The 142,374-nt window shown below is 54.6% G+C and overlaps 2 protein-coding genes across 13 annotated transcripts in view; one reads left to right on the forward strand and one right to left on the reverse strand.

Moving 5' to 3' along the window:
* Positions 1 to 55,096: 55,096 nt before the first annotated feature.
* Positions 55,097 to 106,679, reverse strand: TPCN2 (two pore segment channel 2). 9 transcript variants are annotated; one of them, XM_073009752.1, is made up of 25 exons: positions 106,462 to 106,676; positions 101,542 to 101,606; positions 100,847 to 100,923; positions 100,292 to 100,469; positions 97,922 to 98,038; positions 92,134 to 92,240; positions 91,167 to 91,239; positions 87,334 to 87,436; positions 85,946 to 86,011; positions 85,187 to 85,251; positions 84,544 to 84,644; positions 83,874 to 83,955; positions 83,582 to 83,668; positions 77,871 to 77,990; positions 77,679 to 77,738; positions 77,453 to 77,581; positions 76,481 to 76,530; positions 74,968 to 75,067; positions 73,088 to 73,159; positions 71,828 to 71,904; positions 71,363 to 71,444; positions 71,220 to 71,267; positions 70,525 to 70,606; positions 69,994 to 70,088; positions 55,097 to 69,338 (listed from the first exon to the last, which is right to left on the reverse strand). In XM_073009752.1, the coding sequence occupies exons 1-25, from the start codon at positions 106,568 to 106,570 to the stop codon at positions 69,309 to 69,311; spliced, it is 2,175 nt and encodes a 724-aa protein (XP_072865853.1). In that variant the 5' UTR covers positions 106,571 to 106,676; the 3' UTR covers positions 55,097 to 69,308. The 9 variants fall into 9 exon arrangements, 7 of the variants coding, with proteins under 7 accessions (XP_072865853.1, XP_037854828.2, XP_008017569.3 ...); XM_037998900.2 differs by having other exon boundaries at positions 71,185 to 71,267; positions 87,334 to 87,433; positions 106,462 to 106,675; XM_008019378.3 differs by having other exon boundaries at positions 71,185 to 71,267; positions 106,462 to 106,674.
* Positions 106,680 to 136,874: 30,195 nt separating this feature from the next.
* The window catches only part of MRGPRF (MAS related GPR family member F), a 10,081-nt gene continuing 4,581 nt past the window's right edge, over positions 136,875 to 142,374 (forward strand). The window contains exons 1-2 of one of the 4 annotated variants that reach the window (XM_073009978.1): positions 136,875 to 136,997; positions 141,258 to 141,361. In XM_073009978.1, coding sequence (XP_072866079.1) covers positions 141,314 to 141,361 — 48 coding nt within the window. In that variant the 5' untranslated portion in view covers positions 136,875 to 136,997; positions 141,258 to 141,313. Of the gene's footprint in view, positions 136,998 to 137,762; positions 138,153 to 138,945; positions 140,687 to 141,257; positions 141,375 to 142,374 lie in introns of those variants that run through there. The other 3 variants (XM_008019871.3, XM_073009899.1, XM_008020005.3) reach the window with 3 other exon arrangements.

Raw genomic sequence — 142,374 nt, forward strand, 5'->3', positions numbered from 1 at the left:
GCCTCTGGGAATCAGCAAGGACAAGGACAGCGTGCCCTTCGAGAGAGGAAGGGAGTGGCCTCCTCCCGGTGGTGTCCAGGCTCAGCTTCTCCCGAGAGGGGGTTGCTTGTTGGATAAAGTGGCCGGGGCCACAGGGAAAAAGCGAGTGACCACGAGCAAGCCACAGACACAGCACACCGACAGCATTGCAGCGTGGGTACTGTGAGACCTCCCATTCTCAGGGGAAACTCCCCACGTCCCCTCACCGCCAGCAGTCTCACCATCAGCAGTGCTGTGGTTGGGGCTGCGACCTGTGCTTGGAGCCTCCGCCAGCTCCGGTGGCTCACCGCCTGCTGCCCTGCACTTTCGCTTCCAGCAGGACCCTTCTCCACGGCGTCCTGGGCCACGGGAGCCACCCCAATGCACAGAGACCCGAAGGCCCAGGAAGCTCCCTCCCCCAGGCAGCCCTTAACCTAAGGCTGACCTGGGCAGGACGTAGCCCGGGTTCCCTGCTTCAGGGCAGGACAAACTAGAGGCCACTCTGAGCCCTCAGAGCTCCCCCTGAAAATCCCAGGGACGTGTGGCTATGCCTGGAGTCACCCCCTTCCCAGCCTGCCCCACTTCATCTTGCCCTCCCTGCTCCTCCTTCCTGTGTCTCCCCATCACACCACCCCCTGAGTTAACCGCCTGTGAATATAATCCAGGACAAGCGAGAGGAGCTCCCCATGAGCGCAGACCCAGACCCCGCCAATGGGAATGCATGGAGCTGGGCGGTGGCAGCTCCCAGCCCCGGGCCTCTGAGGATGGATCCGGTGATGCTCCCAGCCCCGGGCCTCTGAGGATGGATCAGGGATGCTCCCAGCCCCGGGCCTCTGAGGATGGATCCGGTGATGCTCCCAGCCCCGGGCCTCTGAGGATGGATCAGGGATGCTCCCAGCCCCGGGCCTCTGAGGATGGATCAGGGATGCTCCCAGCCCCGGGCCTCTGAGGATGGATCTGGGGATGCAAGTTGCCATCGGGACCTCCAACAGCCAAGCCATCTTCCTGCACCCAAATATTCAACATTGATACAGCAGTGAGTGACGCACCCTCACTCACTGTTTCCTGACAAAATGCTTGGCAGAGGAAACCTCTCCACAGGTGAGCTCCGTGGGGAAGGCCTGGGGTGGAAGCAACGAGGAGGTGCAAGTTCTTGCCCCCAAAGCCTGGTCCCCGCCCAGGACCAGCCCTCAGTCCAGGTGACAGCCTTGGACAGAGCCCCCAAGAACCTCATGAGCAGCTTCCTGAGAGCCCCAGGCAAGCTGGTCTCCACTGAAGCATCACTGGGTCTCAGTTTCCTCCCCTCAGTAAAAGGGGAAAAAAATCCCTGCACTATGGGAGGCTGACATGAGAAGGTTCAGGAGTTCAAGGCCAACCTGGGCAACATGACAAAACCCCATCTCTACAGAAAAAAAAAAAAAAAAATTAGCCAGACGTGGTGCACACCTGCAGTCCCAGCTAGCTAGGAGGCTGAGGCGGGAGGATCGCTTGAACTTGAGAGGCAGAGGTTGCAGTGAGCCATGATCGAGCCACTGTACTCCAGCCTGGGCAACAGGACAAGACCCTACCTCAAAAAAAAAAAAAAAAAAAAAAAAAAAAAAAGGTGAGAGGATAATAATCCCTCCCCATCTTCTGCAAGCAAGGATGGGGATAAGAGGGCTTTGCAGGGGAAATCCCTGCCCATATGTCATAGGGATGAGCTGGACTTGGCTGACTCGAATGCAGGCCCCAGGAAGAACCTTGAACGCCCTCCCCCAGGGACCACCAGGCACATCGCCCAGGGACCACCAGGCACATCGCCCAGGGACCACCAGGCACATCGCCCAGGGACCACCAGGCACATCGCCCAGGGGCTGCCAGGCACATCCCCCAGAGCTTCAGTGGGTTGGTTGGTTTTGTTTGTTATTTTCATAGCACCAACATCCTCTGAACTCTTCCATGTGTTTCTAGAACTCGAGCTCTCACCAAATCTCCCAGGACTTAGCACAGTTCCAGGCACCCAGAAGGCTCTTAGCAAGGACGGCCGCGTGCATCAGAGCCGGGAGGCCAAATTAAAGGAAGCACGTGTTTTCCTTAGACCAGATTCCACCAAAATTATAAAACCACCACCTACAGCCTTGTTGATAGTGAGACATTCTCAGACATGTCAGGGTCCTGTTGAAAATCCCTATTTTTTTTTCTTTGTTTCTTTTTGCAACAGCAAAATATGCTTGCTTTAACCGCCCTCCCCCCCCCCCCAAAAAAAAGGCAACCATGGCAGAGATGGGTGAGTTGGGAGAGCATTAACATCATCAACTCTTACTTCTGCCAAGACGGAGCAAAGGACATGGGGACCCCGTCCAGGGACCACGGGGAGCCTGAGTTCCCACCCCATGAAGGTCTGCAGGCCATCAACTCTTCCTCTGAGAATGCTGCATCTCAAAACCCAGCCGGCGCAGGCTGCCGAAATCAACAGAACATGCATTTCAAACCGGGTTTCCACTGAAATGCTCCCTACACACAGACGGGCGAAAATTAATTTTCTTTCTTCCTGCGCCACAAAAGAAGATTAAAATCACGAACAGTGGGACGAGTGGGGGAAGTGGAGGGCTTCCTCATTGAGGGAGACCCCTGCCCGGGCGGTTTCTCTCCCTAACAAGGGATGGCCCCACCCGTTTGAAACGCCCTGCTGCAGGCATAAAACCCGACCCAGGAGAAGGTACTTGAGAAAAAGGACGCCGCTGCCCTCCCAACGGTTGAAAGCTGGTATGTAACTTTGCTCGGGGTGATCAAACAGCTAGTCAAGGACGCTGTCAGGAACAGAATGAAATTCCAAATAAATTAGCCATGTCCAAGAAGCCAATACAACACCGGATTAAGGCTCACAAAGAAAACACAATTTATTCAGCCTACCTTGTCAGAATTCTTAATAACCCCCCTTCCTTTTCCTCACCTCGGGCTGAGAGTCTCTGGGTGTGAAGAGACAAAGTGAACCCCACTCGGGACGCTGGGCTACACATACTTAGATGCGCGGGATGTCTAGTGGAGCATAAGAGTTTACAAAATTGTGTTTTTAGGAACATTTCAGCGGGGACCATACACAATCGTGTAGGGAAGGCAAGCTGTCCCAAGGCCCACTCACATCTGAATGAGCGGGTTCATACATTAGAATACAGAAGGAGGGGGGCAGAGACAGGGATATTAACCATTTCAGCTTAACTCTTTGGGGTTTTAGGGTAACATCCCTGCCGGCGGCTCAAATGTAGTGTGTGCTGGCAGAGGTGCCTGAAGCCTCTGTCTTCATTTGGACATGATTTTAAATTTTAAGGCAACAAGTAGGTGAACAGTAACTGTCGCCCTTTGCAAATCCTAACTGTCCGCCGTGACAACTCATTAATATATTCAGCAGCCCGAAAGACAATATCTTTTTTTTTTATCAATGAACCCAGACGGCTTTCACAGCCCACAAATGCTCTTTGAAAGAGTTAATAGGCAGAGGTTTGTGCTGACTCTGGAGCAGGCACCTTTGAAGGCTCCCGGGCCTCCTCCTCGTCTTAGGCTGTGATGATGTATCTGGTCTGCCCAGGCCTCAGTGAGAGTATGGGGCCCTTTCTTTGTCCCCAGAGAGGGGGGTGGAGGGCCCGGGCAGGGGGAGTTTGCTTTGCAGCACGGAGACATTTGCAAGAGATAAAGCCGACAGGGAATTTGAAGGGGAGCTGGAAGGAAGTGATTGGGCCATTACTCTGAGACGGAATGTCAAGATGCTTGAGAAATACACAAAATAAAGATTTTCCCAGAAATTTTTTTTTAAAGGAGATGACCTAATGGTATTAAATTAAAAAAAAAAAAAAAAGATAAAAGAATTGGGCTAAGCTTGGAGAAATCTCTGCCATTTCCCAAGCCTAGATTCTCTCTTGATTTCTAAATAAAACAAGAAACCAAGCGGTGGGGACAAGGACAGGGAGACGCGTTTGAGGCCTGCCATGTGCACACAAAATGATTTTTGCAAGAGCAAGCAGGAGTGGGCCTCGGAACAGGACCCCAGCCCAAGGACGATGGGCATGAGAATCCCATGATGCTCCAGGGCTCTCAAAGTCAGACTGAGTTACCGGGAGGTGCCCTGTTGTCACCAAGTGTGTGCCACAAGGAAAATCTCCTGTCACCTTAGAAAGGCTGTAGTCTCATTTAATTTCTGTATAGATTCTGGGTATTAGACCTTGGTTGGATACATAGTTTGCAAAAATTTTCTCCCATTCTCTAGGGTGTCTGTTTACTCTGTTGATAGTTTCTTTTGCTGTGCAGAAGCTCTTCAGTTTAAGCAGATCCCATTTGTCAATTTCTGCTTTTGTTGCAATTGCTTTTGGCATCTTTATCATGAAATCTTTGCCCATGCCTGTGTCCTGAAAGGCTTGCCTAGGTTGTCTTTCAGGGTTTTTATAGTTTGGGGTTTTCCATTTAAGTATTTAATCCCTCTTGAGTTAATTTTTGTATATGGTGTAAGGAAGTGGTCCAGTTTTAATCTTCTGCATATGGCTAGCCAGTTATCCCAGCACCATTTATTGAATAGGGAATCCTTTCCCCGTTGCTTGTTTTTGTCAGGTTTGTCGAAGATTATTTAATTGTAGGTGTGTGGTCTTATTTCTGGGTTCTCTATTCTGTTCCATTGGTCTATGTGTCTGTTTTTGTACCTGTACCATGCTGTTTTGGTCACTGTAGCCTGGTAGTATAGTTCAAAGTCAGGTAGAGTGATGCCGCCAGCTTTTTTATTTTTGCTTAGGAACAACCCTATTAAAAAGTGGCCAAAGGACATGAACAGACACTTTTCAAAAGAAGACATACATACAGCCAACAATCATATGAGTAAAAGCTCAACATCACTGATCATTAGAAAAATGCAAGTCAAAACCACAATGAGATACCATTTCACACCAATCAGAATAGCTATTACTAAAAAGTCAAAAAAAAAACCAGCAGATGCTAGTGAGGCTCTGGAGAGAAAAGAACACTTATAAACTATTGGTGTGAGTGTAAATTAGCTCAACCATCATGAAAGACAATGTGGCAATTCCTCAAAGACCAAAGAGAGAAATACCATTTGACTCAGCAATCCCATTACAAGGTATATACTCAAAGGAATATAAATCCATTCGATTATAAAGACACAAGCACATGTGCATTCATTGCAACACTATTCACAATAGCAAAGACATGGAATCAACCTAAATATCCATCAATGAAGAAAGAAATTGTGGCACATATATATCATAGAATACTACACAGCCATAAAAAAGAATGACAACACATCCCTTGCAGGGACATGGATGGAGCAACAGGCCATTATCCTTAGCAAACTAATGCAGGAAGAGAAAACCAAATACTGCATGTTCTCACTTAAAAGTGGGAGCTAAATGATGAAAACACATGAACACAAAGAGGGGAACAGACACTGGGGCCATTTAAAAGATGGAGGATGGGAGGGGAGGAGGGAGAGGATCAGGAAAAATAACCAATGGTTACTAGTCTTAATACCTGGGTGATGAAATAATCTGTACAATAAACCCCCATGATACAAGTTTACCTATGTAACAGACCTGCACATGTACCCCTGAATTTAAAATAAAAATTTAAAAAAAGAGAGAGAGAGAGAGAAAGAAATGCTGTGGTCTCACAGCCACCCTGAGGGACGTGTGTTCAGAGCCTCCCAGAGACTCCATTGTCAGTGGGTGACAGTGTTCACTTAGCAGGAAGAGGAGGCTGCTCAGGCTAGCCCAACTGTGACCCCCGCTGGAGGCTAGCTCTGGCACATCCCCTGGCTGGAAGCTAGCCCAGACATGACCCCTGGCTAGAGGCTAACTGGGGCTCATCCTATGGCTGGGGGCTAGCCTAGGCATTGAGAGGTGAAGCCAGCTGGACTTCCTGGGTCGAGTGGGGACTTAGAGAACTTTTCTGTCTAGCTAAAGGTTTGTAAATGCACCAATCAGCACTCTGTAAAAATGCACCAATCAGTGCTCTGTGTCTAGCTAAAGGTTTGTAAACGCCCCAATCAGCACAAACGCACCAATCAGTGCTCTGTGTCTAGCTAAAGGTTTGTAAATGCACCAATCAGCACTCTGTAAAAACGGACCAATCAGCAGGATGTGGGTGGGGCCAAATAAGGGAATAGAAGCTGGCCACCCCAGCCAGCAGTGGCAACCCACTCCGGTCCCATTCCACGCTGTGGAATTTTTGTTCTTTCGCTCTTCACAATAAATCTCGCTGCTGCTGCTCACTCTTTGGGTCTGCACTACCTTTATGAACTGTAACACCGCGAGGGTCTCCGGCTTCATTCCTTAAGTCAGCGAGACCACAAACCCACCGGGAGGAACAACCAACTCTGGATGCGCCACCTTCAAGAACTGTAACACTCACTGCAAAAGTCTGCAGCTTCATTCCTGAAGTCCGCCAGACCACGAACCCACCAGAAGGAAGAAACTCTGGACACATCTGAAGGAACGAGCTCCAGACACACCATCTTTAGAACTGTAACACTCACCACGAGGGTCCGCAGCTTCATTCTTGAAGTCAGCAAGACCAACAATCCACCAGAAGGAACCAATTCCGGACACAGCATGACCCCCAGTGGAGGCTAGCTCGGGCCGGTCCTGTGGCTGGAAGCTAGCCCAGGCACATCCCTCGGCTGGGGGCTAGGTCGGGCAAATCCCCTGGAACCTCACCAGGAAGCACAGTGGCCACCTCTCCTTCTAAGGCACTGGGTCTCTCTACCTGACTTCTTCCAGCTTCACTTTCTCTCTGCTCATTGGCTCCCTCTGTTCTGCCTGAGCCTAAAGGCACTATCAGCCTCACCCATAAATAAATCCAGCACCCACACATTGTGGTCCCGGCCTCCCAGCCCCAGGCTCCCGAGAGAGAATCAGAAGGGCCCAGCAGCCCCTGCATTGGTTCCACAGGCAGAGTCCAAGCTTGACCAACCCACTGAGGGCTGAGGTACACGCATGGCTGTGGGGGCTCCAAGAAGGCACACGAGAAGCAGAGCACATGTGGCTGGCCCCCACCTCTAACCTATGTGCACACACACGTGCAACCCATTTCCAGGTGCCACTGAACGTCCTTAGCAGTGAGCACTGTGGGGCTATTAACAAAGACGAAAACACCAACCACCCTGTATAGTCACAGAGGGCATGACAACCCACACGTTGCCTCCATATCCAGTGTCCATTTCTGGCACACATAGAGCATGGGAGGCTCAGAGAGGTGGGACGTATCTGTTGCCTCTGGGAGCCCTGACTTAAAAGTTCACACCCAGGCTCCTGTCACTGAGCCCCAGGTGAAGATGCTGAGCCAGGGGAGGCGGCTCTATCACTCCTCCCCCATGCCCTGGCCTCCTTGCCCTGCAGGACAACTCTCTGTCCTTGCCCTGCTGAACTCAGGAGTGGCCACGAGATTCGCTTTGGCCAGTGAGATGAGGGAGGAAATACTCCTGTCACTTCCTGGTCTGGTGGCTCACACATGTAATCCCAGCACTTTGGGAGGCCAAGGCAGGCAGATCACGAGGTCAGGAGTTCGAGACCAGCCTGGCCAATATGGTGAAACCCCATCTCAACTAATACTACAAAAAAAATTAGCCAGGCATGGTGGCGCGCTCCTGTAGTCCCAGCTACTTGGGAGGCTGAGGCAGAAGAATTGTTTGAACCCGGGTGGAGGAGGTAGCAGTGAGCCAAATTCACGCCACTCACTCCAACCTGGGTGACAGAGCGAGACTCTACCTCAAATACATAAATAAATAAATAAGCTAGGACATGGTTTACCACGTTCTCTTTTCCCTCTTCCAGGACGAGAGCACTATTCCAGAAGGAGGCTGCCCTGCTAGCCTGGGTCCTGGAGTGAAGAGTGCATGGAGCAGTCTCAGCCGACCCAGGTGGGATGTGTAATGTGGCAGAGAAGTCCACCCGTCCTGCTGAGAGCCACTGCACCATGGGGTCATGTGTCACCTAACTGACTTAGCCCAGCCTGACCGATCCCCCGTGTGTGACTGGACATCAGCACAACCAGAGGACCTCATACTGAGAATTGGTGGACCTTTCAGAATGGACATGACCACTCAAAGTAGGGATGTTATTCACTATCTGATGGCTTGTGTGGGACCAAAGGCCACTGGGGTTCCCTCCAAGGCATTGCACATTTAGAATCCCGTAAGTCCTCAGTTCTAAGGCATGTATTTTTCATACTTTGATAATTCTGAAATCAAGTATAGCTTCTAGTAGATATTAAAACTCATTTTCAGATACTGCAGAAAGGAGGAGACAGAAATAAAGATGCCATTCCCTGCTTTTGTATGAACTCTAGCTGAGCATAAACCATAATCTATTTAACCTCCACCGGGTGTTTGCCTTGCATCCCCACACCTGGTTGACTCGTAACCTAAGTTTGGATTTCTAATTTTCACTTTAAATAATTTCAGCTACTCAGGATGCTGAGGCAAGGGAATCGCTTGAGCTTCCCAGGAGGTGGAGGTTGCAATGAGCTGAGATTGCGCCACTGCATTCCAGCCTGGGTGACAGAGCAAGACTCTGTCTTGGAAAATAAAATAAAATAACTTCAAAAATATTGCAGTACAATGCAGCACTGAAACAAGAAGCTGTTGTGTATGTGAGATTGCCTGTCCCACATTGGGCAATGCAACTGAAGGCAACAGAAACCAGGACATTGCTCAGAATATGCCATAAAGCTCCACCATGCTAAGAGCTTTAAAAAAAAAAAGAAAGAAAAGAAAGAAAGAAAACCAAAAATAAAAGAAGAAGAAGAAGAAAAGCTCCACTGGGCAGCTGGAGATGTTAGCATGAATAACCTCTCGATGAAAATAGTCTATCAAAAAGTGTTTGCTGCCAGCAGAAACAACAGAAAGTAGAATCAGACCCAGAAAGACCTGTCAAAATTATCAGAATATAACACAAAATAAGCATGATTAAAGATTAAGAGAAAATATTTAAAACATAAGGAGCAAAAGATTATAAAATGATCAAGCAGATTTGGAAAGACCTAAATGTAATTCCAGAAATGAAAATATATTAAGTGATATTAACAGATGGTCAGACATGGCTGAAAATTATGTTGGTGAACCGAAAGACAGATCTGAGCTATGGCCCAGAATACAGCACAGAGAGACAATGGGAGACAAGAAGGAGCTACCAAGAGGCATGAGGGGTGCAGTAAAAGGTACACTGTATGGTCCCAGGAGCTCCAGTAGGAGAGACTAGAATAGGGCAAAGGCTAGATCTGAAGGGGAAATGATTGAGAAGTTTTCAGAACAGATGAAAGACATCAATCCTCAGATTTGGGCATCCCAGATAATCCAACATAGGATGAGTGACAAGCAATCCATACCAAGGACATCATAGTGATACCATATGATACCAAGAGGTGTTTTTAAATGTACCTGGGATTTTGTTTTAATCAGGTACATTACCATGGCAGACATGGAGACAGCTGCCTTAAAAGAAGTTTATTACTTACAGTTCAGGAGCAAGGGGCATGCCATGATACGCAGGCTACATGGGAAAGCACCAGGGTTGGCCAGGAGGCAGAGGGAGCAGAGGAACGCAAGGGGAGAGTTTACTATTACTACTATTACTATTACCATAGTTATTATTATTACCATAGTAATAATAGTAATAATACCATAGTAATAATACTAGTAAAGTACCATAATAGTCAAGACTCTCCCCTTGGTGGTAGAAGGTTAAATGAGGGTGTCCCCTATCGGGCAGAAGGCAAAACACAGATGTTGGGGGTTGTGGCCAGAGGGTTTATGATATGATTTTTGTGCACCCATGAAAACGCAAGGATAGTAAGGATAGAAATAAGCCTGGCTATAGTTTGGCTCATGATTTCAAGACACCAAATTACAGGACATCAGGAATGATTATTACAGTGGAGTGTAGCTAAGAAGCAGCCAAAGAGGCAAGGTTGGCCCACAGCTGACTTCTCAACAGCAATGGATGAGCAGAAGACGGTGGAATGACATCTTTAAGGTGCTAGAGTGAAGTGACTACCTAGCACTGTATACTCAACCAAAAATGTTTAAATAATGACACATGCTAGAGGTGTCTCTTGGGAACATACCTATGAGTGTATGTGCTTAGTTGAAGGGAATACGGATCTGGCTTCATGGACGCTTCCAACAATAGCTTAGTCTGGGTTCCTTCCAGTTGCTTCTATGAAATTAAAGGATTCAGACTTAAAGCTGTTGGAACTGTATTCGGAGCCTTGAGAGGAACGTGACTATGCAACTTGAGTCATGTGGAATGCAACTGCAACTTCTGCCTTTTTTTCCCCATAAATAATTTAGAAGACCAAACGACTTTAGAGATAAGAATCCCTTGAATTTCTACCCCTCCTCATGGAGTAATAAAGTATTTTCCTTGGAATGTAGCAATCTGTAACCGATCAAATCACTGTACGAACTGATCTTGTATGAAAAATGTTGTAATCCTGCTGAAATTTCTCTGTCTCTGCCTACGTAAGAGAAACCTTAACTTCTCCACTTTGGAACACTGACCCCATTCATTTGGAGTCAGTGTTTCCCAAGCAGCTATCCTCATGCTTTGGGCTCAAAGAATCTCTACACTTAATCATATTTTCTGAATGTCACTGTTTAAGGTTGACACTTCTCATCCTCACCAACACGGGCTTTTGAATGCTTGCCAATCTGGTGGATGAGACATGGTGTCCCAGTGTAGTTGGGGGCTGCATTTTCATGTTGACTTTTCTTATGCTGATTGCCTTTGGGGTTTCTTCTCTTGTGAAGTACCAGTTAAGTCTTTGGTTGTTTGTTTTCCTTAGGAATTTGTAGGCATTCTTCATTGTATTAACCATTACCCTTTTTTCCTGTATTCTGAGGCTTTGACATCTGGGAACTTGCTGACCCTGGAGAGATGGCCCCTCCCAGGATTCGCCAATTTCTAGAAATGAAGTCACCTGTGAGTGTACCTTTCAAATGCAAACCAACTAATCCAGAGCTCACACTTGCAACTACCTCTTCTATCAGGTTCTCATACTCAGGGCTACCATCCTCCTGCCATAATCACCCCAGGGCCAGGTATCAGACAGGCAGGGACACCCCTGTGCCCCAGAGCCTGTAACATTATTCAAACTAGTCCATCCTATGCCTGCTTGCCCTGCCTCACTCGTTTCTTCCTACAGAAACCACAATCAAGGCTCTTGCCCACACTTTCCCCTTAGTCCCTATCCCTCCGGACCAACTCCCGTGCTTCCCTGTACCCCCTATGCACCCTGGGTTGCGGTATGTCCCCTCCTCTTCAGATCTGTGAGTAACAAACTATCTTTTCAATGATGGTTATCTCCTGATCTGTTGGCCTTGCCATATCTGAATAATAACAAAACCTATAGCAGCCGGGCGTGGTGGCTGAAGCCTGTAATCCCAGCACTTTGGGAGGCTGAGGCAGGCAGATCATGGGGTCAAGAGATCGAGACCATCATGGCCAACATGCTGAAACCCCGTCTCTACTAAAAATACAAAAATTAGCTGGGCATGGTGGTGCAGGCCTGTAATCCCAGCTACTCGGGAGGCTGAGGCAGGAGAATCGCTTGAACCCGGGAGGCAGAGTTTGCAGTGAGCCGAGATTGTGCAACTGCACTCCAGCCTGGTGACAGAGCGAGACTCTGTCTCAAAAAAACAACAGCAACAACACAAATTTTTCTTCATACAAATCATTTGTCAGTTCTAAGCATTGCAGTATCTTCTCCCAGTTTGCAGTTTGTCTTTTCATGCTTCCTATGGTGTTTTTTGTTGGTTGGTTGGTTGGTTTTTGAAACAGAGTCTCGCTCTGTTGCCCAGGCTGGAGTGCAGTGGCACATCTTGGCTCACTGCAACCTCCACCTCCCAGGTTCAAGCAATTCACCTGCCTCAGCCTCCCAAGTAGCTGAGATTACAGGCAAGCGCCACCATTCCCAGCTACTTTTTGTATTTTTAGTAGAGATGAGGTTTCGCTGTGTTGGCCAGGCTGGTCTCAAACTCTTCACTTCAAGTGAGCCCCTTGCCTAACCTTCCCAAAGTGCTGGGATTACAGGCATGAGCCACCGTGCCTGGCCCTTATGGTGTTTTTTGATTAGCATAAACTCTAAATTGTAATGTGGTCGAATTCATCAATTGCACTGAAGGCCCCAACTGGGACAATAAGGCAAAAAAAAATAAACATGTAAAGACTGGAAAAGAAGACAAAATCCTGTTGTTATTCACAGATAATGCAATTATCTATGTTGAAATTCCAAAATAATCTACAAACGAGTTATTCAAAATAAGAACAGACTCTACCAAGGTTTCAAGTTAGAAAGTCAGTGTGGGAAACTCAGGAAGAAGGTACTGCCCATTACTGTCTCTTGTGGACCTGAGGCTTCATCTCTACAATCACTTCCCCAATTACAGAAGCCAAAGGAGGGACATGTAGCAGGTCCCAGACAGCTCTTAAAGCTTCTCTCAGGAAGTGACATGTCCCACTCTGCTTGCACACCACTGGCCAAAACAAGTCACATGTTCAAGCCTAACAAATGAGATTGGATAGCCACTCCCATGATTAGGTTACATCATATAAGACTCCATCATAGCCAAGTGGAGTGAGATTCTTCCGCTGGTTTTGAAAAAGTGAGCTACCATACTGTGAGAGGAGAGGCCACAGGTTAGAATCTGAGGACAACCTCTAGAAGTTGAGAGTGGCTCTGGCTGACAGCCAGCAATAAAACAAGGACTTCAGTTCTACACCAAAAGCAACTGAATTCTGTCAACAACCCCATGAGCTTAGAAGCAGATTCCTCCTCTGAGCCTCCAGTTGGGGACCACAGTCCCAGCCACCATCTTGATTTCAGCCTTATGAGAACCCAGGCAGAGAACCTAGCCAATATGGACTCCTTGCCCTAGAGAATTGTGAGCTAATAAGGGGGTATTGCTCTAAGCCACTAAGTTTGTGTAATTTGTTATACAGCATAGATAACTAATAGAGAATTTGGTGGAGGTTGGAAATCCTACCATGTGTCTGAACTATTTAAAGCTGCAAATACTGTGGTAAGAACACTAATGACCACCATAGACCCCTACCTCACACTTTACCCAAAAATCAGTTTCAGGTGGCTTAACAATTAAACATGAAAGGCAGAACTATGAAACATTTAAAGGACAATAGAGAGTAACATTTTAGAGCCTTGAGGGCAGGGACATCTTAACAACACATAAAAAGTACCAATCATAACAGAAAAGAATGGACTAATTTGGTCAATGTATTTTTAGGCAAATGAAAATTAAGATGTTTGCACTAATCAACTGCCAGTAAAGACAATTCCAAAGGATATATTTCAGGTCAAAAAGAAATCGCCACAAAAGGAATGTTTAAGATGCAAGAAAAGATTATACACAAAGAGCATGGGGAATATTTGGGGAAATCTAAGCAAACCCTGACCAAATAAAACAAGAAAAGTCAGGTCTGCTTAGGGAAGTCAAAATTAGAAGTAAACTGTATTAGGTCCGTTCTCATGCTGCTAATAAAAACATACCCGAGACTGGGTAGTTTATGAAGAAAAGAGGTTTCATTGACTCACAGTTCCACACGGCTGAGAGGCGTCAGGAAACTTACCATTATGGGGAAGGGGAAGCAAACACATCCTTCTTCACGTGGCAGCAGCAAGGAGAAGTGTTGAGCAAAAGAGGGAAGCCCCTTATAAAATCATCACATCTTGTGAGAACTAACTCACTATCACAAGAACAGGATGGGGGAATCACCCCCATAATTCCATATCTCCACCTGGTCCTTCCCATAACATGTGGGGATTTTGGGAACTACAACATGAGATTTGGGTAGGGACACAGCCAGACCATAACATAAACTGTATAACACAATTGCATATAAGTCAGAAGAGGAGAGACAGGAGATGATTCTATGATTTTGTACCTTTTGGAAGAAGCATGAAATATTGTTTAACTTTGACCTTTACAAGTTTAGTATACCTGGTCAAAATTTCAGATCAGTTTAACAACTTGTCCTTGCAGGTCCTGCAGATCAAATTCTTCAACTATGATCAACTTCTGCAGGTCAAACTCAGATTTTATTTTTTAGCGGTTTTATTTTTGAGGGCATTTTCATTTTACCTCTTCTAATGGGTAGATGTTTGTTTCATGATACACTTCAGCCAATTATTGTTAAGGCTTCAAACCTCCCAGCCACTGACCTCTTAAAGCAAGGTAAGTTGTTATCTGTGGCCCCTGAATGTTCCTCACATCACCAGTACTTACAGTGGGTGGTACAACATCATTGCAAAGATGGCTATTCAGAGAAATTGCCAATTGTCGTGAGCCTCTGAAAGGGAGCTTTTTTCACAAAATCCAACATTTCCCTGAAAACATGGCTTCACCTCTATTCTTATGATCTACAGAAGTCACAAAAAAGCACCTACTGCTGTTACTGGAATTTCAGCTCATAGTGGGGTCAAAATCTATAATTTCTGTTGTGACGTATGCAAGCATTATTTTGAATGGCATCTGACAGAGTTTGGTGGTCCAGGTCATTACTGGCAAATCAAGAGTCCTGTTTCAACCACAAAATCAAGTATCATCGCAGCCATGCTACAGAGAGGGAAATATGGGTTTTGGGTAAGGTAGATACTACAATATATTGTAACCGTGAGATCAACTCAAACCGATCAACCATTGTGTGAGTTGTTACTGGTGACACAGAGCCAGAATTGTCCAGGCGTGCACAAGATAAAACACTTTAACCTCCGGTTAACGCTGCCAGCCTGGCAGACCAGCTATGTGGGCATCAACTGGGGCTAGTTATAAATGCCGTAAAAGCTCCACCCACCCCAGATCAGAGAGACAGATTTGAACACTGCCTCCCATCTCCTTGCCGTTGACTCGCAATAAAGCTCTTTCTTTTCTCCAAAAGCCTGTGCCTAGTATTGGATGGTGAGCCCACCACTCAGTAACAATTTGTTGGCCTCATATTTGGCCAAATGTATATGGCACAACTGATTTTAAAATAATGCTTTCTGCTGGGTGCAGTGGCTCGTGCTTAGAATCCTAGCATTTTGGGAGGCCAAGGTGGGTGGATTGCTTGAGCCCAGGAGTTCAACACCAGCCTGGGCAACATGGCAAAATCCCATCTCTACAAAAAATACAAAATTTAGCCAGGCATGGTGGTGTGAGCCTGTAGTCCCAGCTACTGGGGGAGCTAAGGCAGGAGGATTGCTTGAGCCTAGGACACAGAGGTTGCAGTGAACCAAGATCATGCCACTGCACTCCAGCCCAGGGAACAGAGCAAGACCTTCTCTCAAATAATAATAATAATGCTTTCAATTCCCTTTTATTGCCTACATCACAACAATTTTCTGTTAACTAAGATGATGTTTTGACTTTTGGTCTTAGTATGTTTTAGTACAAATATTCACAGACAAATATTTCATCTAAGAGACAAATTATTTAGTTGATCCAAAATTTCTAGGGTCACCACCATGAGAACAGAAATTGAATATGAGTTCCAAAGTAATAGAGGAGGAGAAAATAAAATGAGAAGAAAAATGAACAATCTGGGCCAGGCACAGTGGCTCATACCTGTAATCTCAGCACTTTGGGATGCCAAGGAGGGCAGATCACAAGGTCAGGAGTTCGAGACCACCCTGGTCAACATGGTGAAATCCCGTCTCTACTAAAAATGCAAAAAATTAGCCGGGCGTGGTGGCAAGCACCTGTAATCCCAGCTACTCAGGAGGCTGAGGCAGGAGAATCGCTTGAACCTGGGAGGCGGAGGTTGCAGTGAGCTGAGACCACGCCACTGCACTCCAGCCTGGGCAACAGAGCAAGACTCTGTCTCAAAAAATAAAAATAAAAATTCAAAAATAAATCTAAATGAAGCTACAAAAAGAGAGAAAAAACTGCCTGTGGGGCAAACTCAAAGAGTGGAAACAAATTCCCCGAAGTTACATTGAATGTAATGGCAACCACCGAGACCTGGTCAGTGCTCTGAACTTGACCTAGAGAAAAGAACTTCTGCCTGCTGCCTGCTCCTGGTCCTTCAGGTTGCAGAGTTCATGCCGCCTTCTCAGAGAGGCCCCTGCTAACCTCCCTGGCTGAGCTCACTTCCCATCTCTTTGCTTTCATGGTGTGGTCCTGTTTGGTTAGTGAAGACCATCCCTGTCATATGCAGATTCCACACTTGTGACTGCGCCAACTTGCTAAAATTCATGGGTAGTCTCAAATCAACACTTGCAGTGCCTCTACAGCCACATACAGACATGCGCAGGTGGCAAAGCATCTGCACTACTTGACGCCCACGTTCCTAGCTGAGGCTGAACCAGCCAACACATGGCCTTCTTGTCTTGGCTCTCAACCCGTTGTACTGAAACAGGTGTTATTTCTGCGATCTACTTAATGCCACATTATCCACGTGTTTGTGCATTTTGCGTGTGATTCTGTCACTTAAAGTGCTGTCTAATGTTCCTAAATCGGAAAGGCTGTGACATGCCTTATGGAGACAGACTTGCACTAGGTGAGCCTCTTTCAGGTGAAGTATATGGTGCTGCTGGCCGTGAGTTCAGTGTTAATGAGTCAGTCATAGATAGAAAATGAGGTGTCTTCAAACAGAAACACATGTAAGACAAAGTTGCGTATTGATCAGTTGGTAAAAACACAGCCACGGTGTGTAGGAACCTAACTGATAAGGTTTGGCTCTGTGTCCCCACCCAAATCTCAACTCGAATTGTAATCTCTACCTGTCGAGATGGAGACCAGGTGGGAGGTAATTGGATCATAGGGGCAGTTTCCCTCATGTTGTTTTCATGATAGTGAGTTCTCATGAGATCTGGTTTTCTAAGTGTTTGACAGTTCCTCCTTTACTTGCTCTCCTTCCTGCCACCTTGTGAAGAAGGTCCTTGCTTCTCCTTTGCCTCCTGCCATGATCGTAAGTTTCCTGGGGCCTCCCCAGTCATGCAGAACTGTGAGTCACTTAAATCTCTTTCCTTTATAAATTACCCAGTCTCAGGTATTTCTTTACAGCTGTATGAAAACAGATTAATATACTAACCCTATATTTCCCCTAGGGCTATGGGTCAGTGTTTCCTAATGCAGTGCTTGCAGTGATTTTATGGAACATAGCTACTGTGAATGACCAGAATCAGCTGTATTTGGTTTGTGCATTCACTCGCCAATATCTCCACCAATAGACTGTAAGCTCCCTGAGGGCAGGGACGCACCTCGTTCTCCCCTGAGCCTCACTCAGCACCTCAAAGGGAGCCTGGTAGCCAGGTGCTCAGTGACATATGAAAAAGGAATGATTAAGAGGCACCTGAGTCCACATTCATATACCCCTGGTCCCAGGATCCTGGACTCTGGAACCCATGCCCTCTTTCAGGGCAGGGAATATTGGAAAGTACATTGGCCTAAACACCCAGGATGCTGGGCTTGAGAACCAGTGCCCCCCTTACTGAATATGTTACTGCAGGCAACTTCTGGCCTCTGGACCTCAAGTGCCTGCAAAAGGGCGAGCATGATTTTAGCTTTTGTTGGATGTCTACTATATTCCAAATATATATCAATTAGGAGGTCTCTGAAACCCTCCACAGAAACTTCACCCATGGAATTTGTCTTTGATAACGAGGGTTGGGCAGCATCTTCCTGACACCTTCAATATCCAAGCACCTTTGACCCCCACCATGCAGAGCTTGCAGTTTCAACCTCATGGCTCAAAATGACTGCCACGATGCCAGCCCTTAACCTAGGCTTCATGAAGAAGAAAAGAGCCCAGGAGGAGGCAGTGATGCCTATCTCAAGGGAGCAAATGCTTACTGGACAGTCCTCTGTAGACTTCCAGTGACATCTCTTCAGCCAGAACAGTGTTGCGTGGCCCTGAATTTCAAGGCAGCTGGAAGGTCAGGAAACTTCTCCGGGCCCATTTCTAACACCACTGCCTCCAGGGTTCTCTTAGGAAGGGAGAAGGGAGACCAGCCAGTGGGCCCGCAACTGGCAGCATGGTCCCTCGTGCTCAGCAGTTCGAGATGGTTCCACAGTCATTCCCATGAGGCAGGTATTTTTTAACAAACTACAGCACAAAGAAGTTGAGGAACGTGAACCAAGCTCCTCAGAGCTGGGATCTGAACCTAAATCAGGGGTCTCCAGGTTCTTTCTCTGAACCTGGCTTCTGCCATTTTAGGTAGAAATTTGGCTATCACAGATAAGGAAGGCTGCCAGGAGGAATTTTTGGTCTCCCTCCTCCCTCTTCTCCACCCCTGCCCGCCCAAGACCGCCACCTCATTTCCGACTTTTACCCAGGTAATCTGAAATCACACATTGTACAGGCTAAGCCTGGATGATATGTCTAATGTTTCCAAGTAACTTGGTGCAATAATGTCCTTTTCTGTGACTGGGAGCTCGGGACAATGCAGGCTCCCCAGCCAAGTCACGTTGCATAAGGCAGCAAGGACACTTCTCCATCTATCAGGAAACGAACCCCTTTGGCCACAATGGAAAGTCTATGAGGCCTGGGCACTACCGGCTCCTAAAATCTCTTGTGGAATGCTGAGATTTGTTTCAGGAGCAGGAGGAGAGCTAGGGGGTACGAAAAGGAAACCAGGGATTAAGATAACCCTCTACAGGGCAGCCCACGGCTCTGATATTTCCTGTTGAGCAAACATCTGGGTTCTGGCATGGCCGTGGGGCAGCTCTTCCTGAGACTGTCAGCCCCATACCTCCCGAAGCTCCTGGAGCACCTGGGTGGTGGGATCAGAAGGAGAGGTCAGGGGGTTTCAAGACCTGCAGAAATCTGGGTGCTGCTACACCCCTAAAAGCAGCGGGAAGAGCTGGAGGTGTCCACAGCAGATGGGGAGTGGGTAGGGCCGGGGGGTGGCCCCAGCTGCCCACCACCTCTTCAGAGGATGTGCTGGATGAGGACATACAGAGGCTTAGACATGGGAGTCCCAGCAGAGGGCGTGGCAGAACCAGTGGGAGCTTCCCCTTGTTTAGGGCACCTCCCACTCCATTGAGATCTGGCCCATTTTGATAACTCCCACGCTACACTGAGAGCCACTGCCCAGGCATCAGTCACCTCACCCTGCAATTGGGCATGTAGAGACACTGTGCCATAAAGCCACTGGAGGGTGAAGGGCTGCTGTCACACCGCTGCCTCTGAGACCACCAGGCATGTTCAGCTCTTCTTACTCACATCCCAGATTCCTGGTGGTGGGTCTTCCCCTGCTAGTCCTCTTTGCATATCCTTGCCACATTAATCTTCCCAAAAATGCCATGTGCACCCCACACTCTAAACCCTTCGAGACTGATCCTGAGCACATCCACTTACTGGGTCCTGCACCAGGCAGATGAGAAAACTGAGACTCAGCAAGACACCACAAAGGCCCCACAGCTGGTCATTGGAACCACTTCACTAATCAGTGAAGCCAGAAGGGAAAAGCTGGTCTGTGTGAGTCTCTCAGCCATGCTCTCTCCCCCACACCCACAGGACCAAGCTCCTGACTCTTCACCTGGTGGTGAAGGTCCCTACCACACTGGCTAGTACTCCTACCATCGTCCTTTATGCCAGCATCTCACTCAGGCCAGGCCAGTCTCCCTGTTCCTCAGACTCATCTCCACTGCTCACACAGGAGTCCCACCAGGAATGCATCTCCTTCTTTGTCATAGCCAGTTTCTAAGATGTCTTCCATATTCCTTCCCACTGGTATCCACATCCTTGTGTAGTGCCCTCCCGCACTTAATAAGACTTATTCTGCAACAAATATCAATGATGGAGTGTGATTTTCCAGACTAGACGGTAAAAGATGTTATGGCTTCTTGGATTGCATGCTCTGGGGAAAATCAGCCGCCATGTTGTGAGGATGCTCAAGCATTGCTGTGGAGAGGTCTCCATTGCCAGGAGCTGAGGCCTCCCACCAGTTTGCCAAACACATGAGAATCTGCATTTGGAAGCAGATCCTTGGCCTTGCTCAAGCCTTCTGATGATGCAGCCCAGCCAACGCCTTGACCACAACCTCATGAGAGACCCAGAGCCAGGACTGCCCAGCTAAGCCACTCCCAAATTCCTGACCCACAGAAATTGTGTGACGTAATAGATGTTTCTTGTTGTGTTAAGCCATTAAGTGCTGGGGAAAATCGTTGTGCAACAATAAACAACTGATACACATGCCTTTCGTTTTTCAGAGTCCTTCCCTTCCTCAGAAGCCAGGGTCAAGCCCACCTCCATTCCCACTCCTGGGAAGACTGCTCTGACGGTTGGCCACAATTTTACCCTCCCCTGGGCTCCACACAGTGAACCTGACATATGCTTTGGTATGGTGTCCACTCCCATAACCTCAAAGAGCCTCCACAACACAGGAGCCCCGGAGGACAAGACCCTGCTGGCTCCCTCATGCCCCTGAACCTGGGTCATTGGTACAGGAGTGCAGATGATACGAACGATAGCATCAGAGAGCAGAGCAGACTCGTGACTCCTCAGCAGGAGGGTGACTGGAGCAACTCCTGCCTCTGGAGAGAATGAGAATTCGCTTTTACCAGGCCCTTGCTAGGTAGGGCCAGGGACAAGCTACACACTTGACAAGTATCCCACTGACTCCCTGGGGCAAGAGGGTATCCTGGGTATCCCCATCCCACCGACAAAGGCAGCTTCAGCTCATTGTCCAAGGTCACTCAGTTCGGCCATGTCTGGCCCAGGACTGGAACCAGCTGTTGGCTCCAGTGTCCACCCAGCCCTGCCTGCCCTGTCTCAGGCACCGCCACTCCTGCTTGCTCCTCGATGCCCCCATGCTCCAAAGGCCTTCACTGCACGCACCCACATGCGTGCACCAAAGCTGGAGACTCACACTACCACCACAAACTCAGCACACCTACCCAGCCCCGCCCCAGGTCTCTGATGTCACCAGACCTCTAAAGCCAGGAAGAGATACAAATGCATTGAAGCATGTTCACAGGGGAACACACGGCGACAAGAGCCACACCCTCCACCTGGAACCTAAGCCACTCAGAAGGCCATGCAAGGAGGAAGCAGGGCAGAGTTGGGAACCTGAGACCAACCCAGAACCTATTCCCGTATCAGCTCATTCACTCACTCGCCGTTCACATGCAAAGTCCCTGAGCACCTACTGTGTGCCAGGCACAGTGCTAAGCCCTGAAAACACAGCGGGGAATGCAACAAGCTCTCCTGGGCTTCCAGCCCAGCCGGGAGAGAGACTGTGAGCTAACCAAGCCCCAGCTCTCCCTGGACATGCCAGGTGCCCGTGAGTGAGTCTTCAGCCTCTCTAGAGCCTCAATTTGCCCTCTCAACATGGGGAGTGATGGGGAGCAGGGGCTGTCACCCAGGGGACCCACAGAGGGACATTTGGCAATATCTGGAGACATATTGGTGGTCATGCTGGGCAGGGGTGGGGTGGGGGTGCTACTGGCCAGGGATGCTGCTAAACATCCTAAAATGTACAGGACAGCCTCCACAAAGAATGGCCCTGTCCAAAATGTGTAGAGTGCTGCCACAGCAGAGAAACCCCGGCTTGGAGGAACTGATGAGGCTGCAGTTGGAGAGACTGCAGCACTGAGCCTGGCAGCTGGACAGTCCCTGACAAAGGTATATTCCCTTCTCCAGCTGTTCTTGAGGCCCTTACTGAGACCAGGGGACCCTGAGCCCTGCAGGGCCCCAGGCCATTGAGGTATACACAGCCTCTCTGCCTGTCCGCCCAGGTCCCAGGGCAGGGCCATGTCAGCGGAACCCACGGCCAGCACACAGACAGGAGGAACGCAGCCCAGGCCTAATTCCTCACCTCTGCTGGTCCTGGGTTTCTTGAACTCCCATCAGGACTCAGGGTCTCCCCTCCCACAAGGTCCCAGCAAGGCTGCATGCAGCCTGCACTCACCCATCAGGTCCCTCTCCTACGGCACCTCCCCAGCCTCCCCAACTGAGAGCCAGGATCTTCCTTCCAGACCTGGGCAGTCTGGGGCAAGTGTCCTCCCTCTCTGGGTCTTGGTTCCCCACATAATGAGAATCAAAATAACTGCAGCCCCAAGTCACGGTGTGGGCTTGGGGTGGGACCTGAGTGTCCCTCCTCAAACACAGAACCTTCCTTCTGACCACCACCACCAGCGCTGTTCTCTGTGGGACTGCATTCGTTTGTTCTCACGCTGCTAACAAAGACATACCCGGGACGAGGTAATTTTTAAAGGAAAGAGGTTTAATTGACTCACCGTTGCACATCGCCAGGGAGGTCTCACTATCGTGGCAGAAGGCAAAGGAGAAGCAAGATACATCTTCCATGGCAGCAGGCGAGAGAGAACGTGTGTAGGTGAACTCCCCTTTATAAAACCGCCAGATCTCGAGACTTACTCACTACCACAAGAACAGCACAGGTGAAACCGCTCCGATGATTCAGTTATCTCCACCTGGCCCCACTGCCGACAGGTGCGGATCATTACAATTCAAGGCGAGATTTGGGTCTGACACAGCCCAACCGTATTAGGGATCCCAACCCTGGAGAAAACAAAAGGGTCAAGCACTTCTTTTTCTGCAATGCGTAACTGTGGGCTTCAGACACAGCAGAGTCAGGAGGACCCCTGTCCTTTGACCTGAGGCCAAGAGCCTGCTCTGACCTCTCATCACGCTTCCCCTGTGCCCGGGTCAGAAGTCTGTGCCCAGGCCTGCTCCTGCTGGAGGCCCCTCATCCCCACTAAGAGCCTGCCACGGACTAGACATGTTGCGCTACAGGGGCCCTGCGCCAGAGCAGTCATCATCTTTACCAGCACAAAAACCCCCTTGATGACAGAGCCTCAGCAGGCCCTGGCCTTGACCCTGGCTTTCACGGTCCATTGGGTTTTGTTATAATTTACTATTTCCACTATATGGATGGTTCCAAGTTCATTCACTTGTGCCATAAGCATTTATTGGACCACCTACTGTGTATCAGGTGCTGTGGACAGGGATGTATGTGACTCACAACTTCATCGGGGCATGAAGAGTCTGTCCACCACCGTCAGGAGCATCGTGAGGAGTTGGTGCCGTTCTGGGGACTCCACGTGAGAGCCCCTTGGGTCACTGAGGGAAGAGACACAAAACACAAGAAATTTGCAACCCAGGGGAGACATACAGTCCAGGAGGGGGGCCGGCAGCACCCTCACCCTGAAGTAACCACCTGCCAATGACGTTGGCTAAATCACAGCCAGGTTCCTGCGTGGAGGCAGATCTAGGAGGCCTGATGTGGTGAGACCTGACCTGGGAAAGCTACACAGCATCGAGGGATTGATTCCCAGTTCTGCCACTCATACTGTTCCACCTTAGACAAATAAGTGATTCTCTTGTAAACCCAGTTTCCCCACCCTGAGAAATGGGGCCAGGAACCTGCTGGGGGGTGAGGAGAGTGGGTAGACTCTGATAAAAATGTTTGTGTTTGGGCTGGGTGGCTCAGCCCACACACTGATAGGGAAGGTGCCCCAGGCTGGACAGAGAGGAGGAGGAGAACCCCTTGGGCACAGGCAAGCAGCAGCTGCCCAGGGCTGGAAAGGACAGGCAGACGTGGCTCATTCAGCAATTGTATCTTCTAAGCAGTGGGCAGGATCCAGCCTTGGGGTCCCCTGGACAAGGTCACGGATATGGTTTGGCTCTGTATTCCCATCCCCAGTGCTGGAAGAAAGGCCTAGTGAGGCCAGGCGCAGTGGCTCACGCCTGTAATCTCAACACTTTGGGAGGCTGAGGCAGGCAGATCAGGAGGTCAAGAGATCGAGACCATCCTGGCTAACACTGCAAAACCCTGTCTCTACTGAAAATACAAAAAATTAGCCAAGTGTGGTGGTGCATGCCTGTAGTCACAGCTACTCAAGAGGCTGAGACAGGAGAAACACTTGAACCCGGGACACGGAGGTTGTGATGAGCTGAGATTGCACCACTGCACTCCAGCCTGGGCAACAGAGCGAGATTCTGTCTCCAAAAAAAAAAGAAAGGCCTGGTGAGAGGTGATTTCGTCATGGGGGCGGATTTCCTCCTTGCTTTTCTGGTCATAGTGAGTGAGTTCTCACGAGATCCAATTGTTTAAAAGTGTGTGGCTCCTCCCCCTGTCTTCTCTTCCCTTTTCTCCAGCCATGTAAGACATGTCTGCTTCCCCTTCACCTTCTGCCATGATTGTAAGTTTCCTGAGGCCTCCCCAGCCATGCTTCCTGTACAGCCTGTGGAACTATGAGCCAGTTAAACCTCTTTTCTTTATAAATTACCCAATCTCAGGTACTTCCTTATAGCGATGTGGGAATGAACTAATACAGTCACCCTGCAGTTCTGAGGGCAAACAGTTGGGCAAAGGCTGACGCCAACACCAAAATCTGCAGGGTGGCCCAACAACTTCGCATCTGTTGTTCACAGGTGGCAGAGCAGCCTTGGCCAACAGCTGCCCAGGTGGACAAGGGCGGCTGTGAACGGGACAGCCTGGCCAGCTGCAGCTGCTGGTGGCCACAGGACGTGAACACTGCAGGGCACTGTAGACAAAAGTGAATTCACACCAAAGGGTCACAGACATAAATGTAAAACCTACAACTACAAACCTGGAAGAATACAGAGCTGAAGTTCTGCAACTTTGAGTTAAGCATGAGTTTTTAGGTATGACTCAAAAAGTACAAAGTATAAAAGAACAAAATCATAAATTAGACCTCATCAAAACAGAAATTTCTTCTCAAAAGACACTGCTAATAAAGTGAAAAGACAAGTCACAGGCTAGGAGACAATATTTCCAAATTGCATATATTATAAATGTCTCTCATCTAGAACACAGAAGAACTCTTACAACTCAGTCATAAAATAAACAATGCCTATTTTTTAAATACACAAAATTTGAACTGACACTTCACCAAAGAAGAAAACAGATGGCAAATAAGCAACTGGATGGCAAACTGAAAAGATGTTCAACAACATTAGAGAGTCAGGAAAGGCAAATTAAAACTACCATACTTACTAACGTGGCTAAAATTTAAAACTGACAATACCAAGTGTTGACAAAGATGTGGAGCAACTGGAACTCTCATACCTTGCTGTTGGGAATGTAACACAATGCAGCCATGTCGGGAAAGAGTTTGGCAGTTTCTTAAACAGTTAAATATACACTTAACATGCAGTCCAGTGATAATCCCACTTCTGGCATGTGTCCAAAAGAAATGAAAACATATGGCACACAAGGACCCAGATACAAATGTTTGCAGCAGCTTTATTCATAGGAGCCACAACTGGAGACAACTTGAATGTCCATTAACCAGTGAGTGCGAAAGCAAGCTGTGGCATATTCATACAACCCAGCCTTCGTGCAATGGTCACACAATATTCAGCAGTAAAAAGGAACTATCTACAGATACATGCAACAACATGGGTGAATCTCAAACGTGTATGACAAGTGATACAGTCACAGGCAGAGAGCTGCACACTGCACACTTGCATTTCTATGACATGCTGGAAAACCACAGGAATAAAAACCAGGTCACTGGTTTCTAGGGGCTGGGGTGGGGGCAGGCTTTGACGGCCAAGGGGCAGCATTGAGGGACTTCTGGGAGACAGCAGTGTCCTATGCCTGGACCAAAGTGGTCGTTGTATGATTGTGTCTTTGTCAGAAGTCATCAAACTGTAAAAAGAGCCACTTTTGCTGTGTGCTAATTATGGCTCAATAACACCCCATCAAAAAAAAAAAAAAAATCACTTCTCTGTCCTCATCATTGAAAGTAAAGACATTGAAGGAAGGGGAGGAGCACTCCCTACATGACAGAAATGGTGTTGAATGACCAAGGAGCTGCGTTCCCTGTGGTCTCTCCATTTTACAGATGAGTGAACGGAGGCCTGGAGGTGCCAGGTCACCCAGTGCCACCCAGGAAGGCTGGAATGGAGTTGGGACTTCCACCCAGGACTGACTGCAGCGTCACCCCCCAAACCACTAAAGCTGTCCTGGGAGAGACCTTGGGTATCAAGCCAGCCTCCTCCTCCTGTTTTCCGGAGGAAAGGATGAGGCCTCAGGGGGCCCGACCCATCCAGGCTCACGAAGAGAGGGACAGAATCAGAATGCAGAGGGAGCCAGGCCTCATTTGTCAACAAACACCTTCCTATGACAACCTTGGGAACAGAAAAGACCCCAAGACGTGACAGGAACGAGGTCCGAGGCCATGACAGGAACAAGGTCTGAGGCCGCATGCAACACAGGTGCACCAGGGTGAGCCCCGCTCCTGCCCTCAGGGAGCTCCCAGCCCCATCTGGCACAAGGTCACCTCCCAGGCCCTGGGCAAGTGGCTCGCCAGACACACCCAAGAGGTGCAAACACCTCTCTGCAGTTCCCTCCTGAAAGCGACACTGGGACCTTGGTGATGATGGAAGCTGGGGGTTCCCCATGGGGGCGCTAAGGTTACAGCAGGGAGGGAGGGGGACCCAAGACATGCCTCAGGCCTGTCCAGGAGGGATTCCAGCCCCAGGAGAGGGCAAAGAGAGGAATGCTGTTTCCAAGCCAGAGAAGCACTGAGAGTCCACACTGCATTTCCCGGTCTGCAGGGAAAGGCAACAGCAGGTGGATGGCTCAGGCACCAGACCTTTCTAGCCTGGCTGCAGGACCTCTACACCCCACCTCGGTTCTGATCAACAGTTCTGGGAGTTCCCAAATGCAAGTGCTCAGCTCTTTAACCCAGGAATTCCCAGCCAGCAGGCAGAGCCTTCGGGAACACGCGTGCAAGATGCCCCACCTAGAGGCAGGAATGTGGCTGAGGCCTTTGCACCATCAGGCAGGTCTGAACACCTGGGGAGGAGAGCCGCTCCCTCCGTCTCTTAGCGCTTCCCACCCTAGCTTCCCATCATGGCTGGGCCACCTACCAGCTTCTCTGCCTCCTCCGGTTTCCTCATCCGGGAATTGTGGATTGCAATCCTATCGACACCCCAGTCTCTAATGGAGATGGTGTATGTAAAGTACATCACCTGGCACACAGCTAGTAGCCATGAGGCAGCCAGCCCAGGGTTGTTTTTGGGAACATGGGACAGCCCACTGCCTGGAAATTTGGTGGCTCTGGGATTGGCCAGATGTCTTCCATGGAAAACCAGGCAGCCCATGCTGAGACACAGTGGCCCATCGAGATATCACCGTCTGGGAACCTTTCCGGGCCACCCCTGGGCAGCTGGGACAGTGCCAGGGACCTTGGCCAGCTCACGTCAGGAGGCTCCCCTGCCAGGCTGCCTGCACCCTCCTCGGGCAAGGCCTAGCCTAGATGTACAGACACCCGGAGGGAAGGGGCTCCAGGACAGCAGAGGTGGGGGACTGCCTTCGGACCCTCTGTTTAGGACGGCACAATGCTAAGAGGACCTCCAGGACAAGAGCCAGCAGGGACCACAAGCTGACAGGCCTCTGACGTCACCAGACCTCTAAAGTCTAGATACAAATGCATCCAAACACAGTCACAGGGGAACACAATGCTGGAGAGGACCAGCTCTGATGGAAGGAGGACTCGGCTCTTTTGAAACACGGATGGAAAACTCCAGAAGACAGATATCCTTATTTATGAGGTGCCCCAATCCCTGAGCAGGCAGTACACCCTGCCAGCCTTCGAAGCCCACTGAGCTTCTGCAAGGTGGATTTCCTGGGATCGGACAGCACCTCCTCCCCGACTCCCTGGGAGCCTCCTCTACAGTAGGGAACCTGAGTAAACAGAGGGGCCACTGAGGCTCACGGAAGTCATGTCCCCTCTCAAGGCCACAGAGCCAGACATGGCAGAGCCAGGACTGGAGCACAAGATTCTGATTCCAGCGCTCCATCTCTTTCCCTGGCCCTCCTCCCTACACATGCAGATTCCACCTACCCAGGAAAATCCCACTCCTGCTCCCGTCACCCCCATCAAGGCTCCCACCCAGGAAGTGAGTTTTTGGAAGGATGGCAAGATTCATCACCTTGAAAGAACACTTACATTCCTTCTTCCATTAAAAAGAAAAGAATTTATTATTTTGTTATCATTATTATTATTATTAAGAGAGGGACTCACTCTGTCATCCAGGCTGGAGTGCAGCAGCATAATCTCAGCTCACTGCAGCCTCAACCTCCCAGGGTCCAAGCAATTCTGCAATTCTCCCACCTCAGCCTCCCTAGTAGCCGGGACCATAGGCATAGCCACCACATCCAGCTAACTCTTGTATTTTTTGTAGAGACAGGGTCTCACTATGCTGCCCAGGCTGGTCTCAAACTCCTGGCCACATGTGATCCACCTGCCTTGGCCTTCCAAAGTGCTGGGATTGTAGGCATAAGCCACCACACCCTGCAAAGAATTCTATTGATCTAACTATGCCAGAATAGAGACAGATCAATATTATACATAGTATTATTTCCTGGGCCCGCCATAACCAATTACCACAGGTGGCTCAAATTTGTGGAAATTCTTCTCTCACCGCTCTGGAGGCAGAAATCCAAACTCAAGGTGTCGGCTGGGCTGGGTCCGCTGAAGGCTCTCAGGGAGGGTCCTTCCTTGCCCCTGCCAGCTTCTGCTGGTTCCTGGCATTCCCTGGCTTATGGCCGCATTGCCCCAATCTCTGCTTCCCAGCCTGTGTCTCTGGGTCTCTTCTTCTTATGAGGATACCAGCCATGGGGTCAGGGTCCACCCTGCTCCAGAACTGCCCCCTCTTCACTTGACTACATCTGCAAAGACCCAAAGAAGCTCATACTCTGAGGCTCCGAATGGACGTGAATTTTGTGGGGATATTATTTTTTTAATTAACACATAATAATGTACATATTTATGGGGCACATGTGATATTTCAATACATGCATATGATCCTATTTCAACATGTCACGATCACAGCAGAGTGACTGGGACGTCCGTCGCCTCAAACATCTATCTCTTCTTTATGTTGGGAACATTCCAATTCTTCTCTTCTAGCTATTTTGAAATATATAATAAATATTAAAATAGTCCCCCTACTGTGCCATAGAACACTAGAGCTCATTCCTTCTGTCCAACTGTAATTTTGTACCCATTTACTAATCTCTCCCTATTCCCCCGTCCCCATCACCCTTCCCATTCCCTGGTCCCCAAGCTCATTCACTTTTCCTCAAATGACAGAATTGCATTCTTTTTTATAGTATTCCATTATGTATATGCACTTGATTTTCTTTATCCATTCATCCATTGATGGACACATAGGTTGATTCCATCTCTTAGCTATTGTGAATAGCACTACAGTGAGAATGTGGGTGCAGATGTCTCTTTCACATGCTGATCTCCTAGTCTTTGTATACATACCCACTAGCAGAATTGCTGGGTCATATGGTAAGTCTGCTTTTAATTTTTTGAGGAATTTCCATACTGTTGTCCATAATGGCTGGACTATTTTACATTCCCACTAAGAGTGTATACGAGTTGCTTTTCCCTGTGTCCTCACCAGCATTTGTTGTTTGGTTGTTTTTGTCTTTTTGATAACTTTATTTCTACTTTAAGTGGGATGAGATATCTCATCGTGGTTTTGTTTTTTGTTTTTGTTTTTGTTTTTGAGATGAAGTCTCGCTCTGTCACCCAGGTTGGAATGCAGTGCCACAATCTCCACTCACTGCAACCTCCACCTCCTGGGTTCAAGCAATCCTTCCAACTCAGTCTCCCAAGTAGCTGGAATTACAGGCATGCATGACCATGACCAGCTATTTTTTGTATTTTTAGTAGAGACAGGTTTCACCTTGTTGGCCAGGCTGGTCTCAAACTCCTGACCTCAAGTGATCTGCTCGCCTCAGCCTCCCAAAGTGCTGGGATTATAGGTGTAAGCCACCACGTGTGGCCCTCACTGTGGTTTTAATTTACATTTCTCTGATGATCAGTGATGTTGAGTATTTTTTCATATACTTGTTGGCCCTTTGTATGTCTTCTTTTGAGAAATGTCTATTTAGATACATGCCCATTTTTTAATTGTATTTGGATTTTTTGCTGTTCGAGTTCTTTATATGCTTTTGTTGCCAGTGCTTTTGAAGTCTTAGCCATAAAATCTTTGCCCAAACCAATATCCTGAAATGTTTCCCCTATGTTTTCTTCTAGTAGTTTCATAGTAAGTCTTTAATCCATTTTGAGTTTTTTGTGTGTATGGTGTAAGGTATGGGTCCAACTTCATTCTTTTGCATGTGAATATCCAGTTTTTCCAGCACCATTTATTAGAAACTGTCCTTTCCCCAACAGATGTTCTTGGTGCCTTTGTTGAAAATCAAGGGGCTATTAATACATGGATTTGCATCTGGACTCTCTATTGTGGTCCATGTGTCTATGTATCTGTTTTTAGCCAGTACCATGCTGTTTTGGTTACTATGGCTTTGTAGTATATTTCAAAGTCAGGTAGTGTGATGCCTCCAGTTTTGTTCTTTTAGCACCAGATTGCTTTGGCTATTGGGGTGTTTTGTGGTTCCATATGATTTTCAGGATTTTTTTTTTCTATTTCTGTGAAGCATGTCATTGCTATTTTGATAGGGATTGCACTGAATCTGTAAATCACTTTAGGTCATATGTGGGGCCATTATTAACCATAATTTCTTCAACCTAAAAGTTCATTTCTTTCTTTCGATTCTGAAGGACATTAAAACATCACTGTGGGTCCCTGCAAGTATCATGGACCTAGGTACTGTGCATCCTGGAGGCACCACCCCATCTCCGTCCACCCCAACAACTGGCACATTCTCCTGGCACACAGTAGGTATACACCAGGCTGCCTTGCTGCAGGGGTCCCAGCAGCTAGAGAGAGGTCAGCTGGCCTGTGCTTTCTACTCCCTGTCCCCAGTTATCGCCTGTGCCTCCTCCCGGGCACTGGGTGGATAAAGTTCTTTGCTATAATCTGCTCCTTCCAAGGGTGCCTTTCCACTGGCCGCCCTGCACAAACAGCCCCACTCTGGCTGCCACCCGCTCGGCTCCAGACTCCTGATATGAATGCAGAGGTTAGATATTCTTGACACCGCTTTCATTTTTCAAATAGCAAGCCAGTTACCAAGCACGTTGGCACCTGGGCCCGGTTCCACCACAACTTGGCAGGGCCCACGCAAGCTGCTGGCAGTGATGGATGCGTGCCCCTCGGCACACCCCACACCCACCCAGCCGCAGCCGCGCCAGCCCCAGGACCTCACGCAGCCAGCCCCCGGCAGCTGTGAGGCCCGAGTGCCAAGACACAGAGTGGGCTTTTCCGAGGCCGGGATCCGGCTGGGCGGGCTTCCCAGCATGGCCTCTGGGAAATGTGTGCAAGGCCTCTCATCCATCTGCAGGGACTGAGCTGCTCGGAGGGCCTGGGGCTGAGCGATTTCATGTATTTTCCCACCCACTCGGCCTCACCCTCCCTCAGCCTCGCGCCAAAACAAAATCATTTTAAAAATAAAAAGTAACAGGCGATACAGAAGCTCTCAGAGCTAGACAGAACTTAGCCATCAGAGGGTCCCATTCACTCATGGTACAGTTGGAGACACTGAAGCTGGCACCAGGAGGCTGAACAGCCAAGACTAGAGCCAGGGTTTTGGCTATCAGAGGGGACAGTCGCTCAGCAGTTCTCAGGAGCGTGGGAGCCAGGCAGCGGGTCCGATCCCCAGCTCTGCCACTCATGAGCTCTGCAACTCTGGGCAAATCGCTTCCCCACTCTGTGCCTCAGTCTCCCCATCCACAGAGTACGACCTGCCTCTCAGGCTATCGTCAGGAAGACGGGGTCATCAACGTGCGGGGAGAGGCGGGCCCCAAGCAAGGCTGGACAGTCACCGCACAGGGTACAGAACCCTGGAATGGCAGGGTCCCTGAGGAAGGTCAGAGTCAGACCCCTGCAGCAGGTGAGACATAAAGGCCATTCCAGACCACACTCCACAGTGAGGCCTGCACCTGTATCCATGGACCAGGCCACCAAGAAGGGCCATCTGTCCGTCAGGCACCGTCTGGTGCTGCTAGACCTCTGGGAAGGACTCCAGTTCCTGACTTGTGGGCACTGGCAAGTACTAGGTAGAGAGACTGGAGCCCGAGGGGACGTCAGAGCCCTCTGGACAGGCCCAGAGAAGGGTTGTGTGCGGCCCCAGGCGCCCAGCCCAAGGACTCAGACCCCACCAGGTGTGAGCCCTCTTCAACCTCACAGCAGAGAGGGCTCCAAGGCAAAACCCCTCCCCTGCCTGTCTCCCTTTTGAAAAGCCTGAAGCCCCATCTGATCAGCCCTCGAATGTCCCCTAAATGCCTCTAAACGGGAGGTGGGGTTCAGCCTCTCGCAGACAAGTGTGCCTGAGAGCCTCAGGTGAGCCAGGGGCCACTCAGCAGAGGCTCAGGCTGGAGGGACAGGGCCCTGTGCAGGTGCAGTTTGATGAGGGTGGAAGGACACAGATGACGCCTGGACCAGCGTCACCCACACACCAGCCCCTGGCCACGCGGCCGCTGATCACTCTGTACATGGCTGGTGAGACTGATAAACTGTGATTTTTTAAAAACATATTTAATTTTAATTATTTTACATTTAAAAACTGAAGCAATAATTGGATTGTTTGTAACTCAAAGGATAAACGTTTGCGGGATGGATACCCCATTCCCCAGGGCGTGCTGATTTCACACCGCATGCCTGTATCCAAACATCTCATGGACCCCACAGGTACATACAGCTACTACAGACCTGCAGAAAAATTCATTAAATTTAATTTTTAAACCCGAAGCCATGTGGGACAGGCGAGGTGGCTCACGCCTGTGATCCCAACACTTTGGGAGGCTGAGGCGGGCAGATCACGAGGTCAGGAGTTGGAGACCAGCTTGAGCAACATGGTGAAACCCCGTCTCTACTGAAAATTAAAAAATTAGCTGGGCGTGGTGGTGTGCACCTGTAATCCCAGCTAGTAAGGAGGCTGAGGCAGGAGAATCATTTGAACCCGGGAGGCGGAGATTGCAGTGAGCCGAGATAGCACCACTGTACTCCAGCCTAAGCGACAGAGTGAAACTCCGTCTCAACAACAACAACAACAACAAAAACTGAAGCCATGTGAAACGGCCTCTTGTTCAACACAACTTTATTATCTAGGTAGGACATTCAACATGTAGTGTCTGAAGTAAGAGGTGCTCTCGATGTAAAAAAACCTACTGGGTTTTTAAAACTAGTACCTACAAAAGAATGCAAAATATCCCAATAATTTTAATATTGATTATGTGCTGATTCAATATTTTGGATGGACTAGATTAAATACAATGTGATTAAAATTCATTTCACCAGTTTCTTTTTACCTTTCTAATGTGGCTACTCAAAAATTTGAAACTATCTCTGCGGTTCGCATGACAAACGCTGCCGAACTTACGATGGGGTTATGTCCCAGCAAACCCATCCATTGAGTCAAATGCATCGAATCCGCCTGAACATCACCGCACAGCCTGGCCCACCCTATGTGTGCCCAGATCACTGCCATTAGCCTACAATTGGGCAAACTCATCTAACACAAAGCCTGCTTTATAATAAGATGTTTACTATTTCATGGAATTTACGGATGTTCTACTGAAGGCATATGGCTTTCACACCATTGTGAAGTCAAGAAATCCCTAAGGTGCATCCTAAGTTGGGAGCCATCTGTCTACAGCTAATCCTTAAACAACACGGGTTTCAACTGCCGGCTTCACCTATAGGCAGGTTTTCTTCCACCTCTACCACCCCTGAGGCACAAAGACCAACCTCTCCTCCCACTCCTCCTCCTTCCCCCACTCCTATTCCTCCCCGCTTCTCCTCCTCCTCTTCCTCTTCCTTCTTCCTCCCCTCCCCCTCCTCTTCCTTCTTCCTCCCCCTCCTCTTCCTTCTTCCTCCCCCTCCTCTTCCTTCTTCCTCCTTCCTCCCTCTCCCCCTCCTTCCTCCCCCTCCCCCTCCTCCTCTGACTTAGCCTCTTTTACGTAAGATGACAAGGATGGAAACCTTTATGATGATCCACTCCCACTTACGGAATAGAATAGTAAACATAGTTCTCTTCTTTATGATTTTCTTGGTAACATGTTCTTACTTTACTGTAAGAACACAGTATGTAATACATGTGACATACAAAATATCTGTCCGTCAACTGTTGATGTTATCAGTGAGGCTTCTGGTCAACAGTCGACTATTCGTAGTTCAGTTTTGGGGGAGTCGAAAGTTACAAGCAGGTTTTCACTGCGTGGGGGAGGGGGGCGCACCCCTCACACGTGCATTGTTCAAGGGGAAACTGCATGTCTATTGGGCCCCAGTGTTGTTTTGGAGCCTTCGCTGATTTGCTGCTTTTGAACTCGCTGGTAAAGGTGGTAATAAACACAGCAGAGCCCTCACCAACCCTCGCCAAGCACCAGTCTGGGAGTTCAGCTCACATTCTCCAGCTGCCCTGAATGCCCCCAGCATTCCAACAAGACAGGATCCATCAATCCCTCTCCAGGCCCAGAGAGATGGAGTCACTTGCCCAGGTCACAAAGCAAGGCCTTGGGGGATCTCACATCTGCAGGCCTGAGGTGGAGGCCCTGGGAGGGCGCCCGGCCTCCCCTCCCTCCAGCTCCTCAGCCCTATTCTGCCCTGGATTTTCCCAGGGACTGGTGGCCTTTCTCAGTTCCTGAAACCAACAGTGAATCTGACCCCAGGAGAGCCGCCTCCGGCCGCTGTCGACCAGAAGCAGGGGAGGGGAGAAGGGAGACCAGAGACTGCAGACCTGGAAGGCCAGAAAAGGGAAGGGGGAAGTGGGCCAGCAGGGAGGGGCGTGGTGGGGGGGCGCCTAGGGATGCAAAGGCACTTAGCCCCTGCAAGGGCCAGGAGGGAGGGCAGGGGGAAGTAGGAGGACCCCACCCCTCGCCCAGTCAGCAAAGGACGCTTGGGCACCTGGCGTGCACCCACCACTGTGCTCAGTGTTGGGGTGCAGTGGGAGGGGCCTCAACCTCACAGAGCTGGCATCGGCAGCAGGGACCGGTGCTGACCACCCTAACAGTCAAGCCGAAAGCTTGTGGCGTGCAAGGTCACAAAGGTCTGGGTTCAAACTCCAGCTGAGCCCCACTGTGTGACCCTGGGCTACCGTGGGCTGCAGCCCGCTGGCGTGAGGAGAGACCTCGAAGGTGCAGGGAACTCTGGGGCTTCCCCCACCATGGGTAGAGGAGATTCAGAGGTCTCCGCAGAGCGCACAGAAAGGCCAGCTCAGCCCCCAGCCCCCCGACACACCCAGCCTGAGCACTTCCTTCACCCGCTAGATCAGGGCTGCACGCAAGATGTCACCGGCTCTGCAACCTACGTCTCTGCAAACCACTGATGCCACCCACTCCCGCTCTCACAGGGAGCTGACTCGGTTTGCCCAAGGTCCCTGAGCTGGCAGGAACAGCTCAGGGTGTTCTGGCTCCCCTCCCCTCGCCCCACTGCCATGGGTCTAGAAGATTAAAAGAAAACTTCCCCAGGAAGGCTGCAGAGACACACCCAGCCCGGTTTCTGAGATCACAGGCCAGGAGCCCCCCAGAGGCAGGGACAGAATGACAGATGCTTCTTAGGGGACACAGATGCCTCCTGCTGCGGGTACAGAGCGCTGCCCTATTATCCACCAATGCAGAGAGCACGGCTGCAGCGTGAGGGCGAGGGCTCCGGAATGTTTGCAGGACGCATAGCAGAGCTGTGAGTCAGCCGAGGCAGGGAGGAGGCCGCACAGCAGGGCAGGTAGGTGGGGAGCTGGGCGTGAGGTCAAACCCTCCATGCAGAACTAGGGTAAACAGTGGCCCAGGACCAGCCCTTGGGCGGCATCTCCATGGCCCAGCCCAGGTAACATCAGAACAGTGCCCAAGAGGAGGAAAGGCACTCGCCAGGAGGGAAAGCATTTGCCCTGGGTCCTTCCGGGACTCGGAGCCAAGACTCTGGACTCCCAGTACAGTGCTCTCTCTTGGCCAAGCGCTGCCTGGGCACGGCTGTCCCTGGATATAAATGAAAGCTTGCAGATTTGAAGAGTATCCTAGCCCTCCCTGGAAGGCCTGGCTGCTCAGAGGTGCTGTCTCACGAGGGGATCATGTACGCAGACATGCGGCCCTACCTCGAACTGGCCGTGTGACCTGGGGCAGGCAAGCCACTTATGGGTCTGAACCCCAGTTTCCCCACCTGGAAAAGGAACAGGAATTCCTACCACCCTAATCACATGTACAGTTCCAATGAGATAAGAATCAAAGCACCCACTGTGTGCCAGGTGCTGGGTAGGGGCTTTGCACGTGGTGTCTGTTGTCTGTGCCACACCCTCTCCACGTTAGGGAGGCAGAAATGGGCACGTGGAGAAGCCAGCTTGCCGTCAGCCACACTCTGAGGATGTGGCAAGACCAGAACCTGCAGGTTCAAGCCCTCCGCAGCGCAGCGCCTCCAGCAGGCTTCTAGAGGGCATGGTGCCCTCCGCCCTCACCTGCCTGGGAGCCCCTCAGAGCCCGGAAGACAGACGTGTGAGGGTACAGCTGCAGGGAGGGCAGGGCGGATCCGAAGGCTCTCTGGGCTGGGGAAGCATGGCTGAGCCGGGATCCATTTTCCACGTGGGTCCTGAGCACACTGCTCTTCACTCCAAGTTCTCAGCCACTTGGGATCATGCTCTTCTTTAATTCTCCAAGCAATGCTCCCACTGCCCTCTGAGCGGTACACCCCACCCGGGGCCTCCCCAGAGTCCCTGGGGATCAGGCTGAGACAGATGGGCAGGGGCTTAACTCCCTCCAAGCTGCCCTCCACCAGCTGCCTCCGCTCCTGCTCTCAGGCCCACCTTGCCCCCTGCCTCTCGCTGGGCACCCCAGGGTCGTGGTGGGGCTAGGCGCTCCCAAAGGGCTGGGCTCAGGATGACTTGCACTGAATAATGCCCTACTGCTCCCAGGGCCCCTGTGCAGGGTGGCACCGTCTCCTTCTCTCCAGTGCCTCTGCCCGGCTCCCAGGGCCCTCCCGACCAAAACCACCCATTCCGAGCCTCAGTGATACAGAGTACTCCGGCCAACATTTCACCAGCTGCCCAAAAATCCCGGGGGAGGTGGTCAGCTGGGCTTGAGGGCAGCCACCCCAGCCCTGGGACAGCCACTCTCAGGCAGGACGCCTCCTGCCTCTCACGTCACACCCCTTCCTAGATGCCCATATCTGTACGATGGGGATGAGAAAACTTCTCTTTATGGAAGAAAATCTACAGAGAGCCCTGAGCAGGAGCCTGACAGGGATCTAACACGCACCCAACAGCTGCTGCCACTTCCTTCCCTGGGTGGGCCTTCTGCAGCTCGGCCCCCTCAGCCCGTGCATGACGTTGCCCACTGCACATTTGGAAAGTGAAGCTCAAGCCTGAGACCAAAGGCACACAGGGGTGTGTGCACGCTTGAGTCTTATGGGTATGTGCTGTGTGCCTGTGTGCATGCATGCCTAGGCAGATACGTGTGTGTGGGTGTGCAGAAACATGTACGTGTGTGCATGCATGCCCAGGCAGGTACGTGTGTGTGGGTGTGCAGAAACATGTACGTGTGTGCATGCATGCCCAGGCAGGTACGTGTGTGTGGATGTGCAGAAACATGTACGTGTGTGCATGCATGCCCAGGCAGGTACGTGTGTGTGGGTGTGCAGAAACATGTACATGCGTGTGGGTGTACAGAAACATGTATCTGTGTGTGTTGGTGTGCGGAAGCATGTATGTGTGTGTACATGTTTGTATAGGTGTGTTGCGCCTGTGTGTGCATGTGAGTAAGTATATGTGTGGCTCACATAAGAAAGTTCCTTAAATTATAACCAGCTTGGAGTATGTCACACTTATCGCTGCCATGATTATAGCAGTGGTCACCTTCGGGCACCTAGTGAGTGCCCAGCTAGGCACTTGTCCAGTGAGGACTCCAGCCAGGATTAAATTCCAGCCTTTGTGACTCCAGAACCTGCAGACGGGCACCCCCCACCTGCACCTGGCATGTCAGGGATCTAGCAGACAGGAGCGTGTGGCCACCTGACCCAAGGGCTCTGCAGCAAACGGCCCAAGCCCATCTGCTGGACTCTGAGCCGCTCTTGCGGCCAGACTCTCTCACGTGACCCGTGCACCCGGCCTGTTTGCCACACGGCACCCGGGCCTTTCTGACCCCCACCAGCCAGCAGGCATCGGCAGGACCCTGGGAAAGCAACGGTGATATAGTCAGGGCCACCTCTTCGTCTCCTGCTCCATGCTAAAGAGATAGACCAAGACTGGAGGCCTCTAGGAGGGACCAATAGAGCCACCTGCAGAGGAGTGGCCCGAGTGCTGCTGTGAGCGTGGGGTATCCCACCTCCTCACACCAGCCCCACCAGCAGTAGGTCAATGGCCCCCTTCTACAGGTGAGGAAACCGAAGCACAATGTGGACCCCTGCCTGAGGTTACCCAGCTACCATGCTGCAGCCATGGTGCACAGCCAGCCGTGGCTTCCATTCAGACAGGCTACTCCAAGGAGACCCCCAGACCTCCCCAGCAAGGCTGCCCTCTCTCCCCACCCTGATTCTGGGCCAAGGTCACGTCCCCAGGTGGCTGAGTCTCTGATCCCATGAAAATGCGAGCCACAAGGATAGGACTCGGTCTGTTCTGTCCCCAGCGGTGCCCCAGCACTGTGACATGTGCTTGGCTCAAGGAAGGTGTTCAGAAAGTGCTGAATGAATGGATGAGTGTGTGTGTGAATGAATAAATGGGCTGCCTCAGGCTCGGCTCAGAGTCAGGGTCCTGAGGTCCTTTGCGGGTTGGAATCTTCACTCTACACTGGGTCGCACAGCCTTATACAAAAGTCACCCCACCCTTGGCTACTCCACCTGTAAAATAATGACAGAGCTACTGCAGGGGCTGGTGGTGGGATTACATGAGGCCAGTGCTGGGCACAGTGGTACTTGCTGCCACTCTCACCATCACAGATCTCAGGTCTTCAAAGCTGGTTTGCCCCTAATGCCCAAACTCCAGAGGTTCCCCCAGAGTATCTCTCCCAAGAAGTCCATGATTGGTATCTGGGCCCCTGAGAAGCACCCGAGCTGCCCTCCTCATGTGTGTTAGGTCCATCCATACAACACCCAGAGGACATCGAGAGGCCACCCAAATCCTCACGTTCTAAGAGACAAGAATCTTTGCCAAATGTATCGGGCAGGATGAAATTTGACCACACGTAACTTTCCTATCATGTAAAAGAAGTCCAGGGATAGGCAGTCCAAGACACCAAGAAGTCAACAGGATCCAAGCTTCCTTCCAACTAATTCACCATCCCCAAGGCATGGTTCTCAACCTCATAGTCTAAGATGGCTGCAAGAGCTCCAGTCATCACATCCACATTCCAATCAGCAAGGGATGTGGAAGGGAGAAAGGAGGTGTGCCTATTCCCTGGAAGGAGACTTCCTAAAAGACCCACTCTGCTCAGATCTCATTGGCCAGAACTGAGTCACATACTCAGTGGTAGATCATGACAGTAATGATCCCTAATTTATTCACACTCCCCCACATAACTGTTTGACTCTGTCACTCCTCCCACCAGGAGATGACGTTTATTTCTCCACCCCTGAATCTGGACTTGGCCTGTGACTTGCTTTGTCCAAAGGGATGAAGCAAACAGGATGCAAGCAGAGGCTAGAAAAGCTTTTGTGCATGCAGGCTGCTGTCTCGGTACTGGGACCTCCTGCCAGCACATGAGCAAGCCAGGCTGGTCCCCTGAGGATGAATGATCACACGGAGAGAGCACTGCTGTCCCAGCAGAGGCCCCCAACATGGGAAAGAGGCCATCCCCAACCATCTGGCCACAGCCAGGCCAGCCCGGATCAGAAATCTTGCTTAGCCAACTCACAGAACCTGGAGGAATAATGAACCCTTGCTGTTTTAAGTCACAACGTTTTGAGGTGGTTTGTTACAGAGCAAAAGCTAGCTGATACACTTCTCCAGCAACAGGGAGTCTAGGCAATGTAGCTGACTCAATGGACCACAAAGCTCCTACCCTGGATTTTTAGTCTAAAAGGAAAGGAAGTAGGCCCAGTGGCTCACACCTGTAATTCCAGCTACTGAAGGGTCTGAGTTCAGAGGATCACTTGAGGCCAGGAGTTTGAGAACAACCTGGGCCACACAGCAAGACTTTGTCTCCACCAACAACAAAAAAAAAATTTGTTTCAATTAGCCAGATGTGGTGTCTCATGCCTGTAATCCCACCTACTCAGGCAGCTGAGACAGGAGGATCACTTGGGCCCAGGAGTCTGAGGCTTTCTGGGCTTGAGGGTAGTGACAAAATCATTGCTTAAGCTATGATGCTGCCACTGCGCTCCAGTCTGAGTGACAGAGCAAGACCCATCCCCAAAAAAATAAGTAATTAGGCCAGATGCAGTGACTCACGTCTGTAGTCCCAGGACTTTGGTACGCCAAGGCGGGCAGATCACTTGAGTCCAGGAGTTTGATACCAGCCTGGGCTACATGGTAAAGCCCAATCTCTACAAAAATACAAAATTCAGCCAGAGGTGGCGGCCTGTGCCTGTAGTCCTAGTGTAGTCTAGGCACTAGACTATACTAAAGCAGCAGTCCCAGCTACTTGGGAGGCTGAGGTGGGAGGATCACTTGGGTCTCGGAGGTCGAGGCTGCAGTGAGTCATGGTCGCACCACTGCATTCCAGCCTGCGTAACAGAGCCAGACCCTGTCTCAAAAATAAATAAATAAACAGAAGGAGAGAGTGAGCATAGGACCCAAGCTCAGTAGCCCCCACCACACCCAATTCCTGCTCTGGCCTTGCCCCCAAGAGTGCAGACAAGAGGCATCGTAGTCCTCCCCTTGCTCCGAATTTCCGTTCCTGCACCACTGTGATGCGAGGCCATTTCAGGAAGGGGCTCTGAGCCAGCCGTGCTGAGGCCTCACCACCATCTCTCTGTGGGTGATCAGTCACACAGGAGCTCTTCCTCGGGTGGTCTCCCTACAATGCATCCTCCATCCCAGACTCACTGCTGCCCCAGCTCCTGCACTTACGGCTCAGGAGGGGACGCTGCACTGTCCCCGATGGCCTGAGCCAGGCATCCTTCCTGCCCCGCACACCCACCGCCTACGTCCAGCCACTCGGGCAGCCGGCGGCTGCCACGCCTGTGACGTTCAATAACCAGCTCCTGGAGTCCCGTAACACCCAGAGGGACAGAGACAGAGGCCCTTCTCTCTCCGCTTCCCCAGTGCCTAGCTCAGGGCTGAGCACAGGATGGGTGCAAAGAACAGGGAAAGTCCACGGAAGGAGTTCCTGAAGTTTCTAAGGACACTCCCCGTACAGCTCAGGAAGGGACACTGCACTGTGCCTGATGCTCACCATGGTCTCTCCCTTCTGTCCTAACCACACTCCCCGTATGGCTGAGGAGGGGACGCTGCACTGTCCCTGATGCTCACCACAGTCTCTTCCTCCTGTCCTCTTCTCTTCAGGCTCCAAAACGCTTCCACATTCTGTCTCAGCCTTCAAAGTAACATTGCCTAGGGCTACACCAGGTAACATTATTCAGCTTTACCGAGGGAAAAACCCTGATCCCCAGGAAAAATGGTAAATGGCTGCTCGTCCCAAAAGACATGGCCATATTTGATTATTCTGAGTCATCCCAACCTGACACAAGCTATCCTTGGGGACAGGGGAGCAGGCAGAACACCCTGGGAAGTCCCCAGGTGGCTTCCATGGGATGAGAAGGCTGGCTGTGGCCCCTGAGCAAGCCCAGCTTCTCCTTGGTAAAGTGAGGGCTGCGTTGGGGTTTGCCCGTGGCCGGGTGCCCTGGGCAGCCCGGGCCTGGCAATAACTCACCCAGAGCTACCTCAGTTTATCTGGCTGTAAAATGGACTAGGAAGACCAGGTGAGGGGTCCCAGGCAGGGTAGGGGGTCAGGGGTGGGGTTCGCTGTGGCAGACAGGTGAGGGCCTGCCCTACCTAAAGCTTCTGCTACCCAGCAACCTCTGGTCACTGCTGGAGGGGGCTGGCCAAGCAACACCAGGCGCTCTGGAAATTGAGATGAGTTCATGAAATCTCCTGTAGCGGCTTGCATGGTGGCTTCGAAAGATATGTCCACGTCCTAACCAAATGTGGCCCTATGTGGAAACAGGCATCTGCAGATGCAGTTAAGGACCTTGAGATGAGATCATCCTGGAGGACCCTAAATCCAACGATCAGCCTCCTCCTAAGGGCTCAGAGGAGAGACACAGGGAGAAAGGACAGGGGCCACGTGAAAACGAGGCGGAGACCGGAGCAGTGCAGCCACAATCCACGGGGCACCTGGAGGCACCAGGATAGAAAGAGACCAGGGGCCCTTCCTGGAGCCTTGGGAGGGAGTGCTGCCTGCCTACATCGAGATATCCGGTTCCGGGCCCCAGCACTGGGAGAGAAGACATTTCTGTGGTTTTCAGCCCGCACTGGTTTGTGATCTTTTGTTACGGCAGCCGCAGGAAATCTCCCAGCTTACAGGGCCGGCTCGTTCTTTCGCTAGTACTGAAGGTGCCAGAACGCACGTCACGGCCGCCCTTGTCCTGGGGGTTCCGGCCAGCAAGGCCTGGACTCCAGATCACAGCCCTGCACTGGAACCCAACGAGGAAATGGCCCCCCATGTGACGTTGGGGAGGAGAAGCCCCCACCCAGGCCGCAGGCTGCTCTCGGGAGTGGACAGTGACAGCGCCTCCTTCAAGGACACTGGCTATGACTGCCTTTGTAAGCTTCAAAGTGCCTTCCAGGTTACACGGTGGGGTTATGACCGGGACTGAGTTCCTATCTCCCGAGAGTGAGAGTGCGAGTTCCTGACCCACGCCCCGCCCCAGGCACGGCCAAGGCACAGAGGCCAGTGCCGGGAGCTGGGCCCTGAAGGTCCCACAGTGGCCCGCAGCACCCCTGGGGCGGCACCCGCCTGCCCGAAGGGCGGCCCCGCCCTCCCCCAAGGGAGGCGGCCGTCACATGGCAGAGGTGCCAAGCTGGTGAAAGGCTGCCCTCCCTCTCCTGGCACCACCGTCCACTGCAAATGCCTGGTTGGAGTCGGTGCCAGCAGCCTTCGGGGGCTGTCATGTGCCCAGGTTGCTGGCAGCTGCTGGTCAAGGGGCCTTGCCCTCCCTCTCTCTGGACACACCTTTGATTCGGAGGAATGTGTGTGTGTGCTTTTTATTCCTTGAAGGGGAAAAAGCTCTCTCTCGGCAGAATTCTTCCCGGGACCCCGGCTGCTGACCGCCAGTGAGGGATCCTGGGAAGGTCAGGCCTCTGCAGGGACCCCCGTCCCTGCCTTCCCACCACCCTCCCTGACACCGCAAGTGCACTGCGTGGCCTTCCATCGCTTGGGAAGGATTAGAGGGCCGTGCCTTTCAATCCCACCTCTGAGATTAAAAATCCTGGAAGCCAGCCCTGCCTCCGAGCTGTAACCTTGAGCAAGTCCCTCCATCCCCCGACCCCCAGTTCGTTCATCCACATCACAGGGATATTCCAGAGGCCTCCACCGAGGACCAAACACAACGAAACCGTGCTCCTTATCGGCTCCACAGGGCGCTCTGAGAGTTTTCACCTTCAGGGGGGTATGAATGATGAAGCCAGGGTGACAGGCGTCGCCTGGGACTTGGAGGCAGACTGGGAGGTTTGGCAGGCTCTGATTAAATAAGATAACATACATTAATAAGATAACATCCTTGGCTCAGGCCTCCTAGCGAGTGCTCCGCAAACACTAGTGATGGCCACTCCCATTTTCTCCCAAATCCAGGCTACGTGCCCGTGGTCCTGTCACCAGCTGCTTCAAGCTTCAGTCTCCATAGGACAGCGCTGATCACTTCGAGCTGAGCCTTGCTAGGCCACGCGGGCCGCAGAGCAACTACCCTGCAAGGCAGTTTCATTTATTCATAATAAATCCTGTTAAGGCTGAGGGTGAGACAAGCCTTTTTGTTTCCAGCATTTTCTCTTCTAAGCAAAATCTGGTGCAGGCAGAAGGAAATCATGATCCGTGCGTCTCAGCACCAGGAGTCCTCGGTGGAGGCCCCGTTGCCAGGCAGAGGGGCTTCTGGAAGAGTGGTCATAGGAGCTGCAGGTCACGCACCAAAGGTGCAGGCTGTGCTAGGCTCACAAAGGGGCCGAGGGGCAGGGGCCCAGTGACCACCTGGCCTCAGGCCCCAGAAGGACCCCTGTAGACAGCTCAGCATCACCAAGGGCGGCTCCCAAGAGATCACCAAGTGCCTAGAGGCCACCCCCATGTGAACAATGGGACCCTAGGTCCCCACGAAAGAGGGTGGCAGAGCTGGACATGAAGCAGGCACCTGGCACAGGTCCTTCTCTTTCCTGTGTGAGGCCTGGGGCTCTCCCCTTCTGGAAGGCAGGAACATGAAAGCACCTCCCTGTGGCACCCCCAGCCCCTACACCCGGGGGCCAGCTTGTCTTTTTGCTCCACACACCAGGGCCATCCTCACACAGTCAGCGACAATGTCCCCACCTCGGTCCCCGCAATATTCCAAACCCATCACCGAGCACTTCTGAGTGAGGGCTGGGCCACAGGCTCCCTGACCTTCCAGAAGTGCTGTCGCATGACCTCACGTCCTCACGTGAAGAAACCGGGCTCAGAGAGGTCAGGTAACTTGCTCAGATCACACCGCTACGAGGGCTGGGCTCGAGCCCAGGTCTGTCTGGCTCCACCGCCTGTGCTCTGAGCTGAGCTATAAAACTGCACACCCCTCACCCACCCCCACGCACACTGGTCCGTCTGTCTCACAGCCACAGCACTCAGAGCTGCCTCTGGCCCCAGAATGCACCGAGGTGGAAGGAAGCCCAGGAGGAAATGAGACTCATGGAAAGGGAATAAGGTGGTGACTGTAGCACTAGAGACCAGAGACGGGGATGGGGAGGCTTCCTGAAGAGGGGTGTTGGGGTGAGGCGGGCCGGCCAGGTGGGGATGAGAGGAGAGCAGAGGGAACAGCAGTGGACACGCACAGAGAGAGACAGCAGAGGGAACAGCAGTGGACACGCACAGAGAGACAGCAGAGGGAACAGCAGTGGACACACACAGAGAGAGACAGCAGAGGGAACAGCAGTGGACATGCACACAGAGAGAGACAGCAGAGGGAACAGCAGTGGACACGCACAGAGAGACAGCAGAGGGAACAGCAGTGGACATGCACACAGAGAGACAGCAGAGGGAACAGCAGTGGACACACACAGAGAGACAGCAGAGGGAACAGCAGTGGACACACACACAGAGACAGTGGTGCCATGTCCAGGCAGCTGCAGGACGTTCTTGAGGCTGCCCTGAGTGAAAGTGTGGGGAAAGGAGGGGCCGCTCGAAGCTGCCCTGAGCACAGGTGTGGGAAAGGAGGGGCCAGGCTTCGCCAGGCATTCTAGGATCAAACCAGGTTGGGGCTTTTCTCTTAGATTGAATCCTGAAGAGCCACAGGCAGTTCTAAGCCCAGGGTGAGTGACAACATTGACCATTTGGAAGTGCCCACCAGAGGCCACGTGCCCCAGGAGAGGAATTGGAAGAGGGAGTTGCCAGGAGGGGAGATGGCACTGAGCTGGGGGTGGGGAGGGAGAACAGGTGGCCTGATGAGATCTGAGACAGGACTGGGTGGCAACGTGAACAGCTGGGGGTGAGACCGGAACCCACACACTGAAGGCACATTGGTTTTTAATGCCTTGCAGTTGCCTTTGATTCTGCAAGAAAACATTTCTGGAAGCTCCGGTAGAAAATTTGATCAGTGCAAAACGAGAATCTACTCATGGTTGTGACCGCTTCCCAACTCCTAACCCAGCGACCTGCCCAACCCTCCTGTCCAAGAAGCCTCTTGAGGACTCCCAACCGGACCAAAAGCTGCACTTTGGCAGGAACCTTTTGTAGGTAGAGAACGTCAAAAAAGCGAGTCTTACAATGAAGACAGGACAGTGCCCTGGCCAGGCCTGGAGGCCGAAAGATGGAGAAGAGAACACCCAGACTCCATGGTTGTCCAGGAAGTAGAGAGAGCCCTTCTTTTATTGCTATTTTTCAGGTGGGGGTGGGTGGGGAGGAGTCGCACTTGTCGCCGAGGCTGGAGTGCAGTGGCGTGATCTCGGCTCACTGCAACCTCCGCCTCCTGAGTTCAAGCAATTCTCCTGCCTCAGCCTCCCGAGTAGCTGGGACTACAGGTACCCACCACACCTGGCTAATTTTTTGTATTTTTAGTAGAGACAGGGTTTCACCACGTTAGCCAGGATGGTCTCAATCTCCGGACCTCGTGATCTGCCTGCCTCAGCCTCCCAAAGTGCTGGGATTACAGGCATGAGCCACCATGCCCAGCCTGATTGCTATTTCATTCTGGGGGAAACACGCCAAAGTAGGGATGTCAGAAATCATTTGTGCCTTTTTAGGGCAGACGCCCATAGTAGGCATGAAGACTTCATGGTGGAGGGTTCACAAGGGGATTGAACTCCCAGAAAACATAATGAAGTGTTCACATCAGAGCCCGAGGGAGCCAGGGAGGCCTCCACAAGGGCCCGAGCCCTGGCATCAGGGGAATTCTCCCCACCCGCTGGGGAAGGCGGCGGCCCGCCCAGCCATGGCCCAATGGCCAGGCGGAATCAGCACGCTGGGCTGCGCTATCTGAGGCCAGAATTCGGAATGCCACACGTAGCAAACAGTTAATGATCAACTGGTCACCCCTATCCAAAAGACCTCAAACTAATAGAGCTATAAAATGTGTAAAATATCTGCCCCCGACCAGACCGGACAAGACAGCTTAGGGCAGTAAGCATTTCTGTCTCCCCTTTCAATAACCTTGCGCTGGGAGGCAGGCCACTGGGCCACTCCTGTGGGAAAATTTTCCCGAAGCAAGCCATTTGGCCAGAAACGCTTCCCATGCTCTCCTCAGCACCCCGTCCCTGGCCACAACCCCTCTCCCCTTGCAGCCACCGCCAAAGGGACACAGATTCCTTCCCAAGTTGCACATTTTGGGAAGGCTGGAGTGTTTTAAATGGAGCATGTATTTGCCCCTTGAAGGGGAAAGAAGGGCGCCAGGGGAGTGGACCTCCCATCCATGCACAGGCCTTCCCTCTCCTGTCCTGACACAGAGAGTGACTTCTGCTAGAGCTGCTGACTTCTGCCAATTTATATGCTAATTCCAGAAATGATTCTTCCTACATTAAATAAAAGCTGAGGAATGTTCCAAAGGTCTGAACAGATTGTACCATTAACAGACAGAGGAGAGCTGCGCAGGCCCTGCCCACAGGAGTTTTGAGCGTGTGAACTTGTGTGCAGCTCACACTCTTGCCTCATTTTAGGCGCACGTGCTCCTTAGGCTGACTTGCCAAAATAAAACTGCTTCGGCATCCAAAGCCTCCCCGTGTCCATCTTGACCTTACGGTCCCCTTTCAGAGTAACCTGAGAAAGCAGAGACTGCAAAACAGAATTGGAAGGGGGCCACATTGAGTTCACACCCCGGAGTGATCACCTGACCCTAAGTGTGTCAGCATCATCAGAGTATCGCCCCCCTGACCCAGTGCCTGAGCCCCCCGCCTCCTCCACAGCCTCTTCATGTTGCCCACCAACCCCTACAGACACCAGTTTTCTTTCTGTTCTTCCCACTTCAACAAGCCCTTCCTTCTTCAGACGCTTTGCACATTCTGTTCCTCCCACTGGGACTGCACTTCTCTGTTCCCAACCAGGTCACCCTGGCTCATCCAATTCATCTCAGCTTACTTGCCAGAGAAGCCCACTCTAAGCACCAGGTGAGGGGGGCCTGGTTATACACTCTTAGTGAGTGCTGTACCTTCCTTCCTGGTGGTCCTCACAATTCCAGTAGAATTATTTGTGTAATCATTTCTTCAGAGCTTCCCAGCCTCCTGAGAACAGGAACTAGGGTCCATCCTGTATCCCCAGTGCCAAGAAGAATGCTTGTCACAGACTACAAAGAGGGAAGTTTGGATAGATATTTGGGGAATATTTGGATGGACGGATGTTTGGATGGACGGATGTTTGGATGGATGGATGGATGGATGGATGGATGGATGGATGGATGGATGGATGTTTGGATGGATGTTTGGATGGATGGATGGATGGATGGATGGATGGATGGATGGATGGATGGATGTTTGGATGGATGGATGGATGGATGGATGGATGGATGGATGGATGGATATTTGGATGGATGGATGGATGTTTGGATGGATGAATAAATGTTTAGATGGATGGATGGATTCATGAATGGATGGATGGATGTTTGGATGAATGGATGGATGGATGGATGTCTGGATGGATGGATGGATGTTTGGATGTACGGATGGATGGATGGATGGACGGAAGGATGGATGTTTCGATGGATGTATGGATGTATGGATGGATAGATGGATGGATGGCTGAATGGATGGATGAATAGATGGATGTTTGGATGGATGGATGGGTGTTTGGATGGATGGATAAATGTTTAGATGGATGGATGGATGGACGAATGGATGAATGTTTCAATGGATGGATGGATGGATGTTTGGATGGGTGATGGATGGATGGATGGATGGGTGGGTGGATTGCCAGATGTTTGGATGAATGTTTGGATGTCTGGATGGATGGATGGACGGACGGATGGACGGACGGACGGACAGATGGATGGATGTTTGGATGGATGGACGGATTGACAGATGGATGAACGGATAGATGGATGGATGGATGGATGGACAGATGGATGGATGGACAGACAGATGGACGGATCAATGTTTGGATGGATGGATGGATGGATGGATGGATGGATGGATGGATGGATAGATGTACGGATGGATGAATAGACGGATGGATGGATGGATGGATGGATGGATGGATGGATGGATGGATGGATGGATAGATCAATGGATCGATGAATGGATGGATGGATGTTTGGATGGATGGATGGATGGATGGTGGAGAAAATTGGTCATCCCCCAGAAAGACAATTGTCTTGGTAGAATAATTTATATTTTCTGCTTTTCTATCCCTAGAACTCTACAAATATCTCAGTCAGGGATCCCCACTGGCTGTGTCCCCCAGTCGTAGCCTCAGAGATAGAGAACTCCACCAGGCCAACCTCTTGGTCCCATGTTTTCCAGCACTGTGCACTGCTCACACAGTTCTCTCCTAGAACACCTGCACTTCCAGAAGCCCTCTCTCCCAAGGACCCCAACCTCTTCCTCCAAGTAGATGCTGGGGCACTGCATCTGCCAACTTCTCTCTCTTCCATGCCAGGACACACTGACCTCAGCCTCACACAGGCCTGAGCTCCAGGCCAGGGTCAGCCACTTCCTAGCTGATGACCCTGAAGCCACAGACTTTCCTCTCTGAGCCTCGGTTTCCTCATCTGTATAAAGGGTCTCATGAGGGAAAGTGGGAAGGATTACATTGTGCCAGATGCCAGTACTGTGACTGAAACAGGAGGTGATTAACAAAGTAACATGAGGATTAATGTATTGATTGATTTATCAGCTGATCAATTTGAGACTCTGAAGGGAGTGTTCAAGGCAGCCAGGTGGGAGATGCCTTTAAACATGGCAGAGTCTGGCAAACAGTGGTGCTGCCCTGTCTTGATCTTGGTCAACACCAACACCTCAGCTATCTCCCACCTTAGAGTGAACAAGAAAATGGCCACATCTCCCAGGCCTTGATCTAAAGAGTTTGCAGTGCCTGATTAAAGTGATCAGTTGTCTTGCTTGCAGACTCAAAAATGCCTGGAGCCACCCCTGCAGATCCTCACTTCTCCACTACACAGCTCAAAGGCCACGGACATCCCAGCCATCAGAACTCGGAACGAGCCTTAACAGAGTGCATTGGATCTCATCCTTCCTCCACTCAAACCCCCAGGAGTTCCTCTGCTCCACACAAGGCCCCTTCGGGGAACCTCGAGGAGCTGAGCATGCCCCACCTCAGGGCCTTGGCACATGCTGCTCTGTCCCGAGGTCTCCACTGGGATCCCTGCTTTCCTTTCCTTGGGTGTGTGTTCCTTCATCAACCAGACCTGCCCTGGCCCGGCCTAAATCTCCACTGGAGCCTACCACTACCTGATGCACCAGACACTTGGTCTGCTTCTCCTGGCCACCCCGACTAGAAGAGCCCACTGAGGCAGGCACTTGGGCCTGTCTTGTTCACCCAACAGCATTCAGTAAATGGTAATTGAGTGGATAGATGAATGAATGAGGAGGTATCTGGTCATTCATTTAATGCTAATACTAATTAACAATAATAATAGCAGGAGCTGGCTCTTCAGAGATGCTGGGATTCAAAGGTAAACCAGACATACTTCACATTTTCAATAATCAACAAATGTGTAATTGGCCAATAAATAAGTTAATAAGTGATCAGTAAATGCATGATCATAGACTGTGGTGGGGCTCCCAAAGGGGCAGGGGCAGGGGCAGGTGCTTGGATGGGCACCAGGGAGCTCCTCCCCCAGGGAGTGGGCCTGAGACCTGAAAGGCGTGTGAGAATGAGAAAAGTGTGTTGGCAGAACAAATGTGTACAAGTCTCCTGCAGCTGCTGTAACAAACCATCCCAAACTGGGTGACACAGAACAACAGAGACTTATTTTCTCAGTTCTAGGGACCAGAAGCCCAAGACCCAGGTGTCAGCAAGGCTGCCTTCCCTCTGAAAGTGCTAGGGGAGGGTCCTTCCTGACTCTTCCAGCTCCTGGGGGCTCCAGGTGTTCCTTAGCTGTGGCCGCATCACTCTAGTCTCTGCCTCTGTCTTCGTGCATCCTCCTCCTCCTCCTCTCCTTGTCTTTACCCCTTCTCTCATGAGACACCTGGCATTGGATTTTGAGCTCACACAGATAATCCAGGATTATCTCATCCCTTACCTTAATTTCACTTGCAAAGACCATTCTTTCCAAAAAAGTCACATCCACAGGTTCTGAATTAGGATTTGTACATATCTTAAAGGGGTCATCATTCAGCCCAATCCAAACATCCTGGACAAAGGCCCTGAGGCTGGGAGGTGTGGTGCTGGCCAGTGACATGGCAGGGGTGGCAGGTCCACAGGAGCCTGGACAGTGTGCAGGGGCTTGTGTACACAGGGCTGGGGGCCAGGGTGGAGGGCTGTGGATGGCCATGGCTGAGTTTCACAACAGGGAGGGACATGATCCGATAGCTGTTGTGGGGCAAAGATAGAGCAGAGAAGGCAGCAGTGGAGAAACAGGTGGACCATCAAGGACTGCTATAGCCCTCCAGGTGTGTTGGACAGGGGTGACTCAGGCAGGGGAGAGGGAACGAGGAGAGGCAGACCAAAAATGTTCTTGGAGGTTCAAACGGACTTTATTGATGACTGCAATGGGGTGGGGTGGGAGCATCAACACTGAACCCAGGACATGGGCATGAGCAGGTGGGTCATAGAGGCTTCTCCCAAGATGGGGAGGAGGGTGTGACCAGGTGTGATACTCTGGACAGTACTGAGGTGTGATACTCTGGACAACCCTGAGGTGTGATACTCTGGACAACCCTGAGGGGTGGGGGCCCTATCTCACAGAGCTGGAATAAGAGGAGGCTGAATTGCCTGAAGCAACATTCAGGCGGGGCTGTGCCTGCATTCACTGTGGCATCCCAGGCAGTATGGTAGTCAGCAAACCCCAGTGCTTAGCAAATCCCAGTGCTCAACAAATCCCAGTGTTCAGCAAACCCAGGTGCTTAGCAAACCCCAGTGTTCAGCAAGTCCTGGTGTTCAGCAAACCCTAGTGCTTAGCCAACCCAGGTGCTTGGCAAACCCCATTGATCAGAAAATCCTAGTGCTCAGCAAACCCTGGTGCTTAGCAAACCCAGGTGCTTGCAAACCCCACTGCTCAGAAAATCCTGGTGCTTAGCAAACCCAGGTGCTTGGCAAACCCCACTGCTCAGAAAATCCTGGTGCTCAGCAAACTCTCACAGTACAGTCCCTGGATGGCAGAGCTTTTCTTGGTGTTTCTGGTATGAATACTGCATTCCAGGCCCTGGGGTTTGCACTGTGAGAGACCCATGGACCTGCCCCAGGTAAGATCTCAGTGCAGCAGCCACTGGTCCTCTCCCAGCAGTGTGGGCTGGGCCACTCCTGCCATGCCAGGTTTCAGCCTCCCCAACACCAGGGGGCCTGATGCCAAGGTCTCTACAGGGCCTTCCCACTTTAAAATTCTCCGACTCCCAAAAGATCAGGGACTTTCCAATCTAGAAAATACCCTCATTGGATGGCCCTACCCATCCAGCCATTAGCTCGTCGAGCAGGCCAGGCACTCTCTGGGCTGCCCAACTCTCCGCAGGCATCAGCCCCAATACCACCTCTTGGACACGGAGCAGACACGGCATTACCCTCCTTACTCCTTCTCTGTCTGGACCAGTTCTTCCTCTTCCCTCCCCACATCCTGTTGCAATCATTCATGCTCGGGGATCCTCCTCTCCCCAGAAGCTGTGGCCTCTGGAAACCCCAAACGCTGCCATTTGTTGTCCCACCTGGCTCTCTGTGGCTGGGCCCCCACACAGCCAGATACAGATGCTGTCCCCTGCCCTGGTCACTCAGCAGGTGAGGGCTGGGCCCTGGGAGCCTGGCCTCTGTGTAGCCCTGAGTGGGAAGATGGTAGAAGGAGACCTGTCCCCACTGGAGCAGTTCACCAAGGACAGGAGGCTGGGACAAGCTCCCTCCATCCCCTGCCCACAGGATCAGAGAATCACCCAGAGGCACCTTCCCACAGCGCCTCACTGGGCAGCCGGGCCTGGGAGCCAAGGCCAGCAGGCCTCAGGGGACCTGGACAGTTTGGTTTTGCTTGGTGAATCTGGACAAACTGGAAATGTAAAGGACTGCACTGGACGTACCCAGCTGGGCAAACTGGAAGTGCTTCAAAGAGCTGGGAGCAGGGGCAGCCGGTTCACACAGCCATGGCCAAGCTCAGCCCATCACTCAGGCCACCTGCCAGAGGCCCATGCACCACCTTGCTGTTGCCCCCCCCCCACCGCCGGTGGTCAGGGACCCAGCCCACAGAGCCCCTCGGCAGCAGGGAGCTCCGGGACAGCCAAGTGCAGGCCTCCTCCTCCATGAGATATTAATCAAACACATCCTGATAGTGATCAATGGAGGGCCCCTGGCAGCGCTGGGCTGGCCAGCCTCCAGGCTCACCCTCCAGAGGCAGGAACGCCGAGGATGGCAAATGTGATCTTTGGCAACGGACAGCACATTGTCTCACCGCTGTGGGAAAATGCTTAATGCGCAAACATTTCCTTAAAACGAGCTGACAAGGAAATGTTCAAGATGGCCTTATTAAAGATAATCATCCTGGCTGAACAGGACAAAAATAGATTAAGTCGCTTCCGAACTCTGAGAGCAGGATACGTGGCCCAGCGGAGCATCTCTAAACCAAAGCGGGTGGCGGCGGGGAAAGATTCCACGGCTTTCCCTTGAGTTTCACCACTTGCAAAAAGCTTCCCAGTCAGCTGGTGGGGAAGCCCAGCCCCTCACCCCACCCCACCCCAAGTGCAGGGCAGGCGCTGAGCCCCAGGCTGGTGGAGGCAGGGAGTGGGCCGCAGGCGTGGAGGGGCGGGGGGGGCCAGAGTTGCACACAGGAATGTCAGGGCCTGGCTTAATTTCTAAACCTGCCATATGGCCCTGCGTCCTGGGACCCAGGCTGGTGGCCAAGGAGGAGCCCTGGGGCTCGGTCCACAGCCCTCCAGGCCGGCTGCACAAAGCCATTTTTCAAAGGTGTTTCCCAACAGTCTCTCTCGAAGGAACTGCCCTTTGAGAAGCTGTCTTGGGCTCGAGCCAGGCAGGGATGTCTGGGGGCTCTTGGCAAACGTGCCAGCCGTCCCCAGATCAAAAGTGCCTTTCTTGGTTGCTCACTGCCTCTCTGTGCCAGGTGAATGAGCTGTGGGGGAACCCGGGGCCGGGCAAGGCCGGAGTTGTCTTACCCAGACTCAAAGATGGGGGCGGGGGCTGACCACAGGTGCGGTGTGCCCCACCAATCCATGGAAACCCCAACCCACGGGGCAATGGCTCACATTACAAAAGACCCATGGCGAGGCCCCTTCAAACCGAAGCTCCCCAAGGACATGGCACTGTTTGTTCAGGGATCATTCGCCATGTGACAGAGAGAGGCCCAGACCAAGGAAATGTAAGGCCAGAGGGCTCACAGGCCCTGCCAGCTGACGTGGCCTTGGTCTAGACAGAGAGACGGGCAGAGTGGGCATAAGGGGGAAACCAACCCAACCTTCATTCACCCACCACGGGGCCTCCCTTCTGGGCAGAGGCAAGTGCTTTCAACCCAGCAGGTGGGCGCTGGCAGCCCTGCTGTCACACAAGTCCCTGGCGTCTTCTCGCTGCAGACACACTGGTGGCAAGTGCTTGTGCGTGGACGAGCGTGACCCGACGTCCCATCAGCCAGTGTCCAAGAGAAAGAATCCAGGATGCCGCTTACGCAGAGAGCCCTGAACGCCCCACTCCCGGTTTCCCGTGCTGCCAGGCTGGGACCAAGTCCACCTTGGATATGTGGCTGGCAACTGTCATCGCTACCAGGTTCATCTCACTGGCACTCACTCCCTGCCGCCCGCCAATAATGCCAACAAAACCCACGGTGGAGCCAGGGTCTCGGGGGAAAGAAAGAAGATCTGCAAGGGCCTCCCCGACTACCTCCAGATGCCTGAGCCCCAGAGCCGACTTGCACGGAGAGGGATCAGCATCGAAGGCCGGCCCCAGGCCAGGCACCTGGGAGGGCTTTGGGCCCATCTCCCACCTGTCCTCGCCTTAAACCAACAGGGCAGGGACTGTGGTTATTCCCGTTCTGCAGATGAGGCATCCAAGGCACAAGGAGTCTGCGCAGCCAGCAGGTGGAGGCCGAGCTGTGGCCGCCCCGGGAACATTTCTGAGGACACCATTCCTGGACCCGTACAAACCCACTCTGTTGTCTCCATTGGCTTCAGAGAATCAGCAACTGATGGCCAGTGCAGCACAGAGAACTAAAGGGCCCATTTTACAGATGGGGAAACTAAAGTTCAGGCAGGTCCAATAATTTGCCCAAACACCAAACAGCTGAAAATGGCAAGGCTGGGATCAGAAGGAAGACTGGATGCTGGAGCCTCCTCAGCCCCCGTCCCTTCATTTCTGATACCTGCACCCCACTCTCTGGCCTTCACCCCTCCCAGTGCCTAGCAGGCGGCCATGCCAGGTTCCGTCCCTCACCGTAAAAATCAAACAGCTGCCTGCTCGTGAATGCTTGTGAGACAGAAAACACCTGGAAAGGTAGAATCGTGTGCCCCCAAAATTCACATCCACTTGCAATCTCAGATGTGACTTTATTTGGAAATAGGGTTCCTGCAGATGTAATTAAGTTGAGGTTATATTGGAGCAGGGGAGGCCCTGGAGCCAATGTAATGGGTGTCCTTATAAGTAGAGAGAAATGTGGACAGAGACACACAGGGGAGAAGACACGTGAAGGGAGACACGGAGACTGGAACGATGCAGCCACAAGTCAAGGAACGCCAGAGCCGCAAGAAGCCAGGAGCAGCAAGGAGGGACGCTTCCCTAGGGCCTTCAGAGGGCACATGGTCCTGCCAGCACCTGCACCTAGGACTTCCAGCCTCCAGAACTGCAAGACAGCACATTTCCATTGTCTAAAGCCACTCGGGCTGTGGTACTTTGCACAGAAGCCCCAGAAAATCAGTACAGCACCCAGCGCCCTGCAACTGAGCCATGGGGCTCAGCTCCCACCTGTTCCTACCACATTATTGGCCAACTGAGGATGGGAGTGAATTTTGTTCTGGAACAAATAATAATAATAAATGCCAGAACGCTCCACCCCGGTGCACAGGTCCCCAGAGCCTGAAAGGGTGGTCTCTCTTGGGAGCATTCCTGCTTGCACCAGTCAAGTGGGTGGCCCCTATGTAACCTCTACCAGATTCACTTTTCCCCCTTTCTCCTGTCCAGCCCAGAGTCCGCCTCCTGGGGCCGCTGCCTGCCCCGTGGTCACGTGGAGCCACTGACTTTCAGTTATGTGACAGGACTACTCGCCAGGTGGAAAGCGGGACCATCGGTCCCGGCGCCCCCAAACACATTCTTGGCAACTGAAACAAATGCCAGAGGTGGAGGAGCTGGGCAAGATTGCCTCCCAGAGGGGGCATGCTGCTGGGCATGCGAACCCTTCATCAGACCGCAAGGAGCCAGCGAATGTTTGATGAGGGCCCCGGAGTCTCGGGCCCTTCTGCCTGGGCCGGTCCCATGTCCCGTTTGAGTGGTGTGGGTCAGCAGCTTTCCTCCAGCCCAGCTATGGCCATTGTTGCCCACCTGCCACTTCTCACGGGAGCAGGGCCCCCACTCCCCCTTCCCAGCACTGCTGAGAGGTCTCCTTGCCTCCAGCCACAGAGCCCCTGATGCCCTGGCCAGAGCGCAGGCTGTACACCGCCTGTCCCCACAGCTGAGCTAACACCACCACCTTCGGGCACTCAGACCGAGACAATATCCCCACCCATGTTCTCCTGTCCTAACTGTGTGACTCCTAACCTCAAACAGTCCCCAAAACAAATGCAATCCCTTTTGCCCATCAGAGTGGCCACCACCACCCTGGTACCTGGAGGCAGCCAGCCCAGGTGTGCTCAGGGGTGAGCGTGTTCCAGGATGTTTTGAGCCCCAGCTCCCTCCTCTGTAAGTCAGAAGGGAGAATGCATGAGTGTGCACAACACACTTCTACCCAGAGTGTTCCCGCTGCGGCCACCGACGGAGGTCCAGAGTCCCCCAGGCTCTGCTCTGATGCTGGCCCAGCACCCAGAGTTTTCTTTGATGATTTTTCCAGGGCTGTGCCAGAGGCTGGGTGGGCTATGTCAAGGAGAAAAATCAGGGAGGGGTTGGGGGGGAGCTGACAGATGGGCAGGGCACCTGGGGCCCAAGCTGCTGCTGCACTCAAGGAACAGCCACTGGGGTGACCTCAGCTATTGCCCAGCATGTCTGGGCCTCAGTTTCCCCTCTCAGTCCTCCCTGCCCTGTCCACTTCCAGGAGGAGGGGCTGTGGAGTTCAGGGGGAAAGGGGCAGCTGTCCAACTCGACCTCTGACAGCTCCCAACCTATTCCCCCTCCTGGGACTTTGGCCCTGTCTGCAAAGCACGACCCCCTTAACCAGTGGCCCACTGCGGTGGAATGAGTCTCATACCCACAGAATCGCAGGGTCTTTTGAGCACCTCACATACCTGGTGGGACTGACGTGCCCCACCGGGGGAGAAGGGAGTCTCAGTGTCCCCACAGTGGCTGGCAGGTGGACAGACCCAGGGGCTGCTCCAGCCCCACCCAGAGGGAACCCCACAGCCAGAGAGGGCTCCATCAGCGCCCTGCACTCCAGGCAGCCGGCTGGCCTGGTGACCTCATCACACCCTCTCCCCACTAAAAGCAAGCTGCTCTCCCTCCTGGCTAGAATCATAACAAGTGTTGGTTGTCACCGCCACCATGCGGATTCCCCTAGGGTCCCTTAGGCAAGGACTGCAAGGTTCCCAGCACAGGCCCAGGAAGGCTGCCAGGAGGAGGAGGAGTTCCTGCCGGGAGGGGACTCCCCCTGCCCTCCCAGGCCTGGTGCTGAGCGGTGCTAGGAGGGTACCAGGGCCTGGGCACCGGGTCGCCTGCCACTAGGCTCTGCTGCCCTCCGCTGGCTTACCCAGGAACTGCGTGTACCCAGGGTAGCATCTCCAGGTGTGTCTAGCCTACCTGATCTACCTGGCCCTGCCTCTGGACATCCAGGGCCTCTGTCGCAGGCCCTCACCTGTATGCAAATTATGCTCTGAGGGCATCTTGTGGGTTACAAGGTGCCAGCGACGCCAGCCGCCTGCCCCAGGCCCAGCTGGAATGGGCTCAGTCATGCCTGCCCTCGACTGCTGACTTGGGGTGGGGCTTGCTATTCAACACCCCCTGGGGCTTCTCCAAAAGGTGATGACGTCACCCCTGAGACAAGGTGGGCATTGGGACCCAGCACCTATGTGGGACCCAGAGGGAGAAGGCTCGCAGCCCTGCCAGGAGCCCCTTCCCCTCACTTCCACCCCATCTCACACACCAGGAACCTGAGGCCAGTGGAGAGAAGGGACCACAGTGCCCGTGCCCACAGAGCTGGGCTCATATCCAAGACTGTGTCCCCTCCAAGCCCAGCTCATCACTCTCTGGCCTGCCGGTGATTGACAAACCAGTGGACCAGCCGGCAGGCCTCCTCTGAGGTCTCCTAGACTGCCTGCTCCTGGAGCAACACCCAAGGTGACTGATGCCCCATGCGGCTGGAGCACTCCCTACCTGGGCAGGCAGTTTTGCACAAGCACCACCCCGCCACGCCTGTCCCATGGACCCCCTACCCTGGGCCCAAGAAAGGTTGTTCCCAAACGCCACAGCCCCTTGAGAGGTCACAGGGCATCCCTCTGCCCAGCTGGTACCCCCAATCCAGGCTCGGGAAGCATTCGAGGCCACCGCTCCAAACAAAACTGAGAGGGACGGCCCCAGGCTGCAAGCCCTCCAGAGGCTCCCGGAACCCAGAGGCTCAGGCCTAGATGTGTTCCAGAAGCACCCCTGGGCCGCTTCATGGAGAAACAGCAGGGCACAGAAGCGTAAAATCGTTGCACTCGCTGCATGTAGCCTTGGCTGCCTGGAGGTCGCGATGTGAGGTCTTGTGGAGCTCGGCACCCGGAAGCAGCTGTGAATGAGCACGATTCAGGGCTGCGCTGGTCTCCTCCACGCACCACAACAATCACCACCGACCAGTGCTCAGAACAGCAGAGGTTTCTTCTCCCACAGTTCTGGGGGTCAGAAGTCAGGGCACTGGGGGTCAGAAGTAGGGCTGTGCTCCCACCAGGGGGCTCTAGAGGAGGGTCTTCCCTGCTTCTTCCAGCCCCGGAGGACTCCCAGCATTCCCTGGCTTGTGGCCACATCGCTCCAGTCTCTGCCCTCTTTGTCTTCACGTGACCTTTTCTGTGGTCTCTGCATTCTCCCTTCTTATAAGGCACCAGTCATTCTATCCAGGGCCACCTCAAATCCTGCATGGCCTCCCCTCAAGGCATTTAATCTAATTACATCTGCAAAAACCCTGTTACCTAAATAAGGTCTCATTCGAGGTACCAAGGGTTAGGACCTGGTCATACTTTGGGGGATCCCTGCTCAGCCCACTACAGTGATGCTAATGCTGAGAGGTGGTTCTCAGCGTGTGACCCCCAGCAGGCAGCATCAGCATCACCAGGGAGCTGGTCAGGAGCGGAATTCCCAGGTCCTTCCCAGGCCTCACAATCGGAACCCTGGTGCGGGGCCCAGCGGCCTCTTCCATGAGCCCTCCAGGAATCCCGACGGACACTAACGTTTGGAAACCACTGGAACAATGCCGGAAAGCTCCCCCACCACCCCGCTTTCCATATGTACTGGTGAGTGTCAGCTTTGGGTGGACCGGGTGCCACGCTATCAGCTCATTTATTGGGACCAGGGCGTCCAGGATGTTCCATCCAGGAGCACTCACAGGCCCACAGCCAGCTGTGAGACAGGAGGGCGAGGTTGATGCTGGGACAGACAGAACAGGCGGTAGGAGCTGAGAGGGCGTTGCTCTGATGGGGGAGATCTGGAAAGGCCTCGTGGGGAGGGGGCTGTGCCTACCCCATCCACTCCCAGTCGCGGCTAAGCCACTAAACTACACCAGAGCTGAGGTGCAGCTGAGCTTGAAATCAGAACTAAGCTACCCTCGACATTACACTCACAAAAGACAGGCAGGAGCCCTGTATGGACCAACAGAAGGCGCGCCCATCCCGGGCCTGGGAACTTCCTAGCACTCCCGCCAATATGAGCACGCCACAGACCGCAGTCGTGTTCCTGAGGCCTCTGCCCCACCCCGAGCAGAAGGCACAGCTGCCTTCAAATCACGCAGCCGCCACAGCCGGCATCTCCACGCGTCCCTGCTCAGCGCTGCGCTGCAGCTGCACAGGCCTTGCTCTGTCACACCTCGGGGTCTGGGATATTCTGTTAACTGCCACTCGATGTAATCATTTTCCTTGTGTCTCCGTGGATTTGGGGCTGATTTAAATACATTATGTGAGGCCAGGCACGGTGGCGTGGCGTTTTGGGAGGCCGAGACAGCCAGATCCTTTGAGGCCAAGAGTTCAAGACCGGCCTGGCCAACACAGTGAAACCCCATCTCCACTAAAAATACAAAAAAAAAAAAAAAAAAAAAAAAAGTCAGGCGTGGTGGTGCACACCTGAAATCCCAGCTACTCAGGAGGCTGAGGCAGGAGAATCGCTTGATCCCGGGAGGCAGAGGCTGCGGTGAGCCAAGATCACGCCACTGTACTCCAGCCTGGGTGACAAGAGCGAAACTCCATCTCAAAAAATAATAAAATACTAAAAAGGACAATAAAAGGAGCAAATGCCCCATTGACCCACCATCTACGGGACACGTTCATATGTACGCAGTGTTGCTACTCTGCAAACACACCTGTAACGGGATTTAAAATGGGCATTTCCACCCGAAAACTGGAGATGTGACATCCCAAGGCAGGAGCCCTCTGGACATAAGAATTTACAGAGGAAACGAATAAAAACCAGCTCCCAGCTTGTAGGCCTCTTCACCCTTCACCCACCTGGAGATGAGAGAACACCCAGGGGGACCCAGAAAGTGGGGTTAGTGCAAAGGGTGTGGCCACTCCACCAGCCAACGCCCAGCCTGGTGACAGGGCTCAGGGCCACCTGGTGCCCCCCACATGGAGATGGTGCCTGATGCCACAGCAGCCCGGCCATGTGGGGGTGGGCCGGGGAGGGCACCTCTAGCCTCCAGCCAGTGGGCCCAAGAATAACTGAGGCTGCCGGGATCCAGGTGGGGACCACGCGGGAGGGGCAGAGGACCCTGGCATGAACTATTTGAAGACTGGCTTAAGGACCCATAGGAGGACCAGGGTCCCCAGTGCCTGAGGTGCTGGGCCAATGAAGGGCCCAGCAGAGGAGCTGACAGGAACCCAGGGAGCCCGATTCAGCTGGAGGCCACCCGCATCAACCGACGTCAGAGCCCACCTCCATCGACCCAGGAAAGGAAGGCCCCTCGCCGCTGACCTCTCCTGCCAGTGCCTTGATCGGCAAATCTGGAAGGAAGAGGTGCCAGGAGAGAGGAAGGAAGTGGCCGGATCCCAGGACTCCCGTTCCAACAGAGTTCCCACGAGCTCCACGGCTGACCCACATCCCCCTCCTTCCTGACATGCCTGGTGCCCCTCACCTGGCAATGGGAGGGCCCGGCTGCACCGGGGATGGGTCCTGCAAGCAGGCAGCAACCACGGCCTCGAGGGTCCCTCGCCTGGAGCATTGCTACCGGAAGCTCCGCCTGCTGCACCCCACACTGCTTCTCCCTCCCTCGCTCTTCACTCCACTCTGCACTTATCAAGGTCATTACCACGGGACGTGGGAAAGGAGAGGGGCCATATGCCCACCGCCATCCTGAACATTGAGAGCTAAGGACTTGAGTGTAGAGAGGCTGGTGGTCCACCCAGATCGCAGTCGCTATGGCTGAGCCCAGGCCTGGAAACCCAGGAGCCACCGCATGGGAAGTCCGTGGCCACAGCTTGGGGCTGCAGGCAGAGGGGCCCTGGGCTCACGCTCCACCTTGCCACCTGTCTGCATGGGCCCCTGAATCACCTTGTGCCTCAGTCTCCTCACCTGCGAAACGGGGACAATGACCCCACATGCAAGGAGCTCCGAGGGTTGAAGCTGGTGGTTGAAGCTCACAGCCCAGGTCGCTGGCTCGGCTTCCTCACTGCCATTCTCCCAACTCGCCTCATTTTCCAAAAGACAGGATAGGAGCCAGGGAAAACCAATTTCAAGTCCACGACCACAGCCAGTAGCAGGCAGGACCCAGGCCAAGCCTCAGACTCCAGGCCGAGTGTCACCTGCTACCTTCCACAGTGACACACAGAGCCACTGGGACTGGCCACCCTGCCGTGGTGGGCGAAGGGCTGTCCTGGGAGTTGCATCTGATGCTGCAGCATTGATTCAGCGAGTGTTTATCTGGGGCTAGGAGAAGCCAGGCACACGGAGCTCACATTTCCACCCAGAGGTACCAGGTGGTCAAAAGCAGAGAGGGCTGGGGCCGGGAGGAGCAGCAGCAGCACCATTCGCCGGCCGGGCAGTCTTGGCAGGTTATCCACCTTCTTTGAGCCTCAGTTTCCCCATCTGTCAGTGGGTGACTCTGTAGGATTAAACACATCCATCCACTGGCCAGCAGGTAAAGGGCTCCGGAAAGCACCTAGAGGCCAGCAGGCCCCCAGCAACGTGACTTCTGTCACTCCCAACCAATTATCACTATTATTACTCTCCTGAGATTCCTTTCAAGAGAAATAAAACACAATGGGCATGTGTTCCCTGCCTCTAAGACTAGAAAGTGCCTTCACCCCCTTCACCCCCTGGGCCTCCCGCCATGAGCCTTCAAAACACGCAGACGACCAAACCGAGGCTTCTCTGGGTCCTGGCTCACATCCCAATGTTTCCCAATATGGTGCTGGGGTCACCAACGCCGGGTGGTGGCCTCCTCCAGGCCTAGCCCACCCAGGCACGTCTCCGCCAGGATGGGCCAGGCTGACCGACAAGAAGACCCGTGCCTCTTCAGGTAGAAACCTTTTCCCTTATCCCAAAGGCCCTTAGGAAGCTCCAAGCTGGCTTGGAGTAACAGTGGGTCTTCAGGCTTCATATCCAGCCTCTTCCTCCTCCTCCTGGTCCCAGCCTTTTCTCTGTCGTTCCCCTGGTACATTCAGGTGAGAATGTGAGCGCCCCGTGCCTGGCTCACAGTAGCCCCAGACAAACACTGACTGCGTGCTACAGCACCAGATGTCAGCCACCTTCTGTTCTTTCTGGCATGCGATGGCACGAACATCTACAGATTTCTCCACACCACAGGGCCTCGCAGGGGGAGTGGAGGGGCTCAAAAGCCCAGGAGCATGGAGCTGTAGGATTGGAGGCATCAGCCGGGAACTACCAGACCCCACAGAGGCCGGGACCCCATTTCTGCTCTCTTCATGCCCAGGGGCTCTTGCTGGTGTCTGTGCCCCTGGGAGTGGCAGGGTCCAGTCAGGCTCTCCACATCTAGCCGTGCACCCTGCACACACTCCAGAGCCAAGCAGACAGGCCAACGTCCTGCCTGGCTCCTGCCAGCCAAGCCACACGTCCACCAGTGTGGCCAGGGGCACCGCAGCACTGAGCAGCCAGCGCTCTTCCCTGATTCCCCCACCGAGACGCTGGGTTCATTCCAATCACCCAGAGAAGGGGCCGTTCTGCAGCTGCTCCTCCCAAAGCACTGCTGGTTTCAAATTGGTCCCTAGCAGCTCTGGGTGCTCCTTACAATTTACTGAAAGAAAACAAGGCAAGGAGGGAGGGAAGCTGGAGCTCCTAGGCCACCCGTCCTCCACATGTGGCCCCTGCCAGCAGCAGCACCTGGAACTTTTCACACATGTGCATCCTCAAGCCTGGCCATCTCCATCAGAAACTCTGGGGCAGAGGCTGGGAATCTGGGTTGTCAACGTTCCCCAGGGAGTTCTGACGCATACTCCAGTCAGAGACGTGCTGGCAAACACCCAGCACTGCGTAGGTCTCAGCTTCGAAAATAAGAACCACTCTAGAATGTTCACCACGGACTTGCGTTATTGGGCCCCCACCCACCTCACCAGTCAGTGTGCCCGTCAGCTGCGCTTAAAAAGGCCACAACCCGCAGGGCCTGGGAGGCAGGCAGGCAGGCTCACCTGGCAACAGGTGCTGCTGGGGCCTAGGCCCAGGTGTGGATTAGCCAACTGTGGTCGGAACCAGGGAGACACCCAGGCCTACACAGACGCCCCCGACAGGTGTGGGTCCCACCACCCCTGTGGATCTGTGAGGCTCCGATTGAATTACTCAGAAGAATAGCTGCCCACACACACACCCTGACACGTGATTCGAGGGCTGGGGAGAGGCGCACAGGAGGCTGTGCCCGCTGCCCTGGGCCGTCTGCTGGCCACTTTGATGTGAGGAGTGTTGTCTGGGCTCCACGCCTCCTCTTTGATTTTTAGGAGCGGTGCGGTGTGCCCAGTCCCATTCGGTGGTTTTTAAGCAAGAACTGTTCTAACCTTCTCCTAAGAACCACTCATTATCTCAGGCAGGAAACCCAAGCCAAGCCGTTCTGGCGGTAGGGAAGATTCCCCCTGCTGTGCCAAGCGGGACAGAGACCACATGAAAGGCCCCAGCCTGCTTGCTAAGACCCTGATCCCAGGCCCCAGTGACAGACTGGGCATGGATCTTGGACCCCATCCAGCCACCTGCACTGGGGACAGCACGTGGGAGGGAAGCTGGGAGAGGACCCTGATGGGCCACTGAGGGCTCCCACTGGAGACACCAGGCCTGTGGGGCCGGCAGAACCACGGCTCTGGTCAGCCCTGTGCTTAAGCCCTGGGGGCAGAGGCCCTGCCAGCCCAACCCAGCCCCGCCCTGCGTCTGCCCCACTGCTGCCCCTGGCACTGCATGTCCTGCCACTGCCCAGCAACGTCCCCATAGCTGACCCATGCCCGGCCTTCTCATTCCTGCTTTGTCACTTTTCTGGCCGCACCCCAGGTCTTCCCCATCAGTCCACACAAGATCCTCCCACATGAAAACCACCACAATATCCTCTTGACCCCACCTCCCCTTTGCAGCAAGATTCCCTGAGGGAGCCGTCCATCCTCCCTATCTTCAATGCCTCTCCTCTCATTCTCCTTTTAATATTTGGCACATGCAAAACAACACATGTACATGTGTATGTTCCAAAGGTTAATACCATGACCATGAGCCCTGCCCAGCCCCGCCAGGACAAGAACTTCCCCCGGAACTTGCTCATGGCAGTCAGTTCCTTCCCATCCCATCCCCATTTCCCCAAGAGGTGGCCACTCCCTGGACCATAGGCTTCCGGCCGTCTTGTGTTGAAGTAATCTCATCACTGACGTATGTGTGTCTGCATGGTATGTTGTTTAAACCTTGTTTTTGAAGATTACATGAATAATACTGTGCCGTGTGGAGACTTCCGGAACTTGTTAACCCCACATTATGTTTCTAAGATGTTTCCAGGTAGCTGTTTGCAGCCGGAGTTCATTCATGTTCATGGCTGTGTAATATTCCACTGTCACCAAGCTGCAGTGTACCTGTCATTCTGTTGAGGACGTTTCAGCTGGCAGGTGTGTTGCTAGTACTGATACAGGATCACTCTGCCAACTGTCTTCCAGTGCACATGGGCAGCAGTTTCTGTTGTCAGTGTATCTAGCGAGAATTACTAGGATATATCCTATTCAATTGCAACAAATGACACCAAACAATTTTCCAGAGGTTGTTTCAGCTTCGTTTGTCTCCAAGGGTAAACATGTAAGTACCAACAATTAAGATGGTCCAACCTCTTCCACTTTGACCATGGAGTGAGTGAAATGTCGTGTTTCAGTTTCACGTTGCATATTTCTAATAACTAGTAAGATGGAGCACATTTTGACATAGCTATGGAACCTGGTGTTTGCTTTTCTGGGAAAAGCCCAACTTTCTATTGCTTTGTCTGTTTCTTCCTAATTTGTAGGTAGTTTTTATGTGGTCTGGATATAAGTTCTTAGCTGTATCAGTTACCAAAATCTTCTCCCAGTGTGTGGCTTGCCTATTAGGTGGCACACAGGTGGCCCCAGTGATCCTTACCCTCACACAGTCTCCTCCCGTGAACACATCACTCCCGGGCTTGGGCTGTGTTAGGTGGCACACAGGACTTTAAGGATGGACAGCTGTCCTGGTGGGTCTGGCCTAATCAGGTGAAACTGTAGACGGCACAGGCTTTTCTTAGAGATTCAAAGGGCAAGTGGGAGTCAACGTGAGGCGGCTTCTTTGTTGCTGACTTTGAAGATGGAGGGCACCCTATGGCAAGGAATGTGGGTGGCCTCTAGTCCCTAAGAGCAGCCCCCAGCTGACAGCCAGCAGGAAACAGGGACATGAGCCCTACACCTGCAAGCAACTGCATTTGGCCAACAACTCAAGTGAGTATGGGAGCAGACTCCCCCGGAGCTCCCAGAAGGAACCCAGCCCACTGACACCCCAATTTCTGCTGTGTGACACCCTGAGCGGAGGACCTACCAAGTCGTGCCTGGATGTCTGACCTGCAGCTTGGAGCTAAGAAATGAGGTTGTGATAAGCTACCAAGTATGTGGGGACTTGTTACACAGCAACAGAAAACTACCATAGTCTCTATTTACTTGTGTCGACAGTCATGGGCTTTAATGAAGTTTTATGGTTTTCTGTATGTAGGCCTTGAGTATCTTTCCTTCCATTTATTTTTAGAAACCTTAAGAATTTTTAACCTTAAATATCCTTTAAAAAATGAATATAACTGAATTCTTGAATATAATTTACAAGTGTACTGCTAGTATCTAGAAAAGCAATTGATTCCAGTATATAATCTCATGGCAGGCCAGGTGCGGTGACTCCCACCTGTAATCTCAGCACTTTGGGAGGCCAAGGTGGGAGGATCACTTGAGCCCAGGAATTCAAGAACAGCCCGGGCAACACAGAGATACCCCATCTCTACAAGAAATGAAACAATTAGCCAGACCTGGTGGCATGTGCCTGTAGTTACAGCTACTCAGGAGGCCGAGGTAGGAGGACTGCTTGAGCCCACGAGTTGGAGGCTGCAGTGAGCCATGATCACACCACTGCACTCCAGCCTCGGTAACAAAGCAAGACCCTAAAATAAATACATGAATAGGTAATAAAGTAAAAACTTTTTAAATCTCATAGAAAACAACCGTGCTGAATTCTTACTATTCTTAATAATTTTGGCTTTTGTATGTAGACATATTTGAGAATACAGCATTACATTTCTTCTACTGCTATTTCTATGTACTTGCATATTTATTGCATCTTAATGAGCCAGGACCCTCAGCAGCACGTAGATTTTGCTGTTCCTGATTGTAAAGGCCCTGACAGTGACAACTTCCATTTGGAAAGCTGTTTGCTGGAGGTTTCGGCAGGAGGGCGTCCACACAAGAGGGGCACACAGTGTGGGAGTCAAAGCCCCAGACAGATGAGCAGGGCCTCTCTGTGGGGAGTGGGTGGCAGTGATGGGAGGCTGGTGACATGCAGGGAAACTGACCCAATAATGGATTAAGGAGAATCAGAACCATTCCCAGAAAGGGCCTCAGAACTATGGAAAGAGAGAAAGCTGGAACATACCCTGTGGTGCTGGACTGAAATCGGAGGTATTAGCGTCATTCTCAGCTGTTAACAGATGAGAGAGATGGAAGTACGTGCACATATCCTCTAGCTCTGTCCACTAAGAGCTCCCGTGCATGGCAATCCGCAACAGCCAGGAGCACCCCTCGCACCCACAGCCTGGTTCCTGACTCTGCTCTCCATTCAAAGGAACAGGGCTCCTCAGAGCCGGGCTCACTCCGGTCAATGAAAGGGAAAGGGGCAGCCAGGTATAAGATAAGGCTGGAACATCTTTTTGCACCAGAAAGTGAAGAAACGGCTAAAGAACTGTAGGTACATAACAAAAAAACACAAAAGGCAGAAGAAGGAGCTCTCACGGGTCAAACAGGCAGGACCTAAGCCTGAGAGTAAACATCGTAACAGACCACAGCCCTGAATACAAGCAGGGGCCAGGTCCACACCGGTGGAAGCAAGGAAGGAAGGAAAAAGTAAAGGCAGTTTGACAGGGATGGGATATTGGCATTGCTTCCCACTACCTCCCCACTCATTCATTACAAAGGGTCATTACTGGGCAGTGGAGAAGCTGACCGGGGCCACCTTCACCAAGCAACAAGAGAGAACACCAGCAGGAGGCTAACTGCATTGGGGCAGCCCCTGCCAGGAGGCAGCGTCCATCCTGTGACACTCCTAGACAAAACGCAGACCCAGAACCTACCACGAGGAAACCTCACGTGAACAACCTGGGAGCCACGGGCTTATCTCCAGAAGTGCCAAGGTCGTCCAAGCCCAGGGAGACGGAGCCACCGACCAGGCGGATTAAGTCACCATGACCACAAAGCCACGTGCAACTCACTCCTGACGCGAATGCGGGTTGGACACTGTCCCAAAGCACAGAGGGTGCAGGGCCAGAACGGCAACCACTCGAGAGATTCAGAAGGAAGCTTCTCTTGACTTGCAACTTCTCCCCAAGTTTGTGGTGGTTTCCATATCGTTATTGTTGTTGTTATTCGACATGAGTAAAAAAGAACTCACGACCTTCTCCTTGGACTTGCTCCTCTCCCCAGTCTCAATACCAACCACGCTGTTGTTCGCGTCGCCCCCTCCCCAACCATCCCACAAGGGCTACGGCGTGGGCTCAGCACCTCTAAAGGAAAAGCAGACGAAAGAACTTGTGCCTCCCAGGCGAAAACGCACAGTGCACAGGCAACCCTGGCAGGGCCCATCCCTTCCTGGTCCTGCTGAGCTCGGACATAGACCGGGCACCAGGCTCCGTGTGCAGTGTGACGGGGAGTGGTGTCCCCAGAGTTGTTTCTGGAAGTTGCTGGGTCCACCTTGCCTTAAAAATAGTCAACCAAATCCCATCCCACCACTAGATGGCACCCAAACCTCAGCAGACAGGGGGCGTGGGTTGGCACCTGAGGTGAGAAAACCACTGGTCAGTCTGGACCTGGCGTGCCTCAAGTGGCAACAAGGCTTTCCACACACTGCTCACTTGCCCCACCTCCCCACCCCAGGCCCCCTGCCACACACCTGCGGACACAGGAACCAAGGTCACCATTGGCTTATACATGTCCTTGAGCAAAACAGAAAAGGTGCCCCTCACAGCAGGTAGACGGCGCCCCCCACCCCCAGGATATGCCTCACAGCCACGTGCCCTTGTGCAGTGCACAACCCAAGCAGCTTTACTCAACACCCCCACTCCGGAGAAGCAGGACTAGAATTGTGCTGAAGTTAAGAATGACAATCCCATTCTTTGCAAGACTTATTGATGAAAATAATTGGCAATCAGACTCCTAAAGAAACGCACCCAGTCACACTCATGCAAGCCACGAAATAATAAAACACGGTCAAGGTTCTCTCCATGTCAAACCACCAGCATCCCCACCGGAAAGGCCCGGAAGGTTAACCTGCGCAGGCCCTGGTCAGGCCTGTGGTCCCCAACGGCCACCAGCAGCAAAGGCACGTGAAGCTGCAGGGCACAGGGGAGGCCGCTGCTTCTCGCTTTTTTGTCTGTAAGGTCCCTGTGGAGTGGGCGAGGGAATTCTCACTGAAGCAGCTATAAAAGAAAGCGGAGCGCGTGGCGCCTCCCGGAAGCACCAGCAGCGGCTCTGTGGATGGCTGCTGGGCCGCACGCGAAGGACTTGATTCCTGTCTCCAGCTTAGTGGTCTATCAGAGGAAAGGTCTCTTCCTGCTCGGCTGGCCACAGCATGGCCGCCTCTTCCATGATGGGCACCTGTGTAGGCCAGCCTCTCTCTCCTGCCGCCCTGGCTGGGACGGCAGCCCGGATGTCACCTGCACAGCCGCAGGTGCGGGTGCTGGTTCAGCCTCTCCATGAGCTCATCCTCCCTGGGCTCCTCCAGAATATCCCTGTGGAATTGAGGAAAGATGCACACAGGGGCCTCTAAAGGAGGGACACCCCGGTCTGCTCACAGGAACAAGGGAGCAGAGCTTAGCAACACATGCAAAGTGAGTGTCACAGGGACACAGAGACACGGGGACTCAGATGAGCCTCAGGATGGATGCAGCCCCTAGAAATATCTACACGGCATTCTCAAAAGCCCAGGGGACACATCTTTCCACTGGCTGGCAGGACCGCAGGGCTCGGCTGCAGCGACTCAGCAGCCCCTCGTGGAAGGCACAGCCCCACAGCAGGCTGCCTCTGGGTGGTCACCTTTCCAGACTAGTAGAGGAACCATCTCAAAGCTGCCAGGAGAAGAGATGGGTGCAGTTTCCTCAGGTCCCCTGTTTACATCCAACAGAATCCAATGGACCCTGAAGGATGGTGCCTTAAATATGCCCAAGCAGGAGGGCAGGACAAAGGATATGACCCCAGTGGCAGGAAGAGGAAGCCCCCCGATCCCAGCTCTGAGCTTCTCCCATGCAGCACATGACCAAAGCCAGATAACCGGGCGGAGAGGGAGGAAGGCCATCAGGGCCTGCCGGCCACCTTGGCCCCTCCACCCCCCAGCTCTTGGCTTCACACCCCAGGCGGCCACACAGAAGCCCTTCCCCACTCACACACCTGAATGGGAGCTCCACAGTCATCTGGTAGGTGGCCTCCGCGGTCCCAGCAAGTGGCTGCAGGTGGCTCTGGGGGTCCCACTTGTGAAGGAAGTTCTGGCAAGCAGGAGGGAGTGGCCAGTGAGTGTGGGCCCCGAGTGAAAGCAGCCTTGCCCCATCCCCAGCCCCTCCAGGGTCAGCCACAGGGCACCCACTGAGGGGGCTGAGCCATTCACCCTGGACACCCAGGCATAGGCCCCACAAGACTGCTGGCTCCTCCTGGAGCCGACGTCCAAGTCCCTCCTTCAGCCCGACCTGGCGGCCTGAGAATTCCCACACCCCACATGTCAGGAGCGTCCCCCAAGGCCCCAGCAGCCAGGGGAGGCAGCACTGAGCCCCACAGGAAGGGCTCAGCCTCACTCAGGACCCGCCTAACCCAGCACAACTCTCCCATCAAAGTTCCAGGCAGGCCTGGCCAGTGGCCTCAGGCCCATCAAGAGTGAATTAGAAACAAATGACCATGGAGAACAGCCTGGGTGGGGATCTCTGATACCTCCAGAATCAGGGCCAGAAACAGGTTGACCCAGATGACAGACGACACCAGCCACCACAATACAAAATAGATCTTGGACCACCTGCGGAGGACAGAGGCCCACCCTGTGAACCACGACGAGCAAAGCAAGAGCACTCGATACAGACACCGCTGCTGTGTGGTCAGGACGGCTCCTAGGCATCCGGTCCACGCACGCCATCATACAGAGCGCACTACTATTTCCACCTCAAAACAATCCAGCTGAGGCCTGGAAATGTGCAACAAGCTGCCGAGGTAGCTCAGCCAGCAGGAGGCAGTGCTGGGATTAAAACCCAGGACCATCGCTGGGGCCAGTCTGAGCTCAAGCTCAGAGCTGAACTATCTCGTTCATTCAGCCTTCCCAGGGCTCCCCCACCCCCGTGGAATTCCTCAGAAGCCCCAAACACACCAATGGCCTCCAGGAGGTGTAAACCCAGAGTCACTGGCCACCATCCTGAGAGTCACAATGTGGCTATACAGGGCGCAGGGGCAAGGCCAGCCAGGATGCCACGCTGGCTGACTTCCCTGTCAAGGCCCAAGTCCCTGTCGCAGCCACGCTCCGGGCATCCAGTGCAGCGTGCCCAGATGCAAGGGAGCCCCCAGGCTGCACGGAGAATCACCGCCGCCCAGACAGGGACTCACGGGCCCGAGTAGCGCCGATAGGCATCCAGGAGCACCTGCCAGTTGTTCACCACCATCAAGTTCCACAGAGTGACCAGGGCAGCCTGCAGGGGCAGAGACCAGCAGTCCAGGAGGGCCCAGGAGGTGGGGAAGGGAGGAGCCCAGGGAGCAGGGCGCTGGGGCAGGACGCAGGGCTCACCGCAAAGTCATCGAAGTTGTTGGCCCAGTACTCCAGCTGCTCGAAGCTCCCACAGGGCGCCGAGCCATTGGCAGAGGCCAGGCTGGGGGTCACAACACACCTGGGTCAGGGGCGGGGGCTCCAGATTCTGAGGCCTGACACCTTACAGCCCCTCCTCTGCCGGTGTGCTCAGCCTGGCCTGAAGGTCCAAACTGGGGTACAGAGGGTCAGGGGGCAGGGAGAGTGCTGCTCTGAGCAGGCCATGAGAAATGTGTTTAGCAGACTCCAGGCAAGGGCTCCTAGCAGAGGCGCAGAGCGGAGGTGGAAATCGGAGATCGGGAAAAGAGGGTGGAGGGAGGAGATGAAGGAACTGGGAGAACAGCCTCCCCTCCTGAGACGCTGAGCCCACCAAGGCCACCGCCAAGGCCTCCCACCCACGCTGGCACCCCTGAGACACTCCCCATGGCACCTCAGACCCCACCTCACCTGCTGTTTCCAGGGGGAGCCACAACGACACCTCGAAACAAGCTGATCCCAATGATGGCAAATTCGTAGTAGACCACCTGGGGGCCAGGAGCCAGGGACTGGTCAGCCCCACCCTTGGGCGCACCTGCCCCCACCCCTCCCTGCCCTCAGAACCACAAAGCCAGGCTGATGCCTGCGAGGCCAGGACCCTCTGCCCAGAGCTGGGATTCCACCCTGGCTGCTATTTCAAAACACATGCGCTGGCCTCCCCCAGGGCTGCCAGGTCCACAGACCCAGTGGGGCCCAGACAGGGGTGGTCACGGAGCTCCTACGGAAATACAGGTATCCTGGCAGCCACAGTTAGGGGACAGGCTGCCGGCCCACCCCAGGCCTATCCCTAACATGCATCAGTAGAGAGCGGAGGGGTACACGCCTGGGCTAACCTGGTCCCCTTTCTGGCCTCAGTTTCCTCTGCTATGCAAGTTAGGGGGCTGGTCAGACAGCACCTGAGGCAAGATTCTCTTCCCGGCGTCTATTTCCAGAGGCACGAGGCACAGCTGGGGACCAGCTCAGAGCACCCCGTGACCCCAGAGATACCTTCTCACACCAGTGGTCTCTATGTCAACGTGGTCAGAATAAAATGACAAAACTGCCTGAAGTACGGCCGGGCTTCCTGCAGAGGACGCCTCCTGTCACTCCACACGAAGCAGCTCTGGGGCCTGCCTGGTCACAGGCCCCTCTCCTGCCCAAGCCCGGCCACCAGGCAGAGCAGACGGGCTCCTCAGCTGGAAGGCTGGCCAAGGGGAGGGGCCAGGGCGTCCCACAGTTCTTGCTCAGCAAATGTGGCTGCAAGTCCCTGAAACCCCTCTAAGAAAGGAACCTCGACCAAGTCCTCATCCTAGGGCTTGTGTGGGCTTTGGGGTCCTGGAGGCAAAGCCCTGAGCCTCTTAAATTTCTGTCATTAGTTTCTCAACAAGATCCACAACCCAGAAAGCACGAGAGACTCAAAAGTTACCAAAACCCTCTGTGGCATGGGTGGGAAACATGCCCCCGCAGCGCCACCAGCCACACTGCCCTGAGTGCCCTGCTCTGCGAAGAACGGGATGCCTCTGGCTTCTCACTCCGACCCTATACTCCCCTGGCCTCAGGAACCTGCTGCCGTCCAAACCCAAGAAACTTCCTGCCAACAGAGCAGTGAGCCGGCCCGGCACTGCCTTCCACCAGCCTCCCAGCCTCCCACTCCAGTGCATATCCCACCACCAGGAGCAGCCTGGGACTCACCACCAGGATCCCGCCAAACGCACGCATGTTCTGCACCAGGCCCACGACGGTACTGGCCACCACGGCCATCGGCTGAGGACAGGAAGAGAGCCAGCCCTTACTCCTCCTGGCCCCGCAGGGGGGACACCATCCCAGCCCACCACCCTGACCCTGACGGAAAGGCAAGATGGGGCAGGCCAATGACCACCAACCCACACACACCTGGACCCACAGCCACCCCACATGCCTCTACACACCCACACAGCCTGCCAGGCCCCCACATCCACCCATACACCCCCTCACACCCCCCAACACCCACATCTACCCACACGCATTCACACACGCTTGCATCGCCCACCCGCACGCACTCACTCACCCACTCCTGCATCCCAACACCTCCAGCCCAGCCTCATTCAAGCACTGACTTCAGGTCCCTGTGGGAAGCCCTTCTCTGCCTCCCAACCCACTGCGGGTGGGTCAGCTACTCTGTGGCCTGGAGGCGCCAAAGCAATGCAGAGCTAGAGGTGGCAGGACCACCTGCAGGAACTGAGTCTGAGCTCTGAGAGCCAGCAGGGAGGCCCCAGCTCCAAAGAGCCGCTCCTCCTCATCACAGGTAGCCGGGAGAAAGGCTTTCACATCAGCCGCATCAACCCACCTGAGGAATCCAAATTACACAACACAGCTAAACGCCACAGTGGAGAGCAGTCGGCATGGACATGTGCACATGGGCGTGTCATCGTGAGCATGCATATACTCACGTGAGAGGCCCTGGGAAACTGCGACTTCAAGCAAAACGGCGTGATTCCAGGGCCTGCTGTGCGTCATTTCCCTTAAAGTCACAGTTTCCAAGAACCTGTGGGTGGCACTGAGGCCTTACTGTGGATGTGTGCACACACGATCACGCATCTTATACAGGCACAGGTTGACATGGATGTCTGCATGCGATTATCTGTGCACACGGTGATGCGGGGGTGCGTGTATATATGAATGTACATGTGCATGTGCATGATGTGTATTGTATGATGTGTATTGTGACCGTGTATGATCATGTGTGCCTGCGATTGTGTGTGCATGCGTGTGCATGGTCACATGTGTGGTTGTGTGTGAGATCACGTATGCACGGCTGTATTCTATATGCGTATGATTGTGTGTACCTGTATGGTTGTAATTATGTGTGAACACGTGTGCGTGTGTGTGTATGTATGAAGGTCCCAGCACAGCAGCGCCCTAGGAAGGCTCAGGATCCCTGAGCTGCCTTCAAGTGGGACATACTGCCAGGTGGGACAGGTGCACAGCTCAGAGGAAGGATGAACGGGGACAGAGGAGGGACCTGGACACTCGGAAGAGGGGTCTTAGGACATGGAGCCAGGAGTAGCGAGGCCCAGAACCCCCACCTCTGCCTGCCCGCACTTTCAAAGTGCCCACTGCTCCCAACCGGTGCATTAAGAGAAACCAGTGCTCAGAGATGGTCATGAGCCACCTGCACCCGCATTAAGGAATCCTGGAAAGGAGCTCTCTGGCCAGGGATACCGCTGCCCTCGTTACTAGCACCCTGGGAGCCACGGCAAAGACCTTTCTGGAAACCTCAGAGACCTGGGGGAGCGCTGGTGTCCAGGGCTCCAATCCCAAGGAGCTCCTGCGACTGGCCAAAGCACTGCGCCCTCCACACCCTTGCCTGCCTTGCTCTCCCCACCCAGAAATGCAGGGCTGGGCTCTCCTGCTTCTAATGACCCTACCCCAGCATCATAAGAACACGGCAGAGAGCTGAGGATGCAGTCAGGGAGCCCAGAGTGACGGGCACAGTCCTCGGGCCCTTCCTGCCCCAGGCTCACCCACCCTGGAGCAACGCAGCAGCGGGAACAGGAGGGCGGGGCGATCGCGGGGGTGGGGCCGGCACGCACCTTCATGCTGGGGATGATGCGCAGGAAGCGGAACACGATGAGCATGTTCAGCATGCGGGTCATGTCCCACAGCGACAGCAAGCCCAGCATCTCCGGCCTCCTGGTGGAAGACACGGGGGTCGGGTTGGGAGGGGCCCAGGAGTCCCACGGGGAGGAGACAAGGAGACGTGTGGGCTCCTGGACAGAGGCGCAGGGAGGGCAACAGCACGGAGGAGAGTGCACCCCACAGCCAACGCCCGAGCAGAAAAGCCTCCGCAGGGCGGTGAGAGGGCGGGGCCTGGGTCACTCACGGCTCTGCTTCCACCTGCAGCCCGGGAGCGACCCCCACTCCCCCAACACCTGCCCACCCAGTCCTCGCAGGAAGCCTGCAGCCCTCCTTCTATACAGACCCTCCGTCCACACGGGAGGGCACGGAGGCTCTAGACACTGAACTTGCTCCAGCTCAGACCCCAGCAGAACTGGTTGAGCCAAGTCTCCTGCCTTGGTTTCCTGCGCTTGGCGGGTCTCTTTCCATGCTTTCATTTCTATTGAAACTCAAACCCATTCTCATCCAGTGTGTCAGCCCCCCAAGGTAATGACTTAGACCACAGTGCAGCTCGCATGCTCAGTGCACGTGAAAGACGAAGCCACGCTAGCCCCATGGCGCAGCACAGTGGCACTGCCTGTCTTCCTAAGTCCTGGGGGGCTTCCTAGGGAGGTGACGGAACAGCAAGCCTCTGCTGTTCACCGTCCCCACCCCCTCCAAGTGATTCCCAGCTGCTCCCTAGGCAGGGGGGTGGATAACAAAGCACACACAGACCCAGGGAGCCTGGCCTAACCACAGGGCCGAGGCTGGCATGTGGGGCCCTGTGCCCCACCCTTCCTGTCTCATCACGGGCACACCGGAGCCACACTGCCAGGGCAGAGCAGCCTGGCTGACGGCCAGGGCAGAGTCCCTGCCCAGGTTGTCTGTTCATGGCCAGAACCCTGGCAGTGAGGAATCAGCACACTGCATCAGAGTTCAGCGAGCCCCGGGCCCCTGGCTCCACTATTTTAAGGGGGCTAAAGTGACATCCAGAGTGGGAGGTGATGACTCAAGGTCACACTGTGAGTCAGGGGCTCTCCCAAGGACCTTCCCGCCAGCAGAGGGGCTCAGCCCAACCCCAGTGATCACAGGCCCCCTGAGACCTGAGCCAGGGGCATCTCCACTGCCAGCCCCCCAGCATGTGTGCTGGGACAGGGAGCCCACTGCCACTGTGGAGGGCATCTCCGAGGGGGAGCAACGGCTTCCCTCCACAGCCTGCAAGCGCCAGCTTCTGGAGAGAGGACGCCCAGAGCGACGGCAGGGCCCTGCCCCGACACAGCCTCTGCTGAGGGATCGGCTCACCCATTCCACCATCATGGGGTCTGCCCTAGAGTCAGAACAGACCCAGCGGGCAGGCCTGGCTCCCTGGACACCACTGAGACCCTCCCAGGGGTGCTAGGTGGTGGTGCTGTTTGCTGTAGCCGCCCTCGGTTCTGCCCAGTCACATACCAGCCTGGGCGTGGCAATCGGTACACAGCCAGAGTTGAGATCTCCAAAACCTTTAATTACAAAAGAAAAGAAGGCTTCGCTACAGCAACACTAATCTGGGCAGCCCTTAAAGGATATATAAAGCTCATCTCTAACACATTCTCCCCAAAAGGGGCTTTTGGGGAGAAACCAGAGCTTGGTCCTGGACCCCGTGGGTTGGCTGCAGATGTCGGGACTCCCTTCAGCTGGAAAGAAACCCTGGCCTCAGGAATCGGGGGACTCAGGAATTGGGGGCCTCAGGAACCGGGGGCCTCAGGAATCGGGGGACTCAGGAACTAGGGAACTCAGGAACCGGGGGCCTCAGGAATCAGGAATCGGGGGCCTCAGGAATCGGGGGACTGCACAGATTGGGGGCGGGGATGGCAGAAAACTACTGAGTTAAGGACAGACCGCAAGGCCCTTCTCAAGTTTCTCTTCACCCGCATGCCGAGCGGCCTGCCAGCTACAGCAAACGTCACTCTGATGTGGCCGCCTGTGACACACACCCCGAGGGTGACATGCCCTCACTCCCACGGGGTCTGGGGAAAGGAAGTGTAAGCGTTTCCCGAGAACACCCTGGTGCCTGAGAGCCCCCGGCCCCTCGCTCCACCATGCTGAGGTCACACCGTCTATCAGTGACATTAGAGGCTGTGCCCCGGGCTGGAGTCGCTGGCCAGGGCTACGGGTCCTTCAGGGCCTCCCCTGGGGGTCAGGAGTGGCAGCCTGTCCCCCATGACACTCAGATGCAGTAGAAACCCAGCCTCCTAAAGCTGCCACCGGCTACCGACTGAGCAGCTCGGCCAGAAGGGAAGCCAGCCCTCACCACTGAGAACAGAAGCCCACCTTCCCACAGCCTCTGGTCCTCAGGGGAGGCCTGAGATGGGCCAGCACAGAGCCCAGGTGGTGCTCACCCACCCGCCCAGGAGAGGCCGGCCTCGGACGCGCCTACTTTACCAGCAGGACAATGGTGAGGAGCCCATCAAACACGTTGCTGGGATAGGACAGGTACCCTCGCAGGCCCAGGGCAAAGACCTTGAGCAGCATCTCCAACAGGTAGTACACAATGAAGACACAGTTGAGAATCTAAAGAGGCAGAAGAGGCACCCAGCATTGGGCCCCAGGGCTGGCAGCCCTGCCCAGCCTCACCCTGGCCCTGCCAGGTGGGCAGCTCAGAACTTACCCCCAGGACAAAGTCATCACGCTCAGCAGGTAGCACATCTGCATCCAGCACCAGGAACACCTGCGAAGCCAGAGCAGAGGGCTCACCGGCTGGCCCGGCACAGCCCTGGGCGAGGCAGGCGGGGCGGGCTCCCGTGCAAGGTGGGTGGGAACAGGCACCTCCAGGCCAGCTCTGAGGCAAATCCGCACTCACGCAAATGGACACCAGGTTTGCCAGGGCGATGAGGTTCCCCAGGTAGTCAAAGTAGTAGTGGCCAAAGATGAACTGGGCACTCTGCAGAAACGGGGACTGGTACTCGGGCCTCGGCGGGTGCTGGGTAAGGAACACACACGCTCAGAAGCACAGTCCAGCAGCCGTGGCTGTTGCAGCCCAAAAATGCTCATGCCCTCTTATTCTGGGATTAGATTTTTTCCTACCTCATCTCCCATCCTATCTATCCAGTCACAGGAAATAATCCCAGACACAGAAATCGCTTTATACATTGAGGTGTTCATCTCAGTGGTCTTTGTAACACCCAAAGAGAAACAGAAGCAACTGAAATGTCCACCGAGGCTGTAAGGAAACCATGCTGTGATATTGGAGTCACCTTAGATGTATGCAACGTGTCACCCTGATCTTTAAAAACAAAAAAGCTGTATGAAAAAACACATGTAAGTGATATGCTCATAGCTACAGAAACAGCACAGAACCAACTCCTGTACGGGGCCGGCAGCGGCAGAAGGCAGTGAGGGGCAGGCGGGCAGCCACTGCCACCGTCGGGATCCTCGTGAGACCCAGCACTTCCCACACTCAGCAGCCTCCTTGAGACACGTCCATGTGTGCACGAGGTCGACAACGGGAACGGCCTAAATGTTTCCCAGCAAGGGGACCTGCACCTGCCGTCCCCCACAGGGGCCACTGACCCCCGGCGGCTATTTCATGAAAATTTCAATGCAACAAAATTCAACACTCAGTTATTCAGTGGCAACAGCCACATGTCAAGTACTCCACAGCCACATGTGACACGTCGCTACAGCTCATCCCCCCAAAAAGTCCATACGAAAATGGAGAGGGTGAGAAGACACGGCTGCATGAACAGGCAGGCTGCAGAGTGAAAATCGCGATGCTTCATGTGTATGTCAAAGAAGAACAAAGCAACTGTTTCCTCAGGTACCTACAAATGCCTGAAATTACACGGGGAAAAGTCTGGAAGGAAAACACCAAAATAGCCAGTTGAATAGAGTGGCTACTCTCCAGTGAGATCCAAACTGGTGGTGCCAGTGATCAGCGGACTTTCTCTCGGCTCCCGATATCCTCCTCGACATGCACTCTGCCACAACGGCAGGGTCCCTTTCAGCGTCTCGTCCGCAGTGAGAGGGAGGTGAGGCTTTCTCAGCAGAGGGGCTGGAGGGACATGGCAGGAGGGCAAATGGAGGGACACCACAGGAGGGCAGGAGGGCAAATGGAGGGACACCACAGGAGGGCAGGAGGGCAAGTGGAGGGACACCACAGGAGGGCAGGAGAGCAAGCGGAGGGACACGGCAGGAGGGCAAGTGGAGGGACACCACAGGAGGGCAGGAGGGCAAGTGGAGGGACACGGCAGGAGGGCAAATGGAGGGACACGGCAGGAGGGCAGGAGAGCAAGTGGAGGGACACGGCAGGAGGGCAAATGGAGGGACACGGCAGGAGAGCAAGTGGAGGGACACCGCCGGAGGGCAAGTGGAGGGACACGGCAGGAGGGCAAGTGGAGGGACACGGCAGGAGGGCAGGAGGGCAAGTGGAGGGACACGGCAGGAGGGCAAGTGGAGGGACACGGCAGGAGGGCAAGTGGAGGGACACGGCAGGAGGGCAGGAGGGCAAGTGGAGGGACACGGCAGGAGGGCAAGTGGAGGGACACCGCCGGAGGGCAAATGGAGGGACACCGCCGGAGAGCAAGTGGAGGGACACGGCCGGAGGGCAAGTGGAGGGACACGGCCGGAGGGCAAGTGGAGGGACACGGCCGGAGGGCAAGTGGAGGGACACGGCCGGAGGGCAAGCCTCCCCCATGGTTTCCGGATGCTACGGGGTGGATCGGGGTGTGGTGTGAAGCATATGTGGACACTCTCTGTCCCAGACACACAGTCCCCGGGCGACCTACAGCCGCAGCCTGATCTCCTGAAAATTTCCCAGCTTCCCCCAGTCCTCAGGGTGGAAACCAGTGCCCAAAGGCCACCTGCCCACACTGGCACACAATTCCCTCAGCAGGACAATGCCACCGCCTGCTCACAGCCTGAGCCTGCTGCACCCGGGAGGGTCGCCTCCTGCTTACCCAGTGACCACAGACCAACCGGAGCCCAGGGAGACCAGTGAGCATCTCTGCATTCCTGTAGGCGAACCCACACCTTCTCTCAAGAGGTCTGAACCCCGGCTTTGGAGGGTCCCCATCCAGGTCCATCCTTTCTCACGCACTCCCCTCGGCCCGAGGACACCACACGGTTTCCTTACATCTTACAGTTACTCTTTTATCGTAGTTGCCACTTCCATATACGACACTTTCTGTTTAACCCAGACTGACTGTGGCACAGAGAGTTTTTAGCATTATCTGTATGTTTACATTGTTACAGGGAGCAGGTGTTCATACGTTATCTGTGTAACTGAGAAGTAACTGGTATGACTAAAGTGGTTGTCTCTGGGTAGAAAGCCAGTGAGGTGCATTTTCCCACTTTCCTCTGTTGTCTATAAAGAATGACCCTACATTTTTAACCCCAAAAGCTTCTTATATGAAGAGGAGACTTCTTTCAGCAGCAGGCAGGGCACCTTCTCTGGAGCTCGCCAGCAAGCACCAAACTACCGCCTGGCCACGGCCAGACTGACGCCCAGGCGGTGACCCCACACAGGAGGGCTCTCGAAAAGGCTGGCGCTCCCATGACGTCAGCCTGCCGAGAAAGCACCTCTTTGTGCTTCCAAAACCACAGGCTGCCCCAAATCTCCGCAATCCCAGAAACATCTGCCTCCCAAAACGGAAGCTCGGCCAGCCCTTCGCATCAGCGGGCTCTGATCTGCAGACTGAACCCACTGCAGATCGAAACATACTCAGGGGAAACAGCGTCTGTGCAGAGTGTACAGGTTTGCTTACCCGTATTCCCCAAGCTCCCACAGCATCCCTAGGTGCTAGGTATATTCTGAGTAGTCTAGAAATGGTTTAAAGTATACGGAAGGATGTGTGTAGGTTACCTGCAAACACTACATCATCTTACATAAGAGACTTAAACATCCATGGATTTTGCATCCACATGGAGTCCTAGAGGCAATCCCTGCAGATACCGAGGGGCAATGGCCTCCCCTCTACAGTCAGCATTATTGAGGAAAGAAGGTTTCAGAAAACCAAATTAAGGATCTCGCAGCTCCCAAAACCTGTGGAACCTAAACTCCCATCTCAAAGCCCAGTGCTCGGTGGCCCGGGAAGAGCATCGCTGGGACCTCAAAGGAGACGGCCGGGCTGGGAATCAGGCCAGGCCAGCCTGTTGGGCCTTCCCCACTCCTGCGCGCACACGAGCCCGCTCTACTGGGTCACGGCCAAAGCAATCCATCCACTCTTCCTCCACAGCATCACGGGAGGAGGAACTCCTTTCCAGGTCTCATCAAATCCTGACACTGGAAAAGGGTGGGAGAGTCAGCTCTGGACAACCAGGACTCAGCCACACCCTAGGGAACAGCAACAACGGTTCAGGGAGAGCCCAGATGGCCCAGAGCACACCAGGAGCAAAGCCTGAGAAACGAAAACCACCTTTCCAGAACCTTTAGGATGACTGGCTTCTCCCGGCCTGCGTCTGCCTGCCCCCAGAAGGGGCCGGATCACAGCAAACTAGCCTACGACAGTCGCTGAGTTGCTTCCTGAGCCCCAAACACCTCTGGCCCTAGGACAAGCGCCATTATCTAGAACACTGCTTCTTAATTTTCTGTCATCTGAGGACCATCTCCACAGTTTCTGGGAAATCTGCACCTGCACCCAAATTTATTTCATATCTTCAAGGCAACCTTAAGTTGATACCACATTGCCCAGCCTTGTCCCAAGCAGAAGTTTGATGGCGTGAATACTCAAAGTGCCACCTGTTGATCCTCACCACACTCATCGCCCATGCCCCAAGGGGTTGGGGGGGCCACACTGAGGAATGCAGCCCTAAAGGGGATGCCCAAAGTGACAATGGGGACGAGCACGTGGCACTCAAGCTCAGGTTGGGGCAGGGTCTGACTCCAGAGGTCTGGAAGGACCTTAGGAAAACATGTTCTTTAGAGAACCACCTCTGACAGGGGCCTGCAGCCACAGACGCCGACAGGGAATCCTGAGGCAGGTGACAGCTGCTGGGGGCTGAATTTTGTCTCCCTCAGAATTCGTATCTTTAACCTCTAACCCCCAGTAGCTCAGAATGTGACTATATTTGGAGACAGGGCCTTTTAAAAGGTAATTTGGTTAAAACAAGACCATTAGAATGGGTCCTAATCCAATCTGAATAGGGTCCTTTTAAGAAGAGGAGATGACACACAGAGGGATGACCACGTGAAGACACAGGGAGAAGGTGATGTCTACAGGCCACGGAGAGAGGTCTCAGGTGAGGACACGGGGAGAGGGTGGCACCTACAAGCCACTGAGAGGGGCCTCAGGTGAGGACACGGGAAGAGGGTGGCATCTACAGGCCACGGAGAGAGGCCTCAGGTGAGGACACGGGGAGAGGGTGGCACCTACAAGCCACTGAGAGGGGCCTCAGGTGAGGACACGGGAAGAGGGTGGCACGTACAAGCCACTGAGAGGGGCCTCAGGTGAGGACACGGGGAGAGGGTGGCACCTACAAGCCACTGAAAGGGGCCTCAGGTGAGGACACGGGAAGAGGGTGGCATCTACAGGCCACGGAGAGAGGCCTCAGGCGAGGACACAGGAAGAGGGTGGCATCTACAGGCCACGGAGAGAGGCCTCAGGTGAGGACACGGGAAGAGGGTGGCATCTACAGGCCACGGAGAGAGGCCTCAGGTGAGGACACGGGAAGAGGGTGGCATCTACAGGCCACGGAGAGAGGCCTCAGGTGAGGACACGGGGAGAGGGTGGCACCTACAAGCCACTGAGAGGGGCCTCAGGTGAGGACACGGGGAGAGGGTGGCATCTACAGGCCACGGAGAGAGGCCTCAGGTGAGGACACGGGAAGAGGGTGGCACGTACAAGCCACTGAGAGGGGCCTCAGGAGGAACCAGCCCTGTGACACCTTGGCCTCGGACTGACGGCCAGGACCGTGAGATGACAGATGTCTGCTGCTTCAGCCCCACCCCTGCCCCAGTCTGTGGTGCCGTCCCAGGAGCCTGAGCAAACGAGAAACGTGACCCAGAACTGGCAGGCGTCTGCGACTCCGCCTCTGTGCCCCAACCCTGTTCCAGGGTCCGGCTCAGTCCTCTGAGGCTCAAGCAGCTGGAACGGCAGCCCCCGTGCTGCCCCCGCACCGCTGTGAGCGCCTGGGCTGTTTCCCAATGTCTCCGCCCCCCTGGCCCAGGCCTTCCGGACACAGAGCTTAGACGGCTGCTGAGGCCCACCTGGTAACTCTGTAAACCCGTGTCAAGGGCGAAAGACAAAGGCCTTGGAGAGGACCAGCATGCGGACCTCCTACGAAAGGACAGACAGGAAAAGGACAGTCTGTCATGGAAATGGAGAAAACCACTTGGAAGATTTATTTGTGTCAGGCTGGGCTCAGGCTAGTTCCTGGGGTCTGGGGAATTTCATAAAAATCTCCCCGATCTCCAAGAGCCAAAGAGATCTCCATTCCCAGTTCCCATCCTAGGAGCCAGGACCCTGGGCAGGCGAATCCCGGCGCCCATCGTTAGAGGAGTTCCCCAGGTGATCAAGGGTGGTGGAAACTGGACGGCCCCCACTATCCGACCTGGGCGGCTGTGGCCCCACTTACCTCTTTAACCACACTTCTGTCAAGCTCGTTGAAGAGTTTCTGAAACTCGTCAGCTGAGAGCGGAACACTGCCGTAGGAGCGCACCTTCTGCAGAGGAAGGAGCACAGGTCAGCAGGGGCACCCGGGAAGGTGAACACCCTTGGAGGCGAGTGCCCCCAGCCCCAACCCCACCCCGATGGGCTGTGAACGCTGCAGGTGACCTCAAGCCACACACACAGTCCTGAAAAGGGGCTGCTGGCCCAAGTGACCTCCCGGGAGGAGCCCAGAGGAGGCTGGGAGCAGGGGCGGGTACCTCCATCATGGCCTGTTTGTGGAAGCTGTCCAGCTGGACCTTCTGAAGCACCTGCAGCAAGTTCTGGGGCTTCACCCCAACTCTGCAGGAAAAACCCACAGCCCAGTCAGCACAGCCAGCTCAGCCACCCTCGGAACCCTGGCCTGAGTCCTCCGGTCCTGGTGTCTGGCTTGAGCTTTGCCGTGAAGCCACTTTGCAGCCTGAGCCACAACAAGAGCCCCTGTAAGGAGTATCCTGCCACTGCCGTCCCCCCAAGGAGGGGCAAACTGCCTTCACCACTATGAGCAGTCAGGACCAGAACTTGCCACCGCAGTGTCCCTCAAGCTCTCTGCCCTCATTTCCAAGCAGGACGGTGGTGTGGACACCTGGCCCAAGCACCTCTGGCTCTGCTGCCTAAGTCAGCACAGAAGGGGGACAAGCAGAAGCCAGGCCACTCGGCCCTTCACCAGCCCAGGGTCCCTGAGGGGCACGAAGATAAAGGCATGGACTCAGGGCAACGATGCCGGGAACCACAGAGTGCCAGGGACATGGTGGTTTCTGTGAGTCGGGTGCCAGCCAGCAGCGGCAAGGGACAGGCCGAGCACGAGAAGCCCCTAATGAACACTCGGCCCCTGCCCAGCAGCCACAGTGCCCACCCTCAGGGAGAAGAGGGTCCATGCTCAGCACTCACGCCTGAGGGAAGGCTCCTCCCTCCCCCGCCGTGGAGGACAGGACTTCAAAGGCAGCCCGGGTCCCCAGCCGCCTCCGAAACAGTGAGGTCTGGAGCGATTTCTGCAAAGAGGAAGGCTCTGAACAGCAGGATCAGCCCTCCCCCGGCTCAGAACCCCCAACCCGTCCCTCCCCTGGGGAAGAGGCAGAGGGAGAATCTGGGCAGCCTTGGAGGGGGCCCAGTCCCCCATGCCTGGGGGCAGCCCCTCACCCCCCGGGAATAAGAGGACTGGTCACAGACTCCCTCACCCCCCGGGAATGAGAGGATGGTCACAGACTCCCGGAACAGGCCACACAGGAAGGTGTCTGACGGGCGTGCTGTGCAATACACTGGGCCATGTTTCTTCTCTGTGTGTTGGGGGGCCCCTAGCTCCCCCTCAAGAGGGTTCAGGGTCTGCTGTCCTGGGAGCTGCCATCTCTGGCAGTGGCGAGAGCAACAACATATGTGTATCCCCAGCGGATCCACAGGAGGTGGCAACCCTGCCCTCCCGTCCGTCCCACCAGGAGCCTGGCCAGCAAGGGTCACCCAGCTGCTCAGCTCAAGCCACACCCCGCTTGGCCTCCCGGCAGCTCCAGGCAGAGCCAGGATGGAGGCGCTCGCTCACCATCAGGTAGCCCCGGAACTGGCTGTAGATGATGGCCGTCAGCAGGTTCATCAGAAACAGGCTTCCTTCAAGAGGAGACAGCCACAGTCAGGGTGCCACCAGCACAGCAGCAAAACCAACGCCAGGGCAGCCGGCACAGGACAGCACAGTGCGGGGGGCGCCCCTATCAAATGGAAATGTGGCCTGGCCAGCACAGTCACGGGTGGGAGGGCGATGAGGTTGACGGTGATCGGTGATGACAGAACAGAAAGCGTGGGGAAGGGGCTCCCTGGGGTGAAGCTGGTGGTGGGGGCTCCCCAAGGTGAAGCCGTGGGGTGGGGGATCCCTGGGGTGAAGCTGTTGGTGGGGGATCCCTGGGGTGAAGCTGTTGGTTGGGGATCCCTGGGGTGAAGCTGTTGGTGGGGATCCCTGGGGTGAAGCTGTTGGTGGGGGATCCCTGGGGTGAAGCTGTTGGTGGGGGCTCCCTGGGGTGAAGCCGTGGGGTGGGGAATCCCTGGGGTGAAGCTGGTGGTGGGGGCTCCCTGGGGTGAAGCCGTGGGGTGGGGGATCCCTGGGGTGAAGCTGGTGGTGGGGGCTCCCTGGGGTGAAGCCGTGGGGTGGGGAATCCCTGGGGTGAAGCTGTTGGCGGGGATCCCTGGGGTGATCTCTGGAGTGAAACACACGGATGTGAAGTTTCAGGTCATGGAGGGAGCGGAGTATGCCGGTCCCTGAGCTTTCAGGATCCTGTCACAGAATGCTGGCCACATTACCTTCACTCACCTATCACGGTGAAGACTATGAAGAAGATGGCGTAGGCCCGGTTCTTGGAATATGCAGGAATCATCACTGAAAGAAAAAAGAAATAACGCAAACTGACAACCTCAGTTCCTGATCCCATTCCCATCCTGACCCTACACTATTTGCTTTTGCAACAGAAAGGAGGTCTCCACTGTAGAAAGGAGGTCTCCATTGCCGAGAGTGTTGGCTCACACCTGTAATCCTGCACTTTGGGAAGCTGAAGCGGGTGGATCACTTGAGGTCAGGAATTCAAGACTAGCCTGGCCAACAGAGTGAAACTCTATCTCTACTAAAAATACAAAAATTAGCCAGGCGTGGTGGCTCATGCCTGTAGTCCCTGCTACTTAGGAGGCTGAGGCAGGAGAATTGCTTGAACCCAGGAGGTGGAGGTTGCAGTGAGCCGAGATGGCGCCACTGCACTCCGGTCTGGGTGACATAGCGTGGCTCTGTCTGAAAGAAAGGAAAGGAACAGGAAAAGGAAAGGAAAAGAAAAGAGCAAAGAAAAGAAAAGAGGTCTCCTGGGAGGACTGAGAGGCCTGCCTGTCCGAATTCGATCTCTCGCCTCTGCTCGCACACCCTCCAGGATGGGGAACTCCCTACCTATCAAGGATGTCCCTCTGTGCGCAGAGCTCACAGCCTCCCTGCAGCCCTCCCCATAGACAGTCCTGCTCCCCCTGCGGTCACTTGCTAGGACTCAGAGGACACAAGAGACAGCACTCAGGGTCTGCAAGATGAAAGGTACCAGCCAGGGTGGCTGAGCCACAGCCAAGCCCAGGACCGTGGCCTTCATCCTGGCCACACCTGCACCTGAGCAGCGGAGACCCCACCAGCATCACACAGGGTGAGCATCATGGCTGGTAAGACCCTTGGCCCTCACGTGCTGCTGCCCAGTGGCTCCCACAGCTGAACCTCAGCAGCAACAGGAGTGTGGGTGTGTGGAGCTCCAGCAGGACGGCACCGGGAGACCCCTCTGACCACTGACCTCCAGTTGGAGGGCACCGGGGGACCCTCTGACCACTGCCATCATCACCCTATGAAGAACACCAGCCACTTTCAGCTTCTCAGAGGAGTGAGACGACGAGGAGGAAGAGGAGACGAAGAGAAAAGGGAGGAAGGAGTAAGAAAGCAAAGGCATGAGACAGAAAAGGAAAGAAGGAAAGAGAAGGGAGAAGGGAGAGGGAGAAGAAAACCAAGACAAGGAAGAAGAGAAAGGAAAAGAAGGGGAGGAAGGAAAATGTCACCCTTTCTTCTCCACTTGTCGATAAAAAGGGCTCGGACACTCCCGCTGGGTGCTAAGGCTCAGCGGCCCAAACCGGCCCCCCATGCTGGGCTCACTGACCCCCAGGGTCCCTCCCTGGCCCTGCACGCACCATCGGGGTTGTTGGCCGTGGTCAGCAGCACCAGGAGGGAAGTCAGAGACTCAGGCAGGTTCTGGAAGTAGGTCAGCCTCTCCCTGTCCTGCCCATCATCCTGCTGAGAGCAGAAGCAGCAGCTCCAGGGCGCCACTGGGTCCCCACCCCACAGGCTGAGCCCCGGGCCCCGGACCCAACCGGCTGGAACCATCCACCCACTGCCCAGCCTGCATCTCCTGTGGCCTCCCAGCAGGCTGAGCTCATGGCCAGACAGCACCGAACTCCGGATCTCAGGGCGCAAGAGCGGGCACCCAGGAAGACCGCTCACCCGCACGGACATGGCGCCTGGAAGCAGGACGGTTCAGAACCACAGCAGAAAGCCCTCAGGCCACCTCGCCTGCTCACAGCAGATTCTGCCATGCACTGTGCGGGCAGTGAGGCTACAGGGCAGGGGCGGGCAGGGGCAGGAGGGGCAGGAAGGGCAGGAGGGGCCCAGGCTGCCACGGTGGGATAGGTTGGGCCCTTCGTGAAGCCTACTCTAGAGGCTGTGTGTGTATCAGGACCCATGGCCACCCACGGGACCCAGAGGCACTATGCTCGTGGCTGTGGTGAATCACAGTCATTGGCAAGGGGGCATCCACACCAGAGTCCCTATCCTCTCTCCCTCCTGAGAGGGGTCCCAGCCACAAAACACAGCTGGCACGTGCAGGGTTTCTGCTCGGAAAGCAACTCCACTCGAGACTCTGGGCTCGGGGCTCTCACTGGGGCCAGGCTCGTGGGCACCCTCTGCCGATCAAGCCTCTAGACTCCCAGCTGGAAGATGCCCAGCTGGAAGATGGGTGGTTCCTGCAAACCAGACTGGTTGTGTGAACTGGATGGGCCGGTGGCACAGCGGGACTTGGCACACAAAGCACACAAACTTAGGGATCGTTTCAAAGCCACGAGCCCAGCTGCTGGCGAAGGGGAGACCTCGCACGCAGGCCCTGGCACGGAGGCACCTGTGACGGCCACTCTCTCTCACACAGGCTGCCCTTCCGGCCTCACAGCCACATCAGTAGCACTGAGGCCTGCAAGGTCTCACCTATAAAATGGCCCTGTTCCCTCATCTGCCCAGTCAGGGGCTCCCAAGGACACGTGAACTAATTGATGGTGAAGACGCCACAGTCTGCTAAGGGGAGGGGGCACAGGGGCCATTGAGAGGAAGTTAGAAGGCAGGGAGCGCTGTCAGGCACAGAGCCATGGGTAGGGACAGGCTCCCCTGCTGGGAAGAGCAAGGCGGGCCCCTCCTGGGCCTCAGCCCAAGCCAGAGTGGAGGAGCAGAGCGAGGCCTCTGAAGCCTGGAGGCTGGCCTCCAGCGGTCACCAGGGACGGCAGGACTGGAGCACTGGGCTCAGGCCTCCTGGGCCTCCCCACTCCCACTCCCACCCCCACCCAGTCAAACCACCACATTCCCGAACGTAAAACAACCCACCGAGCGCCCACTGAGCAAGGTTCAGGGCCAGGCTTCGAGTCGGCTGAGGAAGGTTGTGGCACCCACACCACCTAACAGATGCTGAGGTCCACACAGCCGACGCAACTCCCCTGCCCGGCCCTTCTCCCACCCCACACTGCGCCTCGCGGCAGGCCTCACGCTCCTCCTCTACAATTCAACCCCTGCTCGGGCAGACCCTAGGCGTGACCTCCCGTACCTACAGCCCAGCCCAAGCCACAGCTCTGCGAGGGACACGGAGGAGCCCTGGGCTCCCGCCCAACCTGCCACAACCAGCAACGATGGACCCGAGCCAGCCCACAGCCCCGACCTGAGAAACGTCTGTAAAATGGGACAGCACCATCACGGCTGCTGGGAGACCACACACCCCAGCACCAACCCTGGTTCTTGGAAATCAATCCAGGTTGGAGCTTCACAACGAGCAAAGCCAGCAGAGGACAAGCAGGCTGGCTCTGGACCGTGCTCACAAAGGTAGCTAAAGCAAGGCAGCAGCTGCACCCTGCCAGCAGGAGCCGGTGATGCCAGCAAGGCCATCCAGAAGCACAGCCTGGCTACTGCCCCAGGCCAGGCTGGCAGGGCACGATGGCCGGGGAAGGAAGGCAGGGACAGGCCGGCCACCATCCCATGTTCCTCTCAAGTTCTGCCTCGGACAGGGATCCAGACTCCTGCCAAGACCACAACAAGTGCTCTGACCCCTCACACAAGGCACACCTTGCTCCCCCAGGGCCGTGCCATGGGGCAGAACCCCACGCCTAGAGGAGGAGCCGGCCCTTCCTGGTGCCTCAGGATGGGACACTCGGCTTTCCCAGGCGGAGGATCACACCCCAGCCTCAAGGCTGAGGCTGTTGCCATGTCCAGCACCCACAATGATGACATCCACCTTGTATGGGCTCTGGGAAACAGCGCCACTGCAGCAGTCACTGGACAGTCACACAGAGGAGGGCCTGAGATTCCGTCAGCCAGTTCCATCTCCACAGCCCAGCTGCCCCCGAATCACAGCCATTGGCAAGGGGGCATCCACACCAGAGTCCCTATCCTCTCTCCCTCCTGACAGGCACACAAACACATACACACAGAGACACGCACGCACGAACACACGCACACAGGCACACAGACACCACACACGCGCACAGGCGCACAGACACCACGCACGCGCACAGGCGCACAGACACCACGCACACACACACCGTGCATGCACACAGACACCACACACGCGCACAGGTGCACAGACACCACGCACGCGCACAGGCGCAGAGACACCACGCACACACACACCACGCATGCACACAGGCACCATGCACACATGCAGACACTACACAGCAAACAGACATACAGACACCACGCATGCACAGACACCACACCACACCCCACATAAGACACCACACACACACAGAGACATACAGACAAGCCACGCACACACAGACACCACACACGCACACAGACAACAGACTCACACACAGACATACAGACACTACGCACACACAGGGGCTCACTCACTGCTTCCGCCCTGGGTGAGAACCCGGGCTTCAGCCTTCCCCTTCTGGACAACACACAGCAAACCCCAACACAGCCACAAATGAACAGCAGCACAGGCTGAGCACTGTCCACTCCCACGACAAAGCCACAGCGATGCAGCGTGGACCCAGCCCCAAGAAGGATGGTGCCCTCGGCCAGGACGGGCGAATAAACTCGTAACAGTGCAGCGGGGTAGGGAGACAGGCAGACGCCTCCACACAGCAGCGAGCTGCCGCGCCCCGGGCAGCCACAGAGGAGGATATGGTGGGAGAGACTAGTGGCAGGAGAGGGCGTGGGCGGTGAGGGCCCTCCCAATAGGCCAGCGCAGCCTGGGGGGCTGCAGTCAGAGAGGGTGCAGGGCAAGCCTGGTTGTCAGGAAGGATGAACGGGACTGGAGGAGAAACCAGAGGAACCACCCTCAGTGAAGGGCCTGGCAGGGAGGGCCGGGGAGGGGTGGGGAGACAGAGACAGGGAGGAAGGTAGGAGGGGAGGAGGACAGGGGATAGGGAGGGAGGGAGGGAAGTGGGAAGGAGGGTAGGGGAACTGAGTCAGGATGGGAGGGAGCAGGGGAGGGTTGGAGAGGGGCAGCCAGGACAGAGAACAAGTGGCCCTGAGCCCAGGAGACCCAGGACAGACAGGTATCCGGGCAGTGGGGTGGTGGAGCACTGTGGCCACCCGAAGGCAGGCCCCTGGACCCCTGATGGGCCACTGCTAACTCCTGGACAGAGTCTGCACATGGGTTAAGCCAGGGCAGTAGACACCAGCCCAGCCCCCTCTGTTAGTCACAGCACAGGGCAGCCCCATCCCCAGACCCTGTTGGAACCACTGAGAAGGCAGGGTGCCCTACCTTCCCGCCAGCGAACAGCAGCATCCCGAACATGGTGAACAGGCACAGGTGGATGGCCAGCAGCAGCCCGACGCTGGGGGAGAGCGTAGCACTCAGCCTGGGCCAGGCGGGTGGGCAGGCAGGACCCAGGGACACCTGACCTGCCTGCGGGGCTCGGTGACAGGAGCGCCCAGGAGTCTGCAGCAGCTGGGTCCCCCTCTCCCTGAGGGCCTTGCCTCATGCTCAGCTCATGGGGCCCAGAGGAAAGGCCTGGTCCTGCCCTGGCAGGGTCCCTTCTTTGACAGTGACCAATGAAACCCAGGGGGCCCAGCTGAGACAGCATCCAAGGGCCCAGGGCTCTCAGAGGGGGCCACTTCCACCCACCTGAGCTGGATGGTGAGGGGTCAGCACATGAGCCACTAGGGACTCGGGCAGCGTTGCCACTGGCAAGAGCAGAGGGTGACAGGGGATCGGGACCGGGGTGAGCCGAGGTGGATGGAGGCTGGGCTGGGGTACAGGGAGAGCGCCCCACGCTTCTAGTGGCAACAAGAGCCACAAGGACTTCCAAGCAGGGGTGCCGTCAGGAGCAGCTCGGCTTTATGAAGTCTAGGCTGGCAACGTGCAGACACCATGAGTGGGAGGGGACAGCAGAGGGGAGAGGCAAGGCGCAGCCACAGTGAGGACAGAGGGGACAAGAGGAGACCCATCGGAGAGAGTGCCCAGGGGACTCACAGCCTTTGAGCTGGGGCCACAGTGTCTGCAGCCCCGGGTCTAGGTCGAAGGCTGCTGGGAGGCCTCTGGGGAACTGTTGGAACCACTGAGACCCCAAACGCCCCCCCAGCAGCCTCCCCACACCATCACCAGCCAGCCAGGGATGCGGAGCAGGCAGTCCAAGGTGAGACTCCGATGGGCCCTGCCTGCAACCACATGGCCTGGGGCAGAGAGAGCCGCTTCCCAGCCCTACGAGCCCGGGGCACGAAGCGCCCACCTGGCCATTTCCGGCAGTGACCAGTGGATGCACTTCAAGGTCTTCTTCATCATAGAGGAGTTCTGCAGCAGGAAGAAGGGGCGGAGGAGCCGGCGGACGCGCAGAGGCTGGAAGAGATCCGGGCAGCTGAGCACCACGTGCAGTGCTTAGTTCCACCCCCACCGACCATCCCAGGTGGGCACACAGGTCAGAGACCCCGGTGCCCTGGAGGCCACTCCACAGTCACTGAGCTCGGAGTGGAGGGCCTAGCTCCAGAGCTGGCCTTGAGACCTGCTCCGGGTCACATGATCCGCAGTCCTTCCCCGTCGCAGGCCTCCCCCTTGCCCATCTCCCAACTCCTGGGCGCTGCATACACAGGCTCCCCAGTCCTAACACCTGTCCCCATCCCTGTCCAAGGTCATCCTCCCCTCTGCCCACCCAGGACACAGTTGGAAGGGTGGCGGCCCCATGCCTGCCTTGGGACCCTCCTGCCTTGCCCAGCACACCTGGCCTCCTAGGGTACCATCCCCGCCTCCCCACCCCTCACCCCTCACCCCGCCTCCCCTCGTGCCCCTGCCTCCAAGCCCTCCCCTCCCAAACACAGACCCTGCCCCCAGGAGCCCCACTTCCACCACCACCCCCCACCACCACATCCACAGCGCCCTCCAGCCTCACTGCTCCCACACTCAACCCTCACACAGCATCAATGTGACCCCTGCTCCAAGCCTTCCCCTCCCAGACACAGACCCTGCTCCCAAGAGTCCCACTTCCACCACCCCCCCACATCCACAGCGCCCTCCAGCCTCACTGCTCCCACACTCAACCCTCACACAGCATCAATGTGACCCCTGCTCCAAGCCTTCCCCTCCCAGACACAGACCCTGCCCCCAAGAGTCCCACTTCCACCACCCCCCCACATCCACAGCGCCCTCCAGCCTCACTGCTCCCACACTCACTCATACGGCGTCAGTGTGACCCCTGCTCCAAGCCTTCCCCTCCCAGACACAGACCCTGCTCCCAAGAGTCCCACTTCCACCACCCCCCCCACATCCACAGCGCCCTCCAGCCTCACCGCTCCCACACTCACTCATACGGCGTCAGTGTGACCCCTGCTCCAAGCCTTCCCCTCCCAGGCACAGACCCTGCCCCCACGAGCCCCACCTCCACACCCCCACACTCACACAGCGCCCTCCAGCCTCACTGCTCCCACACCCAACCCTCACACGGTGTGAACGTGCGTCCCCTCCAAATCTCATGTTGAATCTGACTTCCCGTGTTGGAGGCAGGATCTAGCGGGAGGGATCTAGGTCATGGGGTGGATCTCTCGTGAACAGCCTGGCACCCTCCCTGCGGTAATGACTTCAGGTGAGGGTTCTCGAGAGATCTGGTTGTTAAAAGGAGTCTGCAGGCTTCTCTCGCCATGTGACACACCCGCTCCCCGTCTCCTTCTGCCACGAGTGGACGCTTCCTGAGGCCTCACCAGAAGCAGATGCCAGCACCATGCTTCCCATGCAGCCTACAGAGCCGTGAGCCAAATAAACCCCTTCTCTATTAATACCCAGCCTCAGGTCTTGCTTTATGGCCACGCAAAATAGACTCACACACACTCACACCCACACACACACACTCTCACAGGTATTCCCATCTTCACTGCCTTCCTCCTGGGAGGACAGAAGTGCCCACCCACAGTCTGTCAACCCACCCCAGTCTTCTCAGTGTTGGTTCAATCACCACCTCCTGCTCCAACCACCACACACCAGTTTCTCACAGCTTCCATCATGCCACGTTTCCCTACCCTCCCTTCTATTCACCCTCCTCCCCTGCTCCTGTCCCAGCCCATCCTCCCCTCCTGGCCACTGGGACCCACCTGGGGGTCCCCATGATAACCTTCCCATCCTGCCTGGCGCCCTCGGCACCAGACACAGCTACCTCGGTGCTCCCGGCTGCCCTGTGGGCCCCCCGCACTGCCCGATCCCTGTCCCCACCTCCTCTCTCTGCCTCACACCTGGATTCAGTCCCATGAGTATCACGTTTACACTTTGGCGCCTGCCAATCTCAAATCCACGCTCTCAACTGCAGTCTTGCCTCCTCATCAGTGCCTTGTTTTAGAAACGCAGGGCTGTCAGCTCCTTGCACAAAACCAAAACACTCCGACAGCTGCCCACGGCTCTGCCCATGGCCTCCAGGGTCCACAGAGCAGGCCCGGCCAGTCAGTCCAGCCCCTTCCCAGGCCTCAGAGGCCACGGCCCTCCAGCCGCCAGTCTCTGCCCTGCCAACCTGCAGACCACCACCTCTGCCAGGGCTGCCGGGCTCCTCTCCGGCACGGCACCCACCACCCTCGGGAATCACTCTCTGTATCTGGCACTTCCGTGCGCTGGCAGTGTCTCTGTCACTCCGGAAGGGGGTCTCAGAGGACAAGAGACCTGCGCGTTCTGTTCACCACGGTCCACCTGGCAGCAGCACAGCAGGCCCTCCGGAACGTCTGCAAGTGACTGATCCCCAGCACTCACTCCAAGTGAATCATCACCCTCAAAACGGACCCCAGGGCCTGGCGCAAGACTGAGAAGGCCAAGGGAACAGCGGTGAACAGAGAACGGCTCAGGGCTCTGGCTCCTGCCCTGTGCGCCCAGGTCACCTGGAACCCACTCATTGCCCACTGGTTGGAAACTCTGGTCTTAGGGCCTGATAACAGAGGCTTCTCTCAGCCCCTCTACAGGCCAGGAAGACACTGAAGGTGCTGCTGGCTCGCCTCCCCTGCCCAGGAACTTGCACCCTCACCTGTAGTCAGACACAGACCACAGAACAGCTTCCCCAGACGCAAAAGCCCAACCCTGAGGGCCTTCCCTTGACAGCTGGGGCTGTGAGGCCTCTATGAGGATGGGAAGGTACATCCAGGTGACCAGCCTTCAAGGACAACCAACCACAATGCCAGTCAAGCCCCTGGGACCCTCAGACCCAAGGCTTTGAAGTCAAACCACGTCCAAACAGCCCTGGCAAAGACAAAGTGAATAAGCAAAACCCAACAGTGACCGGCAGCCCAGGTGTTATCCAGCTCCTCCGGTCACAAGGCTGGGGGCACCCGGTCCTCCCTGCAAGTCGCCCAGTGCCTGTGGGAGTTCTGTATGACTGGACAGCTGGCCACAGAGGAAAACCTCAAGCCTGGTTTGCAGATGTGCTGAGTGACGGCCAGTCCAGCCAGAAACGCACACACGCGCATTTCAGCCTCCAACAAGAAAGCGCCGCACGGACGCTGCGGAAGGCAAAGCTCTGCAGTGGGCGGTCCCCTGCGTGGACTGGAAAGGGGACATTCCCAGGTGGAGGACAGGGGCGTGGAAAGAGAGGATGGAAGACTGGGAACGAGGTCTGGGAGGAAGCATGTGGACTGGCTGCTCTGAACAAGCTGCTCTGAACAAGCTGCTCTGCACGGCACGTGGCGTGAGGGGCCGAGGCCCCACATGAACGTCCACCATGGGCACCGCGGAGAGGAGCCTCTCTGGCCAGGACGAGGCGTCCTGTAGATGCAGCTGGGCCTCTTCCCTCAGCCACCCTGCTCCTAACTCCCTCCACCACACACAAATTGGCCACCACGACAGACACGGAGGCTATGCCTGGTGCCAATAGCACAGCCGCTCAGCCAGAGACAGAGCCCGGCACCGGCCCAAGACAGCCCCCGGCAACAGAGGGGCCCTTGCCCATAACCGGCACTCATCTGTCCTCCCGGGACAGACAGGCGTGCAGGTTATGAATCTGCCTGCCCTGCCCCCAACGTCTCTGCCAGCACCATCCCAGAACTTGGGGAATGAACTCAGTGGGGCACTATGTCCCACTCACAGCCCTGCATATACTGCTTCCAGTGGAAGAGCTGGGGCAGCCCTGGCACTGCCCCACAGTAGCTGGCTGCAGGAAGGGTCCCAGAGCCTCAGGAAGACTCAGCAACGCTGTCGGCTTAGGGTCACAGGGCACAGCACAGGATCTGAACTGGAGGCAACTGGGCGGGGTTGTCTCTCCCCAGCTAGGACCCACTGGGACCCAGGCAAGGGCAATGGGAGTGAACATGGTGAAGAGGCACAGGGGGATGGCCAGCTTTCCACCTCCCACCTCGCCCATTCTGGGTCCCCGGTCTGGAAATATCCCCTCCCAAGGTGGGGATGCTTTCATCAGGATACACGCTGGTGCCAGTGGTCTGGACCATAGCTTGTTCATGAGAAGAGGGCTGCTGTGCAGCGGACTGAGCAGGCAGGCTGGCTGCTACCACTGAGAACAGCAGGGAGGGCTGAGTGGGGTCCTCTGGGGCACCTCTTACTCCTATGTCCCATAGGAAAAGTTAGCAAAGAACTCCAGCCTTCCAAAGGCAGGACCACCAAGGACTCAGGCCCCTCAGGGAGGAAGGTCCAGTCCCTGTGCCAGGTGAAAAACCAGGGCCAGCTGGGGAGTTGGCGGAGGAGAAGGGAGCACAGAGCAGGTGGCAGAAGAGATCCAGGAAGGGCCCACGGCCAGGTACAAAAACAGGCCTTTATTTGTTTTCTTCCTTGCTTGTAACATACACCTGTGTCCCTTTTTCCTGTCTCCTTCCCCATCCTAATTTCATATAAGGATTCTTGGTGTGGCTTACAATTTAGCCTGTAAGTTACAAAACATGATACAGCTGCCACGACCGTAACTCAGAAATGGCGGTGGGAGGGCCGTCCCCGCTCCCCTTGCTGGGGCAGTCACGGGAGAGGCTCTTCCTGTGCAGGGAGGAGGCTTCGGGACGCTGCCGGGTCAGGGAGACAGGAAGGAGGCGGCCACGGAGGCCCCACAGCAGCACAGTGGGGCTGCCCTCCAGCCACCCTTCCGCTCTGCCGGGCTGTGGCCGCGACGCCGCCCATTCCAGCTCTCTGCAGCGGCTACTCCCCACCAGGTCCTGCCAGCAGGGCCCTGGGGCAGGCGGACAGGAGACGCACTCACTAGGCTGCACCCAGAGCTTCCCAGCCTCCCCATCAGCACTGCTGGGACCAACCTCATTGAGCTTCTGGGAGGCACCAGCGCCCGCCGGGTAGCGCCCCCTCCCAGAGGGCAGAGGGCAAGGTCCCAGCTCTATGGGCCCCTCCCCTGGGCCTCCGGGTGCTAACAACCCCCATCTCTCCCCCGTGTGCCCTGCCCAGGGGTGGGGCTGCTCCGGCGGTTCTGGGTTCCACTGGGCTGCTTTCACTGTTGGTTTCTCGGCACCTATTTAAGGCCCTCTGTTCGTTCTCTCCACAGGGCACCTGCGGGGCTCTGCTTCCCGAGGAGACCCAGTGGATCCTGCTGACTCCACACCCACCTCTTCCCGCTCTGTTCTCCCAAAGCCCAGGGGGCGCTTCTGGGTGCTCTGAGGGGAAACCGAGACGCTGCGGTGGAAAGAGCTGAGTGTGGCCGGGTGAGGGGGCTTTCTCACTGTCAGGCCTCACAGAGCCTGGGGCTTGTGACTGTGGGGCATGGTGAGGCCCTGGTGTGGCGCTCTCGTCGGGCGCTGGGCGGACGAGGCCCTCAGCTAGAAAGTGGAGAGCTGGGAGGCCAGAGTCCGGGATCTCACTCCCAGGTCCGCCCTCACCAACAGGGTGAGCCACGAGGAACCCTGCGCCTGTCCAGCCCTCCGGGCCTTCATCTGCAAGACGGGAACAAGGCTCCCCAGCCAACAAGTGAAGAAGTGCCGCGGGAGGTGGGCAGTGCTGGGCGGGTGGGCAGGATGGCTGGCGGGCTCAGGGCTCCATCCCAACATCCCTGTGGGCCTTGCACCCACGCCACCCCCAGAGCTCTCCGCCTGTCTCAGGGCCGCCTCACCACCTACCTCATGACACACGAGACTCAGGGACACGGTCCAGTCCACCAGAGACACCACCAGCACCACGAGGTAGCCCAGCAACCAAAGGTTCTTCTGGAAATGGGCCCACCCAAACAGGTAACCCTGCAACAGAGACGGGCGGGTGAGCAGCAAGCAGCCCCACACACTGGCCCTGCAGCCAGAGAATGACGGTGCGCAGGGCAGGGACCAGACGACCAGAGCAGGGTGTGCCCCCACAACAGTGTGGTCCCCACGGGATGCTGAGCAGCGGTCAGGAGGCCCGAGCTCCCACCCAAGCCTGCTAGGGACTCACTGTGCAGCCTCAAGCAGCACCAAAGCTCTCTAACCTGGTCCTCATCAGTAACAGGAGGCTCCTGCCTGTTCTGCCTATGCAACCAACCACCTTGTGCAGGCTGAGAAGACAAGGAATGCATTCTGGAAAAGGCTAGAAGAGTACCGGCTCAGTGGGCAGGTCTCCGCCGCTACAGCAAGGCAGTTTGGGAAGTGAGGTCTGGTCTGTTCTTCCCTTACCTAACTGCCATTTCCCACCATCGAGAAAGTCCCCAGAGGGCGGTGGCTCACACCTGTAATCCCAGCACTTTGGGAGGCCAAGGCAGGCAGATCACTCAAGGTCAGGAGTTTGAGACCAGCCTGGCCAACATGGTGAAACCCTGCCTCCACCAAAAATAGAAAAATCAGCCGGGCATGGTGGCAGGCACCTATAATCCCAGCTACTTGGGAGGCTGAGGCAGGAGAATCACTTGAACCCGGGAGGCAAAGGTTGCAGTGAGCTGAGATCATGCCACAGCACCCTAGCCTGGGCGACAGACCGAGACTCTGTCTCAAAAATAAATAAATAAAAGACGGCCGGGTGCAGTGGCTCACGCCTGTAATCCCAGCACTTTGGGAGGCCGAGGCAGGCAGATCATGAGGTCAGGAGATCGAAACCATCCTGGCTAACATGGTGAAACCCCATCTCTACTAAAAATACAAAAAATAAGCCAGGCGTGGTGGCACACGCCTATAGTCCCAACGCCTGGGGAGGCTGAGGCAGGAGAATCGCCTGAACCCAGGAAGGGGGAGGTTGAAGTGAGCCAAGATCATGCCACTGCACTCCAGCCTGAGCAAGTGCTGTCTCAAAAAACAGAGCGAGACTCTGTCTCCAAAAATAAATAAATAAATAAATAAATAAATAAATAAATAAATAAATAAAATAAAATAAAATAAAAGACAGCCGCCAGAGGTCACAGCTTGCTGATGTACCCTCTCTCACCTTCTGACACATCTCAAACACACCAACCATTCAAAAACCGCTATTAACAACCTCTTGCCAGTTTCAGTTCCAGTTGAAAAACCCCCAGACCTGCTAACCACATGAGGAGCTAAAAAGGAAGAAACGAGAAACTGCCCGGGGCCTGCAATCACACACGCCGGCATCCAGCCACAACCCTTGGTCAGCACACAGCCTGCCCTGCCCACAAGGGACTACAGGGCAGCGCCGGGCAGAGGCCCCACGCGACCGGGAGGCCACGTGAGCCCAAGCCCAAGGAGTGGCAGGGCTGGCGCTGAGGAAGGCTGCAGCCAGGGCCTGATCTAACACCATGGGCAGGGATGTGGGGGCTCCTGAGACCGCGGCATTGGAATCACTGTTTGACAAAAATAGAACACGTAGCCTGCACCTCCCTGGAAAGTCACCAAGGCTCTGACGAGGCTCAGAAGCTTAGGTGAGCACCAAAGCCCCACCTCCAGCTTCTAGGAGGACGTGCGTCACAGGCAGAATCCAGAGTCAAACATGCAGCAGCTGCTGTGTGCACAAGAAACCCCTTTCTGCCCCACGCCCGCCTCCTCTCCTCTTCTGTTTGGGGTGGCACGGTGAGCCTTGAGGAGGGACCGCCTGGGCCTCACTTATTCACTTGGGACCTCTCCTCACAGCAGCACTACAGACCCTGGACCATTCTCAGAGGCCCTGCCAGCCTGCGCCACCCACGAGGGCACACTGGCCTCAGTTTGCATGGTGGAGAGGGAGGAGAGCTGACGGCACACCGGGTTTGCATGGTGGGGAGGGAGGAGAGCTGACGGCACACCGGGTTTGCATGGTGGAGAGGGAGGAGAGCTGATGGCACACCGGGTTTGCATGGTGGAGAGGGAGGAGAGCTGACGGCACACCGGGTTTGCATGGTGGAAAGGGAGGGCAGCTGACACAGCCTCTGCCTCAGGCGCTTGCTTGTCCAAGAAAGTGTGCCTTCCTCACAGGGTCAAAGTGCAAACTCTGGGGAAAAGGCAGCTCGCTCCAGAGAATCAGCAATAAACCAGGACAGCAGCGGCCAGGCGCTGGGAGGCCTGGGCAGCACGTAGAGGGCCTGGCACCCGCCTCACCTTCACAGAGAGGTCGGCCACAAAGACCAGCAGGCAGAGCACCTCGACACTCTCGGTCAGGCCGCAGGGCGGCTCCCAGGGGGCAGCGCGATAGCGCACATCCGCCGTGCTGGTGAGCGAGGATGGGGTCTCGATAAAAGCCAAAAACAGGATCAAGAAGATGGTGAAGCTCAAAGTCCTGGAAAAGGAACAGAAACATGAAAACGCAGGAGTCGGCAGCCCTCGGGGCCCAGAGGCTGATCAGGAGCTTCCCCGGTCTGAAGCGCGGGAGCTGGCACTGCCAGAGCACGGACACTCGTGACTGGGGAGATCACGAACCTGCTCAAAGCTCCATTACCGAGGGCTAACCCCAGCATTCCAGAAAGGAACGCTTGTTGTCCAAGGAGCCTTCCATCACAGGCCGTCTCCTTTCCAGAGAGGACGATGGTAACCGCCCTATCTATGTAACAGGGAGCCTGCCTGGACCCTGAGACCAGGTGATCCCCAGGTAGGGGCCAGCCTCCCCTGCCACGCAAGCCGGCAGGAACCGTGAGTTCCACATGGGTGCGTTCTCACCGTTGGCAGACGTTCGAGTAATACCGTCGGTAAAGCCATATCGAGCTGGCATCCACCCGGTGATTGATGGAGCGGTACTGGAAGCAAAAAGTCACATGAGGCATGACAGGGGTGCGTGCAGGGTGGGCCGTGGCCCGAGCCCCACACCACACATGAGACAGGCCCAAGTCTCAGGCTGTGGATCACAGGGGACGCTTCAGTGTGTGGACATGGCCGGCCCTGACCCAGCAGGCCCACACCATCACAAACCATGAGGTCTGCCCAACACACAAGACCTCACAGGCCACACACCCAGGGCGGGTGGGTGTGTAGCAAACGCTCAGGGAACACTTGCTGAGGGCACGGCCATGCCTGTGTCTGCCTGTGAGGCTCTCCCTTCTCTGTGCAAGGCTGACCCTCCCACGCCCCATGCAGCCATGCCATCCTCCAAGACACCCCCACCCAGGACCTAGAATGGGGTGGTCCCCAACAGGCCTCAGAACACAGTGCATCAAAGCAGCAAATGCATCCAGGATGCAGAAAACAAGTTCTCCGGGGACTAATGGAGAGCCGTGCCCAGAGGCTCCGCCCTCGATTCTCTTAACCTACAGTCCAGCAATGGAGATCTTGGCCCCAGTCAGTCGCCCCTGGAGGGGCGAGCCAGTTGGAGGGTGGCCACCCCCCAGGTCAGGCCACAGGGAGCAGGTGCCACCGACCTGAATAGCATCTTCGATGAAGACCACAGCCTGATCAATGCAGAGGTCCCACCTGGCCGCGGCACCTGCAGGCAGAGGGGGACATCAGGTGACCGAGCAGGATGACATGGCCTCACCCTCCAGGACACCTGGGATCGAGGAAAGATGCCGGCTGCAGTTCCTCCCAAGGCCATGTGTAAAAAGATGACTCCACCCAGCAGTGGGGCTGCAAGTGCCTGCCCGGGACCGGGACCAAACCAGGTAAGTGCCTCGGCATCACGTGCGCAGGGCAGGCCCCGGGCACGGCGGCTCCGCCTGCAGCACACACACCCAGCAAGCCCGTGAGAAGCAGTGCGTCCTGCAGGGCCCCGGCGCCAGACTCGGGGTTCAGAGCCCGGCTCCTCCACATGCTAGCAGGAAGGCTGTGGCTGGCTCCTCCTCTGCCAAGTGGGGCTATGCACAGCCACCCACTCGGCTCCCCAGAGGGTACTGGGAGGTGCAACGCAGGAAGGCAAGAGCCCCCTGCCACACTCCCCAAGCATGCTCGGTACACGGGGCTGCTGTCAGCCCTCTTCTGCTTGGCCCGACCCTGGCTCCTGCACAGCCTTCATGAGCCAGGACACTGCACCCAGTGTCCCACCCACCCCCATCAAACTAGACCTCAGATTCAACACCGACAGGGAGAACTGGCATCTAGAACCCGAAGGCACCGCCGTGAGACTTCATGAGAGCTACCCAGGTTCCGTCCCCTCACTGTCCCGGCCCATGGGCCCAGGCAAGCCTACCCAAATCACTCCCAGGGTCAGAGCTTTGGGAACGCCCGGGTCCTCCAGCCTCCGCCGGTGCCTTCTGTGGTGAAGGGTGGTCGCCCGCCTTTACCAACAGCACAAGCAGGGTGGAGCCTCCCGACAGGCCTGGGCAAAGGTGGCAGTGGCTCCTGACTAGGAGGGGCCTTCAGGAAAAGTCAGGCGGCACAGAAGCCAAGGCCCAGCATCCTGGCCTGCCCACAAGCCCCTTGCCCGCCATGGAGCAGCCGGCGGGCACACCTGGTCAGTCACTGAGCCACTGCGGGAGGCCCGGGCCACCCACCCGCATCGCAGGCACATGCCACCTGTGTGGCCTCGCTGCAGAGCTGCTCCTCAGCAGGCCAAGGGAGAAGGAACGCTCAACCCAAAGCAACTGAGGAGCCCGCAGAGGCTGACACCTCCCAGCCCGGGAAGAGGGTGAAGCAGCTGCCTTTTCAGTTGAGACTCGGGTTTTACACCTGGCCCCTTGGGGCCCACAGCTGCACCAAGACAATGTGGTGACACGGGAGGCAGCAGCAGAGGCCTCGGGAGGTCCTGGTCCCCGGGCAGAGGTCCAGGCCATGACCTGCCCACTCTGTTGGCCATCCCTAGGGAGGCAGCTGCTTGGGGGCATGAGGTAGAGGCAGCTGGGCCCCAGACGGATTAGAGATGTGGGGGTCCCAGACAGAGGCAGGAGACCGGACCCCCACTGGCTCTGCTCGGCCCTGCTGCACTGCTGGAAGCAAGAGCCTTCCCTCCCTGCGGCTTTGGTACCCACGTGCACAGCCACGAGACCCACTCTGAGGACAGCCGAATGTCTCCCCAGGGAAGCTCTGAAAGTGGCTACTGTTTATGTCCCCTGAGCACATCCTGGGATCGCCGTGAACAGAAGCCACACTGTTTTGCTCCCTGCTGTATCTGCAGAGCCCAAAACTCAAGCACACAGGACTCAAAGCTGATGTATCCCATGAATAAACGAACAGCCCCGAGGGGAGCCTGGGGGGCAGGTGATCTGAAAGGCCCCACCTTACCAAATTCCCTGGGAGAAGATAGAATCTCTACCAGGAGAGATCTAGTGATACAAGTTTCTTAGACAAGAGACAAGCTGCTGAGTTCCAGGGCTCACTCCAGCCCCAGGACCATGGAAAGTGCTCACATCCACCCAAGCCAGCCATCCCGGGCCAACAGTGGTGGGCACCCCTGGAACCATCCCGCTTGTGGTTCCATTTCGCCTGGCTTTTTGGTTGCTGGTTTATAAAATTCTGGGTCTGGCCATCCTCCGTTTCACCCTGCAACAGCCCGAGAATCTTGCTCCAAACACTCAGAAGCACATCACAGCTTCCCCTGGGTCCCCACTATTCCAGGCCCACACTCCACCCTGGCCTGGCACTGCAGGTTCCCACATTTGTCGGCCTGCCCCCTCCTGTCTTTCAACCCTCCGTGCCACTCATTCTGAACTTGGCTCTGCCAAGGCCATGCTCTCCAAAGCCTCCCACCCTTTCCTCAGGTTGCGGCTTCTGCCAGGAGCACCATCCCCCAGTGTGTGGGTCCAGGAACTCCCTTGGGGCAGCTCGCCCCGCCTGAGCTCATTACCCTGGAGGGCAATCACCTGTCCACACACCATCACCCTATGGTTCTGCAGGGCACAGAGGACAACAGGGGCTGAGACGCTGCATCCAGCACACCAGGCCTTGACACGGCTTCCTAACCCAAGCCTCTGCCTCACAACATCCAGGTCTGAGCTCCCGCTCCCCTCTTGCTCCAGGCTCCAGGCTGCACAACCTGTGTAGGGTCCTGACCAGCATCCTGTGTGACCCTGGGCAAGTCCCTTAACCTCTCAGTGCTCCAGGTCCTTGTGGACTCCCACCCAGTAGGAGCTAAGTACAGACTGAATGATTTACCATAGCCAGAGTACTTTGCTATGTGAGCCCTTCATAAGCACTCAGTTACTCTGAAAGGCTCTAGAGCATTGTAATCCCTTGTCCTCTTTTTTGATAATCAGTAAAAGTGTGATTTTCTGACCCAGAAACAACAGAAAACAACTGTCCTCAACCTTTGACCCCAGCACCGTCAGGTGGGGCTAAGTCAAAAGGACCCGACAGCAGGGTCCACTGGGGTCCTCAAGGCGCCCACAGCAGCAGCCCCCCACCACCCATTGGCAAGAGACCAACCACAGGACTTGCGAACCAGAGCACAGGGCCTTCATTTCAAAGTCTGGCACAGGCCCCGGCACGGACACTGAAGGGGCCTTTGGGAGTCTCCATGGCTCCATAGTCTACCAGTCTTGCTGGGGACCCTGGCCAAGGAGATTCGGAACACAGAGCGTCCTGTCCACGTTCTCAGAAGCCCTGGCTGAGGCCACAGCAGAGGGACAAAGAGCGCTCCCTGAGAACCTCCTCTCGTCAGCCACACTGCCCAGCAGAGCAGGTCTCACCTGCCAGGGCCAGGACCTGCAGTGATCACGGTGCTTACCCAGGATGGCCACTGGCCCCCACCCCAGTCCATCAGGCCCTGTGCAGAAGACAAACTCTGGATGCTCTCTGAACCCTCACAATGCCCACAAGGCAGTCCCTAGTATTATCTCCCTTTTACTGAGCTTCAGAAAGGTTAAGCAGGGCCAGGCACGGTGGCTCATGCCTGTAATCTCACCACTTTGGGAGGCCGAGGCAGGCAGATCACCTGAGGTCAGGAGTGTGAGCCCAGCCTGGCCAACATGGTGAAACCCCATCTCTACTAAAAATACAAAAATCAGCCAGGCATGGTGGCGGGCGCCTGTAGCCCCAGCTACTTGGGAGGCTGAAGCAGGAGAATAGCATGAACCCAGCAGGTGGAGGCTGCAGTGAGCCGAGACCGCACCACTGCACTCCAGCCTGGGTGACAAAGTGATACTCTGTCTCGAAAAAAACACAGAAAGGTTAAGCAACTGCCAAGGTCACACAGCCAGGGTAGCCCCAGAAAGGCGCCCAGAATCCTAGACACAAAGTCTGTGTTCCCTGAACGCTGCCATATGCTGGGCGTCTCATCAAGGGGCCTGCCAGAGCTGCTCCCTGCAGATCTCCCTTCTGACTGGTCCCAGGAAGCACCTGAAGAACTTCCTGGAGGCAGCTTCTGAGGTAAGCAGACAGGGTGGCCACCTCAGTCTCTGGTTTTTCATCTCTTGTCAGGGTCCCCTCCTTGGCCCCCCATTACTCCATGGATGGGCATATGCCACTGACAGTGGGTGGCACCAGTATTCCAACCCAGCTCCTTCCAGACACAGGAGGAAAGAAGGAAAGACAGGCCAGAGAGGCAAGCGGCCACGTGTGAATTCTCAGAGTGATTCGAGCAGCAGCCGCACCAGCACAGAGGGCTGTGACCTTGGGCAGGTCTCAGGACCTCTCTGGGCTTCAGTTTCCTCATCTATAAAGTGAAGCTAAGGTCCTTCCACCTCTAATCCAGAACCTAATTCCCCTGGTGTCAGCGAGGGGCGGACGCACCCCACCCTCGGGGGGATTCAGCAATCTTCAGACCAGGACAAAAAACAGGTACGGCAGGAGGGAGTGGGGAGGGGGCTCTGGGCTGGCTGAGAGCAAGGCGCGGAAGCCGTCACCGTCTAGGGGGCCCACCCCAGCCCCACAGGAGGTGGGACTGGGAAAGGCACCCTACAAAGAAAGGACTCCTAGCTCCCAGCTGGTTCGAATTCCACCTCTGCCACTTACTGGCTGTGTGACCTTGGGTAGGGTAACGCCTCTCTCTGAGCCTCTGCTTTTCCCAGAAGAAACGGGAAAAATCGAAGTGCTGCCTCCTCTGAGCCAATCAGGCGACCCTTGGGAAGTATGGGGTCTGGGCCCGCCTGGGCACACGGAAGGTGCCTGCCTGCCGCAGGGGGCCGGTTCCCTCGGGGTTGCCCACGGCTGGGCGAGGGCCTCTCCGCTCGGCTGGTCGGGATCAGGAAGCGACACGGAAGCGATCTCAGCTCTGCCCCGACCCCGGTCCGGGTCCGCAGGACGCAGCCCTCAGAACACCGGCTCCCCTGGCGCCCGGCGCGGCCCGGGCCCCGCTCGGACTCGAACCTGTTGGGGGCGCGCGGCAGGACGCTGGGTGCTGCGACAGCGGGACCCCCACGCGCGACCCCGGTCTCCCGGGCCAGTCCCCTCCCCGGGTCCGGGCGGCTCACCAGGGCCGACTTGGATGCTGCGGCAAGTGGTCAGCCCCGCCGGGCAGTCGCCGCCACCGCCGCGGGCCCGGCCCAGCAAGGGCTCCGACTCCGCCTTGGGTTCCGCCATCCGGTAGCCCGCACGCGGGACCCGACCCTTAGAAACAAGCCTCAAGAGCGCCCAGCTCCACTGCGCAGGCGCAGAGACCCCCGCCCCAGGCGTTCTGGCCGGGGAGCGCACGGCACTGTGACGCAGGGGATCCCTGCACTCCCAGCCAATGATAACCGGGCCAACTGCGTAGGGCGGAGCTTAAAGGGCCCCGCCCCTCTGGGGTGGAGCTCAGCTTCCTTCCACCCAGGGCGAGGCAGCGCTCTGGGGCTGAAGGGCCTAGTGCTGGGGAGGAAATACGTTCTCAAAGGATTGTCTTGACGGCCAGAAGCTTCAGCATCTCCTGGAAACATTTTAGAAATGCAAATATTTGGACCCTTCTAAACCTACTGCATCAGCACCTCTGCGGGCAGCACCCAGGAATCTGTTTTAACAAGCATTCGGGGTGATTCTGATGCATGTGAATACTGAGTACCTGGGGTGACTGCAAAGGACTCCCCCAAGAATGGAACTGGAGTTTACCCTCTGATAGTGAAATTAGGAGGATTCAATATAATTAAGGGAAGAGTTTAAAAACACATGACACACTTAAAAAACAATTACAACATATATAAAAAGTGTTTTCAACATTAATGCATTAAAGACCTTGTATTCGTTTTCTATTGCTACGGTGAGAAATTACTACAAACTTAAAATATAAAACAACTCCCATGCATTATCTTTCAGTCCTGCGGGGCAGGAAACCAGCAGCTCGACTGGGTCCCTGTCTCAGGGCCTCACAAGGCTAAAGTCAAAATGTCAGCTGCCGTGGGCTCTTATCTGCAGACTTGGGAAAGCCCACTTTCCAGGCTCATCCAGGATATTAACAGAATTGTGTCCATGGGCCTAGGACTGAAGCCCATGTCTTCTTGCTGGATGTTGGCTGGTGTCATTCTCAGCTCCTAGAGGCCACTGCATTCCTTCCACAATGGCTTGAACACCTCCATCATCAGAGCCAGCAAGCAAGAGCACACTGAAGACGCTTCAAGATGTAGCAAGTGCCTGTAATCTTAGCCCTTTGGGAGACCGAGGCTGGTGGATCACGAGGTCAGGAGATCGAGACCACCCTGGCCAACATGGTGAAGCCCTGTCTCTACTGAAATACAAAAAAATTAGCCAGACGTGGTGGTACATGTCTGTAGTCTCAGCTACTCGGAGGCTGAGGCAGGGGAATCGCTTGAACCCGGGAGGCGGAAGTTGCAGTGAGCCAAAATTGCGCCACTGCACTCCAGCCTGGCGACAGAGCGAGATTCCATCTCAAAAAAAAAAAAAAAAAATGCCGCTGCAAGATGCTTCTCTGTGACTTCCCCTTCTGCTACGTCTCTTTGTTTTCTCCCCTGCTTTTGGGGAGGGGGGAGAGGGTTTAAAATAAATGTAACATAAAATGTACCATCATAACTGTGAAAGGAAAATAAATCTGAGGACCCCAAAGTCAATAAGCCAAAGGGAAAAGTCAAGCTGGGAACTGTGTTGGGCAAACCTGCCTCGCCTTTTGTTCTTTAACAAAACAGCTACAAAGATATAAAAAGCCACATACCTCCCTCACAACTTGCCCACTAGGAAATTTTTTGTGGGCCCCAAGAAGTTTATCCTAACACGGTTCTGTTGAATTTTGCCCTGACAATGTAAATTGGTAGCTGGTCTTCACAGCTTCCGAACAAAGGATGGAACTCTTAAGTCATCCCTCTGCTCGCCTGATTGCTTCCTCTGGTGTAAAAATGCAGATTCACTGAGCCAGACTAAGGCATAAGTGACTATTCCTCTACCCCCGCAACCTGTAAATTGTGTATTTCAGTGAAAGGCTGATCACAGACTCAAAAGAATGCAACCTTTGTCTCTTATCTCTGCACATATTTTTAAAATTTCTCCCTCTTTCCCAATATCCACCCTTTCCCTTTTTTTTTTTTTTTTTTTTTTTTTTTTTTGAGACAGTCTTGCTTCGCTGCCCAGGCTATGGTGCAGTGGCGCAATCTCAGCTCACTCAGCAACCTCCACCACCGCACCCAGCCTCTTTCCCCTTTGAAGACTCCGAGGAAAGCATAGACCTGCCTCCCAGGCACTCCTTAACCTTGGCAAAATAAACTCACTAAATAGATTGAGACCTGTCTCAGGTATTTTTAGTTTATGAAACTATATTTCAGTGTACAGCTCATTGATATTAAATACGTTAATGATGCTATACAACTATCACCTCCAGCTCCAGAGCTCTTTTCATCTTGCAAAACTGAAATTCTGGACCCGTTAAGCACTGACTCCTCACTCCCCCAGCCCTTGGAAACCACCGTTCTCCTTTCTATCCCTATGATTTTGGCGACTCAGGGTTCCTCATATAAGTGGAATCCTGCAGTATTTGTTCTTTTGTGACTGGCTTATGTCATTTAGCCTAAAATCCTCAAGGTTCATCCATGTAGCATGTGTCTGAATTTCCTTCTTTTTTAAGGTTGAATAATACCCCACTGTATGTATCCATGACATTTTGCTTATCCATTCATCCATGGATGGGCACTGACTTGCTTCCACCTTTTGACTGTAGTGAACAATGCTGCTGTGAACATGGATGTAGAAATAATTCGTCAAGACTCTGCTTTCAGGCCAGGTGCGGTGGCTCACACCTGTAATCCCAGCACTTCAGGAGGCCGAGGCAGGAGGATCACCTGAGGTCAGGAGTTTGAGACCAGCCTGACCAACATGGTGAAACCCCGTCTCTACTAAAAATACAAAAATTAGCCGGGCATGGTGGCGGGCGCCTGTAATCCCAGCTACTCAGGAGGCCGAGACAGGAGAATTGCTTGAACCTGGGAAGTAGAGGTTGCAGTGAGCCAAGGGCTCGTATGATTATGTCAGAGGCATTCGAACCAGAGCGACTCCATCTTGAGTGAGGACTAGGAAAAATGAGGCCGGGGCTTGTTGATCTGCATTCCCAGAAAGTGAGGCATTCCCAGCCTCTAGATGTTCACAGTTAAGGGAACAGATTGATAATGTTTACTAAATAGACCTAGACTTGGGAGTGTCCTGATATCCTGATATTTTGAGAACAGAAGCATTCCTAATTTTGCTTTAAAGAGAATAATACCGATCCTTGCAAAATACAGTAATTAAGAAAATTCTTTATCACAAACCCTGTTAGCAGAACACATGTCCTCATGATCTTTGATCTTTTATCATCCTATATATAAAGGAGTGTTGTACCTAGGGTGGATGCGTTCCTCCTTACTTTCCGGAACATCCTAACTTAACTCTGTCTATGGAGCAGCTGTTCTGTCACCACTTTACTTTCTCTTTTTTTTTTTTTTTTTTTTTTTTTTTTTTTTTTGAGACAGTCTCGCTCCATTGCCCGGCTGGAGTACAGTGGCGTGATCTCGGCTCACTGCAACCTCCACCTCCCAGGTTCAAGCGATTCTCCTGCCTCAGCCTCCTGAGTAGCTGGGATTACAGGCACCCGCCACCATGCCTGGCTAATTTTTGTATTTTTAGTAGAAACGGGAGTTTCATCATGTTTGTCAGGCTGGTCTCGCACTCCTGACCTCAGGTGATCCACCTGCCTCGGCCGCCCAGAGTGGTGGGATTACAGGTGTGAGCCACCATGCCTGATCTCTTTTTTTTTTTTTTTTGAGACAGAGTTTCACTCCTGTCCCCCAGGCTGGAGGGTAGTGGCGCGATCTCAGCTCACTGCAACCTCCGCCTCTTGGATTCAAGCGATTCTCTTGCCTCAGCCTCCCAAGTAGCTGGAATTACAGGCACACGCCATCACACCCAGCTAATTTTTGTGTTTTTAGTAGAGGCAGGGTTTCACCATGTTGGTCAGGCTGGTTTCGAACTCCTGACCTCAGGTGATCCACCGGCCTAGGCTTCCCAAAGTGCTGAGATTGCAGGCATGAGCCACCACACCTAGCCTACTTTACTTTCTTAATAAACTTGTTTTGGCTTTGCACTGTGGACTTGCCCTGAATTCTTTCTTGCGGGAGATCCAAGAACCCTCTCTTGGGATCTAGATCAGGACTTCTTTCTGGGAACAGTTACACTGGGCTCATCAGATAATCCAGGATGATCTCCCTAATTTAAGATCAGCTCATTAGCAACTTCAGTTGTGTCTACAAAATCCTTTTTGCCATCTCATCTAACACAACCATGGGCAGGACACCAGGAGTGGAGATCATGGGTGCCAAAATTCTGCTTCCTGCAGAGCCTTTAAAATCCCATAAATTCAGCCTTAAATTCCCCATATGGAAAAAGACTTGAATCAGAAGTTCCCAAGAAAGAGGAAATATCAATGAGGAACGCCTGAAATAAAGCTCCATCTCATTAGGCTACAAAGGGATGCAAATTAAAGTAATAATGAAATCACTGAACTCCTAAGTCAGCACATGTTTAAAAGATGACACAGCTCTGGGGAACAGAGCGGAGTGGAGAGAGATCCCAGGATGTGGCCACAGGTTTGAGTTTTGTTCTTTGTTTTTTGTTTGTTTTTTTGTTTGTTTGTTTTTTGTTTTTTTAACAAGGAGCATACATTTTAAAACGTGAAAATAAGTATAAGATACTTTTATTTTGAAGAAAGGAAATAATAGATGCATGCAGCTCTCTGCAAAAGCAGTACATCCCAATGAATTGTCTTGATTGCCACTAAAAAATTCCCTTGATGTTTGGGTACACAGCCCCAGAGGCCCTAGTGGAATGTGGTTCCCAGTAAGCAGTTACACCATGTGGAGCATGATGCAGGAGGGAGCTCAGAAGGGGCAGAAAAAAACGATGGGGGCAGGGCCCAGCGAGGTCCCACAAGAGGGCGCTGAAGCTGAGATGGCAATGTCCTGCCGCTGGCACAGCCAGAATGGGGCACAGACGGATGGCATCTGGGCTGCGTCCCTCACCGGCATTCAGTGAGTCTGTCGCCATGTACTGATGGGTGTCGGGAGGGAGAGCATCATCCTCACAGCAGCCTGGCAGTCCCCGTTTGTGGGTGTTCTGGGCCCTGGCTCAGGGACCGGTCACCCAGGCAGCAGTGCTAGCCTGGGAGTAAAACTAGAGAGACACAGCCAGGCACGGTGGCTCACACCTGTAATCCCAGCACTTTGGGAGGCCGAGGAGGGTGGATCACTTGAGGTCAGGAGTTCAAGACCAGCCTGGCCAACATGGTAAAACCCCATCTCTATTAAAAATACAAAAATTAGCCGGGCATGGTGGCCCACGCCTGTCATCCCAGCTACTTAGGAAGCTGAGTGAGGCAGGAGAATTGGTTGAACCCAGGGGTCAGAGGTTGCAGTGAGCCAAGATCATGCCACTGCACTCCAGCCTGGGCAACAGAGGGAGACTCCATCTCAAAAAAGAAAAAACTAGGGAGACACCAGCCCAGACTCTGCAGGACCTCAAGCAAGTCACAGCACTTTTTGGCTGTTCAGTTGCCTCTTCCGTGAGGTGGGGGCACAACAAGCCCAAGCCCCCCGTGTGGGGTGAAGGGGGTCTTCCCAGACACACATACCTCCATGGCTGAGGTCCAGATCCTGGCTCCAGCTGCTCCTTCGGGACCAGTTGCTCTGCGAGGTTGACCAGAAACTGCCCCCTAGCCAGCCCTGCCCAGCAAGCATTTGCTGAGCGCCTCGTATGTGCTGTGTGCTCTTCTAGGTGCTGTGGATACAATAGATGGGAGAGCAAAATGGGGATCTGCTTCTGGCTCTGCTGCTTCCACGCCTACACTGACCCAGCTGTGAGATGCTGGGCGTATCACCCCCTCTCTGAGCCTCAGTTTCCCCATCTGTAAGGTGGGGAGAGAACTGCACCTCACATGGCTGTTGGGAGGATTCAAACAAGATGACATGTGTCAGAAGCGGGGCCAATGGGAAGCACTTGTGAAGGGGACACCCTTCCAGTAGGCAGTTTGAGCGCCCAGCCCCATCCTCAGAGCTCCTTGTCTGTCTGGTCCAGCGGAGGAGACTGAACCCAGAAAGAGGAGGCTATGACAGCATTTCCCAGACCCAGAGAAGAAGGGGCACAGACTCAGTGGCTCTGGCCACCTCCCCTTCAAGGCTATACAGTCCAGAAAGGCCCCCGCAATCCTTTTAGGGAGGGAGAAACTGAGCCCAGAGGCAAGAAGGGCTTGGCCAAGATCTCCCCTCATCTGCAGCCGAGGTTGGGTGAAGCCACCAGTCCTCCTGCCTGCCCCATGCATGGGTCTTTCTGGTGCCCCAGACTGGGAGGCAGTTCTGCAGTGGACTCGAGGCAGGGCAGTGACATCCTTTGACCCTCTCCCACCTATCCCCTACCCTTATCTTTCTCTTTCCTTTCTCTTCCACCCTACCCACCACTGTTCCTCTTCCTCAACCCAGAGAAGAGAGATAACCCTTCTGCAGTCCCTGTTTAGGTGATGGCAGAAGCCATCCTAGAACCAGGGATGCTGGCCAGGCATGGTGGCTCACACCTGTAATCCCAGGACTTTGGGAGGCCAAGACAGGCAGATCAGCTGAGGTCAAGAGTTCGAGACCAGCCTGGCCGACATAGCAAAACCCCATCTCTACTAAAAATATAAAAAATTAGCCTGGTGTGGTTGTGCGCGCCTGTAGTCCCAGCTACTCCGGAGGCTGAAACAGGAGAGTCACTTGAACCTGGGAGGCGGAGGTTGCAGTGAACCAAGATTGTGGCACTGCACTCTAGCCTGGGCGACAGAGTGAGACTCCATCTCAAAAAATAAAAATAAAAAAGAACCAGGGTTCCTGGATCTCCAGTCCCCTCAGGCCACTGGACACAGGGCTACAGCAAACAGGTCACAAAGTCATTCCTTCCCTGATGGGCGTGCTGCCTGCATAGAGGCTGGGGGTAAGGCAAGAAGGAGCTAGGGACAGGAGGGAGCTATGGGTGGCAGGCAGTGGGAACCCGGATGATTCTGATGCGCAGTCCCCTCGGCAGGGCACAACTCACCATGGGAAGTGAAAGCACTTGGCTGTACCCTATAGGCTGCTGCACCCAGACAGACGTAACCCTTCCTTATTCCTAACACTGAGCATGTATACTATGGCTTTAGAATTATGGTCAGCTCAATTAGCTCAGTGCTTACCAAACTTCCGTCATTGTCCTTCCACCCCTTGCTATTTGCCATCCCACACCCATCTGTACCTCCATTTATCTTACGGTTCTCTTCAAATTGATTTACATTGATTCATTTTCTCTACTTAGTTTCACTGTAAGTAATAAACACTAAAACTCAATTTGATGTGTTAGCTCTATATTTCTAAGAGATGTTAAAATAAATATGTGTATTAGTTATCTATGGCCATATGACAACCCCAAAACCTAGTGGTTTAAAACAATGCTGATGATCTCCTAGTTTTTCTTAGGCAGGAATCTGAATGCAGCTTGGCTGAGTGCCTCAGACTTTGGGTCTCCCAAGAGGTTGCAGTCAAGGTGTCAGCCAGGGCTGCAGTCATCTCAAGGTCTCTGACCTGTTTTTACTCCCACCTCTGACACCAAGTGTCTGGGATTTTTTTCCCACACATCAACCAACTCTCCGGACACCAAGTGAGTGTTCTACAATTCGATTTAATTCTGACACTATCTTCCTGGAGTTAATGCAGATCCCACATGTTAAGGGATCCCACAAGACTGCCCCCACATCAGATGTCAATTGAAAGTCCAGTGTCTCCTGCATTAATGACAGACCAGCTATAAATTGAAGGTTCTCACAGTCTCCTCCTCAAGGTAAATAATTTGCTAGAATGGCTCATAGAACTCAGAAAAACAGTCTACATACCATTATTGTAATGGATTCAACTCAGGAAAAGCCAAATTGAAGAGATGCATAGTTAAGGTATGGGAGAGGGGCTCCATGCCCTCTCTGGGCCCACAACCCTCCCAGAGCCTCCATATGTGCACCAAATCAGCTCTCTGTATTCTGTTGTTCTCATGAGATCTGATGTTTGTATGGGGGTTCTATCACACAGGCATGATTGACTGAATCAGTGGCCACTGGTGATTGAACTCAATCTCTGGCCCCTCTCTCCTCCCTGGAGGTTGGGGGTGAGGCTGAAAGTTGCAACCCTCAACCACGTGGTTGGTTCCTCTGGCTACCAGCCCCCAGCCTCCATGAGTCACCTCATTAGAATAAACTCAAGTATGGTTGAAGGGGGCTTATTATGAGTAACAAAAGACACTTCTCTCACCCATTTAGGAAATTCCAGTGGTTTCAGAAACTCTATGCCAGGAACCCTAGATGAAAACCAGATATATACTCTTTATTATATTACGACAGCACAAAGCTGCCCTAGGGAAGGGTCCTCTTCCAAGCTTGCTCAGTGGCTGTGGGCTAGATTGAGCTCTTCACCAGCTACTGAACTGAGGGCCTCGGTTTCTCAGAGGCTGTTGCCCAAAGGCCTCCCCCAGCTCCCTGCCATATGGGCCTCTCCATAGGGCAACTCACAACATAGTGGCTGGCTTCACCAGAGCAAGCAAACAAGAAGAGCCCAAGAGAAGACTAACAAGATGGAAGTCACAGTCCTTCCAACCTAATCTTGGAAGTGACATCTCATCACTCTTGCTGTATTCTATCAGGTAGAAGCAAGTCACCAGGTCCAGCCCACCCGCAAGGGGAGGGAACAGTGAAGCTGTGACCACCAAGAGGTGGGAGTCCTTGGGAGTCATCTTAGAAGGCTGCCTACCACAATATGTAGTGTGGAAGTTTACAGTGGTAAGCGAGACTTTGGGTACACGCCTGCTCCTATACCTCCTAAGATTCCACACCCCACTTCCCATCTGGTTCTCACAGCCAGCCTGTGAACCGAGGACACTGTCACTCTTCTTAGTTGGCAGATGAGAAAGTCGAGGCTAGAGAGACTCTGTGATGTTGCATCGCCCAGAGGGCTGGTGGCACAGTGTCTGGAAGCAGCCCTGGTACGTCATCCACTGTTTCACACGAGGCCAGGACCCACCCAGGGTAGGATGATGTCGGGACGGTGGGGCTGACCCAGGCTGGTTGATATAGTTTGGCTGTGTCCCCACCCAAATCTCATCTTGAATTATAGTTCCCATAAACCCTACGTTGTGGGAGGGACCCAGTGAAAGGTAATTGAATCATGAGGGCAGTTACCCCCATGCTGCTGTTCTTGTGATTGTAAGTTCTCAAGAGATCTGATGGCTTTATAAGGGGCTTTTCCCCCTTTTTACTTGGCATTTCTCCTTGCTGCTGCCACATGAAAAAGGACATATGTGCTTCCCCTTCCACCATGATTGTAAGTTTCCTGAGGCCTCCCCGGCCATGCTGAACTGTGAGTCAATTAAACCTCTTTCCTTCGGAAATTACCCAGTCTCAGGTATGTCTTTATTAGCAACGTGAGCATGGACTAATACACTGGTCAACCCACAGCGGCTCACTGGGATTGTCAGAGCGTCCTAATCAGAGTGACTCCATCTTGAATAAAGGCCAGATAAGGCCAAACCTACTGGGTTACATTCCAGGGGGTTGGGCTCTCTTGCCCACAAGATGTTTTTTATGGTTGAGAGACTGAGTCGATGACACTAACTAACTAAAGACCCAGAACTGATGGAAATGCCCCAATCTTTCAAGAATAAAAAGCATTCTTGGGTTGAGAATAAGTTTTTTTTTGCCAGGCATGTGGCTTGCTCCTCTAATCCCAACACTTTGGGAGGCCAAGACAGGTGGATTGCTTGAGTCCAGGAGTTCGAGCCCAGCCTGGGGAACGTAGAGAAACCCTGTCTCTGTAAAAGAATTAAAAATTAGCCAGGCGTGGTGGTGCATGCCGGTAGTTCCAGTTACTCGGGATACTGAGCTGGGAGGACTGCTTGAGCCCAGGAGGCGGAGGTTGTAGTGAGCTGATATTGCGCCACTGCACTCCAGCCTGGGCTGCAGAGAGACCATTGGTCTAAAAAAAAAAAAAGAAGAGGGAGGTTTTACTTTTTTTTTTGAGACAGAGTCTCACCCTATCACCCAGGAAGGAGTGCAGTGGTGCAATCTCGGCTCGCTGCAACCTCTGCCACCCAGGTTCAACCGATTCTCCTGCCTCCGCCTCCCCAGTAGCTGGGATAACAGGCACCTGCCACTGCACCTGGCTAATTTTTGTAGAGACAGGGTTTCACCATCTTGGCCAGGCTGGTCTTAAACTCCTGAACTCATGATCCACCTGCCTCGGCCTCCCAAAGTGCTGGGATTACAGGCGTGAGCCACCGCGCCTGGCCAGAAGAGGTTTTCCTTAAAGATAATAGTACACTGGTAAATTCTTATTAAAATCAGTAGTAACATAGGAAAATAATGCCAAGCACACTGTTTTTAACAGCCTGAATAAGCAAGCACTGTTTAGGGTAGAAGCATTCCTCCTCTTGCTTCCTGAGGACACCCTACTCTGCAATGAGTGGTTCCTTTTTTTTTTTTTTTTTTTGAAATGGAGTCTTGCTCTGTCCCCCAGGCTGGAGTGCAGTGGCACAATCTTGGCTCACTGCAACTTCTGCCTCCCGGGTTCAAGCAATTCTCCTGTCTCAGCCTCCCAAGTAGCTGGTATTACAGGCACCTGCCACCACTCCTGGCTAATTTTTGTTTTTAGTAGAGACAGGGTTTCACCATGTTGGTCAGGCTGGTCTCGAACTCCTGACCTCAGGTGATCCGCCTGCCTCAGCCTCCCAAAGTGCTGGGATTACAGGAATATAGGCATAAGCCACTGTGTGCAGCCTAGGGTGGTTTCTTTCTTTCTTTCTTTCTTTTTTTTTTTTTTTGAGACAGAGTCTCACTCTGTTACCCAGGCTGGAGTGCAGTGGTGCAATCTTGGCTCACTGCAAGCTCCGCCTCCCGGGTTCACGGCATTCTCCTGCTTCAGCCTCCGGAGTAGCTGGGACTACAGGTGCCCACCACCACGCCCGGCTAATTTTGTGTATTTTTAGTAGAGATAGGATTTCATCATGTTAGCCAGGATGGTCTCGATCTCCTGACGTCATTATCCGCCCGCCTCAGCCTCCCAAAGTGCTGGGATTACAGGCACAAGCCACCGTGCCCGGCCAAGTGGTTTCTGATAAACTGTTTTAACTTTAATAGACTCTGCAACTCACCCTGAATTTTTTTCCCACGAGAGGTCCAAGAACCTGCTCTTGGGGTCTGGGACAAGACCCCTTTTCCAGAAATAGGATTGCCGTCCAAGTCCCCAACACAGCAGCTTCCTCTTGCGAAGGAGACCAGCCCAGCTGTGTGAGCCAGTGTTGTGTGAGGTCGATGAGAAAAGGGGTCCCTGGCACAGAAACCCCATTCCCCGCCCTCCCCCAGGCTAGAAAACAGCCCAGGAGAGTCATAAGAGGACTCTGTTCTCCTCTTCCCCCCGCCCCGCTGCCCCATAAATGAACCAAGAACGACCCTCACAGCACAGCTGCACTCTCCAATGTGGCTTTTGTTGCCTGCCACGCATGTCTTTTGGAACCAGCAGTGGAGAAAGATGTCTTCTTGGTGAGGACAGGGATGCTGGCTCAGCCTGAGGTCCCTTATGTCCTGCCAGGGCCAATGGCTGGTGCCATCCACTGGGAGCTTTTTCTCCCAAGGCACCCAGAGGTTGCACCTAACGTGGCTTGAATGTCAGAAATACCTCCCTGGGCTTCCAAAAACTGCCCCAGTTGTGTTACTTTGGCCAAAGTGCCCATCATCTCTCCCCCTTAATTTTATAGGAGGAAAAAATGGTATCTTCCAGGGAGGCTAACAGGGCTTCTGTGAGGTCCAGCAATGAGTGGAGGCACCAGCGCTGCACTGAAATCAATGTCTCCCAAGATGGAGAATGCCTGGGGAGGCAGGAGGTCCGCTCCCCTGCAGGAACCTCCCTAGAGGGACCAGAGCGTCCCCGCAGCCTGGAGACTGGCCGTCTGAGGTTGAGCACCCTGGGCCTGCTCCAGATGCTTCTTGGCCATATTTACTTCCCCCACTCCGGGTGCGTCAGGCCGATTGCCCACATGCAGCTGGGTTTCCTCTGTTTAGCTGCATCGGCAGGGGGCATGTGCCCGTATCAGTCTAAGGGGAGCTCTGTAGTTTTTATTCATTCATTCAGTCATTCACCCACGCATCTACTGAGCACCTACTACAAATCATGAACTGTCCTAGGCACTACGGAGTAACACCAAATGTGCTCATTGTAACGGTCTCTGATGATTGCTAAGATCGCACGGAGGAAAGCAAAAACCATCAGCCTCATGGTCATGTGAGCAAAGCCTGTGCCCTGACCCACCCACCACCAGCTCCGTGAGCTCTGGCAACCCCAGGATCTCGCTGAACCTCGGTTTCTGTATCTGTAGAATGGGGATAATGATGGTGAGGGCCCAGGTTTGCAGACAGAAGGGACATGCAGTAGGGCCCCAGGCCAGGTTTCTGCTCTCCCACCCCCTTTCCTTCATGCCCATTCTCTGGGAGAAAAAAAAACCGCTATTTTATTTATTTATTTATTTATTTATTTATTTATTTATGTATTTTGAGGCAGAGTCTCACTCTGTCGCCCAGACTGGAGTGCAGTGGCACAATCTTGGCTCACTGCAAGCTTCACCTCCCGGGCTCACGCCATTCTCCTGCCTCAGCCTCCCAAGTAGCTGAGACTACAGGCGCCCGCCACCACGCCCAGCTAATTTTTTTTGTATCTTTAGTAGAGACAAGGTTTCACCATGTTAGCCAGGATGGTCTCGATCTCCTGACCTTGTGATCCACCTGCCTTGGCCTCCCAAAGTGCTGGGATTACAGGCGTGAGCCACAGCGCCTGACCTAAAAAAAAAAAAAAAAAAAAAAATTGCTATTTAAAAATCACCAGGTATTCTCCAATCCCTTGGGAGGCCAAGGCAGGAGGATCACTTGGGTCCAGGAGTTCAAACCCAGCCTGAACAACATAGGGAGACCCCATTGCTACAAAAAATTTTAAAAATTAGCTGGATGTGGCCTGGCGTGTGGCTCACGCCTGTAATCCCGGCACTTTGGGAGGCTGAGGCGGGCGGATCACAAGGTCAGGAAATGGAGACCATCCTGGCTAACACGGTGAAACCCCATCTCTACTAAAAATACAAATTTAGCTGGACGTGGTGGCGGGTGCCTGTAGTCCCAGCTACTCAGGAAGCTGAGGCAGGAGAATGGCGTGAACCCGGGAGGCGGAGCTTACAGTGAGCCAAGATGGCGCCACTGCACTCCAGCCTGGGTGACAGAGAGAGACCTTGTCTAAAAAAAAAAAAAAGCCTCACGAACTATTCTCCCATCCCCGTCACACTTCAACCTTGAAACTACTGCCCAGAGCAGCCCAGGGTTTATCCCCCTGTTGCACACTGGAAAATGAAGACTCAGAGAGGCTGTGTGCTTTGTCTGAGGTCACACAGTAAGTGAGGGGCACAGTGAATGCCAAGCCTGGCCCAGGAGGGGAAGGAGAGCGTGTGAGCCGGGCACAGGGTCCAAACATGGGGCATTGGTGAGCAAACCCCTTGTCCTGCCCTGGGGACCAACCCCTGGGAAAACCAGATACTTCCCAGGCCAGGGTGCGCTGCACGTGCTATTTTGAGTTCTCTTGCATATGACACAAGCAACAGGAATTTGGGGAGACCCGGGCCATTTGCTATGTTGGGAACCAAACGGCCTGTGGTGGCAGCCAAGGATGGGGCCGTGGGGGACGAGAGTCACCAGGGTGGCGTCGGGAAAGTGAGGGCTGAAGTCCGAGCCCAGAGGCCTGTGGGGTCGGGGGTACAGAGAGGGGAGAAGGCTGGGAGGGACCCTGGAGTGAAGCCCTAGGAGAGGGAGGGGGTCGGGGGTACAGAGAAGGGAGAAGGCTAGGAGGGGCCCCTGGGGTGAAGCCCTGGGAGAGGGGGTCAGGGATACAGAGAGGGGAGAAGGCTGGGAGGGGCCCAGGGGATGAAGCCCCGGGAGAAGCGGGGGCCAGTCGGGCCTGGCTGGGAGGACAGCCAGTGGGGTGGAAGCTGGGGCCTTGCCAGGTCTTAGGCCAGGGCCCTGGACACTCCCGCTGAGACAAGGATTTGAGCACAAGTAGTGTGTTTGGGCGGAGAGCCTGGGAAGAGGGGGAGGGAAGGAGGGAACGGTTGCAGGGGAGGGGAGAAGCCAAATTATAGGGATTTTCAGCAGTGGCAGCAGGGCTAGGCCCCATGGAGACCTCTGGGAGACCACATAGAACAAGCCTTGGAGGTATCGGGGAGGTGGGGAAGCAGGGTGTTCTCCCCACTCCTGGTGGTCGCTGGCCATGGCTGGGAGCTGTTCCTGGGGTACAAATCTCCCTGCGTGGAGGGGCCGGCAAGGGGGCACCACCAGTCTGTCCTGGGTCGGGGAGTGCAAACGTGCAGCGAATGGCACCACGCACCCCTGCAAGGAGGCAGTGCCGAGCTCAGACCCTCCCCACACACCCACACACAAGGAGCACCCGCGGTTTGAGGCTGCAGTGAGCTGTGGGCATGGCAGCTCCGTTAGGACTTTCACTCATCTTCTTTTCTGTTTCTTTATTTGTTTTCTTTGAGGCAAGGTCTAGCTCTGTCGCCCAGGCTGGGGTGCAATGGCACAATCACAGCTCACTGCAGTCTCGACCTCCCCAGCTTAAGCCATCCTCCCACCTCAGCCTCCCAAGTAGCTGGGCCACAGGCGTGTGCCACCACATCCAGCTAATCTGTTTCTTGGTTGTAGAGACGAAGTCTTGCTATGTCACCAAGGCTAGTCTTGAACTCCTGGGCTCAGTGATTCTCCCTCCTTGGCCTCCCAAAGTTTTGGGATTATAGGCATGAGCCACTGCACACGGCGAATTTTTTTTATTATTATTAAAACAAAAATAAAAACAAGCGCACAGATAAATAAAAAGTACAGGCCAGGTGCAGTGGCTCACACCTGTAATCCCAGCACTCTGGGAGGCCAAGACAGACGGATTACCTGACCTCAGGAGTTTGAGACCAGCCTGGCCAGCGTGGTGAAACCCCGTCTCTACTAAAAATACAAAAATTAGCTAGATGTGGTGGTGCTCACCTGTAATCCCAGCTACTAGGGAGGCTGAGGCAGGAGAGTTGCTTGAACCCAGGAGGCAGAGCTTGCAGTGAGTCAAGATCATGCCACTGTACTCCAGCCTGGGAGACAGAGCGAGACTCCATCTCAAAAATAAAATAATATAAAATAAGATAAAAATAAAAGGTACACACTGGACTTGTGCTACAAAGGGACTGATGAAAGGAACCAACGTAACCCACCCCCCGGACTATGTGTTATTCGCCCACAGAAAGCAGCGAGGCACCAACAGCGGCTTCAATGGGAGTGGATCTTGGAAACATGACATTGAGTGAAGGAAGTCCAGCTCGAAAGGCCACATATTACATGATTCCATTTATACGAAATGTCCAGAATAGGCAGGTCCCAAGAGAGAGAAAGCAGCTTTACGGTTGCCAGGGCCTGGGCGTGGGGAGGAAGAGGGAGAGACTGCTAACAGGGATAGGGTTTCCTTTTGGGGTGATGAGAACATTCTGAAATTGGAAAGTGGTCATGGTTGTTCAACCTTGTGAATATACTAAAAACCATTGAAGGGTATCCTTTCAAAAGAGCCCATTTTATAGTAAGTGAATGATGGTGCAATTTTCAAAAGCGCACACGCAGCAGGGCCATCTTTAGATGAGATAAACGGGGAGAGCCTCTGGGAGGAGGCGCCGCTTCAGCTGAAGTCCGAAGGCTGATGAGGGTCCGCCACGCCCTGGGTACAGACAGGGAGGCAGGAGGAGCCTCAGTGTGCAGGGGAAGTGCTGGGAGCCGTGAGCTTGAGAGGAGATGACCCAGAGGAAGTGAGGGGCAGCTGCAGACCCCGTGGGGCCTGGTGTCCGTGTTGAGGGGTTTAGCCCTCACTCCGAGAGCGAGGAGAAGGCCACCAGAGGGTCTTGAGCAAGGGAGAGAAACATGTGGGATTTGTGCTTTTAAGAGGCCCCTGGGGGAGGCCTGGGGGGATTAGAGAGGAAGGGGGCCGATGCTCCAGGGGGACCAGGTGCCTCTGGGACGCGATGGCTTGAGACTGGGCTGCGGTTACCTGGTGCAAGCAGCCATTCACGCTGGGCCTGAAGAGGAGCTGTGGTGGGGGCAGCTTGCTCTGGGGTGGCCGAACCTCACGATGTCTTAAAAGTGGTAACCCTGCCCTCAGACAATGAGCCCCAGGCTGTGAGAGAAAAGTCTGGGGGTGTTCCGGCACAGAAAGGGGCTCCACAGGAGACCCACCTCAGGGCTTTGCGGTGAGCTGAGGGTGAGTGAGACCCCGTGGGGTGGGGCCAAGGCTAACCCCACAGCTGCCCTGGGACCAGACTCTGAGCCGGCCTTGCAGGCAGGCGTTTTACAGCTGGGGACCCAGAGCCTGGAGGTGGGAGGGGAGGCCCTGGGATAGACGTGAGGTCGGGCGGGGCTGGGGGGGGTCACGCACTCAGGGAGGGCTCATCCTTCCACGGCCTGCCAGGGGCGGATCTCATCTCGGCTAGGGGGCCCTGGCAGTTCTTGGGCAAGGCCTACTCTGTCACTGCAGCTTGCCCCTGTGGAGCTGAGAAGCCCTCACCCATCTCCCGTGGCTAGTAATGTATGTGAGCAGCTTGGAGAGTGGGCAATGTCCCCCAGCCCAGCAGCCGGGACCAGGAAGCTACTCAGGGACTGATGCCAGAGACAGCCTCTGTTCCCCTGCTGCGCTGGCTGAGTCCTCCACGCTGAGGACATTCACCACGCACCAAACCCCCACTAAGCATCTCCTGCGTGCCAGGTCCTTGCTGGGCACTGGGGTCAGCAGCATATCTGCCATGGTGCCCATCCCTGGGGAGAGGCAGACAAGCTCACCACAGGGACAATCTCACCGCACACCCCCTGAGGCCAGGAGCCAGATCTGTCTCATTTACCCCAGGGTAACACACAGAGACTCAAACGGAGTAGCTGCTCAGCAAACGTTGGTTGGCTGCACGATTGAACCCATGCGTGTTGAATGGAGTCAGGAGCAGCAGCACTTACGGAAGCGACAAACTGAGCTTGGGGTAAGGAGCAAGGCTTCATGAGGAGGCTTCCTGGAGGAGGTGACATCTGAGCTGGGCCCTGAAGGATGCATGGAAGTTTTCCAAGAGACAGTGGTAAAGAAAATAGTGTGATCACAACTGAGGGGCGGAAAAGGGCCTGCACCAACCAGGGACCCCAGCAGTCCATGGCGGGGCAGGGGCTGGAAAGTTGGAGAAATTTCTCCAGGAGGACTGTGGCTCTACGGTCCCTCTCTACCTGGAGCCCCTTTGGGCTGGGCCAAGCCAGCATAATTCATCCAGCTCCTGGCTTGGCTGAGGGTCCCCCTGCTCCTGTTCCCGGAAGCCTCTTTCCCAGATGAGGCTGAAGATTGCACGGGTCAGGACGGAGGTGAGGGAGCCCCGCATTTCTACCAGAAGTGACTTTGGTAAAGCTCAGACCTGGGAGGACATGCATGGAACGTGGCGGTGGCTCTCCCCATCTCAGGGAGAGAACTCGGGCTTTGCAGACCTCCCTGCAGGTACCGCCCCCACCGCCCACCTGCAGAAAGAGGCCTCAAAACCACGCAGCCACACCCTCCCCTGTGGTCAGGAAAGCTGCTAGGTCCTGCGTGCATTATCAAGGTGGGAGGGGTGCATCCCAGGACCAGACCCAGGACTCAGCATGGTGGAGCCTGGGCTGGGATTCAGCTCCACTTACCCTCTCAGCCAAGGGCACTTGAGGAGTACACAACCCAGCAACAGGACAGGGCAGCCCTGCTTACAGCTCTATCCATAGGGTCTCTGCAGTCTCAAGACAGAGGCCACGCCCTGAGACATGTCATGCTCTGCTCTTTGGAGCTTCTCATTTGCCCTGAAAAACACTGGGAGCTGCCATCCACACTGCGGCTTTTATAATGAATGTTTCTGCTACTTTTCAGTAAGTGGGTTTAAAAGCAATTTTGGGAAGATGGGACAGTGATGCCGTACTTTTTTTTACCTCCCCAAATTCCCCAACAATTGACAGAGCACCTAGGATAGCAAAACCAAAAACCTCTGGATAACAGCCACAGTGAGACTAGGTGGCAAGGTGTCCACAGCACACAAGCAGGTGGGTACAAGTCACTGACAGCCACAAGCCTTGCATGGTATCAGCAACCGCAGGAGAGGGAGAGGAGAGAAGTCAATGCAGAGGGGGATTCTGATGATCCTGAGATCTGGAGAGACCCCCAAATCACAAGCAGGTACTCCCTGGAAAGCCCATGGTCCAGTCAGAGAACAAGAGTCAAAGCAGAGACTCACAGCCTTCCTTCCACTCGAAGGCACCTGCAAGGAGAAAGCAGCAAGGCAGATGGTGCCGGAGCCACTGGGCCATGGACTCTTGAAATTAACCAAATGTAACTCACTTGCAAGACAAAGTCCAGCACCGAGAAGACATTGCTGGGGGTAGTAGAATCCAAATTGACCAGGACGGAAGCAGAAACGAAAACAGGTCCCAATAAAAGGGAGAGAAGAGAGCAGAGGCAGCAGGTTGCAGAAAGCAAGGGGCTGTATTTACCATCTCTTCTCAGAACTATTAGGTTGGTGCATAAGTAATTGCAGTTTATTACTTTTGCACCAACCTAATAATAACAGAGGGCGCTCTCGAGGGAGCTATCCTGGCCCATCTTTCCCCCAGAGATATTCAGAAAGAGATATCTCACTGTGGGAGACAAATGATCAACAGGAAGTGTTGTCCAAACCCATACAGAGGCGCTATACAAAAAGAGAGACAGGCCGGGCGTGGTGGCTCACACCTGTAATCCCAGCACTTTGGGAGGCTGAGGCAGGCGGATCACCTGAGGTCAAGAGTTCAAGACCAGCCTGGCCAACATGGTGAAACCCCATTTCTACTAAAAAAAAAAAAAAAAAAAAAAAAAAAAAAAAAAATTCACAGGGCATGGTGGTGTGTGACTGTAATTCCAGCTACTCAGGAGGCTGAGGCAGGAGAATCACCTGAACCCGGGAGGTAGAGGTTGCAAGTGAGCCGAGATCATACCACTGCACTCCAGCCTGGGAGACAGAGCGAGATCTGTCTCAAAAAGAGAGAGACAGGCTGGGCACAGTGGCTCACACCTGTAATCCCAGCACTTTGGGAGGCCGAGGCAGGCGGATCACCTGAGGTCAGAAGTTCGAGATCAGCCTGACCAACGTGGTAATACCTTGCCTTTACTAGAAATACAAAAATTAGCTGGGCATGGTGGCACAGGCCTATAATCCCAGCTACTCAGAAGGCTGAGGCAGGAGAATCGCTTGAACCCGGGAGGCAGAGGTTGCTGTGAGCCAAGATCTTGCCATTGCACTCCAGCTTGGGCAAAAAGAGTGAAACTCCATCTCAAAAATAAAAATAAAAATAAAAGAGAGAGACTAAGGAGCAGAATGACAGCTCTACCCAGCCAACAATGGTGTGTCCAAAGGACACGTCCTCAAAACAGACAGAAGCAGTTGCTTTAACACAGATAATCATAATATCTATGATTTTAGATATTAAGAAACTAATAGAAGTTATGGAAAATAGCATAAATCAGAACTAGAAAAACTCAGAAATGAAGCAATTGGTGAAAAGGAAAAGTTGTAAAGAGATGATGAAATCAGAAAGGCGTCTAAATAAAAGAGAAAACTAATTAAGAAATGAATATTGAAACTGAAAGAAGTAGAAGGACAAATGAGTACCACAAATAAAGCCTTAAGAGAAACAGACTAGGAAAAGCAGGCTGCAGGGGCTCCTGCCTGCGGTCACAACTACTCGGGCACTAAGGAGGGAGGATCGCTTGAGCCCAGGAGTTCAAGTCCAGCCTGGGCAAAACAAGACTCTCATCTAGAAAGGAAGGAAGGAGGGAAGGAAGGAAGGGAGGGAGGTAGCTCATGCCTGTAATCCCAGCACTTTGAAAGGTTGAAACAGGCAGATTGCTTGAACCCAGGAGTTTGTGACCAACCTGGCCAACACTGCGAAACCCCATCTCTACAAAAAATACAACAAATTAGCTAGGTGTCGTGCGTGCCTGTGGTCCCAGCTACTCGGGAGGCTGAGACAGAAGGATCGCTTGAGCCCAGAGGTTGAGGCTGCAGAGAGCTGTGATTGTGCCACCGCACTGCACTCTAGCCTGGGTGACAGGGCGAAATCCTATCTCAAAAAGAAATTTTTTTTTAACTAAAAAATTAAACACCATATCCATCTGAGTTGGAAAAGGAAAGCAGGGCCACTCCATACATTCCAGAGAAAAAGGGGCTTACTGTAGAAATCAGGGCTTCCATAAATGTAGGAGGAGCTGGAGGCAGGGGCTGGGGAAGGTGTGGGAAGCTTGCTGCGGTCTTCACCAGCAATCACATGGAGTCAAGGGCCTGCAGAAGGCAAATGGACGACGGTAGCTGTTGCAACAGAACGTGCTGGTGAAATAAAGAGTTTGCATCCTGTAAAGTTGGCGGCCACTTCCTATTGCACTGGAGAATTTGCTGGGGAAAAAATAGGAGCTCAGGGCTTTAAATATCCAGTTCAAGACCTAAAGTACCAGGAAACCTCTACTGGTGCCTGAAAGGAAGCCCGTATCTCTTGTAGCCACTGAGTTGAGAGATCAAAAAAACCAACCTCAAACTCTGATCCCCTGGGTGGCAAAATAGAATCAAGTTCAACTACTCTGCGCTTGAACTCAGGGCCGCAAGCTTCTCTTCCGTGAAAGTCAGGGCACTGATGGGGAACGGATTCCATTTGGGAAGATTCTAATCCTGGGGCAGACTCTTCCTCAAAAGCCCCTACCACCTCCGGCTTCTAGATCTGTAACTAAACCGCAATCCCAGCAAGCTCCAGGAACGTGGCCACAAGATCTGACCCAGGAAGATGTACTATATGCAACAAAATAATTAGGAGTTATTTCCAGTTCATATTGGCAGAAACCTAGGAAATCTGTATGGGAACAAACCCTAAGGGTGTCAGACCGAGGGGAAGAAAGTAATGCCGGGTTGGGCTTAATTATTTTGATATGGTGCACTCGCCAGAGATTCTGAGCTCCATGTGTCCACTCGGCAGCTGGGAGTGGCTGTCAGAGTTGGCCCATTCCAGCAACTGAAACCTGGAGCGGTGGTGACCCATGATTTTATTTATTTATTTATGGAGACGGAGTTTCACTCTGTCACCCAGGCTGGAGTGCAATGGCGCGATCTCGGCTCACTGCAACCTCTGACTCCTAGGTTCAAGCGATTCTCCTGCCTCAGCCTCCCGAGTAGCTGGGACCTCATGGTCCACCCGCCTTGGCCTCCCAAAGTGCTGGGATTACAGGTGTGAGCTACCGTGCCCAGCTGTTTAACCATTTTCAACAAGAAACACTACAATTTAACATCGTTCGGCCTAATATCTGGGCAGCGTACTAAGCTCTTACTCGGCCTGATCAAGGAGATCTGTGAACAGGCAGCTGACTCAAGTCACTGTGGTGGAGGCTCGGCGCCCCGACCCAGTTCCCAGATTTTACCCAGAGCTCCTTGAATAAAGTGGGGCTGGGTCTCACTGAGGAAGGATGCTGCTCCAAGCATTTACAAGGTACACACGTTTTTCCTTGCTGTTCCCAAAGGGACCTGCGCCATTTATCTGGGAAGGGTGAATGTGGAAAGGCAAATACCCAGAGGGGAGGGGTCACAGGGCACTGAGTCTTAGCGGTACCCGTTCTGCCTGACACACACAGCCACTGCGGTCCCACAGTCACAGCACGGGCTTTTGGAGATCAAGCAATGGATGGGGTTTGTTCTGATCCGTCTCACGGGAGGCTCCGCAGGCCCTGAAACCCACCCTATGGTTATTTTCTGGTTCTGGAAAGTACAGTGGAAAAGGCACTCAGTCGTGCAGAAGCCATGGAGTAGCTCCTTGACTGGTAGGGTGAGGGCTACTATGGTAGAAAGGGCCACACGGATGCCACCAGCCCTGCCTCTCTCTCTCAACATGGAAAACCAAAAGTCATACTGTGAACTTAGTCAGGCAGTAACTGCAACTTCCTGTGCTCTTCTGGATGTAATGTTTTTATGGAGCAAGTCAACACAGCTCCCAACACTCAATAAATACCAATTCCTTTTTCTCTACACTCATTACTTAACAGAAACAGGCCAGGCGTGGTGGCTCATGCCTGTAATCCCGGCACTTTGGGAGGCCTAGGTGGAGGATCACTTGAGGTCAGGAGTTCAAGACCAGCCTGGCCAACATACCAAAACCCCGTCTCTACTAAAAATACAAAAATTAGCTGGGCATGGTGGTGCATGCCCAGCTACTCGGGAGGCTGAGGCACAAGAATTGCTTGAACCTGGGAGGCAGAGGTTGCAATGAGACAAGATTGCACCTCTGCACTCCAGACTGGGCGACAGGGCGAGACTGTCTCAGAACACACACACACACACAAAGAATAGAAAAATATAGAAACAAATGAGAAGCTTGTTCCATTGGGCAGGGACAGCAAAATACCTTTGCCCCATTACCTCAGGCCTACCAACTCTCCAGCCCTCTGTCCCAGCTAGTTCTGGAGTACTTCCATTACCTCACCATTGCACAGGCTGACACGCTGGTCCACCGTAGCGACAGCATGCATTCGTTGGACCTGACATGAATCAGGAAATACCCAAGCCATCTTGGCAAGACACATGCATGTCAGCGAGTGGGAAATGAGCCCCACAAAATGCCTAACATCTCAGAGACGTTTCTGTGGGGCGTGTTGAGATAGCCCCTTGAAGAGGAAGACCAGTTGCTGCACCAGGCATCTCCTCCTGTTAAGAAAGTGGCGTGACCTTTGGCAGGGCTCTGGGTTTTGGCGCAGCTTACGCCTCATTCAGGTGTGCTCTTCTGGCGGACTCACTGGTAACCTGCAAGGCTGCTGCCAGTTTCAGGACCCAGGATGAGAGGAGGCTCTGCAGTACATCCAGGCTGCTTTCAAGCTGTCGTGCTACTGAGGCCAAGTGACCCAACAGATCCAGTGGATGTGGAGGTGTCCGGGGCAGGTAGGGACTCTGTATGAGGCCTCTGGCAGGCTCCAACAGGTGTCACAGAAGAGACCATTGGGATTTTAGAGCAAAGACATGTCCTCTTCTGAAGATAACTATTCTCCTTTTGAAAAACAGCTTCTGGGCTGGGTGCCGTGGCTCATGCCTGTAATCCCAACACTTTGGGAGGCTAAGGCCAAGGCGGATCACCTGAGGTCAGGTGTTCAAGACCAGCCTGGCCAACATGGTGAAACCCTGTCTCTACTAAAATACAAAAATTAGCCGGGCATGATGGCAGGTGCCTGTAATCCCAGCTGCTCAGGAGGCTGAGGCAGGAGAATTGCTGGAGCCCAGGAGGCGGAGGTTGCAGTGAGCCGAGATGGCGCCATTGCACTCCAGCCTGGGTGACAAGAGTGAAACTCTGTCTCAAAAAATAAAGAGAAAAGGCCGGGTGTGGTGGTTCACGCCTGTAATCCCAGCACTTTGGGAGGCCAAGGTGGGCAGATCACAAGGTCAGAAGTTCAAGACCAGCCTGGCCAATATGGTAAAACCCTATCTCTACTAAACATACAAAAATTAGCCAGGCGTGGTAGCGGGCGCCTGTAGTCCCAGCTACTTAGAAGGCTGAGGCAGGAGAATAACTTGAACCCGGGAGGCGGGGGTTGCAGTGAGCCGAGGTCGGGCCACTGCATTCCAGCCTGGATGACAGAGCAAGGCTCTGTCAAAAAAAAAAAGAAAGGAAGGAAGAAAAGAAGGAAGGAAGGAAGGAAGGAAGGAAGGAAGGAAGGAAGGAAGGAAGGAAGGAAGGAAGGAAGGAAGGAAGGAGAAAAAGAAAAAAAGAAGGAAAGAAAGAAAGAAAGAAAAAAAGAAAGAAAAAAGGAAAACAGCCTCTGGCTTGCTGTTGGACCCTAGAAAAGACTAAATGTGTCACATTTTCCCACAGGATGTGAGTTGCCCATCGGAAACTAGACGGTAACCAACCCAACACAGGATACACGTGACATGTGCCACAGCACCGTGATCAGGTGGAAGGGGGCCACATGAGCTCAGACTTGAGCGGCTCCTGAAGTCAGTTGCACAAGCAGATGGCCCAGACTCCCATGGCACCCCCTTCGCTGCAGAGCTCCTCCCCCTCCATCCACACGAATGATCTCATAGGAGTCCCTTATGACCAGCTGACCAAGGAAGAAAAAACTCCAGGCCTGTTTTACGTATGGCTCTGCTGGCATCGCCTGAAAGTGGGCAGCTGGAGCTCTACTGCCCCAGGAAGGGTGGCCTTGAAGTGTCTGGGGACAGACCTGCAAACAGTGTACCTGGTTGTTCACTTTACATAGAAGGAGAGATGGTGAGAGATGTGGCTCTACACTGACTCACTGGCAGGACCCAGTGACCTCTCTGGAGCTTGGAAGGAACACTACCGGACAGTTAATCCAAGGTCTCGGGAAGAGGCATGAAGGCGAATCCCTTTTAATGGGCACAAGGGAGGAGATAGTTCTTTGTATCCCATGTAAATACTGGCCACCGGTCAGCCTCACAGAGAAGGCTCTCACTAAACAGGTGGACCGGATGGCCTATTCCGAGGATGACGCTCAGCCTGTTTCTCTGGCCACCTGGATTCCCGTGAGCTCAGCCATGTGAGCTTCCCCTGGCCAAGGCGGATCCATCTACAATCACTGTTAAGATCCTACAGGCCCATGATGGGACATCATTCCCCAGAGGACCGCCAGCCACCTTGTGCGTGGCAGGTTGATTTCCTTGGACTAATTCCACTATGGAAGGGGCAGAGATTTGTTTTTTCTGGAATAATCACTTGTTTTGCTTTGTGTTTTTGAGACGAAGTCTCGCTGTGTCACCCAGGCTGGTAGTTGAGATTACAGGAGCGCCCCACCACGCCTGGCTAATTTTTTTTTTGTATTTTTAGTAGAGACGGGGTTTCATCGTGTTGGTCAGGCTGGTCTCGAACTCCTGATGTCGTGATCTGCCTGCCTTGGCCTCCCAAAGTGCTGGGATGACAGACATGAGTGCTAGGATGACAGACATAAGCCACCGCACCCGGCCAATCACTTGTTTTGAATATGGATTTGTCTTCCTTGCCTACAACGCTTCCGCCAGAACCCCCATCCGTGGGCGCATGGGACCTTACAGGTCATTACTGTGCTCCCCGCGCGTTGCTGCTGATCAAGAAACTTAGTTTTCCACAAATGCGATGGACCCATAGGTTTGTACCCACTGAATTCTCTGTCTTGCCAAGTTCCCCATCATCCTAAGCAAGGAGCAATTTTTGGACACAGCAATGACCTTTCCATGGCAGGCAATGACATGTTGTGGGACTACAGGATGAAATGTAGGCTCTGAACCATCAAGCCCTGAGCCCACCGGCACAGAGGGGATCACGGCACCGGCTGAGGTGGCTGGCCCTGACTCCAGGAGAAAGTGGGTTGCTATGATGCAATGGGAGACCCGTGCCTAGAATCCAGGAGATTCTCTGATGCATCCCTTAGCGCTGCGGTGTCCCATGGTAAAAATTCATAAGAAACTACAGCAATGCAAAAGAGGCAGCCCTACCCAGGGCGCAGACCCTTTGAGAATGAAGGCCTGCATCCTGGCTAACACAAGGAAACCCCGTCTCTACTAAAAATACAAAAAATCAGCCAGGCGTGGTGGCACATGCCTGTAGTCCCAGCTACTCAGGAGGCTGAGGGAGGAGAATCGCTTGAACCGGGGAGGTGGAGCTTGCAGTGAGCTGAGATGGCGCCACTGCACTCCAGCCTGGGTGAAAGAGCGAGACTCCGTCTCAAAACAACAACAACAACAACAACAACAACAACAAAGAAGGCCTGGATCACCTCACCAGGTCAAGAACAGTGACAAGCTGAGATGGCAGGAGGGCAAAAGCAATGTGGAACGTGCCAGGGAAAGAAGGCCTTATCTGCTCAGCTGGAATCACAGGAACGAGGCTCGCGGCGGTTATGTGTGCTTTCATCCCTGCTTTGGTGTGAATACATGGTGCATATTACTGAGTTTTTCTTCCTTCCCTCCTCCCATTCCTAGTCTATCTGATGTGTGTTCATAGCTGTCAGCCCTGTACCTAGCACTGAAGTTACAGAATGTGCAAGGCAGGTGTGGCTTAGGAAGGAGAGAGATGGACACGACCCAGATGTGGATAAAGGGACAAATGGGAACGGGTGCAGTGGCTCATGCCTGTAATCCCAGCACTTTGGGAGGCCGAGGCGAGTGTATCACTTGAGGTCAGGAGTTTCAGACCAGCCTGGCCAATATGGTGAAATCCCCTGTCTCCACTAAAAATACAAAATTAGCTGGGTTCGGTGGGCACCTGTAATCCCAGCTCCACAGGAGACTGAGGCAGGAGAAACACTTGAACCCGGGAGGCGGAAGTTGCAGTGAGCTGAAATCGTGCCACTGCACTCCAGCCTGGATGACGGAACTAGACTCCATCTAAAGAAAAAAATATATAAACGGCTAAAGATAAATTTTATATTATGCACGTTTTATCACAATTTAAAAAATGATCCTGGAATTAAATATTTTTTAAAAAGCAAAAGTGACTTGAAATATACACACCAACGCACCTACACCCACCCCCCAGTCAGTGTCATCTGTTCAGCCATCCCGTGGAATCAAGCCTTGGGGAAATTCCAGATTCAAGAGATGCATTCGAGGCTGAACAATTGGAAGTTTTGTCTGGAAATAGCTGCTTCTGATAACAAGTTTCAGAAACATGGTCTCTCCCAAACAGAAGACCCCAGATCTCTCAGACTTGAGAAAGCGAAGAGTTTTGTACCAGTTTTGCACCAGTCCCAGGGGAAACTGTGACGAAGTTGGATTGGATTTGAAGACATATTTGAGTTTGGTTTGCACAGGCGTACCAGTGGCAGGCCCAGAGGGAGAGCCCGCACGTGACCTCAGTGTTCAGCGTGACTTCAACTCTGGTCTCCCTCTCTGGATGCCCCAAAGCAGGAGGGAGCTTCCCGCCAGGCCCCTGAGGGTCCGACAGTCATCCTGGCAGCTGTTCTCAGACTGTCTCTGGCTGCCCAAGCCACCCTTGCTGAGGACCAACCTAGGGTTTGCAGGTGTCCGTTGCCACAATAATCCACAAAGAAGGCAAGGGCAGTGGTGAGCTGAAGACAAGACCCCTCAAAGCAAGGTGGGAGGGAATTCTCAAAATTCTTTCTCTTCCCTGTAATGTTTCTTGGGGTCACCCCCCAAATAAACTCCTTGCACCTCCCCACTAAAAGATTAAGTCTTGTTAAAAGAGCATCCGCATGGCAAACTGACAATTGCATGAGCGGCCACCTCCTTCTCCTTCACCTTCAGGTCTCAGTGCAAGCATCATCTCTGTAGAGGAGCCTCCAGCCCCACGCCAGCTAATCAGGCCTGGCCATCCCCCTGGATTAGTTTCTTGTGGCTGCTATAACAAATGACACACACTTAGTGGCTTAAACAACACAAGTAATTGTAGTTAGAGCTCCAGAAATCAGAGGCCTAAAGTCAAAGTGTTGGCAGGGCTGGTTCTTTCTGGAGGCTCTAGGGAACAGCTTGTTCCCTTGTCCTCTCCAGTTTCTAGAGGCAGCCTGCATTCTTTGGCTGGTGGCCCCTTCCTCACATCAACACATGGCCCACTACTCATTCTGATCTCCTGTCTCCTTCTTACAAGGATCCTTGTGATGACATGGGGCCCACATGGATAATCCATGATGATGCTCCCATCTCAAGACCCTTCACTCCATCCCATTTGCAAAGTCCCTTTGGCCAGGTGTAAAATCACATGTTCTCAGGATCTGGGGATTAGGACGTCAACATCTTTAGGGGCCACTATTCATCCCACCTCCCATCCCTCCCTGCCTACCACCTAAGTTTTTGCCACTAAGCCTGTTTGGTTTTCTCAATGCACTAATCACAGGTTGGAGTTCTTGTGTTCAGTTGTTTCTATTTATCACCTGCTCCCCATGCCCCGTGTCTGGTTCTTCCACAATTCTTTTCCTAGCACCAACATTGCTGGTGTTCAGAAAATATGTGTTGAATTAAGGTAAGAAGGAATGGATGGGTGGATGGATGAGTGGGTGAGTGGAAGGCTAGATGGATGAATGGATGGATTGATAGATACATGGATGGATTGATGATAGATAAATGGATGGATTGATAGGTGGATTGATGGGTGGATGGACGGATGGATGGTTTGGTGGGTGGATGGATGGATGGTGTGGTGGGTGGGTGGATGGATGGATGGATGGATGGATGCATGGATGGATGCATAGATGGATGCATGGATGGATGGATGGATAGATGGATGGATTGATGGTCTGGTGGATGGATGGATGGATGGATGCATGGATGGATGAGTAGGTAGATGGGTAGTTGGGTGGGTAGATGAGTGGGTGGATAGATGGACAGATGGACAAATTAACAAATGAATGGTCTACCACATGCAGGACAGAGGATAATGTGGACTTTTTCTGAGATTCCCAAGATGCACCTTCCAGCACAGAAAGGCCCAGCCTAGTGGAGGAGGGGAACAGAGCGGAAGGAGAGGGATCCCTTTCACTATTAGGAAAGACAGCTAGGCCTTGGTTCAACCTTTATCTTTTAGACAGAGTCTCGCTCTCTCACCCAGCCTGGGGTGCTGCAGTGGCGTGATCTCGGCTCACTACAACCTCCACCTCCTAGGTTCAAGTGATTCTTATGCCTCAGTCTCCCAAGTAGCTGGGACTACAGGTGTGTGCAACCATGCCCGGCTCATTTTTTGTATGTTTAGTATAAAAGGGGTTTCACGATGTTGGCCAGGCTGGTCTTGAACTCCTGAATTCAGTCAATCCACCTGCCTCAGCCTCCCAAAGTGCTAGGATTACAGGCGTGAGCCACCATGCCAGCCGAATGGCCCTGCACACCTTCTTCATCGCAGGTGCGTTTTACTGTGTTTCCTTTGACCTGGTCTGCCTCTCTGTTGGACATCAGCTCCCGGAGGGCAGGGACCTCGCCTATCCTGCTCATCAGTGCGGACCACAGTGCCTGGCACCCAGCAGTGCTCAGGAAATACCTGCAATCTTTACTGAGGATAGTGCTGACTGCAGAGGGCCACAAGGACTGGTTCACACCCGCCCCCTTGTCCAGGGAGCAGCAGGGCAACCGTAGGCAACAGAAGCACCTGGCAGGGAGACATCTCTGTCCAGAACCAGTCTCCTTCCCCCAAGGACCCCCCAACAGAGGAGGGTCCAGGCCTGCAACCTCAGGAGGGGACATGGGGAGAGGCGTAGGACCATGAGGACCTTGGCAGAGGATGATTAAAAACAAAGTTCTACTGAGAGGGCAGGTGAGGACTCCTGACGGCAAGTGGTGGCTGTTTAGAAAGTGAAGGCTGGACGAGCAGGGGCCACACCCCATTCTCAGCGTCAGCCAGAGCCCTGAGCCTCGCTGGGAGGGCATGGCACCAGCAGGACACCTGGAGCAGGGAGCGGTGTTGCTGAGGTGCATGAAGAGCTCTTCCTCCCGGCGTCTGATCCCTCCTTGCTGTAACCCTGTGGGTCATTACCGTTTCCCATCTGACAGCTGAGGAAACCAAGGTCCCTGGTGGGAAGGAAACTGTCCAAGGTCACCCAAGCCTGGAGGCAGCATGGGAACTCCTTGCACTGGACCTCCGGGTACCCCCACATACACCCCACCACTCCCCCAGAGGGTAGGGAGAGACCCCCAGGGTGGCTGCTGCAGACTGCACGTTTGTGGCCCCACCCCCTGCCCCCTGCCCCGCTGCCCCACTGCCCTGAATTCATATGTTGACATCTAATCTCCAGTGTGAGGTGGGGCGTTTGGGAGAACAGCAGGTTATGAGGGTGGGGCCTCATAATGGCATTAATGCCCCACTAAAAGAGGCCCCATCGAGCTTCCTCGCCTGCCAGAAAGGGGTCACCACATGGGGACGCAGTGAGAGGCTGGGTCCTCACCAGATGCTGAATCTGTGGGTGCCTTGATCTTGGCCTTCCAGCCCCCGGAGCCGTGGGAAGAAACGCCTGCACCGATAAGCCCCCAGTCTGCGGTACTGCGTCAGAGCAGCCGGACACACCAAGCCCACGGTAAGGGGACTCCACAAACCCAGGCCAGGACGACCTTCCCGTTTACAAGCGCCTCTCGCTTATTTTGAGAGAAACAAATTTCCATACCAAATAAGGTGGTGGACTTAAGAGCCTCTGCCCACTTCACACAATTCCTTTTAAGTGTCCAAATGCAATTACACTTGGAACTCGCCGGGATTCAGCCTCCCCCGGCCTCCCCATGTAAACAAGCGTTCCAGCTGGGCCCCAGCTGGCTGCCCTGGAGAAGAGGGGACGGGTCACCACCCTGCCTGCTGCCTCCAGCCTCTCTCTCAGCCTCAGGCATGGCCCGTGAGCCTCCAGGATCCCAGAGTCCCTCCTCAGCCCATCCCTGAAAAACGGACCCCAGGAGGCCAGCTGGGTCATGTGGGGCGCAGCGCGAGACTCCCTCTTCCACGGTGAGGTTTGCACGTGGGCAGGACGAGCAGGAGGCAGGCAGCTCTCAGCACAGGTGCAGAGGCAGCTGTGTTTCTCGTTTCCCTTCAAGATGCCCACAGAGGCACACCTCTCCCAGTCTGGGCACTACGCTCTTGCTGGGAAAGCTCAGAATCCCCTTGGGCTTCCTGGACCCTGAGAAAGTTGGCCCAGGGCAGGAGGGGAGCCCTCTCATCACCCCCTCCTCCTGGCCACCCTGCTGGCTCCTGCACCCCCCACTTTGCACCCCCACCCCTACCAATGCTCAGTGCCCCAGGCATGAACGCGTTCCAGGACTCCCCCCTCCAGGGGCTCAATGGGGAAGGGGGCCTGACTCATCCCCCTGCAGAGCAGCACAGGCACCAGGCACCACAGCCCGCCAATTTCCAGCTTGCTCGCCGAGCGCCGTGATTTTCCACTTGCGCCATCTGATTGCTATTAGGGCTGGGGAAAAGGGAATTCCTGGTTCCATAAGCCCCCAGGGGGCCCATGCCCGAGTCCGGGGTGGGAAGGGGGAGGGGTGCCGCTTGGGCGGTGCTGCCCACCTCTGCCAATTCTGGGCTGCCCCTCCATGGAGCCCTCGCCCTGCTGCCCCCCACCGCTCTGTATCAGCCCTGAGTAAATTAAAACAACGGGGTGGGGCCTAGCCCCTCCTGGGCCAGCCTGCCCCGAAATGCCCACTGGGGGCAGACCAAAGGCGCCAGGCAAGTGTACAGCCGGTGCTCCCTCTCCTGGGCAGCCTTACCGAGCAGCAGAATGCGAGGGAGATGAACAGCTGGACTCGGGCGGCAGTGCTCGGGCCAACGTGACGTCACCAGGCGGAGAGATGAGTTCCCGGTGGGGCTCTGGGGGGGCTCCTGAGCGGGGCATTCCTTCCTGAAGCCTCATCCCTGCTCAGCCCCTCCTCCTACTCCCCTCCCCTCCCCCTCCTGCCGGGCCAGGAATTGGGTTTGGGGCGGGTTCTGCTTCCAAAGCCATCTCTTCCAGCAGGCGAGGGCTCTACTCTGAGCTCGCATTTTCCGAGGCTCCGGCCGTGCTCGGCGCTGGCCTGCTGCCCCGGCGGGTAGGTCGGCCGGAGGCGGGAGTCACAGGAAGAGCCCTCCACAAAAGGAGGCCTCTGCGGACCAGGACAGCTGCAGGTAGCTCCAGGGGCCCAGGGTCCAGGGGAGGGTGTTCCAGCAACCGGGGCTGCAGGGTGAGGGCCAGGCAGGGAAGGAAAATGACGCGGGCACCGTCGGGGCAGAGAGGTGGACGCTGTCGGGGCAGGCAGCTCCCAGAAATCCTAAGGCCCCAGGCAGAGAGCCCTGAGACCCCAGAGAGGCTGTCACCCACTGGAGAAGCTCCCCTGCAACTCCTGAGGCTCCAGGGTTCCTGGGCCATGGAGGAACTTTAAAAGTCTCCCTCCTGTGGCAGGACCTGACCCCTCCCAGCTGGCCTCACCCCTAGCCCCACTGTCCACCTCCTGCTCTGCGCTGCTGGGGATGAGGACTCCCCCTTGGTCCCTCCCCCAACTTCACTGGCCATTCAAGCATGCGTTCAAGAGGGGCTGGAAGGGAACACCCAGCAGGCAGTGTCCCACACACAGGGAGATGGCTCCCCCTGCTCTCAGCCCTGGGGTGCACACGGGGGGCTCGTGGGGCAGCCACAGGATGTTGGAGCTGCAGTCCCACCTTCTCCCAGGCCAACGGCCTGATGAAGCTGTTGGCCTTGGATGGAGGCGGTTCCTGGAATGATCTGCAAGGTCTCAGTCCCCCCAGACAAGCCTCTTCAATCCAAGCTGTTAAGCAGGGGATTCCAGGCCTGGAGTGAGGAAAACAGAGGCTCTGTGCCTCGGGGAGCGAGACAGGCCCCTCTGATGGCAGCCCAAGCGGCTAAGGAAAGGGGCTGGGACAGCCCCAGGTGCGTGGGGGCTGGGTCATGGTGGGGTAGGGGTGAAGGGAGAGGAGGAGCTTCCTGCGGGCAAGGCTGCAGGAGGCTGACAGGTGGCCAGGCCACCCTTGGGCTTGCTCCAAGGGGAGGGTCAGGTGTGAGCTGCGCTGGCAGCTTTTTGAGTCAGCTTCAGTAGACACTAGTTCTGTCATAGCCCAGATCCCACCCAGAGGAACACACGTACACATGCACTCACACGCTCACCCCATACACGTGTCACACACATGTCCTTTAATATGGCCCATCTGGGGTCCACTGGCTTCTAGATCTTTCTGTGCATGAATGAAATTGCTTTTCAGGTTGTCCCTGGCAGGACAAGGACAAACGCACAGGACACCCACATAATGGAGGGAAGCAGATGGTAGAGAGGGGAGCTGGGGGCCCCCACTGCATGCCCAGCTGCAGCGTGGGGGGGCCCCAGCCCACTGCCTTTGGGGCACTAGTTGGCTGTGGCTGGGGTCTAGCCTGGCCGGGGTGAATGGATGAGGCTCCTGTGAGTCAGGATATCCCTGGAAACAAGGCTGGGGGCCCAGACCTGGGGTGGTGGGTGTCCAGAAGGGCCACCAAAAAGAGTAAGGGCAGTGGAGAGAGCTTGGGGGGCTCTTACCAGGCGCCCGGAAGGATGAGGGCAGGTGGTAGGTCTGGAGTTGCAGGACAGGAAAGTTCGGACAGGCCCCAGAGTGTGGAGAAGGTACGGCCTGTCTGTGGTAATGGCACAGTGGCCCAACTGGAGTCCAAGGAGGGAGACTAAAGACACACAGGTCACAGCACCAGCTATCTGCAAGCCCCCTGCACACACATCACAACGCACTGGCTCGCTCCGGCACATGGGGCACCCCGAAGACCCCAGGCTGAGTCACCCGTAGGCCAGGCACAGGTGCCCGCAAACGCCCCTTGAAGGCCCAGAGCAGCGCGGTCCGGCTGCGCGGGGCCGAGGGGACCCAGGCCACTGGGTGGGACGGGTCCTGCGAGCGGCCCCTGGGGCTGCACTTGCGCCACCAGCTCCGGGAGGCCAAGGGTTAAAGAGGGGGCGGGCCACACGCGCAGACGGCCACCTCTTCCAGCCAATGGTGGGCGCGGAGGCAAGGGACACGACCCGCCCCCAGGCGGGAGGAGTGGGCGGCGGGCGGGGGTGCGTGGCTGGCTGAGGCCGGGCGGACCCGCGCGGCACAGAGGAAAGAATTTCCGGGGAGTTGAGCCGAGCGGGCTGCCTAGCTCTCCCCTTGGGAGAGGAGGGGCCCCGGCAGCCTGCGACCCGAGCTGTGCCCAGCAAGTCCCTTCTCCGCTCACAGCCTCAGTTTCCCCCCCAGTACAGCAGGGAGTAATAGGTGCTTCCCTGCGGGGAAGGGGGACAGGGCTCCACGGGGAGAAGCTTCCTCCAAGGGGGAAGCTCAGGTTGGGGGACAGGGATCAATTCCAGAGGACCCAAAGCAGGCAGACCCATGAGATCTGGCCGGCCAAGGTGGACCGGCCTCCAGCAGGGTCGCACCCCTCCCCAGGCCTCCATTGGCAGCTCTAGGGTGGGTGCAGCTTCCCCTTCTTAGGCCAGCAGCCCCTCCCTACGGCAGCTGCTTGAGACACAAATCTGCAAAGCTGCAGGGCACGGCATGGCTATGGGTGTGCCTTTGGGCAGGTGACTTCACCCTCTAAGCTCAGGAGCGCCCATCAAAGGGGCATGAGGATACCTGGTCCCTAGCTGGTCATGAGGACCAAACCAGATGATCGGTGTAGGCCGGCTGGCAGGGTAAGTGGTGGTGACAGTAACGCTGATGACCGGGCTGTCTTGCCTCCCAGGCACTGTAGGGGAAAGGCCAGGTGCCTTAGCATGTTACAAACACCGGCTCAGCCAGAGCCCTCCTCCTCCAGCAGGTCCCCCCCTGCCAGAAATGATCCCTCTTCCCTCTTCCCCTGCTCCTCCTTCTGGGGCCGATTGCTGGGAAACCCCTGTCCCACACCAGGCAGGGCACAAAGGAAGTGCCCCAAAAATGTGTGTGGGTAAATAAATGTATGTCTGCAGAAGCAGCCTGGCTCCAGAAGCCCCACAAGAAGAGGGAAAGGAGAGGGCTGCTTTTCCAGTGAGCTGCAGTGGGGCTGACGCAGAGTCCACAGACAGGAGGGGGCCGTGCCCCAGGGGTGACCTCCAGGATCTCACCAGGACAGTCCCACAACGCCCCTGCCTCTGAGGGAGTGGGGTGACTGCCTTTCCTCTAAGGGGACAACTGAGAGCCACAGGCCTTGGGGACCTAGGCATGGGGGTCCAGGAAGGGGAGGGGTCCCTGCTGCCCTCGTCCACCCTCTCTCTGGGCTTCTGCCAGGTGGGTGTGCAGACTGGTGAGCTGCCAGCAGGGACCCAGACGAACCGGGCCTGGAGATGGCTGGAAACTGCTCCTGGGAGACCCATCCCGGCAACAGGGACAAGGCAAGTGCCACAGGTGAAGGGCCCCGGTCCTGCCCAGACGGGTGTGGGTGGGAGGGACAGACCCAGCCCAGCAGCTCCTCCCCTATCCCCCAGTTCCTGGCCCCACTCTCCAGCTCTGGACCCACAGTGGGCAGTGGGCTCCTCTGGGCTATGTGGCTGGGCACCAGTTCCCTGGACCCTCCTACCCTCCTGTCCTCATCAGTGAGGCAAGCACCAGGACTGGACACCCTCAAGGTCCCTCGCTGTGCTGACCCTGGGGTCTCCTTGTAGCATCCTTGCAAGGTCTTGTTTCATCTCTTCCCTGCAGAGGTGGGGTGGTCAGCTACTTACTACATCCAGGTGGGCCAGGAAACCCTGGGACGCTGACTCCAAGGTGGCCCTGATGTCATGTGTTCCGTGGAGCCTTGCGGGTCCTGGGCCACCCCGAGAGTGTTGCCCCAGGCCAGGGTCCATTAGTCATGAGTCACCCACCCTGAGACTCTGACAACCCTTCCAGGCTGACCCTCCTCCTACCCTCAGCCAGCCTAGTCCCCTACTTCTCTGAGTCCCTTGAAAAGTCTGGGATTTCCTTCGCTCTCAACTTGGAAGGATCGCTGGAATCCCTGTCCATCCTCTCCTGCATTTGAGGAAACTGAGGCTTACACCCAGGTAGTAACTTGACCGGGATCAGCCCCTAGGTCAGGAGCAGAGTGAGGACTCCAGCCCAGCCCCCGGGATCTCGGCCCCACACCCTTGGGCCCTCTCCCTCCTCCCCGTGGTGACCGCTGTGGAGTGGCGGCCGCAGGAGGCAGAGGTTGGACTGGTGGGTGGGGTGGGGCCGTCTGCAGAAACTCCCAGCGCAAAGGCAGAGCTCGGGGTGGGGCCGGGCTCCAGAGCAGGCATTTTACAAGGCGGTATGTGGCTGGTCACGCAGCTACACGCCCAGTGACTCACCCGGCCTCCCCCTCTGACTCCGAGGAGGGGATTGCAGACTTTTTCCAGCATGCATGCGTGCAAGAGGCACTGAGTAAGCT

Source organism: Chlorocebus sabaeus, chromosome 1 (assembly GCF_047675955.1).
Source record: "Chlorocebus sabaeus isolate Y175 chromosome 1, mChlSab1.0.hap1, whole genome shotgun sequence".
Taxonomy (NCBI): domain Eukaryota; kingdom Metazoa; phylum Chordata; class Mammalia; order Primates; family Cercopithecidae; genus Chlorocebus; species Chlorocebus sabaeus.

Coding starts and splice junctions, on each gene's coding strand:
- TPCN2 (XM_008019378.3), bottom strand. CDS start 106,570: ATGGCGGAACCCAAGGCGGAGTCGGAGCCCTTGCTGGGCCGGGCCCGC. Junction 100,470..100,846: donor TACTCGAACGTCTGCCAACG/GTGAGAACGCAC, acceptor TTCCTTTTCCAG/GACTTTGAGCTTCACCATCT. Junction 84,645..85,186: donor AGTTCCGGGGCTACCTGATG/GTGAGCGAGCGC, acceptor TCCTCTTTGCAG/AAATCGCTCCAGACCTCACT.